This window comes from Eleutherodactylus coqui, chromosome 4 (genome assembly GCF_035609145.1).
Source record: "Eleutherodactylus coqui strain aEleCoq1 chromosome 4, aEleCoq1.hap1, whole genome shotgun sequence".
NCBI classification, from domain to species: domain Eukaryota; kingdom Metazoa; phylum Chordata; class Amphibia; order Anura; family Eleutherodactylidae; genus Eleutherodactylus; species Eleutherodactylus coqui.
Genome location: NC_089840.1, coordinates 205,327,263 through 205,471,441, shown reverse-complemented (window position 1 = coordinate 205,471,441; position 144,179 = coordinate 205,327,263). Strand labels below are relative to the sequence as shown.

At 46.3% G+C, this 144,179-nt stretch overlaps 2 protein-coding genes across 4 annotated transcripts; both read left to right on the top strand.

Moving 5' to 3' along the window:
- The first annotated feature begins 58,110 nt into the window (after nt 1-58,110).
- On the top strand, nt 58,111-78,501 carry LOC136624840 (beta-microseminoprotein-like). Its single transcript, XM_066598774.1, has 4 exons — nt 58,111-58,121; nt 62,108-62,213; nt 65,674-65,773; nt 77,840-78,501. Exons 1-4 carry the CDS (start codon nt 58,119-58,121, stop codon nt 77,967-77,969), a joined length of 339 nt encoding a protein of 112 aa, XP_066454871.1. The 5' UTR covers nt 58,111-58,118; the 3' UTR covers nt 77,970-78,501.
- A 12,415-nt stretch (nt 78,502-90,916) lies between these two features.
- On the top strand, nt 90,917-121,556 carry LOC136625959 (myb-like protein X). 3 transcript variants are annotated; one of them, XM_066600593.1, is made up of 7 exons: nt 91,939-92,091; nt 92,870-93,025; nt 99,983-100,088; nt 108,993-109,055; nt 112,295-112,403; nt 115,973-116,075; nt 120,367-121,556. In XM_066600593.1, the coding sequence occupies exons 1-7, from the start codon at nt 92,078-92,080 to the stop codon at nt 121,322-121,324; spliced, it is 1,509 nt and encodes a 502-aa protein (XP_066456690.1). In that variant the 5' UTR covers nt 91,939-92,077; the 3' UTR covers nt 121,325-121,556. The 3 variants fall into 3 exon arrangements, with proteins under 3 accessions (XP_066456689.1, XP_066456690.1, XP_066456691.1); XM_066600594.1 differs by lacking the exon at nt 92,870-93,025; XM_066600592.1 differs by lacking the exons at nt 92,870-93,025; nt 99,983-100,088 and having other exon boundaries at nt 90,917-92,091.
- The last annotated feature ends 22,623 nt before the right edge of the window (nt 121,557-144,179 follow it).

Below are 144,179 nucleotides of genomic sequence, written 5' to 3'. Positions count from 1 at the left end.
AGCTTGCCGGATGTTGGCAAAGGGAAGGATTGGGATGGGATAGGGTGGGAGCTAGTGTGCTAATCTCCTACCCCATCCCGTTACCTCCCTTTGCCAACAGTTGGTAAGGGGCGGAGAAGGGGAAGGAAGGGTGAGGAAGTTTAGCAAAGACGCTGCTAAACTCTCTCCCACCTACCTTTCCCAGCAGCTCTCATAGGCTGCCATTATGGTCTATGGGACCGACCGGCGTATTCCCTCCGAAAAAATAGGTCCAGAACTATTTTCTTTGGCCAGTGTAAAAACGGACGACCAGAATGCGCACCAGGTTACCACGGGAGGTGGTGAATTCTCCTTCAATGGAAGTCTTCAAACAAAGACAAATATCTGTCTAGGATGAGTTAGTGAATCCTGCACTGAGCAGGGGGTTGGACCAGATGACCCCGGAGGGCCCTCCCAACTCTACCTTACAAACCCTGAAAATCAGCCATCTGAACTGATGCATTGGAATCCAATGCATAAGATGGTCGCGTATATCGTCCGGCTGTGAAAACGGGGCCAATATACACTTGTAAGATTAAGCCCTCAGATAGAGATATCATTGGAATCATACACAACACTTTGGTCCATTTGTCATCAGTAATACACTAATACATTCATATTGGGTCATATCTTCATTAGAGATGAGCGAATGTACTCGGTAAGGGCGATTTTGAAATCGAGCACCGCGATTTTCGAGTACTTCACTACTCGGGTGAAAAGTACTCGGGTGCGCTGTGGGGCGGGGGGTTGCAGAGGGGAGTGGGGGGGAGAGGGAGAGAGAGAGGGCTCCCCCCTGTTCCCCGCTGCTACCCCCCACTCCCCTCTGTAACCCCCCACCCCACAGCGCACCCGAGTACTTTTCACCCGAGTAGTGAAGTACTCGAAAATCGCGGTGCTCGATTGCGAAATCGCCCTTACCGAGTACGTTCGCTCATCTCTAATCTTCATAAATACTGTGAAGTCTTAGCTATATTTTAGACAACATATAAAATAGAATGTTGTAAAACTTCTTTGCTGGGTTATTGTTATTTTAATAACCAGATGATTGCTATACATGAACTGGGAAAGCACTTAGAGCAGTTCAAGCCTTTCCTAGAATACAAAATATATCAGAACACAGTACTGGGCAACCATGTGTAAAATGTTTATTTGATTTAAAGGCAATGTGTGCTGATTGGCTGTTGTAGTCACATGGAAGCAGTCGCTGCAGACCAGCGACCAAACTGGCAGGAGCACCGCTACAGTGGTGCTGAAGGGGCAAAATAATTTCCAGGTAAGCGTTGCTTATTTTGTTATTTTATGCCTTAAGCTCCTCTCACACATCAATTTTTTACCGCCATTACCGCGGTGTTTTGAACGGTATAATGTTCCCATTGATTTCAATGGGGCCTCACAGACATGCGCTCGATCGTGCTGTTTGCTCTATTTTGCAGCGGTTAACACACATCATCACCTATAACAATGATGGAGTGCATTAAACACCCCTGAAGGAGGCAGTAACCTGTGTCCAAAGACGGTGGTTAAATCGCGGCAAAACGCCCTGATCAAAATCAGATTGATGGTAACACACCAGTAAACCAGGTCCAGGACAGCATTTTGGTACAAACGTAATAAATCCATCCCTTATTGTGGCAAGTTACCAGACATCATGACGCAGTCTTCACATTATTGTAATTCGTCACAGTATACACAAACACATGTAAGTCTCTAGCCTTCTGGCCCCTCTATCACACAGGCCTAGTGTCTCAATATGAATATCACAATGTCTATATTTCATACCTATCCAAGGTGTCAGTCTAAGGGGTGTTGTTCACTGTCAGGCTCATGGTATTTAGCCTTAACAGCTTGGTCTCCACTGAACCTCCCAGGGACCCTCTCAGCAGACACTGAGTTCAGCAGGTCTGTAGAATTTTCTCCTTCACCCACATGAGTGCTTTTCTACTAATTAGCAGAATAGATACTTTTTCTACTGGACACTTTTTTTTACAAAGCCTACTCTAAATATATATTTAGTGATAGTGCCAAAAGTGGACACCAGGGGGCGTGAGAGCAGGTTTTGTAGGAAAGCAGCAAAAAAGGGGTTCTAGTTTACTAATTAGTAGAAAAAACACTTGTATGGGCGTGTCTCGAAGCGAGAAAATTTTGTGCTAATTACTAGAGAGATTACATTATGATGGATAGATAGATAGATAGATAGATAGATAGATAGATAGATAGATAGATAGATAGATAGATAGATAGATAGATAGGACTGAATTTTTCACTTATAGTTAGCACAAAAGTTGGGACCTAAAGCATGCTGATTAGAGATGAGCGAGCACCAAAATGCTCAGGTGCTCGTTACTCGGGACGAAAATTTCGCGATGCTCGAGGGTTCGTTTCAAATAACGAACCCCATTGAAGTCAATGGGCGACCCGAGCATTTTTGTATATCGCCGATGCTCGCTAAGGTTTCCATTTGTGAAAATCTGGGCAATTCAAGAAAGTGATGGGAACGACACAGCAACGGATAGGGCAGGCGAGGGGCTACATGTTGGGCTGCATCTCAAGTTCACAGGTCCCACTATTAAGCCACAATAGCGGCAAGAGTGCCCCCCTCCCAACAATTTTTACTTCTGAAAAGCCCTCATTAGCAATGCATACCTTAGCTAAGCACCGCACTACCTCCAACAAAGCACAATCACTGCCTGCATGACACTCCGCTGCCACTTCTCCTGGGTTAAATGCTGCCCAAACCCCCCACCCGCACGACCCAGTGTCCACAGCAAAGTGTCCCTAGGCAGCCTTCAGCTGCCCTCATGCCACGCCACACTCATGTCTATTTATAAGTGCGTCTGCCATGAGGAGGAACCGCAGGCACACACTGCAGAGGGTTGGCACGGCTAGGCAGCGACCCTCTTTAAAAGGGGCAGGACGATAGCCCACAATGCTGTACAGAAGCAATGAGAAATATAATACTGTGCCACCGCCATCAGGAGCTGCACACGTGGGCATAGCAATGGGAAACCTATGTGCCACACACTATTCATTCTGTCAAGGTGTCTGCATGCCCCAGTCAGACTGCGGTTTTTTATAAATAGTCACAGGCAGGTACAACTCCGCAATGGGAATTCTGTGTGCACCCACAGCATGGGTGGCTCCCTGGAACCCACCCGCTGTACATAAATGTATCCCATTGCAGTGCCCTGGACAGCAGAGCTAACGTCAGATTAAATGCAGGTGGGCTTCGGCCCAAACTGCATGCCCCAGTCAGGCTCGAGTTTTTTATAAGTATACACAGGCACGTACATCTCCCTAATGGGAAGTCCATGTGGACCGACAGCATGGGTAGGTCCCAGGAAGCCACTGGCAGTACGTAAATATATCCCATTGCAGTGCCCAGCACAGCTGATGTAGCGTCAGCTTTAATGCAGGTGGGCAAAAAATTAATTGGATTACACTGTAGGCGAGGGCCCCAAAAAATTGGTGTACCAACAGTACTAATGTACCTCAGAAAAATTGCCCATGCCCAACCAAGAGGGCAGGTGAAACCCATTAATCGCTTTGGTTAATGTGGCTTAATTGGTAACTAGGCCTGGAGGCAGCCCAGTTAAAATAAAAATTGGTTCAGGTACAAGTTTCAACGCTTTAATAAGCATTGAAACGTATACAAATTGTTTACAAAAATTATATGACTGAGCCTTGTGGGCCTAAGAAAAATTGCCCGTTCGGCGTGATTACGTGAGGTTTCAGGAGGAGGAGCAGGAGGAGGAGGATGAATAGAATACACAGATTGATGAAGCAAAAAGGTCCCCGTTTTTGATGGTGATAGAGAACGATGCTTCCATCCGCGGGTGCAGCCTACGTATTGCTTAGGTATCGCTGCTGTCCGCTGGTGAAGAAGAGAAGTCTGGGGAAATCCAGGCTTTGTTCATCTTGATGAGTGTAAGCCTGTCGGCACTGTCGGTTGACAGGCGGGTACGCTTATCCGTGATGATTCCCCCAGCCGCACTAAACACCCTCTCTGACAAGACGCTAGCCGCAGGACAAGCAAGCACCTCCAGGGCATACAGCACGAGTTCAGGCCACATGTCCAGCTTCGACACCCAGTAGTTGTAGGGGGCAGAGGCGTCACGGAGGACGGTCGTGCGATCGGCTACGTACTCCCTCACCATCCTTTTACAGTGCTCCCGCCAACTCAGCCTTGACTGGGGAGTGGTGACACAGTCTTGCTGGGGAGCCATAAGGCTGGCAAAGGCCTTGGAGAATGTTCCCCTGCCTGCGCTGTACATGCTGCCTGATCTCTGCGCCTCCCCTGCTACCTGGCCCTCGGAACTGCACCTTCTGCCACTAGCGCTGTCGGATGGCAATGTTACCATCAGTTTGTCCGCCAGGGTCCTGTGGTATAGCATCACTCTCAAACCCCTTTCCTCTTCGGGTATGAGAGTGGAAAGGTTCTCCTTATACCGTGGGTCGAGCAGTGTGTACACCCAGTAATCCATAGTGGCCAGAATGCGTGTAATGCGAGGGTCTCGAGAAAGGCATCCTAACATGAAGTCAGCCATGTGTGCTAGGGTACCTGTACACAACACATGGCTGTCCTCACTAGGAAGATCACTTTCAGGATCCTCCTCCTCCTCAGGCCATACACGCTGAAAGGATGACAGGCAAGCAGCATGGGTACCCTCAGCAGTGGGCCAAGCTGTCTCTTCCCCCTCCTCCTCATGCTCCTCCCCCTCCTACTCAACGCGCTGAGATATAGACATGAGGGTGCTCTGACTATCCAGCGACATACTGTCTTCCCCCGCCTCCGTTTCCGAGTGCAAAGCGTCTGCCTTTATGCTTTGCAGGGAACTTCTCAAGAGGCATAGCAGAGGAATGGTGACGCTAATGATTGCAGCATCCCCGCTCACGATCTGGGTAGACTCCTCAAAGTTTCCAAGGACCTGGCAGATGGCTGCCAACCAGGCCCACTCTTCTATAAAGAATTGAGGAGGCTGACTCCCACTACGCCACCCATGTTGGAGTTGGTATTCCACTATAGCTCTACGCTGCTCATAGGGTCTGGCCAACATGTGGAGCATAGAGTTCCACCGTGTGGATATATGTACATATATCCTTAACCTATTTTTCTCTATATTAATGGAATATTAAACCTTTGTAAATAAACGCTTCAACATTGTGTGTGCGATATCTTTTGTATCATACTTATGTTGCAGATGCATAAAAATCATATGCTGCCTATTATAGTATAGCTGTTGTGAATGCATTATATTTGTCTGGAAATTAAAAAAAAAAAATGTTTTGTGTATTCTTAACATAATAAACGCGTTGAAAACGCATTGAAAATACTCTGGGATACTCACCTTGAACACGAGACAACCAGAAGGACTTAATGTTAAAACGGATTTACTATATATATATATTAAGTATAAGAATATATTCTCTTGTAATCTATTCTTCCTATCTAGTGTAGCATTGATGTAAGATGAATATCATCGCATATACGGGCATATCAAACTTTGATTATGAGCCAACAACTATTTTTTGCAGTTTAAAGGGATTCTGGCATTCTGTCTCATATCCATTAGATTTCTATAGGAGAAGAACATCTTGAATATGCTATTATATGGATACGGTGTAATATAACAAGGAATATGCATAGTTACCATTGGTTCTATGCATTTTTCATGTTATGAAAATGTGATTTATGGATAGGTAGAGCATAATTATCACAAAATGATTTGGACTTAATGTGTTTACAACAGCAATACCATGATAGATAGTAGATGGTTTCTATGCGTTTTCAAGGCTATTATTGTGGTAACATGCGGTTTCAATGCGTTTTCAACGCGTTTATTATGTTAAGAATACACACAAAAAAAATTATTTTTTTTTACATTTTTTTTTTTTTTTTTTAAATTTCTAGACAAATATAATGCATTCACAACAGCTATACTATAATAGGCAGCATATGATTTTTATGCATCTGCAACATAAGTATGATACAAAAGATATGGCACACACAATGTTGAAGCGTTTATTTACAAAGGTTTAATATTCCATTAATATAGAGAAAAATAGGTTAAGGATATATGTACATATACATTTTTTCATATTACTTTTTGATGCTGGCTTGTAATTTGTATGTTTCTTCAGGGTTTAACTTGAAGAAAATGTCTATTCATAAGATTTATGTCTTCCTAATATAAAGATTATTCAATACGTTCACAACGTGGGTCATTATGTAACGGATATATAATAGCATTCTGTAAAAAGATAAGAAATATCTGTTCATATGATGCATTAATACCAGCATGCAGTTTGCATGCGTTTTTTCTTGTGGGTGTTACATCTAATCATATATAAATAATGAAAGCCATGATATTTGAACAATAGGAGCAACTTATGTACAATATTGTGCATTGTGTTACCGCAAGTAGAATGTTTCCATATTAGTATGCGGTTCCAATGCGTTTGTTTTGTATATGTCATATAAAGACACACATGAGTTATAGTAAGTAAATGCTCACTTATATCTTATGCCACTTTATGCTGCAGTGATTATACTATTTTTATAATGATAAAAGCCATACAATGATGTTGTCATAACGTTGGTAATTATGTTTGAAAGATACTTCTCTCACTATTATATCACATAAGGAATCTTTTTAAGATTATGATATGCCTAAAAGTCCCAGTTTAACTAGTACCATAAGGTTTAATAACAATTTGTAAAAGTCAATTAATGAATATGGTTTGAGCTGCAGGTCTGAGGGAAAGAAACCAGCAGACAACCAGCAAGTAACGAAGGAGTTAACATGTCAGACATTTGGTATCAGCAGTGATTGTTTTTAACCTATAAATAAGCAGTCTTATGTTTTGTACATTGAGGTGAACAAGGCTTTACGCCGATATGCGGTCTTGTACTTGTAAAACCATGTACCTGTGAAACCATGTACCTGACTATGCAAGCCTGATATGGAAATAAAGCAAAGGAAAAATTTTATCCATGTGTCCGGATTCCCACACCTTTTTTTGCTAATGAACAAGCCATAGGACTGGATGGCTCAACGGATCTAAGGTTGTTTTTCCTTTGGGCAGACAAACTACAAGTACCGCAAAGCTCTTCTATAGGTGAGATAATTTTTTCATTATTGCAAAAAGACACTTCTGTCAGACCCTGCAGCAGTTCGTGGGCCGTGTGCCTTTTCTCTCCTAAGCTGAGTAGTTTCAGCACGGCCTGCTGACACTTGCCCACCGCTGTGCTGCCACGCCGCGCGACACCGACTGCTCGCGACGTGCTGCTGCTGACACATCTTGATTGTGAGACAGAGGTTGCGTTGGAGGAGGAGGGTGGTTTAGTGGAGGAAGCATACACCGCCGCAGATACCAGCACCGGGCTGGGGCCCGCAATTCTGGGGGTGGGTAGGAGGTGAGCGGTCCCAGGCTCTGACTCTGTCCCAGCCTCCACTAAATTCACCCAATGTGCCGTCAGGGAGATATAGTGGCCCTGCCCACCTGTGCTTGTCTACGTGTCCGTTGTTAAGTGGACCTTGGCAGTAACCGCGTTGGTGAGGGCGCGTACAATGTTGCGGGAGACGTGGTCGTGCAGGGCTGGGACGGCACATCGGGAAAAGTAGTGGCGACTGGGAACCGAGTAGCGCGGGGCCGCCGCCGCCATCATACCTTTTGAAAGCCTCCGTTTCCAAAAGCCTATATGGCAGCATCTCCAGGCTGATCAATTTGGCTATGTGCACGTTTAACGCTTGAGCGTGCGGGTGCGTGGCGGCGTACTTGCGCTTGCGCTCAAATAGTTGCGCTAGCGACGTCTGGATGCTGCGCTGAGAGACATTGCTGGATGGGGCCGAGGACAGCGGAGGTGAGGGTGTGGGTGCAGGCCGGTAGGCACTCATGCCTGTGTCCTCAGAGGGGGGTTGGATCTCAGTGGCAGGTTGGGGCACAGGGGGAGAGGCAGTGGTGCAAACCGGAGGCGGTGAACAGCCTTCGTCCCACCTTGTGGGGTGCTTGGCCATCATATGCCTGCGCATGCTGGTGGTGGTGGCTCCCCAGCTGATCTTGGCGCGACAAAGGTTGCACACCACTGTTCGTCGGTCGTCAGGCGTCTTTGTGAAAAACTGCCACACCTTAGAGCACCTTGGGTGGCATGGTGCGAGGGGGCGCTTTGGGAAACAGTTGGTGGATTATTCGGTCTGGCCCTGCCTCTACCCCTGGCCACCGCACTGGCTCGGCCTGTGCCCACACCCTGACTTGGGCCTCCGCGTCCTCGCCCGCGTCCACGTCCTCTAGGCCTACCCCTACCCCTCAGCATGCTGTATTACCAGTAGTGCAGAAACAGAACGCTGTAATTAAATGTGCCGCTTATTGGCCTGTGGTTGGAGGCTGACTTCGCTTACGGAACGCACAGCAGAGCCAGGAAAGAATTTTGTGCAAGCCTGCTGTAACACTTAGCTGGCTGCGTATGAATTAGGACAACTACCCCCAGCAGAGACCCAGTACACTGAGGACGGTCACAAGCAGCCCAAATAGATTTTTTTTCCCAAATGTTTTTGGAAAGGCCCACTGCCTATATACACTAAATATGTCTTCTGTCCCTGCCTCACCACTACTGGCCCTGCACTATGTAAAATTACTGCAGACTGTTTCACTGTGGACAGGAATACAGCGGTGATGTAACAGGCAACACAGAGCCAGGAAAGAATTTTGCGCAAGCCTGCTCTAACACTTAGCTGGCTGCGTATGAATTAGGACAACTACCCCCAGCAGAGACCCAGTACACTGAGGACGTTCACAGGCAGCCCAAATAGATTTTTTTTTCCCAAATGTTTTTGGAAAGGCCCACTGCCTATATACACTAAATATGTCTTCTGTCCCTGCCTCACCACTACTGGCCCTGGACTATGTAAAATTACTGCAGGACGCAATGCTCGGCACGGCCGATATACAAAAAAAAAAATGTGCAACACTGCAAAAAGCAGCCTCAACACTACTGCACACGGTTAGATGTGGCCCTAAGAAGGACCGTTGGGGTTCTTGAAGCCTAAAATAACTCCTAACACTCTCCCTATAGCAACTCCAGCAAGACAGCACTTTCCCTGAACTATGTCAGAATGCATCTGAGGCGAGCCGCGGGAGGGGCCGATTTTTATACTCGGGTGACACCTGATCTCGCCAGCCACTCACTGCAGGGGGGTGGTATAGGGCTTGAACGTTGCAGGGGGAAGTTGTAATGCCTTCCCTGTCTTTCAATTGGCCAGAAAAGCACGCTAACGTCTCAGAGATGAAAGTGAAAGTAACTTGAACATCGCGTGGTGCTCGTTTCGAATAACGAGCATCTCGAACACGCTAATACTCGAACGGGCATCAAGCTCGGACGAGTACGTTCGCTCATCTCGAATGCTGATAGAACATGAAGATGTACTTTATGGTTTCAATAAGGTCTAAAACTGCAAAACCAGCTCTTTCTTAGTTCTTCTTTCAGATTTTGTACAAGGATACAGTTTTTGTTATTAATATTTGGACTGCATGATTTCTTTTTCAAATCTGGATAAACATCAAGGATGTAAGTAAAACCTTACAGTAACTATTTCCTGATATATAGCCAATAATAAGAATACTCCCCTTGGCACTTTAGTTTCTCTGTAATACACCAGGAAACACAAAAATGACTCTTATGGAATTCCACTTTAGGCAGTCATGAAACAATACAAAGAACGTGGCAAAGTCACAAGTTCTGTACTTACAAAGCAAACTGCTGGTTTTATATGCAGTTTTCATTGTCTGAGGTTTCCCCATTTCATTCACTGGAGAAAAAAACACAACCTGAGGGCTCACACGGACGTAGCGATTTTCGGTCAGCCGCATCATGACCAAAAATCGTGTGAACAGGTGCACGAATCTGCCATTTCTGCGCCCATTCAGATGGCATGGGTCCATGTGCATAAACGACAAGCCCGGAATACCATCGGGCGAGACAGTTTAGCTCTGCCCCCTTTCTGCCCCCTCCCATTGCTGGCAGCCGACAAGGGGTGAAGAGTGAATGGGAGCTTAGCAACTAGCTCTCCTCCCTATTGTCCTGCCCCCTCCCATTGCAAACAGCCAGCAAGAGGCAGAGAGGAGGAGGCAAGGGGGTGGGAGTTTAGCAGTCACACCTCCCTTCTCCAGCAGCTCCCAAAGGAGTCTATGGGAGCCGCTGCCGTATTCTGGCCGGAAGGATAATTCCTGAATTACCTTTCCTGCCCGCCGTAAAGGCGCCATATCAGCTATCTTGGCCATCCGAGCGCTTTTTCGCCACAGGAATACGCCCATCTGAACTGTGTAAACCAATGCATCAGATGGACAGTGTATATTGTCCGGCCGTGAAAACACGGCTGATATTTGCTCATGTAAATGAAGCCTGACTACTACTACAAAAAGCAACTTTCAAGGCATTGTACCCTCCAGAACTCCACTGAAGTAACACTCATTACCCATGGTTTTCTGATGGACACGAGGATGTTTACAAATGTCACTTTTAAATTCATGTTCTATCTTTGGCGATTTTCAGCCAAGCGTCCCCCTATTGAAATGAATGGGCAGTGTTAGCAGCGCTGAACAACTTTTGTACCACGTTTCTGACAGCGCTAAACTGCAAACAAACTGTAAACTAACAAACTGTATCTCACTCTTCAAAATGTTCTATTGGCCTAGGCATGAACTTGAGAGCTGGACACAATACAAATACACAAACACTGAAAAGCTATATGGACACTATGAACACTAAAGTAAATTTACATAATAAAGGCAAACGAAAGTAGAAAATGCACATGTAAATACAAGGAAGTTTATAAGAAAATGTTAAAGATTGTCTGGCTCTAGACAGACCTCTTTAAACCAGGGAGCAATAAATACTTATAGAGGTGGCTGAACTAAAGGCCCATTTACATGTAACGATTATTGCTCAAAATTCGTTCAATCAGCCAAAAATGAGCGATTATAATCCTTACATGTAGACACAGGCATGGTGCACTTTTCATTTGAATGATGATTTTAAGGTGACTTAAAATCCATCGTTTATCTACTGAGAGGTAAAGCAAAACACATTTATCTCTCAGTAGACCACGGGCTGTCGGCAGATAACATTGTAATTTGCCGACAGCCCGAAGCAGGACTATGCAACTGTGTGCACAGCTGAGCGTGTGATTAATCACACACTGGGCTCTGCAAACAGCCCCTGGAGGCCCTTTTACATGCAAATGAAGATGATAACATTTTAATGCCCATTAATGGCGATTAACACTTTTATGCAAAAAGATTCCTAAATCTTTCAATCGTTTAAAAGATTATCTTTGCATGTAACTTGGACTTTACACTCACTGAACCCCAACTGTCCTCCCCAAAATGACAATAATAGAATTCAAAGCCGAGCAGGGAGATGACAGCTGGGAGAATTCACAAGCAGCTTGCCGCACCGCCAGGGAGACCATTGCGCCGGGGACACAGACGGCGGCTGGGGGGTGAGTATTGCGGGTTTTTTTTACCTAGTATATACTCGAGTCAATAAGTTTTACCAGTGTTTTGTGGTAAAACTTATTGTCTCGGCTTATACTCGGGTTGGCTAATACTCGAGTATATACGGTACTTCACCAAAACATTTTCTAAACCCTTTTGCAAGGATGATATGCATCTCTATAGTCATAACAAAGGGCTTCGTACATGCTTTTTTTCAGCATTTTAAAATGCACGTGAAAAACACCGTGTACTTTGAGCATCTTTTTTCTTAAGCTTTGTAGGCTCTTTTATCTAGTGTCATCCTGTACAAGCGATTTTCCTGGTATTAAAGTTCTATATAGAAGTCTAGAGAAGCTCCATTACTCACATGTTGGATCTGACAACACTTTTTCCCTTTTAACACCTATAAGCTGCCTGCACTTATTACCAGTGTAAATACTAATATTTACATACAGCTTATAGCAATTCACACTCTGACAATAGTAGTTAATGTATCAAATATGTAATGCCATGGATGATAAAGCTTCCACAATGACTCATGTTATGCACTTGTTAGCTCATCATGATAACTGCTGCTTGGATTACATCTGATACTAAGCAGATAAGATAAAGCAAATACTTTATACTGTTTGGAAGAAAATATTCTGGAATTGTCATTTACATTCATCTTCACGCCGTGTCACCAAAGAAAAGAATAAGAGTAACACCAGTTTTGAAGACCTCTACAAAAAATAGGGAATTACATAAATATACTGTTATTATTAGGACAGATAGATCCAACTTGTACCTGCCAGTCTAGAAACACTAATGAAGGGAAAATGGCACACTGCGGAATTCTTTTGGTTTCCCCCATCATAAGAAACAAAAATCAATATGTTTTGCAATAATCTGCAGTCTGCCTGTGCAAAAAAACACAAGATAGCAGCATAGCCCCACTATAATAGATCAGTGAATAAATACTGTACTAGAACCAAGCTCATAATTAAGTACAGCACCAGAGCCAAGCTCATGACATAAATACAGCACCAAAACAAAACCTCTAAGATAAACACAGCACAAAGCAATCTCAGTACATAGATACAATACCAGAACCAAGCTCAAAATACAAATACAATAGCAGAACTAAGAAAGAGATTGTGTTGCAGGGATGTAGAGGGACAGTGACAGAGCCAAAAGGAGGTTGATGCATGTAGCTGTAGATTTTTTGTTAATATATTGATAACAGTAGGTCCTAGAGAGCTCAAACCTGCTTGATCCACCTATGTGATAAAATTGGTGCAGACTGTCCAGTCATTTGGCTGTGTATAAAGAAGGGACAACATAAAGTCATTATATATAACTCTCACTGTCCAGGGCGTACACAGCAGCTTTCACCTACACCACAGCTCAAACCCAATAATCCTCCTATCAGCTTTTTTGCAGTCCAGCTTGCACATTCTAACATGGCTATGGGGAAAACAGTGGTTTACACTATCCTGTGTTTAGTTGCTATGCCAATATCTCTACTTTTCCAGATTTTGTCCATGTTTAGCATCTGTGAATGTAGCTTGCTCAAATCCTTCCATCACTTCAAGTAATTCCAGACAGACTTAATGATGTTGGGATTGGGGCTTTGTGGGGACCATATCATCACTTTCATGAATTCCTGTTCTTCTTTTCGCTGAAGATAGTTCTTAATGACATTAGTTGTACGCTTGGAGTCATTGCTTGCTGCAAAATAAATATGGAGTATTTCAGACGCCCTGTATTTTTGAAAAAAAAACACACACATTATATATATATATTGACAATATGGACAAAAATGATATAGTTAGAATGTGCCTCAGGCAATTTTGCATATATAAATAGATGTGGGAGGTGAATGTATAACTCGCCTGGTGCTCGAAGGGTTAACCCGTGACAATATGGGGGATTATCACCCGCTCAGGACCGTTGTCTTTTACTCTGAAAAGAACTGGTATGGAGGCGCAACACTCTAAGCTACTAGAAGATGTAGATCAAAGTCCAATGTGTGATGGTGAAAGCACTTCTTTTTTATTATTTTTTCAGAAATTAAAAACCAGCAATGGAATACGCGTTTCGGGGAAGAACCCCTTCGTCAGTTCGGCTGGATAGGACAACAGGATGCCTAGGGGTGACACGATTCCAAAGATATATAGGATGTGTCGGAGGTCCTGTGTGCAGGAGGACAGGGGAGAAAAAAGTGCTTTTCTCCCCTGTCCTCCTGCACACAGGACCTCTGACACATCCTATATATCTTTGGAATCGTGTCACCCCTAGGCATCCTGTTGTCCTATCCAGCCGAACTGACGAAGGGGTTCTTCCCCGAAACGCGTATTCCATTGCTGGTTTTTAATTTCTGAAAAAATAATAAAAAAGAAGTGCTTTCACCATCACACATTGGACTTTGATCTACATCTTCTAGTAGCTTAGAGTGTTGCGCCTCCATACCAGTTCTTTTCACATCCTTTTTGCTACACTTACGCCCACACTGGTGGAGCGTCATCTGGTTGGCAGCACCTCCACCATTCAAAATACTCAATCATTGAAAACTCTGTGTACTCCATAAATATTCCACTACCCTCACTGGGTCTTGCTCCACCCTCCTTTTTCATTTCTTTTACTCGTCTTTCACTCTGAGACATTTGGTAGCACCCAGAAAACCGACATGCAGGCCAGTTTGTGGTAAAATAAAGAGAGTCCATTTATTTTAAACATAAGACAGGTATCGGCCTTATGCTACTGTCACCGTCACAACATACATGTCATGCACAGTCCATCACCATAACTCCATTCAAGGACTCATGCCAGGAGTGTCTGTCTTTATCGAGATCTCCAGCTTCTAATGCCACAAACATATATATTTCAGGAGTTCTCTGGGCAGCGGGTCTCTATATGCTCAACTCTGGGATCTAACATGCCCGCATCTCCAGCATTGAGGAGAACTCAGAAACCCTGAGTGTGGCAGCAATCAAAGCTTTTCTTTCCTTCCTGCTTACCCATACAGGTGTTCTCTCATCAGTTTAGCAGAATGACCGTTTTGCAGTCCTCTATTTGCAGCCCAATGTCCACAGGCGGATCTGATTTGTGGAATCCACATGGTTGACCCACGCGGAAGATCCGCACTTCAAGCTGCCCATAGGGAAGTATGGGTGTCCGCACCTGAATTAAAGCATGCAGATGTGTTTTGCGAATCTTTTGGTCCGGAAAACAAACTGCAGCAGGGTTCATTTCAGCGCGATTCCCGCACGGATGGCTTCCATTGAAGTCAATGGAAGCTGTCTGATCCGCGGCCCGTCCACAATTGAATTGCGGACGGGCTGTGGATTCCACGGGAAAGCAGGAGTTTAAAAAACCAAAACTGTAATGCGCATGTGCGCCGGCCGGCACCTCTGCACACATCTGCAGTACAGACAATAGAAGTCCCGGACAGGTACGCAGGGTCCTCGGCTGCGGGCAGGGTCGGATTCCGCTGCAGGCTCCCGTATGCAGAATCCGATCCACCTGTGGACATGAGGCCCTAATCCTTCCTTGCAACCGCAAGAGGAGCAAAATGAACCAACCAAGTACCTGATTTCCTGCAAGCTTTGGAAACAGTGCCTTGTCAAGTTCTCACACTAAAATCTGAAGGACGACAGCATGTCTTGTAGTTTCTTGTGTTGACTGGTTAAGAAAAAATATATACATCAAGGCATTATATGGATAGCAAATGATGTCAGTGGTCCCTGTGTAATACACCATCTCCCCTGTGGTACTGCTGGAAAACTGAAAACTCGCTTCAGACTCCTCCCACAGATTACAGCCAATTGCTGTGCACATTTTTTGATCACCTTATCTTAAGGGGTTCCTTCTAACAAAAAAGGCAATAAACTGATCAATATATTGGGCAGTATTCTTACAGGTCCATATAATACAATAGATTTTTTACATATATTTTTTAACAACTATTTTGAATTTTCCATTTTTCACAATTTCCAGACATTATAGTTATTAAAGACATACATGGCCATGAACGTTTGTGCATACAGATTGGTAAAATATACAAACATTAAATGGGTTATTCATGCCTAGAAATTGCTTAGTTAGTTATTAGAGATGAGCGAGTATACTCGCTAAAGGCAATTATTCGAGCGAGCATTGCCTTTAGCGAGTATCTCCCCCCCTCGAGACAGAAGGTTCGGGTGCCGGCGCGGGGGAGCGGTGAGTAGCGGCTGTCAGCAGGAGGGAGCAGGGGGGAGAGGGGGAGAGAGAGATCTCCCCTCCGTTCCGCCCTGCTCTCCCCCGCAGCTCCGTGCCTGCTGCCGAACCTTTCATCTCGAGCGGGGGAGATACTCGCTAAAGGCAATGCTCGCTCGAGGAATTGCCTTTAGCGAGTATACTCGCTCATCTATATTAGTTATCATTTTTAGGGCTCCCACATGCGTTCTTTTAACGCTGCGTATATGCTTTTTTTAAATGCAGCTTTCAATGGGACTTTCTAATGTTAAAACGCATTGCACAAAAATCACAAAACACAAAATTGTGATGCATTTTTAACATTAGAAAATCCCATTAACATTCGCGTTAAAAAACAGCATCAAAACACAAGTGTGTGGGAGCCCTAAAAGAGGCAATAAATAAACAATTAAAATTGAACAAAAACGGGAGAGGCGGTGGGACTTTATAGATGGGGAGCTGCATGTGGTGCAGGCCAAAGGGACTACCTTAATATTATCCCGTATATTGTGCTTCAGTGGCCTAGCCTGCCAGTGATTCTCTAGCTTCCCAGCTCCTCCAAGACTGAGAGTAAAGTTGCAGCTGGCTCATCATTTACAGCCCTGCTGGTGGGGAATCCCTGCAGAGACTCCTTGCTGGCAACTACATTGCTGTTTACCTCTTGCCTGCCTGGACATTTTAGTGAGTAGGTGCTATGAAAGAAGCTACATTTTCCATTCTGCATCTTGTCTTGTAACCTGATCTTTCTTGCTATTTTTCTGTCTTTTCTTTAGCATATATTATTATTTCTATCACAGGAATGCAAGGTAATTTTCCAAGGCCATTTACTGAGATCTCATGAGAAACAGCTACAATCGGCCTGAGAGAAGTCCTGCCTCTAAGACCTCATTCACATGAGTGTGGTTTTAGCACATTATAGGCGTATGAAAAGATTGCATCTAATAGAACCAATGGTTTCCTATAGAAGCGATCAGATGAAGGAACTTTAGACACGCAAAATACTGGCACCTAGCAAAGATAAAACATGCGACTACAATGTTCACATCTATGGTCCATGGTGCGTGAAAAGATAGGACCTGACCTATCTTTGGTGCGTGATACGGGGGAGTTTCCATAGATTCCTATGGGAGCTGGATAACACGCACCTCCCGATCATGTGAACGAGCGAGTTCACTGTTAATTAAGCTCGAGATTTAATAGGTGAAAATCGCAGTCTTATGCTATTTTTTGGTGCAATATAACCGCAATTTTTTCGGGGGGCCTATATTGTGCTAAAATCACACTTGTGTGATCGAGGCCTAAGGCAACATCACTCCAACTTGGGGCACTTGTTGAGTTTTTAATAACCAATTATAATAAATGAATTATAATAAATATTTTTAGTATGCTCCTTGACACCATGACCACCTGGTGCAGTTTTATACATGCAACCTTTCTGCTGCACCTCCACATATGTCTGTTTCCTGGTGGTGGCACTTTACATTGCTGCCTGTGCTATTTTTGTTGATGTAGTGAAAGCCAAACTCCTTCTCTGAGGACTCCCTTGTAATATTAGATCATCTCTGGCTAGGCGTTACTCCTGCACCAGACTACGCTTATTCCTGCCTTCTATGTGCTTCTCCCATTTGAATGGCTGCCACCAAGCAGAACAAGCTCACTAATAAGTTACAGCAATTTCGATGGTCCAGTACTATGGCGGATCCTCAAACTAGTGTCTCTGCTGAGTCTCATGGGTACCACCAGCTGCACCCCCAACGACTGGCCAGATTATGATGGACGTTATCAAGACAATAGCAGATTTTGCAAGACAGCACGACTGGAGACCCGTGTTTCTGATTTGGAAGACCTAGTCATACCACTTAAAATCCAAGGCTCTTGAGTCTACTTTTTCTGCACAACAACACAAACTGAATGACTTGGAAAATTGCTCATACAAATTCAACATCAGATTGCCGGAAGGAATTGGGGTAGACATCGATGGGAATACCTTGAGTCGCTTCTTAAGGAATCTTATGGCTTGGACTCCTCGTCTCTCTTCTGTGTTGAGCGCTCATATCGCATCCTGACTGAAGCTCCACCTCCAGGGGCTCCCCACCACATTTATTGTTAAACTGATAAACTATCAAAACAGAGATAAAGTACTTGAGCTGAACCACCGACTGGATCTTTTAAAGGTTGGAAGGCAACTTGTGAGGCTTTTCCCAGACTGTTCTTTAGAAGTGCAAGAAAGCCATCAAACGTTTGTGGAAGCAAAGTGCCTTCCACGTTCTAAAGAGTTTGTTTACGCTATGCTGTACCCGGCTAAGTTGAAAGTTATCAAGAACACTAGTACCCACTTTTTTCACAAGTCAGGGGATGTTATCGCCTGGCTGGAGCATCATTAGATCCTGTGTCATTGGAATCTGCTGTATGGGGTTGACTTGCCTAACTCATCTTGATGTTGATGTCATTTTTACAATTCTTTGTGTTTCCCTGTGGCTAGGTGGGTCACTGTAGACAGTAGACTTTTTTTTTACTGTAAATGGGACCTGTTTCCCTCTCACCTCCTTCCTCTTTTTTCTTATTTTATTTGTCTTTTCTGACTACATATTTGTGTCTGTGTTGGCCTACACAAAATGTGATTGTTCCCAGCAAGAGAAACCACGTAATCTTGTAGATATGATACCTTTTAATGGCTAACAAAAATACACGATGGTATAGTGAGCTTCCGAACCAAAGCAGGGTTCTTCTTCTGGCTTAAATGGAATAGATTTGAAGAGGCATGAATATTTATACACACTTATAACATACATACTTATGACAAGGCACAGACATGGATGTGATTGGTTCGCACTTAAAAGGAATTCTGCAACAGCAAACAAACTTTTTTTGTCTAGGCACTGATAGTGGAGTGAAAGTTTTATGGTCCCTAAATTACTGTTGGGGGGGGCGGGGAGGTCGGCAGGCTAGAAATGCTAAAAGAGGTACACAAACATTTTTAGCTAAACATTGATAAGGGAGTGAAAGTTTATGGTCCCTGAATTACTGTTGATGGGGGTCTTACCTGTGCAATAAATGTCTCACACTTCCCATTCACGCATAAATCCTGGGGCATAATTTAACCCAGTATTCAGCGTGTCAAAGGATGTTATCAACTTATATTCCTAAATTCTATGGTTTTGCGACTTGAAACCACCCTTCAATCCGAGTCACGGCATTGTGTAATAGCAATGGCACAGCAAGTGTGCCTACACAATATATTCCCCACATGTTTTCCTTTTGCAGGAAATGCATTGACAGGGATCCAACGTCCTAGCACTCAAACTTGCTTTTATTGGCTCTGGTAATCATGTCACCTACTCCAATTACGTCGGGCGTCACTGTCTTAGTAGCCAAAATGGCTCTTTCTGGTCTTAAACATATCAACATTGATCACTGTGGTCTATTTCTCATACTTCAAGGTACCTTTTCGGGACACCTCTTTATGCTGGTCAACATTTATTTATCCCCCCGACTGTTGCTCAGATTCTTCATGTGGTGATGACCAAAGTAGTACTAGACACTTAATGATCCTTCACAGATATAGATATTAAAACTTAATAACTTTTATTAAATATTTCTAAAAACATGAGCTCACATATAACACACAAACGTAGAAACAATAGAGAAAGATAACAGGAGATGTTTCAGGATCGACCCTGGTTGGTGATCGTGTAGAATAGCAGTCTTCTTATTCACTCACAAGTAAACTTAAGACGTCGTGAATAGATATATACGAGTCTTTAGAATACCGCTAATAAGGATAGATGATAGTAATTTTTTATATGTGATGGTTGGGCCCAAAGTTGAGTCCCATAATCCACCAAGGATGTGCTCACGTCCAAGTGGTGGGTCTTTGATCTTTTAGATAATTATGTGGTGCGTGAATGGTGAATAAGTACCCAATTGCACCACGATGTTGTTTTACATATCGATGGTGCTCAACAAGAACTTTGTATGAGTGCCCTGTTGTGACACAATGTTATATTGCACACCAATAGTGTTTGACAAGAGGGCTCATCGCACATCAATAGTGCCGAACAAAAAAGGCTCAAAAGGCTCCGCACATCAATAGTGCCGAATAAAGAGGCTCAAAAGGCTCGACGCGTTTCCCTATCCTGATAAAGGACAGTTCCTCAGGAGCGACGGTGATTGTCACCGTAAGTTACTGTAAAGTACTTGTAAGGAAACAATAGTCACCAGGGTTCAGTAAGTTAGTTAAATCTTTCGTTAAGATAGTGGGACCCAGTTTTGGGTGGTACCACCTGCTTAAAAGAATTTTTTCCGTAAGTTACGGTTACCACTTACTTATTTCCACACCCCCAGGTCCCAGTTGGTCACTTATTGCATCATGGGTGTGTATAAATTGATGCAAAATGGTGACCCCCCCGGGGATCTCCCTGCTACAAAATATGCTATTCCCCAAGGTCTAGAAGGTTTCAAAACCAGGCGCGAGTAGTATAGTGCCCGTTTGTTTAGGCTGAAGAGGTCTATCAGATGCGACCCCCTAGTGGCTGTTATGTCAGATAATTCCCTGCAGTCCTAAACAGTCTGCTGATACACAGATTGATATAGTGTCAGTCTGTGTATATCAGGGGATAATACCGCATATAGCAGGTGACTGAGGTCATAGGCAGTAGGTGCCCCAGTTAGGTAGCGGCTGTCTCAGACAGGAGAGAGAGGTACACCTGTCTGGGTTAGGTCCGGGGATAAAACCCCATTGGTGATAGATGCCTGAAGGCAGAGAAAGACAGAGCCCCCTTCGTGTCTGTCCAAAGTTGGATTCGACAGGAGAATGTAGCAGAGACAGGGAGAGAGAAGTGGTGCCTGCGGCTCTGATGTTGAGCGGCCGGCTATGAAGTGCTAGAGCTACTGACAGCAGTTATGAGGGGTATGACTCCTCATTTAGGGGAGGTGTTACATAGTCTGGCCTATTAGGGGCACTGTGGGCGGTCAATTCAGGCTTTTCTGCTTATTTCTACAGTTAATATACTTCCTGATGGTTAGATTGTCATCAGAGGCTGTAGATGGTGGTTCAGTAATTCACACCTCTACAGCTGATTGTTGTAAATACCTCCCGATCGTTTATTAACGTTAATCGCACATTCGTATCCGCGTTCCAAGCTGGAACGCATAGCGTGCCGTGCGATGACGTACTCGCGCAGCGCGTCTTCCTATTGGATGGTGTGACAGAGTGGGAGGTGGCCAGATACTCTGATCATGAATTGGCATTCACATATTTGTTTCTGCGTTCCAGGGTGGAACGCATAGCGTGCTGCGTGATGATGTCATCGGGCAGCGCATCTTCCTATTGGATGGAATAACGGTGTTAGAGGTACCCTCATACTCAGTGGCGTGATGACGTCATCATGCGTGGCGTCACCCCGGAGCGAGGGCTCCCAGTCTGTGTTGTCAATACCATAGAACCGCTCATGCGTTCCAGAGCGGACCGCATAGCGCGTCGCGCAGTGACGTCACCGCGCAGCGCGTCTCCCTATTGGACGAGACACATGTGGTAAACAGACACCTCAAATAGAGGGGTCCCGTCATCACTCGGGGCGTTCCCCAGGGAGCAGCACTAGAGACTTAGTGATAGGAGGGGGCGTGGTCGAACGTCACTCAGCAACCCGAGAGGCCACCCCCCCAATCAGGCTCAGTGCGATAAGTGAGAGGTCTTGATAGTATTTTCATCAGGTGAGTGAAAAAAGGAGGATCGAGAGGTTATGCATTATTTATAATCTTTTTAGTCTTAGAAGACGCATTATGCAGCGGCCGCTATAAATTCAATGTTGTCAGTGTCAGAGAGGGTCAGATGTTAAGAGAAACTGACCCAAGGATGGTTCTGTCACCGTACCTTTATTGTTGCCCTTCTATATTCAGGTCAGACAAAGTTAACCCCTAATGGTTCTGTCATATCATTTTCACTCCATCCAAGGACATACTGTCATATGTATGTCCAGTGATATCAATGATATTTAAATCATAGATGGAAGATGTGTCAGATAACAATTTTTAGGTGCCAAGTGATTTCATTATGAATAGATAATACTGTGGGATAATACCTAAAGTGATTTGATAAGTATACGAACCTTCAAGGGAGTCCCCCTTGAGGGTCATAAAGTATTCAAGAGATGGATATCAGATAGAGAGTTCTCAGAGTCTATAGAAAACAATTGAAATTTAATGTTGCATTAAGGCCCTCTGGTTTCACCGTGTTAAGCCTAAAGATCCAGGTAGCCTCCTTTTTGTAGAAGCTTTTTGTCAATGTTTCCAAGTCTCACGTTAGTCCGTAATATTTTGATTCCTTGGAATTTCAAGTCCTTTAGCTCACCGTGATGAACGTTTCGGAAGTGATCCGCTAATGGGGTAGATTCCCCACGTCGGATATTGCCAACATGCCCCAGGATACGACGCCGGAACTCTGGAACGCATGAGCGGTTCTATGGTATGGACAACACAGACTGTGAGCCCTCGCTCCGGGGTGACGCCACGCATGATGACGTCATCACGCCACAGCGTATGAGGGTACCTCTAACTCCGTTATTCCATCCAATAGGAAGACGCGCTGCGCGATGACATCATCACGCAGCACGCTATGCGTTCCACCCTGGAACGCAGAAACAAATATGTGAATGCCAATACATGATCGGAGTATCTGGCCACCTCCCACTCTGTCACACCATCCAATAGGAAGATGTGCTGCGCAAGGACGTCATCGCACGGCACGCTATGCGTTCCAGCTTGGAATGCGGATACGAATGTGCGATTAACGTTAATAAACGATCGGGAGGTATTTACAACAATCAGCTGTAGAGGTGTGAATTACTGAACCACCATCTACAGCCTCTGATGACAATCTAACCATCAGGAAGTATATTAACTGTAGAAATAAGCAGAAAAGCCTAAATTGACCGCCCACAGTGCCTCCCAGTGCCCCTAATAGGCCAGACTATGTAACACCTCCCCTAAAGGAGGAGTCATACCCCTCATAACCGCTGTCAGTAGCTCTAGCACTTCATAGCCGGCCGCTCAACATCAGAGCCGCAGGCACCACTTCTCTCTCCCTGTCTCTGCTACATTCCCCTGTCTAATCCAACTTTGGACAGACACGAAGGGGGCTCTGTCTTTCTCTGCCTTCAGGCATCTATCACCAATGGGGTTTTATCGCCGGACCTAACCCAGACAGGTGTACCTCTCTCTCCTGTCTGAGACAGCCGCTACCTAACTGGGGCACCTACTGCCTATGACCTCAGTCACCTGCTATACGGGGTATTATCCCCTGATATACACAGACTGACACTATATCAATCTGTGTATCAGCAGACTGTTTGGGACTGCAGGGAATTATCTGACATAACAGCCACTAGGGGGTCGCATCTGATAGACCTCTTCAGCCTAAACAAACGGGCACTATACTACTCGCGCCTGGTTTTGAAACCTTCTAGACCTTGGGGAATAGCATATTTTGTAGCAGAGAGACCCCCGGGGGGGTCACCATTTTGCATCAATTTATACACACCCATGATGCAATAAGTGACCAACTGGGACCTGGGGGTGTGGAAATAAGGAAGTGGTAACCGTAACTTACGGAAAAATTCTTTTAAGCAGGTGGTACCACCCAAAACTGGGTCCCACTATCTTAACGAAAGATTTAACTAACTTACTGAACCCTGGTGACTATTGTTTCCTTACAAGTACTTTACAGTAACTTAAGGTGACAATCACCGTCGCTCCTGAGGAACTGTCCTATATCAGGATAGGGAAATGCGTCGAGCCTTTTGAGCCTCTTTATTCGGCACTATTGATGTGCGGAGCCTTTTGAGCCTTTTTTGTTCGGCACTATTGATGTGCGATGAGCCCTCTTGTTTAACACTATTGGTGTGCATCATAACATTGTTTCACAACGGGGCACTCATACAAAGTTCTTGTTGAGCACCATCGATATGTAAAACAACATCGTGGTACAATTGGGTACTTATTCACCACTCACGCACCGCATAATTATCTAAAGGATCAAAGACCCACCACTTGGACGTGGGCACATCCTTGGTGGATTATGGGACTCAACTTTGGGCCCAAGCATCACATATAAAAAATTACTATCATCTATCCTTATTAGCGGTATTCTAAAGACTCGTATTTATCTATCCACGACGTCTTAAGTTTACTTGTGAGTGAATAAGAAGACTGCTATTCTACACGATCACCAACCAGGGTCGATCCTGAAACATCTCCTGTTATCTTTCTCTATTGTTTCTACGTTTGTGTGTTATATGTGAGCCCACGTTTTTAGAAATATTTAATAAAAGTTATTAAGTTTTAATATCTATATCTGTGAAGGGTCTCTGACATAAAAATATAGATTCCTATACCACTGTGATTCCTCTTAATTCTTATATGGTATGGCTGGTTTCCTTTCCAGGGACCTTACTGCCACCCAGTGGCTGTCAGACGCTGGTGCCGTCTTCTCAGTAGGAGAATTAAGCCATCAATCTCAGAACTACTCTATAGATACATGTTTCAAAGAACTAACTTTACAATATCATGAGTTTACACGCAATTGGTGGGAGGTACAGGGCTTGCAGAGATATGATGAGCATAAGATCGTCCCAAGAGGCCTAAGAAACCCGATTATACCACCAAGACGAATCAAAAATCCCGAATTTATGAAAAAGTGGGAAAACGAGTCCACGACATTTTCTCTCCAACTAATCAAATTACTACTAGAGGAGAAGAAGTCGACATTAACCATCAATCAGAAAAAACTTAACAACTTATTAGAAAAAGTAAAAACTTTTTCCTCAGACCCAGACTTCCTGACAAAGAAAAAAACCCTACAAAATAATATTGAAAAGCTTACAATACAAATAAAGGAACGTAAGCATATACAATTCAACAGAGACCTACAAGACTTTAGGGAGAATAAAATTTATACGGAGAGAATCTCACGCTCCGAGACAGACGCTAGCTCCTCCGAGTTTGAACAATCCGACAGTGAGAGAAATAGGACGAGAAGAACCCCAAAACCACCTAGACAGGTACGTCATCCCCAACAACCAAGAGGTCGCGGGAAAACCACACAACCTGCGGGTTTTTTAGAGCAGCCCATCTCGCAATACCTCCTGCGAGGGAGGAGGGATTACTAAGCCCCAGTATGGGCCCCCAACCAGAACTTAACTCACAATTAGGATCTGATCTGTATACTACAATTACCAATGTGGAAGCATCCACAGATAAACTTCAAGTCATTAATCTATCTGATTACCGTCTATCTGGGGAAGAGAAACGAGTCTTGGTGAGGGGGCTGTCCTTCGTCCCCATGACCAAATTTGATCCGTTCGTGTGGGCGAAGGACATCTCCCTCTTCACTCGTAAATTAAGGTGGCGCAAATTCTTCATGACCAAAAATCGCGAACGCGCAAAGGAACTAGGACTGGAGGTCGCTTACCTTCCTGGACTAGATATGTTACAACAGCTTGAAGATGAAAATGAGAGACCGGTGGGGATTGGACCATTTACGGACCTCAAGTCACCCAATACAAAAAACCCCGGCCTGTCCATGCCCCGAATTGGACATCTTTGAGCGGTTAGTGACAGAAGATCTAAAAACAATCAAACCTCGGAAAACACACCCCAATCTATCCCAAGCAGAGAGTTTTGCATTACAGAAACTTAAAGCCAATAATCAGCTGGTAATAAAACCTGCTGATAAGGGGGGAAACGTTGTTATCATGAATCGAGACAACTATGTATCTATGTGCCACCAGCTATTAAGAGACACTGCTACATATAAAATACTAACCTCTGACCCCACGGTACAATTTCAGATGGAACTAAATAAACTCTTACAAATTGCTCATGAAACAAAATGTATTGATCAAAAAGAATGGGAGTTCATAAACCCCAAACATCCGGTTGTGGCCACATTCTACGCCATCCCAAAGGTACATAAGGGGACAAATCCCCTCCATGGGAGGCCAATAGTATCGGGCATCAACAACCTTACACAGAATCTGAGCATATATACAGACAAAATTCTAAGACCCTTCGTGACATCACTAAGATCACATGTTCAAGATACCATGGATGTCCTCAAAATGATTAAAGGAATTACGGTTGACTCGGAGACCCTCCTCGCTACTCTCGATGTCGAGTCTCTATACAGCTCCATCCCACACGAGGGAGGGGTCAGAGCTACCCGCTTTTTCTTGGAGCAAAGGGGATCACATTTCACTCAGCATAATCACTGCGTCCTTGAATTCTTATCATTCATTTTGACCCATAACTACTTTTTGTCTGATACTCAGTACTTCCACCAGCTCAGGGGGACGGCGATGGGGACATCTTGTGCCCCATCATATGCCAATCTCTACCTGGGCTGGTGGGAGGAAAAGTACGTCTACACAAACTCTGAATGGTCAGACAAGATAATATTATGGCTGCGTTTTATCGATGATATTCTGATTCTTTGGAGAGGTACCGAACCATCCTTTAAGAGTTTCGTTAATACACTGAATACAAATGATCTCAACCTTAAACTGACAGCGGAAATAAATAAGAACTCGGTAGCTTTCCTTGACCTACTGATATCTAAAAAAGATGATTGAACAATATCCTCCACACTTCATCGAAAAACGACAGCCACTAACAGCCTTTTAAAATGGGACAGTTACCATCCCGTTGCCCTAAAACGAGGTATCCCTAAAGGGCAATTCCTTAGGGTTAGGCGAAATTGTTCTGACAATCATGACTTCAAACAAAAAAGTACGGGTCTGAAACAAAGATTCTTGGAAAGAGACTATCCTGGTGATATTATCGAACGCATACAAATATGCTGAACTACAACCGAGACGTGATCTCCTAATCCCCCGACAAAGGGATAATACCCAAATCTCAAGAATCATCGGGACCTTCGACACGGTTACACGTCAAGTGAGGAACATCCTCAAACATTACTGGAGCATAATCGCGAATGATCCAGACCTTACGGAAATTCTACCATCTACCCCTGTGATAACATTTCGTAGAGGACACAACATCAGAGACCATTTGGTGAAAAGCCACCTAACATCGGACACAAATGAGAACTGGTTGAATAGCCGTAAACCATCGGGGACTTTTCCTTGCCACGACTGTGCAGCATGCACATTTATTCTAAAAAGCAATACATTTACTAGTGCAAGCACAAACAAAACCTATTCCAACCGTGGCTTCATCAACTGCAAAACACGCAACATCGTGTACATGGCCTTCTGTCCTTGCCCCAGGAACTACGTCGGAAAGACTACCCAAGAGTTCTGGCGTCGTATCCTGGGGCATGTTGGCAATATCCGACGTGGGGAATCTACCCCATTAGTGGATCACTTCCGAAACGTTCATCACGGTGAGCTAAAGGACTTGAAATTCCAAGGAATTGAAATATTACGGACTAACGCGAGACGTGGAAACATTGACAAAAAGCTTCTACAAAAGGAGGCTACCTGGATCTTTAGGCTTAACACGGTGAAACCAGAGGGCCTTAATGCAACATTAAATTTCAATTGTTTTCTATAGACTCTGAAAACTATCTGATATCCATCTCTTGAATACTTTATGACCCTCAAGGGGGACTCCCTTGAAGGTTCGTATACTTATCAAATCACTTTAGGTATTATCCCACAGTATTATCTATTCATAATGAAATCACTTGGCACTAGAGATGAGCGAACGTACTCGGTAAGGGCAATTTCGCAATCGAGCACCGCGATTTTCGAGTACTTCACTACTTGGGTGAAAAGTACTCGGGTGCGCTGTGGGTGAGCGGGGGTTGCAGCGGGGAGTGGGGGAGAGAGAGAGAGAGGGCTCATGCCTGTTCCGTGCTGCTACCCCCCACTCCCCTCTGCAACCCCCCGCCCCACAGCGCACCCGAGTAGTGAAGTACTCGAAAATCACGATGCTCGATTGCGAAATCGCCCTTACTGAGTACGTTTGCTTATCTCTACTTGGCACCTAAAAATTGTTATCTGGCACATCTTCCATCTATGATTTAAATATCATTGATATCACTGGACATACATATGACAGTATGTCCTTGAATGGAGTGAAAATGATATGACAGAACCATTAGGGGTTAACTTTGTCTGACCTGAATATAGAAGGGCAACAATAAAGGTACGGTGACAGAACCATCCTTGGGTCAGTTTCCCTTAACATCTGACCCTCTCTGACACTGACAACATTGAATTTATAGCGGCCGCTGCATAATGCGTCTTCTAAGACTAAAAAGATTATAAATAATGCATAACCTCTCGATCCTCCTTTTTTCACTCACCTGATGAAAATACTATCAAGACCTCTCACTTATCGCACAGAGCCTGATTGGGGGGGTGGCCTCTCGGGTTGCTGAGTGACGTTCGACCACGCCCCCTCCTATCACTAAGTCTCTAGTGCTGCTCCCTGGGGAACGCCCCAAGTGATGACGGGACCCCTCTATTTGAGGTGTCTGTTTACCACATGTGTCTCGTCCAATAGGGAGACGCGCTGCGCGGTCCGCTCTGGAGCGCATGAGCGGTTCTATGGTATTGACAACACAGACTGGGAGCCCTCGCTCCGGGGTGACGCCACGCATGATGACGTCATCACGCCACGGAGTATGAGGGTACCTCTAACTCCGTTATTCCATCCAATAGGAAGATGCGCTGCGCGATGACATCATCACGCAGCACGCTATGCGTTCCACCCTGGAACGCAGAAACAAATATGTGAATGCCAATTCATGATCGGAGTATCTGGCCACCTCCCACTCTGTCACACCATCCAATAGGAAGACGCGCTGCGCGAGTACGTCATCGCACGGCACGCTATGCGTTCCAGCTTGGAACGCGGATACGAATGTGTGATTAACGTTAATAAATGATCGGGAGGTATTTACAACAATCAGCTGTAGAGGTGTGAATTACTGAACCACCATCTACAGCCCCTGCTGACAATCTAACCATCAGGAAGTATATTAACTGTAGAAATAAGCAGAAAAGCCTAAATTGACCGCCCACAGTGCCTCCCAGTGCCCCTAATAGGCCAGACTATGTAACACCTCCCCTAAAGGAGGAGTCATACCCCTCATAACCGCTGTCAGTAGCTCTAGCACTTCATAGCCGGCCGCTCACGATCAGAGCCGCTCACGATCTCTCCCTGTCTCTGCTACATTCCCCTGTCTAATCCAACTTTGGACAGACACGAAGGGGGCTCTGTCTTTCTCTGCCGTCAGGCATCTATCACCAATGGGGTTTTATCCCCGGACCTAACCCAGACAGGTGTACCTCTCTCTCCTGTCTGAGACAGCCGCTACCTAACTGGGGCACCTACTGCCTATGACCTCAGTCACCTGTTATACGGGGTATTATCCCCTGATATACACAGACTGACACTATATCAATCTGTGTATCAGCAGACTGTTTAGGACTGCAGGAAATTATCTGACATAACAGCCACTAGGGGGTCGCATCTGATAGACCTCTTCAGCCTAAACAAACGGGCACTATACTACTCGCGCCTGGTTTTGAAACCTTCCAGACCTTGGGGAATAGCATATTTTGTAGCAGGGAGACCCCCGGGGGGGTCACCATTTTGCATCAATTTATACACACCCATGATGCAATAAGTGACCAACCGGGACCTGGGGGTGTGGAAATAAGGAAGTGGTAACCGTAACTTACGGAAAAAATTCTTTTAAGCAGGTGGTACCACCCAAAACTGGGTCCCACTATCTTAACGAAAGATTTAACTAACTTACTGAACCCTGGTGACTATTGTTTCCTTACAAGTACTTTACAGTAACTTACGGTGACAATCACCGTCGCTCCTGAGGAACTGTCCTTTATCAGGATAGGGAAACGCGTCGAGCTTTTTGAGAGCCTTTTGAGCCTCTTTATTCGGCACTATTGATGTGCGGAGCCTTTTGAGCCTTTTTTGTTTGGCACTATTGATATGCGATGAGCCCTCTTGTCTAACACTATTGGTGTGTAATATAACATTGTGTCACAACGGGGCACTCATACAAAGTTCTTGTTGAGCACCATCGATATGTAAAACAACATCGTGGTACAATTGGGTACTTATTCACCACTCACGCACCGCATAATTATCTAAAGGATCAAAGACCCACCACTTGGACGTGGGCACATCCTTGGTGGATTATGGGACTCAACTTTGGGCCCAACCATCACATATAAAAATTTACTATCATCTATCCTTATTAGCAGTATTCTAAAGACTCGTATTTATCTATCCAAGACGTCTTAAGTTTACTTGTGAGTGAATAAGAAGACTGCTATTCTACACGATCACCAACCAGGGTCGATCCTGAAACATCTCCTGTTATCTTTCTCTATTGTTTCTACGTTTGTGTGTTATATGTGAGCCCACGTTTTTAGAAATATTTAATAAAAGTTATTAAGTTTTAATATCTATATCTGTGAAGGGTCTCTGACATAAAAATATAGATTCCTATACCACTGTGATTCCTAGACACGTAATGATGGGTGATTTTAATCTTGTCATGGACCTAGCACATAATGCAGACTGTCCCTGCAGTTTCCTGACTGCCTGATTGGGCTTCAGCCTCCCTATTGCAAGAGGTGTGGCACTTGAGGCACCCACATGATACCACATACTCTTGTCAAATTAAAAAACAAAAAATGTTTTTCCACGCTCGTGAGGATGATATATGTTACAATTTATCCTCACGAGCACGGAAAAACATTTTTTTTATTTTTTAATTTGGCTTATTGATCAAGCTCCAAGTTTGGTTTGCTTGTGTTTTTTCTGCTGCTCTCCGTTGCTGGATGGATGTAGGATCAAAGATATTCTATATGCCTACCTGTACTGCAGGTGTCAGCGGGGTGCCTCATATAAGGTATACCTCGCTTGACACCAGGTGAGTTAATACTCATTTCGTTTACCAACTGGTATATGTGATTGAATACACTTGGCACACCCTTAATCTACTTTTACATATTCTTGTCACTTACTTTTACATGGTACCTTCTTTTGCATTGATCTCTGTTTTGGTTCTTCGGACTGCCTAACCTTAGTGTATGATGTGTCATATTTGCCTCGGGGGATCTCAAACCATTTGCCACTCCAGTTAGTTCTTGATTTTGGTAGCAGTGGGAGCCACCCCCATGGGTACAGCAACACTGTGGTGCAGCAGAACTATGTGTATGCACACTTGGACAAGACTCATTTGTTGGCGGTGAACCCAGAGGCAGCTTTGATTACCCTTCCCGTCTCATTAAGCAGGGTGGACAGGATGATTATCTGAGGATAGTGGTAAGCCACTCAATTACTCACTTTTATGGAAATAATCTTGCTCTGCTTCTGTGCTTGGTGGCAGACCTGGCAGTTTACTAGGCCTCCCTCCCTCTGACCTTAATGGGACATATCAACCTGATGAAGATGAAGCGACTTCCCAAACTCATGTATGTTCTCCACAATTCTCCTATACTGGTTAGTAATTGGATTTTCATTCTGCTCCAGAAGGACATTCTTCATAAATTGTGGAGAGGTTTTTCTTCTACCGAGAAGAAAAGCCTTACCCTTTGCTCTTTTGACTGAACTGCCTCCACCCAATCTATCTTCCAACATTTCTCTAAAAATAGTTCATTAGAGGGTAAAAGCAGTTGACTCAAAACCTGCAAAACGAGCTGCTGCAAATGTAATGCTTGAAGGGTTTCCTTTGGGATATCAATTTAAGGGGCGTTACTAGGTACTTAGATCCTGTGCCTCAGCCCAAGATCATAAGTTCATTGCCCTGAACCTCTGCCAGACGGTATTCTTAGAAGCAGGGAGAGAAGCAGACAGGGAAAGACACAGTATTGTAAGTGCTGCTACCTGCACTGCACTGTGAAGTACAGCAACACTGCAGTGCAGCAGTACTATGTGTATGCACACTAACACTGTTAGACCTCATGTCCACGGGGCAGCGGACTGGGAGGACTCCCCTCTAATCAATTTAGCTCCCCACTATCAATGAAAAACCACAACAACTGGCTGGCGTTTAATATGTGGGTAGGCCACAGCTTTATTAAAATTTTCCTTTTAACCAAAACTTTGTAACTCGTCGTCTTCCATGCCACTTAAAACTGCTTTGAAACTTGTAAAATTCCCGCAAAAAAACAGGCGTAAGAAAGCCCCATGATGGGCCTGAACAGCCCTTCCATCCATCGCTGGCATGGAAAGAAATTTACCGCCACGAAGGATGCAGCATATCCCTATGCTGCACTCCGCCCCCCACATGCCAGCCACAACGCCTCCTCCACCCCGTCCTGTAACCCTGACAAAAACATGTCGGTGTCAATGTCGCTAAGGTGTACACCGTCACCTCTAAACATCCCTATCTCTCTCTTCTCTAACTCCCAGTGCCTAACTGCTACCCCCCCTATCGACTGAACAAACTTCGACATTTTAAAATTCACGTTCTTTCTCACTCTTTCTATTGCTTCCATATCTCGTGCTTCTCTCCAGAATCTTCTTGCTACGATATCCGACCAGACTAAAATAACTTTGTTAAAAAACTTTTTGAATCGACATAGGTCCTCCTTCATTAGTGCTATCAACTCTCCAACTTTTACCTTTCCTAGATCGTTTCCACCTGCGTGGATTACCAATATTACTTTGGGGATGAACAGGGGATGAACTGCCCCCACATCAACCTCTCTTAACCATTATTTTACAATGCCCTCAAGTCCGGCCTTACGTATGACCGGTATGCTTCCGACTTCCATCTACCCACCCTTTTTACTTCTACACTCCGCAAACCGCAAACAAACGCCGACGTGGCGGCTCCGATTCTACAGGAATGGGAACCGAATTCATTTGGCACGAAACCCAAATTTTTAAGACATGTCCGCATTACCGCCGAAAACTGGTACCTGGTTAATGGCGATCCCGACGCATGCACCAACAGCGGGCCGTCCCCGCTGTGTCGTGCCATAAAGTTTTTTATCAATATTACTGGGCACTAGAGATGAGCGAACGTACTCGGTAAGGGCGATTTCGCAATCGAGCACCGCAATTTTCGAGTACTTCACTACTCGGGTGAAAAGTACTCGGGTGCGCTGTGGGGCGGGGGGTTGCAGAGGGGAGTGGGGGGTAGCAGCGGGGAGCAGGGGGGAGCCCTCTCTCTCCCTCCCCCCCCCACTCCCCTCTGCAACCCCCCGCTCAACCACAGCGCACCCGAGTACTTTTCACCCGAGTAGTGAAGTACTCGAAAATCGCGGTGCTCGATTACGAAATCGCCCTTACCGAGTACGTTCGCTCATCTCTACTGGGCACCACTCTGTCCCCGTCGCTCCTATCCGAAGCCATTCCCCCGTGCCGTAAACGTCCGTTTTCGATTTTCAAATGCAAATTTTAATGTCATCGCTCCCGACTAACACGTCCGAAAATTTAAGACCTCCTGGGTTGTTTTTGCTCGCCGAAACCAGTTCCCCCAGCCGTAAGGCTGCAAAAAAGGGCAGTGAAAATGCCACTCTAAAAAGCGTCGTTTCCTCTTCGTTTACGCATACTGACCCCATGACCCCCATCATCGCGTAGAGCAGTTCGAAAGTGATCGGGCGTCTCCCATCCCGAGAAGACTTCTCTTTCTTCCAACCCTTCAAAATTTGTGTAAAAACAAAATCCTTTGTCACGTCGCGACTCCCGTGGAGGCGTAACAAAAATGCAATTGCCGATACGTGTTTTTTAGCGTCCGCCGACGCTCCTTGTCCGCGCAAGGCCGCTAATATATCTAACGTTACTAATCTAGCCTGTTCTGCTTCCGGAAAAAACGCCCCCGGCGGCCGTGATCCATCGTTTCCAAATCGTTTCCAAACGCTTCCAGGTGGCTTCAGTTACCGACTTACGGACCAAATTTAGGAGCTCCTTTCTATTGTTTCCCACAAGAAAGCAGGGCAACATACCCCCTCGACGTCCGCAGTCGGGTGCAGCTCCCTGAATTTCGTCATCTGGAATCGAGAAAGAGCGTCAGCCGTGTTATTCAAGTGTCCTGGGACATGGTTCGCTTTGAACTTAATATTATGCTGTAGACAACGTAATACCAAATGGCATAGTGCCGCCAGTACCAACACCGAGGAAGAAGACTGCTTATTAACCGCTCTCACCACCGTCTGCTTATCAGACCAAAAACAGATGCTTCTGTCGGCCAGAGCCGGGCCCCGTAGTTCAATGGCGACCATGATACGAAAAATTTCGAGCAATGCTATGTTTCTTGTCCAGCCTTTTTCGACCCAGGCTTCCGGCCATGGGGAGCTGCACCAATTGTTACCAAAAATTGCGCCAAAACCCCACGATCCGGATGCGTCTGATATTAAGCCAAGCTCCTCGTTGCCAACCTCTTCCCGCTGGCAAATGACCTGCCCATTGAAAGTTTTGAGGAAAACCTTCCATATGTGCAGGTCCGCCCTCATTTCTTTTGTCACCCTGACAAAATGATGAGGCTCCCTTGCCCCTTTTGTCGGAAAAGGACAAAGGCCTCGAAAACGCGCGTCCCATGGGGATGACCCGACACGCAACATTTAGCAGTCCCAGTAGCACCTGTATTTGATGCAATGTGACTTTTCGCGACGTACTAACGGTCTCTACCATTTGCCGCAAACGCGCGATTTTTTTCATCCAGTAAACGAAAAACCATGTTTTTTGTATCGATCTCGATACCTAAGAACACCAGGGATAACACTGGACCGACCGTTTTTTCCGCCGACAGAGGAACGCCTGCCCTTTCCATCAGCCTCTGAAAAGATGCCAATAAAAATCCGCATACGCCTGAGTCGGGGGGTCCAATGAATAAAAAATCGTCGAGGTAGTGCAAGACCGATGGGATGCCCGTCTCGAATCGAAGCATCCATTCCAAGAAAGAACTGAACACCTCAAAATAGTAACACGAAATCGAGCATCCCATCGGTAAACACATGTCTACAAAATGGCAACCATCCATTTTACACCCTAAAAGGTGGAAACAATCGGGATGTACCGGAAGCAAGCGGAAAGCCGATTCAATATCAGCCTTGGCTAGCAGAGCGCCAGCTCCCGCCCGACGGACTAGATATACGGCCCGATCGAAAGATGCGTACGACACCGCCGCTTGCTCCTTTGAAATCCCGTCGTTGACCGAATCTCCCACCGGAAAAGATAAGTGATAGATTAGTCTGAACTTACCCGGTTCCCTCTTCGGGACCAGCCCCAAAGGTGAAACCCGCAAATTCCCGAATGGGGGCTCCTGAAATGGGCCCGCCATCCGACCCAATTCAACCTCCTTCAGGAACTTCTCCATCACTAAATCTTTGTTGTCTTGAGCCGATTTTAAATTACCGCTGAGCCTAAGCGAACAAACCGGGTTATGTGGTATCCGGAAACCCTCCGTAAAACCGGATCTAATTAGTTTTGACTCCTGCTTCTTGTGGTACCTGACGAGCCACCGCTCCAGGTACCTGACGTTCACCGGGGTTCGCTCCTGCGCCGGACACCCCTGGTGTAGCTGCTGTCTTCTGACGTCTAAAACACCGTACTGCAGAGTGCGCTCCTCCACATACTGAGCACTCGTGGCGAAATTTGCACGAGGCTTAGAATCGACAATGACCTTCGTTGAAGGCCCAACAAGAACCGGACGGTTTTGGGGCCACAGGCGCCTGTTGTCCACTGGCGACTGTGGCGGTTCCTTGAAAAAACGGCTTAACTGGTTTTTGTGACAAAATAAGCTGGATCCAAACTTGCGTCGCTTTTGTGGCCCAACTTATATTTTTTAAACCCGCGGTGCGACACCTAAAATCCTCGTCGTATCGCCACCACGCAGATCCACCGTGCAGCTTATATGCACTGTGGATAGTATTTATATAAACGAATAGTTCAGGGCCTTTCTGAGGACAGTGTTGACATGTCACGTGCGCAAGAATCAAAAACGCCTGTAGCCAATTTCCAAAAGTTTTGGCTACTTTCGCTTTCTTGTCCGTTCCACGCTCTGAAAACCGTTCTTTGTCCACGGCAACATGTTCCACCGACAGCAGTGACCATATATCGACGTATAAACCATTCTTAATTTTCTCCGTCACATCTTCTGCCAAGCCCACTCCCAAAGGGGCTACCCCGCAGAACGAGTCTGCGAATTTCAAACCATCACCACACAACTCTTCACCCCTACGACCCGCCTCTTTCTGCGAGCTCTCGGGTGCGTGAGAAAAACCACCAATTTCCGGCGGGCCTCGGAGCCCTTTTTCCACATCAAAACGATGTACCAGCGCTTTAAGCGCAACCATAAACTCCTCGTTACTCTTATCATTTCGGGGTAAAGAAACATTCCAAACATTTGTATAAGGTGACTCACCCGCCTTGTTCCCCTCTGGCCCTGCCAAGGGGAAGCTCGGGCCGGGTGGCGCTGATCGATGATCTCGCCTCTGGCCCGCGTGTCGCTCCGGTCCCAATTCATGGGTGACGCCACGGCTCCTCTGGCTCTGTGCACTGGATGCCCTAACGGCCGAAGATGCCAAGTTGTGCCTAACTCTGCGGGCAGAGTATGTATTGTCTGCGGAAGAAGCCGCTGAAAGCGATGAGGTATCTCATGTAGCCCGGGCGCCCCGCTCCTGGCCGCTGCGCCTAGTGTATCCAACCACCGCTTCTGCCCTTCCATGTTTGCCTGATAAAGGGAGCCTCCCTTCCCGACGATCGCTTTCTAGAGACGCCGACGCTGATGAGCTTGTGGAAACACAAGCTCTTATGACTGACCTAACCTGCTCCACCCCCCCTGTGCGGCTGCGTGCCATCGCCCCGTGAGACCTGCCTTACCCTGCTGTATGTCCCTGTACGCAGCGCCAACCTGCGCGCTCCACTGCCGAGCTGCCCGGTGAGCACCCGCTTGTGCGCCGCTCTGCCATCCGCTGCGCGCTCCTAATGCCGCTGCCGCCTGGCGACGCGTGAAAATTTGCTGCCCCTCCCCCACCCTGCTAGCCGCCGGCCAACGGGCTGTTGCCAACGCTCCATCTCTGCCTGCTGTGGATGCTACGCTACCTACACTATCCTCACTATCCTGCGTCTCCGCTCTTTCTAACCCTCTAACATTTTCTCTTGTTGCCTGCTTCCTCCCTCTCACTTTCGCACCAGCTTCATTCTGACCTCCTTCGCCTCCACTACGCTCCTCATGGCTGAATAGGGACTCACTCCCGTAGCCCCCTGCGGCCTCTGTATGCAGTGCAGGCCTCCTGCCGGGACTACTTCCCGCTTGTGGATCCCTCCACTTGCTGAGGGAGACACGTGGACCACGTTCCTTCCCCCTTCTGTTGCTCGCCTGGACAACCGCGGGACTCCTCCCTCCCGCGCCGGACTTACCCGACCTCTGCACTGCTCCTTCGCTCCTGGTAAAAAACCCGCCGGCTTCCAGTCCGACCTCGTCCCCGCTTCAACGATTCCTCCGGCTGGCTGCGTCCGCCGGGCGCTGCGACCGCGCCGCTCCGCTCCCGCTGTTCTCGGGCTGTTGTACCGGCCTCCTTTCTTTGCCGCCGGGCTGGGGCTCAGTCTGGCTGGCAGGTGCCTTCTCCTCTGCGGTCTTCCTCGTGGTTCCGTTCTGCTGTTCCCTGCGGGTAGTTCTTCCTCCGCTCTCCCCTCTGGTGCCGCCGCCGCTCCAAATTCTTCGGCCATCTTCATGAGCCACTGGGGGCCCTGGGTGGCCACTGCTTCCTTAATTTGCCGGACGAGATGCTCCATCTTCCCTCTTGATTGCAGACTTCTCCTGGCACGTCTTCTCCCTTCTTCTTTCTACGGAGCACTGAGCTCCTCCTCTTCCTCCCTCTCTACTTCCTATCACTGCATCACCCCTCCCTGGTCGCTTCCTTCCCCTTACCTAAATCTCCCCGCCTCCCAGTCCCCCACAGCTTCGTTATACACTCTGCTGTCCCTTAGGTCCCTCCTTTGCCACAGACATGAGGACAGAAAATCCATATGAACTCATCTGTGCATACACTGCGGATCTCCTCTCCCTTGCGGCCGGATCCTCTTTCTTCGGCCTGGCAGATGTGCACAGCACGCCAAGCTCCAAGTTCTTCCCATGCATGTGACCCGCACGTCGGGAAGAAATCCCATCCGCATGCTTTTAGCTGCCCTACGGATACTAATGCATCCCTATGGGCAGCAAGACGCACAGATCTCCCATTCGGGGGCCACATTGGGCCTAACAGTGTCAGTGTGCGTACACAGTGTTACTACTCATGACTGAGCGCTGGCTTCTTCCTCCCGAGTACCTTGCCAAGTGATACCTGGCTTCTTTCTACACTGAATACCGCCTCCCAAGTCATTCTCCCCCCACTCCCTCTTCCTGCCTCCTGTTCTTCACCCAGCTGTAGAGGGTGCTGAGAAGCGTCCCAGAACAAGACTTAGAAAATCCGAAAGTTTCCCGCAGCCTCCCAGCCCGGAGTCCTTCATGCTCCAGCGGCAGTTTTATAGGGAAAGCAGTGAATGCACCCTTGTGAAGCTGCAAACAGCCACATGTGAGTCTCCTAAGTTATAAATCACCACCAGGTCCAGTTACTGTATTTCAAATTGGAAGGTACTTAATAATAATAATAATAAACTTTATTTGTATAGCGCCAACATATTCCGCAGCGCTTACATAGACAGGGGGGAATACAGAAAGACAAAATACAAACATTACAGAACCACGGTTACATATAGTAATCAGTTGTTGGAAACAATAGGGGTGAGGGTTCTGCTCCAACGAGCTTACATACTACAAATGGTGGGGTGATACAGAAGGTAAAGGGGCTGGAGATGTGCATGGTATGGCGAAGTGTGAGCGATGTTATAAACATAGACAATCGTCAGACATTTAGCCGTGTGACGGCAGAAACGGTGTGACTGCAGGAGCGGTTTATGATGGCTAGCAGGGATTGCAGTCAGTAGGTCAGGTAGCATGTTATCAGGTGGAGTACAGAGGGGTTTGTTTAGGGAATGCGGTATGCCTCCCTGAAGAGGTGCATTTTTAGAGCACGCCTGAAGTTCTGCGAGTCCTGGATTGCTCGGATAGCCTTTGGTAGTGCGTTCCAGAGGACAGGTGCTGCTCTGGAGAAGTCTTGGAGGCGGGAATGAGAAGTTCGAATGAAAGGGGCACTCAGTCTGGTTTCATTAGCAGAGCTGAGAGCCCGGGCTGGTTGATGGATTGAGATGAGGGAGGCGATATAGGGTGGCGCTGTGCTGTGGATGGCTTTATTGATGAAGGTAGCGAGTTTGAATTGAATTCTGTATTTAACGGGCAGCCAGTGCAGTGACCGGCACAGGGCAGAGGCGTCCGAGTAGCGGCTGGACAGGAAGATGAGCCTGGCTGCCGCATTCAGGATGGATTGCAGAGGGTAGAGTCTGGTGCAGGGGAGGCCGATCAGCAACGAGTTGCAATAATCGAGGCGGGAGTGGATGAGAGCGACAGTAAGCGTTTTTAACGTCTCCACAGTGAGAAAAGAGCGGATTCTTGTGATGTTCTTGAGGTGCAGCTGACATGTTCGGGCCAGAGATTGGATGTAGGGGGCAAAAGAGAGATCAGAGTCAAATATGACCCCAAGGCAGCGGGCGTGTTGTCTAGGAGTTATGGTGGCGCCACACACTGAGATGGAGATGTCAGGATGAGGTCGGTTAGTGGAGGGCGGAAATACCAGTAAGTCAGTTTTAGAGAGGTTTAGTTTTAGGTAGAGAGAGGACATAGTGTTAGAGACAGCAGACAGACAGTCGGTGATGTTTTGGAGGAAGGATGCAGAGATGTCACGGGCAGAGGTGTATAGCTGGGTGTCATCAGTTGTTTACTATATCCACAAGCAACCCACATATAACCATGTGAATGTGTTCAAAAGCTCGCTCACCTCCAGAAGGACAATATTGTATACTTGGCTGCTGTTTGTGGGGTTTTGAATGCATGTGGTAAATGCAGCGTGGAAACCCAGCTGTAGGCCAGTTTCACCTGAGTGTATTACAGGTGAATTTGTGCGTCCATAAGATGGACAAGTGTCCCCACATCACGGAGAACGTGTAGAATACGCTCGTATGAAAGAGGTGAGGCACCTGGAGCCCCAGGTCGGGTTCAGTTGTCAACACCACGTGACTCCCAATTATCACTACTCCAAGGCACTTTCCTATCTCCCCAAAGAGTTCATCTCTAGGCAGATTTCTTACAAGCAACTATCTTAGTTAGAAATAAATTTCTATCTATTACTTTGGCTCTTCATACTAATAATGTAGTATAGAAATAAGGACTCCCTAAAAAACTCCTCATACACAAGGAAGGCATGATACATGCAGTAAGCAAGTTTCAAGATGGCTTCTCTCCACTTCCAATTAGCTACAACATGTGGGTTCCAGAGCCCCAACCCATCTGTCTCCTGAGTGAGTAGTTAAGGGATCATTTAGACTTCCTGCTGAGGTATTACACTGTGATATAAAATATGGAGGTCCTCAACCTCTGATTTGGCAAACTTCTTTTCACCCACTGTTTACAACGGTGATAAACACTGTTTGTCTACTCTATTTTCTTTTATTTATGTTCATGTTCTTGGTCCTTATCAAGGATCTCAAGTTTAGTTTATCCTTTATGATCTGTAACCAGTCTACTTCGGTGATGCTGTGTATTTCAATGTTTTTCTTTCAAGGTGCATATTTGCAATGTGGGGTATTCTTTCATTAATATGGTCTTATCAGCTTGTGAAACTTAAATCCTATGTTCCACATGTCAATTAAATTAATGTTGTTCATTACAAAGGACCTGAATAGCCCTTTTAAGCAATCATCATTATGGAAAGATGTCCTATCCTCCCACTCCGACATAGAACAAGAAATTCATTTTGTACTTGGCAGAGCTCCTCAATTATCTCATACCAGGTTCCCTGTCATATTTATGGCTAACACCCAAAATAAATATGCAGGAGTATTAATAGAAATTAAGGCACAGTTGCTTTCCAACCCATCAAACTAGTTATTGATCCCACAGGCAGATTTAATATATTAACTGGTAATTTCAACAATCGCCCATTTATAGTTAATATATATGCTTCTAACTGCTCCTAGATTCTATTTTTGAATAGGTTCATCAAAAAGATTTGCCCAATGCAAGAAGGTAGACTAATTATTTGTGAAGATTTTAACATCTCAGATAAATCATATGATACAACCTCCCAACCCAAGAGATTTTAAAATTAAAAAATATCCCCCTGACTCTAATAGGAAGATCTTTATGATTCCATTCGCTGCTTAAGTATTTCCTTTTAGGCCCCCTGCATACAGGGGGAAATTCCGCGGCAGGATTTCCGGCAGAATTTCCACCCGTGCCCACCTACATACGATTGCAATCTTATGCAGACGGCCGCGATTTGTCCGCGTGTATACACGGAGAAAACAAATCGCGGCATGTTCTACTTCTGTGCAGGTCTCGCAGAGGCCCGCACAGAGGTGTCAGTAGTGCCAGGCCGGCTCAGCTCTGCACATACACCGGCTGGCCGGAAGTCGGCACATTACAAAGCCAGAGCCACGGGAGCAGGGACGCGGGTCGGATCCCGCTGCGAGAATTCTCGCAGAGGATCTGACCCGGCCGTTTGCAGGTGGCCTTACTCAAGCTCCTTTTACACCAGACAGGCAGACACCTCATTGGCTCATTCAAACGAGAAATCGTCTAGTCATTTACATTCAATGTAATAGTGAAAGAGAATGACAGAATGATCGCTATTTAAACTTAATCATAAGTGAACAAGCCAACGATGATTTTCATGCCTGCATAAATGAACGACAAACGAAAAGTGAACGTTTATTGGAATCTGTTCGGTCGTTGGCTTGTGTTTAGACTGAGCAATCATCATCATTCACTTTCACTCAATTGAACGATTTTTTTGAATGATAATCGTTCCGCCTAAAAGGGCCTTCAGCTAGACATTGCACCTACTCATGAGTTGCTATGTTTGTATTGGATAACTGGTCCCTCCAGATAGTCTGAGATACCATTGTTAGCCAGATAACTTGATCAGAGCATGTTCAAATCTTTCTTTTTCAACTGTCATATTTAAATATCGTCAGATCCTGGAAAAAGAATACGTTTCCGATGAAGCTTCCAATATATAGAAAGAAACTTGAGGAGGCACTGAAAGACTATTTTTCTCTAAATGCTTTGCCTGATACAAACCCATTCACATTGTGGAATGCAATTAAGGCCTCATGTCCACGGGAAAAATCAGGCCCGCTCCGGATTCTCCATGGGGAATCCGTAGCGGGTCCCTCCTGCCCCGCGGACATGAGGCATAAAAAGAATTAACTCACCTCTCGATCGCTCCGCGACGGAGAGAAGATGGAGCCGCTGCGAAGGGAAGAACCGGAGCAGGTGAGTAAATTCCGATTTTTTTTGTCTCCCGGGAGACCCGCACGAAAATGGAGCATGGTCCAGATTTTTTCATGCTCCATTTTTTTTTTAAATCACTTTTATTGACCATCCGCGTGTATTTATCTACCTGCGGGTGGTCAAAGCATCCCTATGGGATGCGGATCCGCGGGCAGGAGAAGAGTTAAAATCCGCTGCGGATTTTAATTCTTCTTTTGCCCATGGACATGAGGCCTTAGGCCTTTACTAGAGGGATAATGATTCAGCAAGGCTCTTCCCCTAAGAAGCACAAACAGGCCGAAATCACCAAACTTCTTGATCAGGTCAGAACAGTGGAAAACCGAATGCAGAATAATCCTTTAGAGTCTGTTTAGATGAGCTGATTTATCCTTTGAACGAATGAACGATGTCAGAGTTCGCTCATGCGGCCTGATTATACAGGCAGATACATTGTTGGCTCATTCAATAAGAATACTATTATACAAGAATGATCCATTGCTCATGGGATAGGTGCAGAAAGGGTATATAAATAGAGCCATTTACTCTTTGCAGGAGTTCTCTCTCCAAGAGACCTCCCAGACAGCAACTTTCAGCCAAGAATGGAGAATCCTTATCAAGAAGGTGCAAGATGTTGACAGAAGGGATGGGAACATGTAACACCAAGGATTAGAGTTGCTGCAACGCGTTTCAGGGCTGTTGAGGCCCCTTCTCAAGCATACACATAGATAAAAACTATTCTTCTACAGCAAGACAACAGAACAAATCATTAGTAAAGGGGGCCTGTTGGCGTTCCCTACTGCGTGCATAATATGCTGTCTAGACACATTCGTGTGAAAGGTCCTTTAGATCAGTGGTTCTCAACCTTTTTCAGCCCAGTGCCCCCTTTAGGTATTGGTATGTGCTCAGCACCCCCCAAGCCTAACTAGTTTAAACCCAGCCAAAGTTTAATTGTGTAATTAAAGAAGTATTTTAGTCAGCTAAATTTTAGCTGCTAAAATTTAAGCGTGAAGATTCAAAAACAGGTTAATCGTGGATACAATAATAAATAGGTTTTATTGCAGAAGATAATTTTTTGGCAATAATACCACCTTTAATTATCACTAGAGATGAGCAAGCACCAAAATGCTCGGGTGCTCGTTACTCGGGACGAAAATTTCGCGATGCTCGAGGGTTCGTTTCAAATAACGAACCCCATTGAAGTCAATGGGCGACCCGAGCATTTTTGTATATCGCCGATGCTCGCTAAGGTTTCCATTTGTGAAAATCTGGGCAATTCAAGAAAGTGACGGGAACGACACAGCAACGGATAGGGCAGGCGAGGGGCTACATGTTGGGCTGCATCTCAAATTCCCAGGTCCCACTATTAAGCCACAATAGCGGCAAGAGTGGGCTCCCCCCTCCCAACAATTTTAACTTCTGAAAAGCCCTCATTAGCAATGCATACCTTAGCTAAGCACCACACTACCTCCAACAAAGCACAATCACTGCCTGCATGACACTCCGCTGTCACTTCTCCTGGGTTACATGCTGCCCAACCCCCCCTCCCCGCGCACGACCCAGTGTCCACAGCGCACACCAAAGTGTCCCTGCGCAGCCTTCAGCTGCCCTCATGCCACACCACCCTCATGTCTATTTATAAGTGCGTCTGCCATGAGGAGGAACCGCAGGCACACACTGCAGAGGGTTGGCACGGCTAGGCAGCGACCCTCTTTAAAAGGGGCGGGGCGATAGCCCACAATGCTGTACAGAAGCAATGAGAAATATAATCCTGTGCCACCGCCATCAGGAGCTGCACACGTGGGCATAGCAATGGGGAACCTATGTGCCACACACTATTCATTCTGTCAAGGTGTCTGCATGCCCCAGTCAGACCGCGTTTTTTTATAAATAGTCACAGGCAGGTACAACTCCGCAATGGGAATTCCGTGTGCACCCACAGCATGGGTGGCTCCCTGGAACCCACTGGCTGTACATAAATGTATCCCATTGCAGTGCCCTGGACAGCAGAGCTAACGTCAGATTAAATGCAGGTGGGCTTCGGCCCACACTGCATGCCCCAACCTGACCGGGGTTTTTAATTCATAGACACAGGCAGGTGCAACTCCCTATTGTGAAGTCCCTGTGGACCGACAGCATGGGTGGGTGCCAGGAAGCCACCGGCGGTACATAAATATATCCCATTGCATTGCCCATCACAGCTGAGGTAATGTCATGTTTAATGCAGGTGGGCTTTGGCCCACACTGCATGCCCCAGTCAGACTGGGGTTCTTTAGAAGTGGACACATGCAGTTACAACTCCGTGTGGACCGACAGCATGGGTGGCTCCCTGGAACCCACCGGTTGTACATAAATGTATCCCATTGCAGTGCCCTGGACAGCAGAGCTAACGTCAGATTAAATGCAGGTGGGCTTCGGCCCACACTGCATGCCCCAACCTGACCGGGGTTTTTAATTCATAGACACAGGCAGGTGCAACTCCCTATTGTGAAGTCCCTGTGGACCGACAGCATGGGTGGGTGCCAGGAAGCCACCGGCGGTACATAAATATATCCCATTGAATTGCCCATCACAGCTGAAGTAATGTCATGTTTAATGCAGGTGGGCTTCGGCCCACACTGCATGCCCCAGTCAGACTGGGGTTCTTTAGAAGTGGACACATGCAGTTACAACTCCGTGTGGACCGACAGCATGGGTGGCTCCCTAGAACCCACCGGCGGTACATAAATATATCCCATTGCAGTGCCCATTACAGCTGAGGTAATGTCATGTTTAATGCAGGTGGGCTTCGGCCCACACTGCATGCCCCAGTCAGACTGGGGTTCTTTATAACTGGACACATGCAGTTACAAAGCCGTGTGGACCGACAGCATGGGTGGGTGCCAGGAAGCCACCGGCGGTACATAAATATATCCCATTGCAGTGCCCAGCACAGCCGAGGTAATGTCTTGTTTAATGCAGGTGGGCTTCGGCCCACACTGCATGCCCCAGTCAGACTGGGGTTCTTTAGAAATGGACACATGCAGTTACAACTCCATGTAGACCGACAGCATGGGTTGGGTGCCAGGAAGCCACCGGCGGTACATAAATATATCCCATTGCAGTGCCCAGCACAGCTGATGTAACGTCAGCTTTAATGCAGGTGGGCAAAAAATTAATTGGATTACACTGTAGGCGAGGGCCCCAAACAATTGGTGTACCAACAGTACTAATGTACGTCAGAAAAATTGCCCATGCCCAACCAAGAGGGCAGGTGAAACCCATTAATCGCTTTGGTTAATGTGGCTTAATTTGTAACTAGGCAAATAAAAATTGGTTCAGGTGCAAGTTTCAACGCTTAAATGAGCATTGAAACGTATAAAAATTGTTTACAAAAATTATATGACTGAGCCTTGTGGGCCTAAGAAAAATTGCCCGTTCGGCGTGATTACGTCAGGTTTTAGGAGGAGGAGCAGGATGAATATTATACACAGATTGATGAAGCTAAAACGTCCACGTTTTTGATGGTGATAGAGAACAATGCTTCCATCCGTGGGTGCAGCCTACGTATTGTTTAGGTATCGCTGCTGTCCGCTGGTGGAGAAGAGAAGTCTGGGGAAATCCAGGCTTTGTTCATCTTGATGAGTGTAAGCCTGTCGGCACTGTCGTTTGACAGGCAGGTACGCTTATCTGTGATGATTCCCCCAGCCGCACTAAACACCCTCTCTGACAAGACGCTAGCCGCAGGACAAGCAAGCACCTCCAGGGCATACAGCGCGAGTTCAGGCCACGTGTCCAGCTTCGACACCCAGTAGTTGTAGGGGGCAGAGGCGTCACGGAGGACGGTCGTGCGATCGGCTACGTACTCCCTCACCATCCTTTTACAGTGCTCCCGTAGACTCAGCCTTGACTGGGGAGCGGTGATACAGTCTTGCTGGGGAGCCATAAAGCTGTCAAAGGCCTTAGAGAGTGTTCCCCTGCCTGTGCTGTACATGCTGCCTGATCTCCGCGCCTCCCCTGCTACCTGGCCCTCGGAACTGCGCCTTCTGCCACTAGCGCTGTCGGATGGGAATTTTACCATCAGCTTGTCCGCCAGGGTCCTGTGTTATAGCATCACTCTCGAACCCCTTTCCTCTTCGGGTATGAGAGTGGAAGGGTTCTCCTTATACCGTGGGTCGAGCAGTGTGTACACCCAGTAATCCGTAGTGGCCAGAATGCGTGTAACGCGAGGGTCACAAGAAAGGCATCCTAACATGAAGTCAGCCATGTCTGCCAGGGTACCTGTATGCAACACATGGCTGTCCTCACTAGGAAAATCCCTTTCAGGATCCTCCTCCTCCTCCTCCTCTTACTCCTCCTCCTCCTCAGGCCATACACGCTGAAAGGATAACAGGCAAGCAGCATGGGTACCCTCAGCAGTGGGCCAAGCTGTCTCTTCCCCCTCCTCCTCATCCTCCTCATGCTCCTCCTCCTCAACGCGCTGAGATATAGACAGGAGGGTGCTCTGACTATCCAGCGACATACTGTCTTCCCCCGCCTCTGTTTCCAAGCGCAAAGCGTCTGCCTTTATGCTTTGCAGGGCACCTCTCAAGAGGCACAGCAGAGGAATGGTGAGGCTAATGATTGCAGCATCGCCGCTCACCATCTGGGTAGACTCCTCAAAGTTTCCAAGGACCTGGCAGATATCTGCCAACCAGGTCTACTCTTCTGTAAAGAATTGAGGAGGCTGACTCCCACTGCGCCGCCCATGTTGGAGTTGGTATTCCACTATAGCTCTACGCTGCTCATAGAGCCTGGCCAACATGTGGAGCGTAGAGTTCCACCGTGTGGGCACGTCGCACAGCAGTCGGTGCACTGGCAGATGAAACCGATGTTGCAGGGTGCGCAGGGTGGCAGCGTCCGTGTGGGACTTGCGGAAATGTGCGCAGAGCCGGCGCACCTTTCCGAGCAGGTCTGACAAGCGTGGGTAGCTTTTCAGAAAGCGCTGAACCACCAAATTAAAGACGTGGGACAGGCATGGCACGTGCGTGAGGCTGCCGAGCTGCAGAGCCGCCACCAGGTTACGGCTGTTGTCACACACGACCATGCCCGGTTGGAGGCTCAGCGGTGCAAGCCAGCGGTCGGTCTGCTCTGTCAGACACTGCAGCAGTTCGTGGGCCGTGGGCCTCTTCTCTCCTAATCTGAGTAGTTTCAGCACGGCCTGCTGACGCTTGCCCACCGCTGTGCTGCCGTGCTGCGCGACACCGACTGCTGGCGACGTGCTGCTGCTGACACATCTTGATTGCGAGACAGAGGTTGCATAGGAGGAGGAGGAGGGTGGTTTAGGCCTCCCCCTGCCCCTCAGCATGCTGTATTAGCAGTAGTGCAGAAACAGAACGCTGTAATTAAATGTGCCGCTTATTGGCCTGTGGTTGGAGGCTGACTTCGCTTACGGAATGCACAGCAGAGCCAGGAAAGAATTTTGTGCAAGCCTGCTGTAACACTTAGCTGGCTGCGTATGAATTAGGACAACTACCCCCAGCAAAGACGCAGTACACTGAGGACGGTCACAGGCAGCCCAAATAGATTTTTTTTCCCAAATTTTTTTGGAAAAGCCCACTGCCTATATAGACTGTATATGTCTTTCACTGTCCCTGCCTCACCACCACTACTGGCCCTGGACTATGTAAAATTACTGCAGACTGTTTCACTCTGGACAGGATGACAGCGGTGATGTAGGAGGCAACGCAGAGCCAGGAAACAATTTTGCGCAAGCCTGCTGTAACACTTAGCTGGCTGCGTATGAATTAGGACAACTACCCCCAGCAGAGACGCAGTACACTGAGGACGGTCACAGGCAGCCCAAATAGATTTTTTTTCCCAAATTTTTTTGGAAAAGCCCACTGCCTATATAGACTGTATATGTCTTTCACTGTCCCTGCCTCACCACCACTACTGGCCCTGGACTATGTAAAATTACTGTAGGACACAATGCTCTGCACGGCCGATATACAAAAAAAAACAATGTGCAACACTGCAAAAAGCAGCCTCAACAGTACTGCACACGGTCAGATGTGGCCCTAAGAAGGACCGTTGGGGTTCTTGAAGCCTAAAATCAATCCTAACACTCTCCCTATAGCAGCTCTGGCATCAGCAGCACTTTCCCTGATCTCTGTCAGAATGCATCTGTGGCGAGCCGCGGGAGGGGCCGATTTATATACTCGGGTGACACCTGATCTCGCCAGCCACTCACTGCAGGGGGGTGGTATAGGGCTTGAACGTCGCAGGGGGAAGTTGTAATGCCTTCCCTGTCTTTCTATAGGCCAGAAAAGCGCGCTAACGTCTTAGAGATGAAAGTGAAAGTAACTCGAACATCGCGTGGTGCTCGCCTCTAGTAACGAGTATCTCGAACACGCTAATACTCGAACGAGTATCAAGCTCGGACGAGTACGTTCGCTCATCTCTAATCACAAAGGCTTGGGTCAATTGGCTGAAGAAACTTTACTAATATGTCAAAAAGTTCGTAGAAGCATAGTAAGCACTTTCTGTTATCCTACCCGATATTATGCCAGCTCAGGTTGCCCTAGAACTTACCTGGAACCCATGTCCCTGCCTACTTGCCTCCCCTCCTGGCTAACGCCAGGCGGGCAACTGGGCGCGGTCCACTGAAGGGACAAAATGTTTCAATAAAGACTTATGAAAAACCTTGTGAACCCTCAATGTAACTGGCAAATCCAGTCCATAGGCGAGAGGATTCACTACACGTGTGATGACAAAGGGCCCTATGCAACGCAGCGCCAGCTTCAAGGACGGGACCTTTAATTTGAGATTTTTAGAAGACAGGTATATCTTCTGTCCCACCCTGTAAGGTTCAGATACTGACAGACTCCTCCCACTACGCAACTGCATACAAGCCCCTGTTGCCTCCAAGTTCCTCTGCACGTCCCTCCATACTCCCTGCAGCGCATCAGTGGCAACGTCAGCTGCAGGACAGACAGAGAGAGTAGGAATCGCTGTAAGGAAGCGAGGATGCTGACCGTATACACAAAAGAACGGAGATACCCCAGTGGAAAAACAAGTGCGGTTGTTTAGCGCAAACTCTGCCAACGGCAGCAACTCTGCCCACTGATGAGCCTTTTCGCTAGCAAACAACCGTAAGTATTGCACTAAATCTTAGTTCTTCCACTTAATCTGACCATTGGTTTGCGGGTGGAACGCTGATGAGAAGGAAAGCGACGTTCCCAGATTCCTGCAGAAGGCTCACCAAAATTGCGCAACAAACTGAACCCTGCTATCAGATACAATATTTTCGGGAACCCCATGTAGGCGAATGATTTCTTTTACGAAAATCTTGGAAAATTCTATTGCTGACGGTAACTTCTTTAACGCCACAAAATGTGCCATCTTAGAGAAGCGGTCGACAACCACTAAGATAGTGGTGAACTTCTGAGATTACGGTAGATCAGTGATAAAATCTACCGATAACTGCGACCACGGACGAGAAGGTACCAGTAATGGTCTCAGAGGCCCCTCCGGAGGACGCCGCCGACTTTTATTGACAGAGCATCCCTTAACAAAGTTGCAGATCTCCTGACACATGCCTGGCCACCAGAAGTGTCTAGAACAAAGATCCAGAGTCCCCTGAAACTCCAGATGGCCTGCGAAAATCGACGAGTGAGATTCTTCAATGACTCTGAGATGTAAGGTCTCTGGCACAAACTATCTGCCCTCTGGCACCCCTGAAGGAGAGTCCTGCTGACAGTTCTGTAGTTGAGGGACAAAGTTAGATTCTACAGCTGCCACCACCCCAGGTGCCAAGATCTTCTCAGGAGTCACTGTCTCACTATCCGGTGACACAAAACTGCGTGACAGGGTGTCCGCCTTCACATTCTTCTCTCCCGGAATATAAGTCACGACCTGGCTTGACGAGCTCTGAGTCTTTTAGCATTGGGGAGATATACCAAATTCTTGTGATCGGTATACACAGTAATGGGGTGTCTAGCCCCCTCAAGATGGTGTCGCCACTCTTTTAGAGCCGATTTGATCGCCAGTAACTCACTGTTACCCACGTCGTAGTTACGTTCTGCTGAACTAAACTTCCGCGAAAAGAACACACGTGGACAATACGCGGATCTCCCACTGACTTCCTGAGACAATACAGCTCCTGCCCCCACCTCAGACGCATCTACCTCAATGAAAAAGGGTCGTCGCACATCAGGCTGAACTAGCACTGGGGCAGTAGTAAACGCTCTGTTTAGATGACTAAAAGCCTCTAGGGCCGCAGGCGATGATTTTACCAAATCGGCCCCCTTCTTAGTAAGATCGGTCAAGGATTGAGCGATAACTGAGTAATTCTTAATGAATTTATGATAAAAATTTGCTAACCCAAAAACCACTGAAGAGCCTTGAGATTGTCTGGTCTGACCCATTGGGAGATTGCTGCTACTTTATCAGACTCCATCTGAATTTCCATGGTTGAAATCACATAACCCAGGAAAGATATTTGTTTAGTATCGAATGTACATTTCTCCAACTTGCCAAAAAGTTGGTACTCGCGAAAACGGGTCAGAACCAACCTCATGGGGCGGACATGTGAATCCCAGTCTGGAGAATACACCAGAATGTCATCAAGATATATGACCAGAAATACTTCCAGGAATTTTTGGAAGACCGGATTCATAAAACCCTGGAACACAGCGGGGGCGTTACAGAGTCCGAAGGGCATGACAAGACATTCAAAATGTCCTAATGGGGTATTGAACGTGGTCTTCCATTCATCGCCCTCTCGAATGCGAATTAAATTGTAAGCCCCAGTTAAGTCCAGTTTGGAAAACCAGTGGGCTTCTACCACCTGATTCAACAAGTCCGGAATCAGGGGCAAGGAGCTCTGGCTCTTCACTGTAATTTTATTCAAAGCCCGATAATCCACACAAGGCCTCAATGTCTCAACCTGGACGGCCGGATATGTCATTTGGCCAGAGACTCTGAGATATAGGACTTAAGAGCTTCGTGCTCACGCCCCGACAAATTGAATAGGACTGTCAGGAATCAGATCAATACCACAGTTCCACTCCCTATGGGGAGGCAAAGTCTTAGACAGTTTCTTAGAGAATAGGTCCTGAAAATCAGACAAATACTCCGGGACAAGCACGGTATCTGCTGAGCACATGGATATAGTAGGTACGTGATTATGACAGGATGGCCCCCCAATGTGTCAATTACCGGGTGGACCAATCAAATTGGGGGTTGTGCAGTGCCAACCAGGGCATACCAAGCACCACATCAACAGACATCCTTTCCATAACCAAGAAAGACAGATTCTCAGAACGGAGAATCCCCACAGTGAACTGTAGGATGGGAGTCCTCCATTGGACCACACTTGCGGACAGAGGGGGTCGAATCAATACTGGTGAAGTGTATGGGGGACTTTAGCGTGGAGAATTCGGTTATCAGAGGTCTGATAAAATTTAAATTAAGCAGATTGGCGGCAGCACCAGAATCAATATAGGCTTGACCGGACCGAATAAAATTCCGGAAGCCAACCTGACAAGGCACCAACAACTTAGGGAGTACCTGTGATCCTAGGATCTGTAGTTTTTCGGCCGGTTGAGACTGATGTTACCGTTGCTTCTGTGGACAGGTTGCTACCTGATGCCCGGCTTCCCCACAGTAGAGGCAGAGACGGTGAGACATCCGGAACCATCGCCGTTCCTCGGGACTTAGCTGGTCCACTTCCATAGGTTTGGCACCAGGAGTTGACGTGAGAGAGCATGTCTGCAGGACTCCCTCGTTTTACAAGCCTGACGTTCCTTTTGTCTAGATCTCAGCCTCCTGTCAGCTTTTACTGCCAATTTCATCGCCTCATTAAGTGTTATGGGAGTGGGATGGGAAATAAGTAGATTCTTGACAGCATCAGAAAGACCCAACAAAAACACATCTTTGAGGGCACCATTGTTCCAGGAGGTTTCACCGGCATACTGTCTAAACTTAAAGCAATAGTCTTCTGCACACTGCTGCCCCTGATGCAAGGCCGTGAGATGGGATACTGCTAACCCTGCCCAAAACACCCTTACAGAAACCAATAACTGCCAGTAAATAACCTCACTGCCAGCCTTATAAACAGAAGCCTCCGCCCCGGGGCAGAGAGACGGAGACAACACCTCCCAGCAGAATTAAATGAACAGGAGCCTGTGCATGGTGCTGCATTCACAGGTGCCCGCGCCCCCGGCAGCCAAACAAGCCAGGGGGACTTGCCCTGATTGTGGGACCTAGCTCCCAGCCGCCCCGGGAGAACCCGCAGCCGCCACATGGTAACACTTTCTTCTTGACAGCCACCTCACTTCGGTGTGTAGAAGTAGACGTTTTAATTCTTTGTCATGCTCTTGACAGAGTTTGCGGAAAAGATTTTCGTTCAAAGAGTGCATTTTTATCTTGTTAACAGCATTAATAACATAGTGCAGAGAATCATGCACTCTCTCACATAAATGTTTAGCAAAAAGGTGTTGCTGATGGATCACACAGTGGACTGCTATTATGCCAGGTATAGCAGATTTTAAATGGGCTTTAAATCCGCAATATTGCCCAATCATAGATGCAGCTCCGTCAGTTGCACAAACAAGTACATTTGTTAAAGGGATGCTTTTTTCTTGGAAAAATTCTTCCACTCTTTTGTATATAGAAAAGCCTTTCATGTTGGTGGTTAAATTTCTGGTAAACAGTTCCTCCACTACCTCTTCATTCTGATTAATGAAACGAACATAAGCTAGTAGCAATGCTTTATTGTCTCTAACTGTTGACTTGTCAATTTGCATTACAAATTCTGTGTTCTTTAACCTGTCCAAAAGCATTTCTTCCACATCAGCAGCCATCTTGTCAATTCTTCTTGAAACGGTGTCATTACTCAAACGAATCGATTTCACAGTGGCGCACCCATCAAGCCCCAACATAGTACTGACAATCTCTTTAACTGCAGGTAACGCAAGTGTTTCCCAAATATTATGAGATTTGCCATATTGCACTATTATAGGAAGCGGGGAAGCCTTTGTCAGCATTGAAAACAGAATTTCCAAATAGCTTGCCTACGGTGCTACGGTTCTCAAACTTTGACTTTAAACCTTGGAAAAATGAAATAGACTTACCCACTTTGTCTGAATGCATTTTTGCATTTTTCACTCAGTCTCGAAGGCTGCATAGCTTCATTCAAAAATGCTTTTTCACAAACTAGGCATAAGGGAAGCTGTCTGTTTGTAGGAGAAGGGATGAATCCGTATTCCAAGTATTCATTTAAATATCGATAGCATTTCTTCTTCTCAGCCATTTTTACAAAGTATGCTTCACGAATGCACTACTTATGTCACTCTATCATTTAATAATGTATGACTTTTATAACTCCATGACTCCACTACATATCAATCACACTGGATAACCTAAAGAACAACCTAACCCGCTGTATTCCATAATGCCGCTGATTGGCTGGAACTTTCAATTGTGTAGGTCTCTGGGAGTTGTAGTTTATATCAGTGTTCCCATTGGGGTCTAGCACCTGTTTAATTTGAGACTGCATGGACTACCGTGGTTGCAAGTTATTCTTTCATCTGCTTGGCTCAATTGTTGTTTAAGATTTTTTCTTTATCTTAATGCTATTACCAGGCTGGTGCAGACACTGTGGTTTCAATATGGACTGTGTACTCTGACCTGCACTCAGAGACTAAGCATTATGAATGGACATTGTAGACTTTTGAAAAAAAAAAGAGTTGTAAAATGTTTTAATATGCTGCCAAGTGATAATGCTTAGAGCAATCATGGCTTCTAATACTGTTTTTCCTTGTTACCTTTGTTTTGCTATTGTTGTATACAAGACTTAAAGTAAATGTGCAGGAGATGCAGTAGTGGAATGTAATGTATTGTATTGTAATCCTGTCTAAGTAGCCTTACAGGTGGAGAGTGAGACAAGTCATAGGTGTGAGCGAGGTGCCATAAAAGAAAAACTGGTAAAGCAGATCCTACTACATTAGTACCAGGGTCACGCTTGTGCAGTTCCAATGAAATCCATTCCTTGAAGCACATCCCCATTTCTTTCTGGAGTGTAGAGTGTCCTGTCTACAGTACCACAAATAGGGTGTAGACATATTCCAATCTTCTAGGAAAAGGCAGTACAGGGACTCTTCAGCAATTTGTAGACTCGTCTAGAGTTCTTTCAATGAGTGTTCCATCTTCCAAGTTGAGGGGTGAGGTGATGTTCATTCCACTTCTGCCCAATTGCTATGTGCCTAGCGAGACATACTTTTCTATCTATGTATCAGTTCCAGTATGTATGTTCTTTATATTAGGCTTTGGAGAGAAGTGTCATGTAAGAGCTCCATAGCGTATGCTGATGCATTCCGGGTTATGCCTGGCTCAACAGGCTTCAACGGGGACTAGGCCAGTCCTTTATTTGACACGCTGTTGTAATTTAAATACTGATGCAAGAATTGACACTTCAGAATTCATGCCGGAGTGGGTTGTTTATTCTAAAGCAACCAGAGGAGGACAGAGGTATGATTATGCTATGCCTTCACCAGTCTTGTCTAATGATTGTGTCCTCCTTGAGACCCCTTTATCGTAGTGGTTGAAGGCACTCTTTAGTGTTGGGTCAGGAGTTGATCTAATGGGTGTAGTACACTGAGGGAAAGCCAATCTCAGACTTAATCTCTGGATTCCTTTAGGTAGGGGGGAACTGTAGTGGCCTGAAGTAGGGGCCCCCCACAGCACCTATGTGACTAATCTCATGTGAGGTGTATTTGTCTATCTGTGTGTATTGTTACGTGTGACATATCTATGTGTATTGGCCTAGCCAGGTCATTTACAGGTCATTGTCTGGTGTCGATATTGTCTAACTTGTGTCTGTCGGTGTATTAAGTACCCTAACCCACTCGGTGTCCTGTCAATTACCCCTTAGCTGGTCCTGGGATTGGGTGCTGTAACTTCCGTTAGCTCAGGACTGGTTGAGGGGAAAGATAATAAAAGGGCAGACATTGGGAGAGGAAGGAGAGGAAAAGAAGGAAAATAAAAGGGGGAAGTCAGGCCCCAGAGGTATCTCGTTAAGCCTGAGCTCAAAATCCAGTTGGAGCTAATGTCAGGTCCAGCTTGCTCTGAGACGGATCTTTTAAAGCTTCATCGCCCTACAAAAGCTAGTAAAACTGTATGCCTCCGATTTTCCAAAGATTATTTGACTTGGACTCTTTATTTGCTAACGACATTGCTCTCAGAGACACTGGCATCACATGATAATTGCTCTAACAACCTTTTATTTTTTGGGTAATCCGCCTGCTGCATGAGCCCCAGTTTAAGGTTGAGTAGCTACCACTGTGACACAATCTGGAGATCCTATTGACGATTCCAGACCGTTGCATCTGCACACAAGTATCTGTGGTGATAGTCTTACTGTGAGGTTTATTCACCTTTTTCTAGCTATGTTAGCATTTCCATCTGTTATATATCCTTCCCTATCCCATATATAGGGACAGGTTAGATCCTGTAGATTCCAGACATAGGGCCATTCCTGCTTTTAGGCAGGGTCCGCTAAGCCATAGTTCATTAGGGGGAGGCTTCCAACTCCTGTATTTTGTGTTTTCTTTGTTTTGGTGGTGTAATAGATTTATCTGTTGGTCCATTGCAGACATTATTACATGTTATGAAAGGTTTACACTAGTGCAATTTAATTGCGTATTATGCTACAATATACACGGTAAATGAAGTCAATGGAAGTGCATTGATTTTCATTGATTCATTCATACTTCACACATTCACAGAACACAGTGTGTTCTATTCTTACACATGTATTACACATGATAGAGTCTTATTGTTCACTATGGGTGCATAATAAATGCTGTACATATGCAATTACATTGACAACGGAACGCTCCTGTCACACCCCTAGCTCCTGATAGGGTGAAGAGACGAAGGTGCTAGCAGCACAGTGTGCATTGCTTCTTGCCGGCAGTGGTGGCTTAGGGCGAGGGGTTCCATTTCCATGTACGCTTACAGTACCATCTGCAAAATAAAAAGTGACCCTCACCGTAAGCTAGCAGGGCCGGCAAAAAGCAATGTAGAGGGTGCACGTCTGACTCACCGCAGCTTCTCTGTCATGGCTCCCGGCTGCAGGGAGAATAAGGACTGCTTGGCCGACGCCGGCTGTATATTTCCTACCGCCGGCCGTCTACCTGTTGCCAACATCCTGGTCCCTGTGTGCTCCCTGAAGGCGGCTCCCACGCGTAGACCTACTGGCCATGCTGCGGTCACTTGGCACACACCAATCCCTGCTGTGCTGCAGCACTGCGCCTGGCTGTCACAGTGCCTTTCCGCAGACGCGGGGCCATCCCTGCTGCGCCCGTCATCAGTCCGTGACATGGTACGCTCTGCTACTCGCCTGCAGGAGAAGCCAACTACAGGGAGAATCTGCCTGTGCCGCCACTCACGATCCTGCTTTGGTGCCACGGCGCTCTTCCATCCGGCCGGGTCTGACAGTGCCTCCCGCCACCGCGTTGCCCTCTCTGGGGGGACGAGGGTGGGGTGGGGGGCGCCAATAGTGGCCTGCAGGATTAGGCGCCTCACTGCTTAGTAGCGCCAGCAGCGGCCGAACTGGCTTTTTCACACCTTTCACCGCCTTCCAGGACCTACTGACTTGGCAGCTGTCCAGGCAATCAGGTACAGGGGGCGTCAACCCCCTGTCAATCTTGACTTCACCAGGTCAAGATACACTAAGACCCTAAAATAGGGCATGCCGCGATTTTTTTCCTGCATCGCAGTGCCTTGCAGAAAAAAAAAATCATTCATGTATATGACCCCATTCAAAAAAAATGGGGTTCACATTTATGTGATATTTTTGCGTCTCGCAATGCACAAATCTCATGCCCGTCTAAATTTTCTCGCTCGTGTGCAGCTTGCCTTAAGGCCCATTTAGACTGGACGAATATCGGGCAAACACTCATGTCCGCATACACTTGCTCCCGAGCTATTGCATGGGAGCTAGTATCACTGGCTCGCTCACAGAGCGGCCAACAGGGGGGCGGGGTGACTGCAGGAGATTTCTCTCCTCGCGCTCCCCGCCCTTCTCCATTGACCTAACTTAGCGGCTGTTCAATATTGAAGGCTGCTATTTACTGAACGATCGGCTATCACCTCATCGTCCATCATTTAAGCAGCATAAACGATGGACGATGAGCTGATTGCTGTTCGCTCAGTGTAAATAGCAGCCGTTCAGTATTGAATAGCCGCTATGTTGTCAATGGAGAGGGGCGGGGGAGTGCGACGAGAGAAATCTCCAGCGCCAACCCGCTGTGAGACAGCGATACTAGCTCCTGTGCAGAAGAACGAGAGCTAATACGTGCGGGGACGAGTGACGGGCATCGTTTGCCCGACATTTGTCCCATCTAAATGGACCTTTAGTCTGATGTTTTGGTGATGTCCGTTGAGGGCATCATAGTTGGACCCTATGCAAACTGAACACCCGTGAGACATAAACTCTGAATAGCTTTTATTTAAATCCTGGTAATACACTTTTATAAAATGATCATAAAAATGTGTAATCTTAAATACAATAACCAATTATTCATAGCATCTTTCACAAAATAAACTTTTACCTTTATGGATTAAGAAAATCAAACTGATGTTTCATTCAAATATTTAGAGACATTATAGGATTATGAATCAGTGTGTGAAGAGAAAACATTGCTCATGTTCCTGGCCGGTGGGAATTAAGTTCCGAACAGAATACTGGTACTCATGGAGGGAAGAGACACGCCTGTTTGAGAAAGTGAAGCCTTTCTTATTTACCATTTTGACAACTTCAACCTAATTTCATTAGGATCCCCATCTTCCAGCTGAGGTTCCCAGATATATTATTACCTGCGGGTACACACCCACTGCGCACACACCTGCTTAAGGGAATGACACATTTCTGGATTACTAAATCCCCTTTAGTAAACAAATTATGTGTCACATTATTAATTAGCATTGCATACTTAGTATAAATAGTGTCCTCTGTACACTCGCAGTTCCATCTGCAACAGACACAGAAACAATGGTAAGTCCAAGGAGAGTTTGGGGATGCAGGTATAAGACAAAAATAAGATGTTTGATAGCGGATTTCTAAATTATTGGAAGAATGACTTCTCATCTTTTCCTTCCTCCATTGCTTTAGTCCTATAGACTGTTTAACTTTCTACGGTCCAGTTTTCGGGCTTGTATCTTTATAGTTATATATTTCTCCAGCCTAGAGAACTAGGGAAATATTCTGAAAATCAAGGTTTTCCCTCTTCCCTCTTATGGGACCGCTCTCTGCTCTACTTGCAGCAGAGTTCTGACCATTTCCTTCTCTACAAGGGAAGGATAAGTCCACAACAAGTAGGCGCCAACTTGTTGAAAAATCTCTTGTGCAAGATCAAGTGCTTTAAATTGCTAAAACAACTCATTCACACGGGCATCAAACTCACGCCAATGTTAGCTGCGCAAAAAAAAATATTGCAGCTAAATGCACTAAAGCAACAATTTTTTCTGGTCAAGTCCCGGGCTTCATTCACGTTAAAATCATCCATTCACACGATCTGGATCTGTGAAAGAGGTCACTAGCGCTCGCATTTTCCTTATAATTGCTGTGCCACGGATGCAGCCTGGCAATTAGCACTTACTTGCGCGCTAATTGCCAGGCCGCAACCGCGCTTATGGGCGCAGCCTGGCAATTGTCAAAAGAATGCAAGCGGTAACTGCTGTGCTCGGGTAATAGCAGCTTAATTCTCAATGATCATTGAGTCGAGGTTGAAAAATGGTGCTGTGTGTAGGAAACTGTGATACTATACAGATGTAGCAGAGTTTAGATTGTCTGTGATCATTTTATCTTATCTCAAGCTATTGTTCTCTCTTTTTAATGAAATAAACCCCATTGTAAGGTAATAAAAATGGTAAAATGGTGGCATAGAAAGTTATAACACATTTAAAGTCATGATAAACTTTGCCACATCTGTAAATCTTGTTCTGTGGCACACAGTCTTTCGTTTCATATCATGACGACTTGGGCACACGTGCCAATGTGTGGTGCCTCTACATGGCACTGTTTTCTCATCTTGAAGAAATGTTTCCAGGAGAGAATAGTTTCATAATAGAGCATGTGATGAACATGCAACAGATTACGTATGAATCCATGAGAACATGGAGGTACAATATGGGTACTCAACTATCAGCAACTTATTACTAACATAGTAGCATAGCATGTTAGTCTGAAAAAAGACATATGTGCATCCTGTTCAGCCTATAGCATGCTGCGAATTGCCGCGATTCTCACATAGGCTGACAGCGGAAATCCGTCTGCCGCCTCCTGCTCCCGGGTGGCAGCTCCCGTGGCGGAGATTTGCCGCAGGATACCGCAACGCCTGTGGACAGGCAGCCTTAGGCTGCCTTCACACAGGTAAGAAAATCGCACAAGATTTGTGCATCGTGAGATGTAGTCTTACACAGCAATTAAAATGGCAAGGTGAGCATTAGTGTGATTGATCAAAAAAAAAAATAGCCAAGATCACATACAGTGCCTCACATCCGCGGGGAATTCAGATGGTGGAGAGCGTAATATGGAGCTGTGACTCACGGCCCCATATTGTACTTGCTCGTGTGAAGCTAGCCTAAGGGCTCCATCACACGGGCATACTTGCACGCACAATATCCAGCGAAATGGAACACATTGATTTCAATGGGTTCATTCAGATAAGCAGTTTTTGTAGGACCATTTCCATTTTCTATCTTTCTAGACATTTGTGCACCAGAGGTCACCATAGAAGTCAATAAGGATGCACAAATGTGTGGGGAATATGTAAGAAGATGCAGGGAGAACCACTGAGGAAATCCCACAACATTTGGGGACCTTTCGCAGGGATGGAAAAGGCTGCACAATGCATCACAAGCCGCAGTAAATACTGATGCAGAATTGAAAATGGCTTAAAACCTGCCTGCAATTCCGCATCAAAATTCACAATTAGACCTGCAGATTTTTGTGTGGCGTTCCTCAGCTGCGAATTTTGCTGCATCCTGTGGTGTAATTCTGACCCGCATGAAGGGTCCCTCACATTACAAGGCAAAAAATCTTCATATGGTGCAATGAATCCACAGAATTCTAAATCTGCAGCAAGTCTATTTATGCTGCAGATTAAGGCTACCTTCACATGTCGTTTAATCACTGCAGACATTCCACAACAGAACACCCGCAGCAATTACACTGGAAAAATGCCCTAACCAAACCTGCACCTAAATAGTACGGATTTGGGTGTGTTTGGGTTTTTTTTAAGCGAATCTGTTGTGCAATTTAACCCTTGTATTGCAAGGGTTAAATTCCACAGCAGAAATCCGCATCATGGGTATACCTCCTGCAGCTTTAGAATCCGCAGGGATTTGAAAAAAAAAACCCGCTGCTGGTTTGTTGCACGGGCGTTCGCAAAGGAGTAAAAGCATGCAAATTTGTTTTGCGAACCTTTTGCTCCTGAATACAAATCACAGCATGCTCCATTTCTGTGTGGTTCCCGCACGGATGGCTTCCAGTGGAAGTCAATCGAAGCCCACGGGAAAGCGGGAGTTTAAAAAAAAAACTACTGGTCTGATGGCGAGGACCATGCACAGTACAGCAAACCCGGAAGTGGAGGGGTCCGCGCAGACTCCGCCGGAAAAATACAGGTACGCAGGGATCACTGGCCACGGGCAGGGCTAGACTCCATGCTGGATTTCCCACAGGGAATTGGACCTGCCCGTGGACATGAGGCCTAAAGGTTCCTTCACACAAGTGTATGTTCAAGTGCGCGTGCTGTAAGGTTGATTTGCGCATGTATTGTGCATTTCAATGTACTTTTTGCAGACGCAGAGCCTGTTTATATGCACACAACAACCTGTCCTGATTTAAAAGACTATTTAGCCTAATGAGGTCCAGATGTGCTCTGTTCTCTGTGGTTTTGTACTGTGTTTTGCACATCCCCTTGCATATTGTGGCGCTTTTGCGCACCCCCATAGACTACTCATGCGCAAAAAAAGAAAATGTAAGTGAAACCATTGAAAGCTATTCTGTGCGTGTTGTGCACCCAAACTTTGCGTGTACGCAAATACGCCCATGCGGAAGAGCCATTAGGGTTTAAACACACGCATGTGTTTTAGTTATGCGGCCATGATAATCATGGCGGTTTTTGACACAATTGCCTCGCATCCGCAGGGAAATCTCACGTTCCCGAGTGCGATATCAGACCGAGTTTCACAGCCTGATATCGCACTCGCCCATGTGAAATTCACAGCCGCACAACGGGACAAAATTAAACTACTGATTTTAATGGTTTCATTAGCGGTATTCTCGCTCGTTAATCGTATGGGAGAGAAAAGATAGGACTTGCCTTATCTCCCTGCATGACCAATCTTCCCACTGCTTTCTTCAAACTCCTGCACTATGGCCCAAGAATAAAAAAATTCATGCGCAACGATGCTCCTTAGCAACAAGCGTAGTTGAGCATAAGTCCATGTGTTTTTGCCCTCAAGCTGAGGCATAAAATCAAAGGCCAGCATTTGTGGCTGCAATACAGGTGCAAAAATTCACTCTTATTACATGATTTGCTAGCCTGGTCCATAATGGAAATTTCTACTGTATGTGATCTTGACTTTTTTTTTTATCAAGCACACTAATCCTCACCTTGCTATTTTAATTGCTATGTAAGACTACATTCACATCTGCGCCAGAAGATCCATTTGGAGTAAGCTGTCCTATTAAATCTGGGAATTTTTTTTCTCTGGTATGCTGGAAGCTGGACAGACCCCATTAAGTCAATGCGGTTTGTCTAGTGCCGCTTAGATCTGTTCCGTAATTTTGGTTGTTCGACTCCAAGGACGGCAATGAACAGTGGAAATTAGCAAGAGACCACTGCAAGTGTGAAAGTGGCCTAAATGAATTGTATTTGAAAGTTTTGTGAAAATCCAAAATATTGGGTTTAGAAGGCACAACTTGTATAGTGTGATATGTTTTTAACACACATTGTCATTTTTTCTTTGTTGCAGAAAGGGATTTTGGCTCTTGGTCTTGTGCTCGCAGTCTTTGTTGCACTGTCTAGCGCTACCTGTGAACGTGGTTTATTGACACGTGATAAAGCATCAAGAAAATCTGGTAATAAACTAAACTGAGCTGTGCTCATGTTTTATAATATCTGTACAGTGGATATTCACAACACTGTCCCTCTTGTTAGTATTGCATGCTTTCCATTAAAGTGACCCTCCAGTTTTGGGACAAAATTTTGTCCCAGGACAGGAGGGTTAGGGGGGACATACAGTGTGGTGCCTTGGCTTAAGAGTTTAATTTGTTCTGTGACAGAGCTCTTACCCAAAACACTTATCTCAAATCAATTTTCCCCATTGAAATTATTTAAAACGCCATTAATCTGTTCCGGACTTCCCCCAAAATAAGCCCTAACTACCACACACTTCATGTAAAAAAACAAACATGAATACTCAACTGCCGCCGGCGTTCCGATCGTTGCGTGGACTGCTGCTGCCGTGTTCTCGTCCTTGTTCTCCTGCTGCCTCCTCCTCCCTCTGCTCCTGCTTCCTCCTCCTCCTGCTGCTCCTGCTTTCTTCTCCTCCTGCTGCTGCTCCTGCTTTCTCCTCCTGCTGCTCCTGCTTCCTGCTCCTGCTTCCTGCTCCTCCTGCTGCCTCCTCCTGCTGCTCCTGCTTCCTGCTGCTCCTGCTGCTGTCTCCTCCTCCTCCTGCTGCTCCTGCTTCCTCCTCCTCCTCCTCCTCCTGCTGCTCCTGCTTCCTCCTCCTTCTGCTGCTCCTCCTCCTCCTTCTGCTGCTCCTGTTTCTCCTCCTCCTCCTTCTGCTGCTCCTGTTTCTCCTCCTTCTGCTGCTCCTGTTTCTCCTCCTCCTTCTGCTGCTCCTGTTTCTCCTCCTCCTTCTGCTGCTCCTGTTTCTCCTCCTCCTTCTGCTGCTCCTGTTTCTCCTCCTCCTTCTGCTGCTCCTGTTTCTCCTCCTCCTTCTGCTGCTCCTGTTTCTCCTCCTCCTTCTGCTGCTCCTGTTTCTCCTCCTCCTTCTGCTGCTCCTGTTTCTCCTCCTGCTTCTGCTGCTCCTGTTTCTCCTCCTGCTTCTGCTGCTCCTGTTTCTCCTCCTGCTTCTGCTGCTCCTGCTTCTCCTCCTGCTTCTGCTGCTCCTGTTTCTCCTCCTGCTTCTGCTGCTCCTGTTTCTCCTCCTGCTTCTGCTGCTCCTGTTTCTCCTCCTGCTGCTCCTGCCTCCTCCTCCTCCTCCTGCTCCTTCTCCTCCTGATGCTGTTCCTGCTTCCTCCTCCTCCTGATGTTGTTCCTGCTTCCTCCTCCTCCTGATGCTGTTCCTGCTTCCTCCTCCTCCTGATGCTGTTCCTGCTTCCTCCTCCTCCTGATGCTGTTCCTGCTTCCTCCTTCTTCTGATGCTGTTCCTGCTTCCTCCTCCTTCTGATGCTGTTCCTGCTTCCTCCTCCTGATGCTGTTCCTGCTTCCTCCTCCTTCTGATGCTGTTCCTGCTTCCTCCTCCTCCTGATGCTGTTCCTGCTTCCTCCTCCTCCTGATGCTGTTCCTGCTTCCTCCTCCTCCTGATGCTGTTCCTGCTTCCTCCTCCTCCTGATGCTGTTCCTGCTTCCTCCTCCTCCTGATGCTGTTCCTGCTTCCTCCTCCTCCTGATGCTGTTCCTGCTTCCTCCTCCTCCTGATGCTGTTCCTGCTTCCTCCTCCTCCTGATGCTGTTCCTGCTTCCTCCTCCTCCTGATGCTGTTCCTGCTTGCTCTTCCTCCCTTCTCCTCCTGCTACTCCTGCTTCTTGCTCCTGCTTCCTCCTTCTCCTGCTTCCTCGTCCTCCTCCTGCTCGTGCTTCTTCCTCCTCCTCGCCACCACCCCCGCATCCCCGTGCTGCCGCCACATCCTCCTCCACGCCGACAGAGCAGTTCAATGACATCATTGAATGGCTGTGATTGGGTAACCCAGCGCCGGCTTTCACTAGCTGATGCCGCACTGGATTATCCAATCAGAGCATTAGCTTGCTGGAGGTGGGGTATTCAAGCTCCACTTCCAAGAAGAAATGCTCTGTTGTTGTGGAGGAGGATGCAGCAGCCTGCAGCAGCACCGCAGACCATCGCAAAGACCGGAATGCCGGAGGTAGGTGAGTATTAGACCCCCACCGAGCCTCTGCTTGTGAGATTCTTGACTTACGAGAAGGCTCGTAGCCTGAGTTTTTGCTATTAAATAAGAGCAAAAAAAAAATCGGGAGAGAGCACGCTTGCAAGCTGAGGCACCACTGCATTAGCTATAGTTGTCCTCCTCTGCTGCCCCGTCAATCCACCCCGTTTTCAACTGTCCAAGATGACTATAGCAAGTTTCTAACTGCTGTGAGAGTGCAGTATACAGAATGGCCTGCAGAGGGCTACAGCCAGGCCTTCTGGTACTGTAGAAGGGGTTAACAGCTAGGTATGGCAGGAAATAAAACAAAAGAACCAGTTCCTGCCAGACTCAGAGGGTAGAGAGTTACAGCTCAGTAAAGCTGAAGGGCTGCTAGCCCGCAGTCCAGTTTAGGGATCGTCAGGCCAGTCTGAAGGAAAAGGACGCCTCGGGGGGGGGGGGGGGGGGGGTTGGTGATGATGACCCTGCAGGTTTGGAAAACCCAGGACATTATATGGACTGTTGTATGCGGTGTATGCTGTACACGTTGGTTTCTGTGTGCATTAAAAACTGATGAAACCTTCAGTCTGCTGGAGCCTGCTTACACATGAGGTGTGCCATTTCCCAGATGAAGAGGCCAGCGATCCACAGATAAGAAACCCCCTTTCCACATTGCCTAATGTGCACTGTTCTCTGATTGGCAAATACTGATCATGTGAGCAACTTTGACCAATTAGAGAGCAGGTATAGTATGTTGTAGTCCTACCTAACTAATGCACTGTGGGAGATTAGGTAGCCTGAAGATTGCATTGGCTATCCTGGAGGGCCAAAAATGGGATCTGGAAATAGTGGAGGGATGGCAGCAAACAACAGGCAATATATTCCCCTCCTCCTCCTGTCCTAGGAGAGAATTTTGTCCTGAAACCAGATGGTCACTTTAAAACGAATTTGCACACTGGCATAGCTATAAAGTGGACAGAGGTACAATGGAAATTGCACCAGGATCCTAAAGGTTGACAAGACCTATACTCCCTCTTGCCACATAAGCAGATACCAGTACTATAAATGCCACAAGGTAGATGGGCGGGCGAATAGGCATATTATAGCTATTGTACTGTGGCTCAGAAGCTTTAAATTACACACTTATAGATAGCCCATGCCCAAACAGTGATTGTAATAGAAAATGCAACCACTTAAGGGCCCACCTCACACTGTACCTTCAAGTGGAGCAGAGTCACACAGAGTAATAAGTGGTTCTCCGGTCTGCCCGATAGGGAAGAATATATTTAGCATGGAATCTAAGGGTTTAAACAACTAACATCCGAGTTGTCTCCCGGCCCTGCCATTGCTACAGGATGACACCTATCACCTATTACTATCACATCAAGTGTCCAGAAAGGGGTTAAAAATGCTTTCTTTCCCAATTTATCTAATTTTATATGTCTATTTTTCAGGCTGTAATTACAAAGGAACATTTCACAAAATGAATAGTGAGTGGACTTCAGAATGTATGGAATGCACTTGTTCTAAAGCGGGCCTGGAATGTTGTTTAAAGTAAGTTATAAAACTTTTTGTTGCATTTAAACTTTAGTTTTAATTTGAAGCCCAATGTCCACTTGCACACACGGATTCCACTGCTGAATCCTGCAGCGGAATCCAGCCGTGCCGGCGGACATTGGGAGAAAAAAAGGTTTTCTTACCTCTCCGGCTCCTTTGCGGATCTCGTCTGCACTGTCCGGATCTTCTTTCTTCAGCACGTAATCCGTGGCACAGCCAGACTGACAGCTGCAGCTGTGCCACGGATATGATGGCTTCCATTGACTTCAATGGAAGCCATCCCGCAGAATCCGCGGCCAAAATAGAGCATGCTGCGATTTTCTCCCGCAGCGTGCAAACCGCATGTCGGGAGAAAATGGCATCTGCATGCTACTAATTAGTTTGCGAATGCTAATACATCCCTATGGGTTGTATTAGCACGGGTTCCGCAAATCAAAGCTGCAAGTGGACATTGGGTCTAAGTGAGCAATGAAAAATAGTAACATTACCTAGAAGCAATAGTAAGGATAATGTTTTCTGCCTTCTGGAAAATGGCTAATGTGTATATTGTTTTCCTTTAGGGCTTTTACCCACTAGCGTTTTTTTCTATGCTGCGATATCGCTGCGGTTTTTCAATGGGACCTTCTAATGTTAAAATCGCATTGCACAAAAATCGCAAGTTTGTGCTTTTGCGTTTTTGTGCGATGCGATTTTAACATTAGAAAGTCTCATTGAAAAAAATGCAGCTATAGCGCAGCGTTAAAAAAAAAAACAATAGTGTCGTAAAAGCCCCTATGGGGTTTTCCACAACTGAAAAATCTAACTGCTTTCATCCTGAAACAGTGCCACATCTGTCCATGGGTTATTTATTTTTTGGTATTGCAACTTGGCTCCATTCAAATGAATGGGACCGAGCTGCAACAGCTCAAAAACCTGCGGACAGATGTGTCTATCTTCAGCAGAAAGCAGCCATGTTTTTATAATCCTGGAAAATCCCTTTAAAGGGATTGCCTCATGAAGACATGCATGCGCTATTAAGGAGCTTCTTTCATTGAGTCAGAACATGGAGCTGCTCTATAAGATCAGCTCTTGCTCTGGTAGACTTGAGCTATCCTTATATGATATGGACAACCATTCATGTAAATGGATGCCACAAATTATTATAATTCTCCTTACACCAGAAAATTCCTTTATGGCCACAGTTTTCCCCAGTATAACTAGCTGTTCGCTGGAAGTGCTGGGAGTGAGATGCGCGGTCATCAGCAGCCACATACTGAAAAGGGCTGCCTCTAATTAGAAATGTCTTCATAGCTTTTGTCTCCACAATGAGAATAAAAGGGCCACTATGTGTGAAAACACATTTTTTCCATCCCTGCTCCTCCTCACCCAACTGCCTTTCACACTCCGGAGATCTACTCATTATATTCCAGTCACTTCTCTGCAATGCAGCCACCCTGTCTGATGCTTATCAGACACCATCTTTATGTTGAGATTTTTTACTTTCAGTCAATTCCATGATGCATCAGCCCAGCATTAGTTAAGGCTATACCGTATTATCATTACCTTCTGTATTCACCTACATACACTATAGACTGTAAGTATACAGTCAGGAGGATGAGCTGTGACCTCCTCTATTATAACTGTGTGACAGGGCTGAGATCATTAGTAGGAACTGTAATAGGAGTACTAGTGTCCCTGTCTAAGCCTTTTTCTGGTAGATCTATGTAATAGCATCACACAGATTGACAGGTTGACTAGAAAATGAATCCATAACTCCAAGTATATCTAAACTGGTCAGAACTGAGATCACATGACCATCTGAGGAGAAAAAGGCTGGAATTTTAGGATAGAAAGATAACTAACCAAGGTAACACTAGCTCACTTATATATACTGGGGGATAGCTACTTCATGAATGAATTAAAAAAACAAATTACCCAAGTGGCCCTTTAATATTGAGCGGAGGTTTTATACATAGCGGACACCCATCTCTGTTCTGATCAGGAGCTTCAATTCTGAAACATTACTCTTTACAAAAGAGTGTCCAAAGTTTGCCTTGTTCCCAAGTTATATTCAAGGCTCTGTATGAGGTTGGACATTGACTGTGTTATGAGAAATTAGAATAAAACTCTTGTCATTGGTGAAATTTGGCATTGCAGCTCAGTTTCATTTATATCACATCGCATGGAGAGGAGTGGCACTGCTTCTAGTCTTCACGTATAGGCAGCTTTAAAGGCTATGAACACCTTTTTTGTGGGGGGGGGGGGGGCATTTTTTCACTTAAAAGGATGTATTTTGGGCTAACAATCAGTTTTCTAATAGAATTTAATGACGTTTTGCACTGTTTGTCTTTCGCAAGTTCTACCTATCACTGTATCTAGAACCTGCAGTCTAAAGTCCCACAAAGCTGGGTCAACTACCCTCTGATAGGTCATCTGTTGAAAAAAGGCTAGACTACCCCTTTAAGTCTCAATAGGGGATCTGTCAGTGAAGCTGGACTCCCCACTTAGTTTCCCTCTGCTCTCTTCCTTTTCCTGCACCTTAATCAGCTAATTTATTATCCCTAAGGTTTTCATCACTCATGTAAAGCATTTAGACTAAAAGATTTCTCGCTGGATCGCTGAGTTCTCGCTCAGCACTTCACCTTCTACGTAAAGCACTGAGTGGGGAGCGTTTACATGTAATGAGAAGCCAGTGATCCTGCGATAGTTTTTATAGTGGCCCAGAGCTAACGGGGCCCCTCTATAAGTATGAAAGTGTTTGTCTTGTGCATTTGTGTTGTCAGTGTCTTCTATGTGTATGCATCTTTGATGTGTATTGTACCTCTGCAGCACTGAATGGGTTAATACCTGGGTTACATCTGGAAAATGTATCTTGTTGTGTGTCACATGATCATGTTTCATATATGCGTATGCAAGGTGCAATGTAAGTCAGTCTGCAAGTTAGTTGGAGTCTAAGCCTGAGCCTGAGCCTTGCAAGAGAGTAAGGCCTCCCTCACACAGGGCGTTTGCAGAAACGCAGCGTTTTTCAACGCTGTGTTTACTGCAGATTCCGCCCCGCTTCAGCAGCGCTGGCATACTTTATGCCGGCGTTTTGGCTGCGTTTTCAGCTCGGCTGAAAACGCAGCCAAGAATGCTGAAAAGAAAAAAAAAAGTAATACTCACCTAGCCGCTGCAGTCCGGGTCGCGGCTGCTGGTCTCTGCCGCTGATCCGGGCTTCCTCGGCATTCCTAAGTCTATTGCCGGAGGCCAGGTTTGAGAACCCGGCCTCCGGCAATAGAGTGCTGTGATTGAGCATCGAGCAAGCACCGACAACCAATCACAGCCCTTCATTGACTGTCTCAGCCAATCAGAGCTTGCCGGCGCTGATTGGCTGAGACAGTCAATGAAGGGCTGTGATTGGGCATCGAGCATGCCAATAACCAATCACAGCACTCTATTGCCGGAGGCGGGGTTCTCAAACCTGGCCTCCGGTAAAAGACTTGTGAATGCAGGGGAAGCCCGGATCAGCGGCAGAGACCAGCGGCCGTGACCCGGACCACAGCGGCTAGGTGAGTATTACTTTCTTTTTTTCTACCTAGCCTAGCTGGGACTGATTTTTGGGGTAGGGCTTCTATTGCAAGCGCTCACCCCGAAAATCGGCGAGCGGTTAACGCTGCCAAAAATGCGGCACCAAGTGTTGCAGCTTTTTTAGCAGTGCTGAAACCGCTGCCCATTCATTTCAATGTGCGACGCAGGGCTGAAAACGCCCAAAAATAGAACTTGCATCGCTGTCAAAGCGCAGCGTTGCAAGGCGCTGCGTTTTCAGCCCTGTGTGAGCAGCCCCATTGAAATGAATAGGAGTGTTGTACAGCGTTTAGCGCTGGGCTGAAAAGGCAGCGCTAAACGCTGTATAAAACGCCCCGTGTGAGGGAGGCCTAAGCCTGCTTCTGAAGCTTCTTGGTTTGAGTCTGGAGAAGCGAGAGACTTTTAGTAAGTAGGAGAAACTGCTCCTTGTCCTATGCGGATCCCCCAGGATGGAAGAGGCTGAGCAATGGCCTGATGTGTGCCCTGTGCCCTATTCATCCAGGCCTTCCTGCTATTAATATGGAGGACAGAGAGTGAGAAGAACTGCCATGCAGTGCTTTGTGCTACTGTCGAGTGAGTGTTGACAGGTAAAGAGCTGGAGAGAGAAGGTGTTGCGTCTTATGAACGTGCAACCTCAATAACATAAATCAAAGGCACGACTGTGCAAAAGGAAACAAAAACTAAAGGGGGATGCTCTCCCTATCGTCCCCTAACCCGGGAGGGGACCCTGCCTACTCGACAGACTGACCGCGCTGAAAAGTGCGAGCCTGTACTCGAACCTGGGCCACTGACCAGTCCCTAACTGGGAGCCCTAGCGCAAAACAAAAGGAGAACAAAACCAAACAAAACAGCAAAGAACTTAGCTTTGAGATGGAGAGCTTCCACCTCTGTGTGTTGCACCGTCGCTGTCCAACATGGAACTGCAGTGAATTGACCAGCACAGAGGTCAAACCTAGCACAGGTTAAATAGCAGCTGAGCTAGTCAGCAGCAGGTGCTGAATGACATCACTCCTGCCTCCACCACACCCCTCAGCTCCAGGAGAGGTAGGAACGCCGCCAAGCCCTGGTCCGGCCTGAAAGCAAGGTGGAAACCTCAGAATGGCTGCAACAGTACCTCCCCTTCTAGGAGGGGCCCCAGGACCCTTAGGACCAGGGTTTGATCTGTCCAATATGTGACTTACTACCAACTGCTCCTCCCCATCCACTAGCCCAGGAGCCGGGGTTGGTGAGTCATTCCCAGGATCGATGAATCTTTTGAGCAGAGATTTGTGGAAAATATTGTTAATTTTCATCGCACTGGGAATTTCTAACCGAAAAGCAACCGCGTTACTCTTCTCAGTTATTTTAAATGGACCTATAAATCGCGAGCCAAGTTTAGCAGACGATTGTTTGGGTCTTATAACTCTGGTAGACAACCAAATCCAGTCTCCAACACGGAATTCCGACCCCTCTGAGCGGTGACTGTTAGCAACTCGCTTTCTCCGCCGAACTGCTCGCCGTAACTCTCTCTGGACCTCGGCAATAATAGGCCCAGAAAAATCCGGCTGCCCCAGTGCCGGAGTCATAGCAACACACTTCTTCAATTTCTGAACCCTCTCAGAATCCATCTTAAAACCCTCTTGGGTATAAGCTTTGAGTGTCGGTCTCTCAGGAGGGGGTATGCGGCTCCTGGGGAACTCGTAGTCAGGGAGAAGTTTAATAGCACAATCTCCCTGTCTGTGCGGTGGTAATTTGTCTGTGTCGGCGATGACCTCCGGCAGCTCTTCTGTCTGAGTAGAAGCTATATCAACAGAAACGCAACCCGACAGACAACCAGGGCTCCAATTAACAATGTCCCCCTTCTCCCAGTCTACTACCGGGTTGTGTAGACGTAGCCAAGGCAGCCCCAAGACTACTTGCGACGGGGGGATTCTATGACATATAATGTTATAATCTCCATGTGGAACAGTCCAATTTTTAAACGGACGTTAGGCACACAAAACGTCAGACTTCTCTGCGATAGTGGAGCAGCATCAATGGCAGATACTGGGATGGGACACTCCAGAGCCTTCATCTCTAAGCCTAAACATCTGACCGTTTCCCGATGTATTAAATTAATACTAGCTCCACAATCCAGAAGGACTCTTATGGGGTTGCCCACTCTGTCACAAAGGGTCTCAGCAGGAAGCACCAGTCTGGAGGGTGATATCCAGGCAATTTGATGGCCTAGAGGGGCCCCCTCAGTAATCTCCCAGTCATCAAGTCCTGGCTGGCAATTATGACGGGGACAACACTGAGCCATGCAACCAATGCGGTTACAGGAAAAGCAACGACCTTTACACTGTACTTTGTTCCCATTCCTAGCCCTGGCAGCCAGAGACCCCAACTGCATGGGCTCCTCCACATCCGCTGATAAGAAGCCAGAATCTATGGAGAGTTCCTGATGTCTCTCCCTGATCCGTCTCCCAGCTTTGATAGCCAGAGACATGGCCTCATCAAGACTGCGGGGTACTGGATAACCTACCAGTACATTCTTGATTTTATTGGATAGACCCCAATGGAACTGGCTCTTTAAAGCAGGGTCATTCCACTGGGTTTCTGCTGCCCAACGTCAAAACCCAGCACAATGATCTTCGACAGAGGAGTCTCCCTGTCGTAAACGTCTGATATTCCCTTCAACCACCGATATCTTGTCTGGGTCATCATAGATTAGACCCAATGCAGCAAAAAAGTCATCCACCGAGACCAAGGCCTCAGACATTGGTGGTAATGAAAAAGCCCATGCCTGCGGCGCCCCCTGCAGTCTGGACATGACAATGCCCACCTTCTGGGCGTTGTCCTCTGAGGACACTGGACGCAGTCTAAAGTAGAGCTTACAGGCATCCCGGAAGGATCCGAATTTCTGCCTATGACCAGAAAAATGGTCGGGTAGCTCAATTTTTGGTTCCTTGCTGGGAAACTGCAGCGCAGTTTGTCGCCGTTTTATCTCAGCGAGCTCAGCAGCCAGAGTGCCAAGCTGGTGCGACAAAACCTCAAGGGGATTCATAATAACGGCACAGAATCTCCCTGAGTAGGTAAGGGCTGGTCAATCTGTTGCGTCTTATGAACGTGCAACCTCAATAACATAAATCAAAGGCACAACTGTGCAAAAGGAAACAAAAACTAAAGGGGGATGCTCTCCCTATCGTCCCCTAACCCGAGAAGGGACCCTGCCTACTCGGCAGACTGACCGCGCTGAAAAGTGCGAGCCTGCACTCGAACCTGGGCCACTGACCAGTCCCTAACTGGGAGCCCTAGCGCAAAACAAAAGGAGAACAAAACCAAACAAAGCAGCAAAGAACTTAGCTTTGAGATGCAGACCTTCCACCTCTGTGTGTTGCACCGCCGCTGTCCAACATGGAACTGCAGTGAATTGACCAGCACAGAGGTCAAAGCTAGCACAGCTTAAATAGAAGCTGAGCTAGTCAGCAGCAGGTGCTGAATGACATCACTCCTGCCTCCACCACACCCCTCAGCTCCAGGAGAGGTAGGAACGCCGCCAAACCCTGGTCCGGCCTAAAAAGCAAGGTGGAAACCTCAGAACGGCTGCAACAGAAGGAAAGTGGCCAGGAACAGAACCCCACAGATAACTCGAACTGTGGATTTGTCCGTCATCCTGTGAATCCTCCCTGTCACACCACTATTGTGTTTTCACCGGTAGCCTGCTGGCGTATGTAAAGTTTTGGACAGGGGAGGAGATGGTAGAGCCCTGTGTCAAGGCCTTATCTACACTGCTATCTCCTCGACTGTGGGCCCACTCCTCGGATGCTGCAGTTTTTATGCTCACTGAAAGTCAGCGGTAACCAAACGAGAACAAACTTTTTTATTTCTTTCTGGATTTACACTGAACAATTATCGCTCGAATGCGTTCGCTTGAACGGATTTTGAGCAATAATCATTATGTGAAAAATTGGCCATTAGACTGCAGGTTCTATATACCGTGATATGTACAAGCTACAGAAGACAAACAGTACAAAATGTTTAATCAAACACAATTGTCAGCCCAAAATACATGCATTTAAGTTGAAAACAAAATTGCCCTCCCACCTCAAAGATGTCCATACCCTTTGATGGAGAAATCACTTAATTTAGGTTATACTCAAAGAGTATTGTAGCCTTATCTGTCAGGTATGCCAAATTGTTTATACAATGCATTAGAGAAGAATACAGCATGAAACAGACAAGTGGCGTTCCAGGATTCGTTTTCTCCTCTGAAGTTCTTTATCGAGTAAAAAATGTATATAGAAAAGCACACTGTAGCACAAGCTGATCATAAGCAGACCGCACCCGGCTGTTATCCAATCATCGTATGACAAAGGGGTTAGGTTCCCCCAGCTCAGCAATAATCATCAAATTATTGAAAAAGTTACAATTGACGTGGCAGTTACATTATCTCAGGCTTACATGAACGCATAATTTTGCTAAAAGCTCCCCCACCGAACTGGTAAGACTGCTTTCACATCTGCGCTGAAACCTTTATTCGGAGGTTCTGTAGCAGATCCAGCACAAAATACCAGAAGAAAAAGTGCTGCATGCGGCGCTTTTTCATCCACTAAAATGCCAGACAGTTGAGTGAAAAGCAAATGGACCCATAATAGTTAGTGGGGTCCGTTCGCTGCTGTTTGGTTCCGTCATAAGACAGATCTGTTCAGCAAGGCAATTCCTTTTTCCTGCTCCCATAACAGCCAGAAAACTGAACACCCGAGCACAGATGTGAAAGCTGCCTAACTTCTGTTTTTGACTGCTTTTATGAGTCAATTAATGTGTAAAACATTATGACAGGTTACTCTTATACCATCAAAGTAGTATCTATATAAAAGAAGTTCTGATTACAACATTTAGAGCATTACATTAGAGAGCTGAGCTCTCTTTATGAAGTGTTTGGTGCACAATAGAGATGAGTGAACGTACTCGGTAAGGGCGATTTCGCAATCGAGCACCACGATTTTCGAGTACTTCACTACTCGGGTGAAAAGTACTCGGGGGCGCTGTGGGGCGGGGGGTTGCAGAGGAGAGTGGGGGGTAGCAGCGGGGAACAGGGGGGAGCCCTCTCTCTCTCCCTTTCCCCCCCCACTCCCCGCTGCAACCCCCCGCTCACCCACAGCGCCCCCGAGTACTTTTCACCCGAGTAGTGAAGTACTCGAAAATCGCGGTGCTCGATTGCGAAATCGCCCTTACCGAGTACGTTCGCTCATCTCTAGTGCACAATAACATTGTTACTATCTGTTCTGGCTAAGGAGATTTCATTTTTACTGCTGGTAAACTTATATGCAATGCCTACTGGATAAAACTCTTAGACCACTCTCACACATAGATGCAGTAAAACACTGTGATTTCAATAGTGACGCTTTCCCGGAATTTTACTTTAGTTTCTGGATGCATGTGATGGGTGATGAGGTGCGTTAAACACCAAAAAATAAAACGGACAACGTTTGAAAATTGCTGCGCTGGTAAGCGCTGTCCAGCGCTGTCCAGCGCTGTCTGTGAAGCCCCATTGAAATTAATAAAAGTGTTATACCGCGATTACCGGTGCATTCAAAACGCAACAGTAAAAACCACTTGCGTGAGAGCAGCCTTAGGGCTCATGTCCACGGGCAAAATAAGAATTAAAATCCGCAGCGGATTTTAACTCTTCTCCTGCCCGCGGATCCGCACCCCATAGGGATGCATTGACCACCCGCGGGGTAGATAAATATCCGCGGATGGTCAATAAAAGGGATTTTAAAAAAAAATGGAGCATGAAAAAATCTGGACCATGCTCCATTTTCGTGCGGGTCTCCCGCGGGGACGGCTCCCGCGGGCTTCTATTGAAGCCTATGGAAGCCGTCCGGATCCGCGGGACACAAAAATCATATTTTACTTACACGCTCCGGTTCTTCTCTTCGGCGCCGCGCCATCTTCTCTCAGTCCCGTCCGGATCATTTTGCTTCGGCCCGGCGCATGCGCGGGGCACGTCACCGACGTCATCATGCACATCCGCCGAGCCGAAGAATGAAGATCCGGCCGCGACGAGAGAAGATGACGCCGCCGCGAAGAGAAGAAACGGAGCGGATGAGAGGTGAGTTAATTCTTATTTATTCTCCTTTTCAGCGCTCATGTCCGCGGGAGAATCTGCAGCGGATCTGATTTTCCCCGTGGACATGAGGCCTTAGGGTGCTTTACCTGGGACAGAATATTTTGCAACAAAATCGGCTCGACTTAATGTGAATTTTGATGCAAATTTGCTGTTAGAATTCTGGTATTTTCAATTGCGCATCAAAATCTGCAGATATCAGTGGGGATTTTGGTGCCGAATATTTTCGCTAATATGCCATAGAATCATAGAATTATAGAGTTGGAAGGGACCTCCAGGATCATCTGGTCCAACTCCCTGCTCAGTGCAGGATTCACTAAATCATCCCAGACAGATGTCTGTCCAGCCTTTCTTTGAACACTTCCATTGAAGGAGAACTCATGACCTCCCATGGTAACCTGTTCCACTCATTAATCACCCTCACTGTCTAATATCTAATCTGTGTCTCCTCCCTTTCAGTTTCATCCCGTTGCTTCTAGTCTTTCCTTGTGTAAATGAGAAGAGGGCTGATCCCTCTACACTGTGACAGCCCTTCAGATATTTGTAGACAGCCATTAAGTTTCTTCTCAGCCTTTTTTATTTTGCAAACTAAATAGAGATGAGCGAGCATGCTCGGATAAGGCAGTTACTCGAGCAAGGATCACTCTTCTTGAGTAATTGCATTCTCGTTCGAGTAGGTTCGGGGGGGCGGCGGGTGGTAGCGGGGGGAGAGAGAGAGATCTGGGACCTGATCACAGCTTTTTCCTCCGCATCGCGGCCAGCATGAGAACGCATCGCTTATGTGAAAGAGGCCTTTAGGTTCCTTTATGGACCTGAAAATCTGCAGCTGTCAGATCATGCTGGAAGTTATAGTTCCCCAATGGATGGGAGAGGAATGACAGGAATCTGAAAATAAATGTATTTTAGTTAACTAGTAGGAGAGGGGACACATACTTTTTTCCAGTAGCTGCCTGCTGCCTATTCCTTGCCTCAGACTGTTTCGGTCCTGGTGGTCCTCCCAATAGCCTGCTGCCTGGCTCTTGCCTTGAACTAGCCACCCTTTCAGCTCTGTGAACCGGTAATAGGTGCTCATCCAGTGCCAGGCTGCAGACAGTAGCAAGAAGCTGCAGGATGTTTGGTGTTGTGGCCCCTGCAGTGACGTCAGACAGGCAAGGCCTGGGAGGGAATATTCTGACTAGTCAGTGTGCCTATGTGTTATCTAGCCATCCTATGCATCTATATACATAAGCAAGCCAATTTCTTATATGGAAGTAAAAATTAGCTGAGTGTTGCAGCCGTTCTGAGCCCTGCACTTTGCTTGCAGGCCAGACCAGGTTTTGGGTGTGCCCTTGCTTCTCCTGGAGCTGAGGGGTGTGGTAGTTGCAGGAGTAACGTCAGTCAGCACCTGGTGCTGAGTAGCTTGGCTCCTACTTAAACAGTGCCAGCATGATCTCCTGTGCTGGTCAATCATTCAGTTACCTTTGGACAGCAACGGAGGAACACACCTTGGCTGAAGCTCCTAGCTACGTTCTTTTATGCTTTGTTTGGTTTACTGTTGTTACCTTTCTTTTGTGCTAGGGCTCCCTGACAGGGACTGGTCAGTGGCCCAGGCACACGTGCGGGCTCGCACTTGTCAGAGCGGTCGGTCTGCCGAGTAGGCAGGGCCCACTCCCGGGTTAGGGGACGATAGGGAAAGAATTCCCCTTAGTTTTTGTTTCCTTTTGCACAGTTGTGCCTTTTGTTTATGTATTTGAGGTTGCACGTCCGGAGGACGCAACACTGAGATGCTGTATGGTATCTGTATGTAGTTAGGGTTAGGGTTCTGTCCTGCTCAAGGCACCCCAGGGGATTCATCTTTTACCCTCGGGGCTAGTCCAGGCCTGGAAAGGACTACCCTGCAACATTTACTGGCACCAATTATGAGTCATTGGGGTATAATCAAAAGTGGCAGGTTTGTTGTAGAAATGTCTACATTTGTAATTCAGTTCCATTGATCTGAGAGGTGTTTGGTGGCAAGCATATGGATTTCTGCAACCCCCATTCTGATGAATAGAACAATTGCAGTAATTTCTGTAACAAATCTATTTTATGTTCACTCTGAAAAATCCGTCTCTCATATTGCTTGCTACAACTATATAGTACCATGTCACTGTACCAAATTCTATTTGTTTTACTTATTCTTGCTTATAAAGCACCAACATATTCTGTAGCGCTGTACACAGGCTGTCATCACATCAATATACGTCCTCAGTGAAAGCAGGGGTGTCTGCAAGATAATTGTAGTTTGTAACCTTTCAAAGTTGTACTCTATGGCAGAGTCTCGGTGAGACCCTATCTTCATGTATGCTACAAATGTTTGTTGCCATGTTGTATACCTATATAGTGTTATTGAATACCTATATAATGACACAATGTATTTTAAGATGACATTTCCTTTCATCTTCTTACAGTGCAGCACAACCAGCTGGATATGATACACAGAACTGTGAACTTACTTTTAATAAGGAATCCTGTAGTTACACGGCCACCAAAAAGGACAACCCTTCTGAAACTTGTGAGGTTGATTCATGGGTCCTCTAACACAATTCACAATCCTCCTTTCGTCCGTCTTAACAGTACCCGAGTCATATCCTAGAATGTTTTCATAGAAATGACACGCTTTTGCAGAGATTTAAAAAACTGCAGCAAAAAAAAGCTTACAAAATGCCTTAAACACACTTTTAGGGTTCTTTCATAGCTACTGGAATATTCTGCAAAGATGCTGCATAATATTCTCTTATCAAAACCGGCCCCAAAACCCGTATGCCTAAATGTAGATTTTCATTCGGTAGTAACAGCAGAAACTTTCAAATTGTATCAAAATTAACCTTAGAAATGCAGATTTTGGTGTGAATTATTTTGCTCAGCAGACTATCCCGCAGTGTCTTGTGGAATATTCCGGCACATATGAAGGCACCCTTACTGCTTTCAAAATGCTTCTCAGCACTTTAATTTGATGTTAGCCTTGCAATAGAAACAACCATTTATTAATGTCTTTATCCTCTAGAAACGCTACAATGTACCAAGAAGTGTATGTAATGCATCACAATAATAAAGCAGTTATTAAAATGATTGAAAATCTGTTTTTTGGTCATATATTACTTAGCCCTATATAAATGCTCTATTTTAGTGTAAAAATAAATAAAAGGGGAAACTAATCCTGATCACAATATTATCAAAGGTTTAGCACTACAGAGAGTCTGTGTAACTACAGCCACTGGTGTACCTTACTTTTCAGTCTCCTCTAAATCATCAGCTACATAGAGGATCTGCTTTAGATAGTTCCAGTAACAGGACTGTCACTACTAAGAAACTTTTGAGACCTTTCAGGAGGCCCATCTACCTTAGACCTCGGTCAGACGGGCGTTTTTCCGTGCGATTTGCGGATCGCATGACGGATGCGCATCCGCAAATCGCGTGACCGGGGCGGCCGATGATTCTGCAGCTAGCAGCGTTTTCGGCGAAACGGGCCCGATCAAAGGAGCGCTGTCCGCTGTTCGCCCATTGAATTCAATGGAGTCGGCAATACAGCCGGCTCCATTGAAAGCAATGGGCTGCCGGCGAGCGCTGGATGAATTTTCGGGAAGGGCTTAAAAATATAAGCCCTTCCCTGAAAATCATCCTAAAATGTGTAAAAATAAAAAAAAATGTATACTCACCTTTTCCCTGCAGCCGGAGTTCAGCCGCGTCCAGCCGGCAGTTCTCCTGAACTGCTCTGTGTAGTATTCAGCAGGCGGGGATTTAAAATCCCCGCCTGCTGAATGGGCTGCCTCTGATTGGTCACAGCCCTCACCAATCAGAGGCAGCTCTCACTCACCCATTCATGAATTCATGAATGGGTGAGTGCTGCCTCTGATTGGCTGAGCGCAGGGACCAATCAGAGGCAGCTCTCAGCTATTGAATGATAGCTCTCCGGCAGCCCATTGCTTTCAATGGAGCCGGCTGTATTACCGGCTCCATTGAATTCAATGGGCGACCTCGTTCTTCTCTGCCACAGCTGTTACAGCTGTGGCAGAGGAGAACGATCTTTAGTATATGTTCTCAATGGGATCAGCGCTGCTGCCGCCGGCCCCATTGAGCGCATATATAGAACACAGCGATGCGCAGAACGCACATAGGCGCGTTCTGCGAATCGTTGTGTCCTATAATTGATCGCACATCTGCATAAAAAGCAGACATGTGACCAATCCCATTGGGATGCATTTGGTCTATAGATCTGCAGATCGCAAGAGCGTCTGCAGATTGGACCAAAAAACGGTCGTGTGACTGAGGCCTTAGGCTAGCTTCACACAGGTGAGCGTGATATGGGTCCGTGAATCCCTTGTAACCATTAGGGGGAATTCAACAACACACTAAGGCCTCCTGCACACGGGTGTATTTGGATTGCGGAGTCCGCAGCAGGCATCCACCTCCGGACTCTGCAGCAAATACAGTCCATAGTATTTAATGGCAAAACGCAATTTCATCTCCACGAGCGGAAATCAATTGCGATTTTCCTCTTGCGGAGAATAGATTGCGCTCCTGATGGCTATACATGTCATTCTCTTCGTGAGGGTGCTGCTACTGTAGTGGCTACCATAGGATTTGTCCCCTCCCACTCTTCTCACTGGCGGGAAAACTGGTTTTATTGGACACTTAACTCCTCCCACTAAACGAAACGGCGCACACCCAGCAACTTCTTTGGTAACTCAACTGCTGTTTATAGAGGGAACGTGTTGGGGGAGGCACTAGGCAGCGGATGTACTGGCACCATTAGTAAGGCAGGCCCCAATGAGAATGGATATATTCAACTGATACAGGTGAAAGGGATAGGTCCCTCTTTTAAAACTGTTCTGCTGCTCCTTGCCAGCTAGAAACAGTAACAGGGCATTATGCTGGCACAATGACACCCCCATACCACCCATGTACACTGCCCGCAGAAATGTTCGGAATGAGGCAAAACTGGACATACAGAGAATCAAGTTCCAAACAATCAATCTTAGGCCTCCGGCCCACGGGCAGATTTGCATTGCGGAATCTGGAACGGGCGTCCGCCTCCAGATTCTGCAGCAAATGCCGCCCATAGCATGCTATGGTAAAACACGACTTCCTCTACAAGAGCGGAAATCAATAGCAATTTTCTGCTTGCGGAAGGAGAAATCACAGCATGCTGTGATTCTGTGCGGCTTGAAGTCAATGAAATGGTGTGGAGGTGAAACATTGCATTGCACTCATCTGTACATTGTACAGCTTGTAATATTTTTTAAGGTTCCACTGAAAACAATGAGCGAGGCGTTCTGCGGGAAAGCACACATATGGCACGTACTGCTCGTGAGAATGAATCCATTAGAGGAATGGATTTCATATTTGTGTGAGTTTTGTGCAATTGATAAGTAATGGGGGCACTCTGTTGGATGATACAGTCGACAACATGGCATGGCTTGATACAATGAGTGCATGAATACTGTCCTGCCGTAGCGCTGACCATGTGATATTGACCGAAATCCACAGTTTATCTTCCTACAAGGCTGTGGGAGAGCGTTCCCTCCACGTCCAGTTGTCTCCCACAGATTCTCGATTAGGGGAGATTTGAGGATTGTGCTGGACAAGGAATGACCTGGACATACCTGATGTTCGCTGTGTGTGGCTGGAATATGGCACTGAGTGTGCCTTTAGTCTCTCAGAACTTTTCAGCACTGAGGATTCTATGTTGCTGCAACGCATAAAAAAGTTTCAAGCACCCACTAGCGCCACCTACTGTCTATTTACCTTTTGCATCATCTCCTCCTGGTTCCTGCTGCAACGTGGCCATCTAGTGGCCAAAGCGAATCATTGCAATACATTTAATGTATTTCCGTTATCCACATTTTAATTTCTAAAATAATATGCCCATAACATACACATACAGTTCTTTTAAAGTAACAGTACTTTGCATTCTTTATGGAGGGGCTCTGAGACCACCCTTTAGGGGCACTCTGGGGTACACACACTACATAAATACATATGTGTACTGTATACCAGCAGAGGCCCCTCACCTCGTATCCCACACACGCTGTCAAGCTCAGTCTACCTGGTTTCTTTTTCTTTTTATTTCCCGCTATGTTGAATAGCGATGGTGCGTATAAACGCAGTACATACGCAATTACATTGCACACATTTTGCGTGTGCAAACTCCAGCAAAATATAGGCAGATACATGCCCAAAAAAAGCATTGTTCATTCAGCAAATACATGATGCTGATGTGCACACAAGTACACATGCAATCGTGTCAAGCCGCTATAAGGGCTCATTCACTTCACGCTTTTGATTTCCATAGGAGCTGCAAAACTAAAAAATGGTTTTGGTTTGATCCTATTAATTTCAATGGGAATTTTTGAGCTTGGGTTTTGCTCTGTTTAGTTCTGTTCTATTTGATTTCTGTTTTTTTTTTAATGGAAATAATAAAGCAGACTGCACTGTTGCTTTGACGAAAAAACAAAAATCAAACAGAAAGGACACATCTTCATGACCTTTTACTATGGTTTTTTTGCCCGTAATATTGGATTTTTCAAAACATGAAGGGCTTTTTCACATGACCATGTTCATGCAGGTTTTGCGCATGTGCTAAACACAGTGAACAGGCCTAAGTGATTTCGATGGGTTTGTTCTCATAAGTAGGCCCTGCTCTATTTTCCTGTGATAACCACGGCCGTATAAGGTGACAAAACACAACCACTCATTTCAATAGGACTTCAGTGGTTTGGTTTTCACTGCAGGGATTTCTTGGGCGTGAATAGATAGGAACTGCCCTATCTTCCCGCACGTTCAGGCGCAACTGCACTCTGTGCCGCTGAGCATGGTTGTACATACTGCAATTCGACCTAAAGGTCAAATGTTTATAGATGACAAATGAAGTAAAAGACAGAAATTATATAAAAATATCAGGCTTGAGCTGGATGCACCCTTAGGCCTCGTTCAGACAGGCGCTGTTTTCTCTCTGCTAGCAGCGCACAGAACGCCCTTCTAATAGGAACCAATATGTTCGTGTAGAAGTGTTCACTGCATTCAAAGTCCCATAACTTTTTTATTTTTCCAAGGACGGAACTCTTTGAGGGCTTGTTTTTTGCGAGACGAGCTGTAGTTTTTATTTGTACCAATCTGGGTTACATATGTTTTTTTTTATTTCGCTTTTTGGGAGGTAAAACGAACAAAATAAGCATTTTGCCTCCATTTTTTGCTGTGCCGGATTAATAATGTGTCTAAATTATAGTACAAGTAATTACAGACATGATGATACTAAATATGTGGGGGTTTTCTTATATTTTATTTATACAAATGGGGAAAAATGAGCAAAAAGGTTTTTTTGTGTACATTTTTTAACGTTTTAATTACACAATTTGTTTTTTTTACACTCTTTATATCCCTGAAAGGGACCTGAATCATATAATCTATTATCGGTATGATAAAGCATTGCAGAACTTATGTAATAGCGATCATAGGCAATGGCAAGCCGGGACGTCTGTATCTTGCAACCCGTTGCCATGGCAACCTGTGGTCCATCCGCAATTACGAGGGTCCGATAATGTCACAGATTGCGGCATGTAAGGGGTTAACAGCGGCAGTCGCCATCCTCATGTACCCCCTCTGTTGTCTGGCCAGCTGATCCCGCGCCATCCACATGACGTAAGGTTACATTATGTCTCATTAAGCACCACACAGCCATGATGGTCTTAAGGGGCTAAGAGGCAGGTCGGATGCACGCATACATATTTTGGGCAGCATTGACAGCTGGGATGTGAGCAGAGAGAAAGCACCATCTGCCACAGATAACATGGAGACCACGGCGCCAGCCATGACAGACGGCGGGACGAAGCGAGAAACATTGTTGGCCATGACAGCTATAACAAAAATCCTGCTACAAGATATCCTACAAATATAATACCGCCACAAGATGTGTCCTCTGAGTACAATAGTAGAGAATCCAAGACGAGAAAAAGAGGGGTGGAGCTCCTTCACTTATAGGGTTAATATTCCTTATAGGAAATGAAGCGAGGTGCTACCTGTCCACTAATGCCAACCACATACATGCAGCGTAGCATGTAGACTGATAGGAAAAATAGAAAATTGTGGACTTAGTTGGCACAACAAATATATTACAATGAGCGTTTAACCCACTGTTCCTCTGAACGGGAGGCAAGCAGGAGAAATCTCTGACGCACTGCGTGCCCCACACAGTCATCTCTGAAGAAAGGGTGAATCCCCAAAATGTGCTAATATTGGCTTTTTTAATCTATTAATAAAAAAGAACCGGATATAATACTCATTGCAATATTTTCTTGTGAGAGTTGCGCCAATTAAGGGCGCCCACCCACTGGCGTTTTTTTTTCCCTGCGAAATTCGCAGCATTTTTTTTCTGCAGGGGTCTATGGGACTTGTAATGTTAAAATCGCGATCGCGCAAAATCGCAATTTACCGCGATTCGCCAGTGGGTGGGCGCCCTAAGTCCACAATTTTCTCTTTTTTCTATCAGTCCGAACACAATAGTGACCCACACTCCGCCTCCAGAAAACAAAACCGCTACACACTGTGCCCCCTGAACATAATACTCCTACGAGACGTGTCCCATGAATACTCTGTATTAGTAACACACTGTACTTGGTCACAACAGCTCCACACATTATAACCCCTAAATCTGCTCCCACATATTGTGCCCTCTGAAATAATTCTATACACTAAACCTACTGAAACATAATAAATAGTAAAATGCACTATATCCACTGAACACAGATTGAATACATTATGCTCAATGAAATGAATAATAGCTTATGTTTAGCCCCTTGAGGATCACCCCTTTTTTTATTCTGTTTTTCCTCCCCACTTTCAAAAAACCATAACTCTTTTACATAGTAAGTTAGGAACATAATATGTTAGGCTGAAAAAAGACAAATGTCCATTCAATTCAACCTGTTTCCACCCAACCCCACATGTTGATTCAGAGGAAGGCAAAAACAAACAAACAATGAGGTAAAAGCCAATTTACCCCATTTGGGTGGGGGGGGGGAATCCTTCTCAACTCCATAATGGCAATCAGAGTAATCTGTGGATCAACACTCTGCAGAGAAAAGTTCCTTCCAGACTCAAAGTCCGGCAGTCAGAAGATCCCCTCAACAAACCTTCTGGTTATTTAATGTCTATATTTTGTAATATCATAGCGCTCTAAAAAGATATCTAGTCCCCTCTGAAACTACTCTATGGATTTTGCCATCATCACGTCCTCAGGCAGAGAGTTCTATAGTCTCACTGCTCTTACAGTAAGGAACCCTTTTCAGTGTTGGTGATGAAACCTGCTTTCTTCTAGACATAGAAGATGCCTTCTTGTTACAGTTGCAGTCCTGGGTATAAACAGAACATGCTGCGATTTGTTTTCCACGTGTGATTTCAGGGGGCCTTAGGTTTGCAAATAATTTGTTGTGATCAGACTGGCAACTTTGAAATGCATCTGAGGCCACAAGTTGCAATTTTCCCTATGACAAACTGTAGTTTGTAAATTTGCTTTGCTGCTATATACACTGACAGCAGCAGAAATATACCTTCTCCCAATGTATAGACCATGTGTTATATAGGCATGTAAATGTGATGCATCTTCTTTCTATGGCCCCTCCAATAGAACCCTGTTGAAGTTCTCTGCCAGTATACAAGCATTCACACCCAGCAGCAATATATCCTCTGTGGAATTTCTGGCCCTAACAACAGACCATAGTTTATATAGGCATTAGAGATGAGCGAACGTACTCGGTAAGGGCGATTTCGCAATCGAGCACCGCGATTTTCGAGTACTTCACTACTCGGGTGAAAAGTACTCGGGTGCGCTGTGGGTGAGCGGGGGGTTTCAGCGGGGAGTGGGGGGGAGAGGGAGAGAGAGAGGGCTCCCCCCTGTTCCCTGCTGCTACCCCCCACTCCCCTCTGCAACCCCCCGCCCCACAGCGCACCCGAGTAGTGAAGTACTCGAAAATCGCGATGCTCGATTGCGAAATCGCCCTTACCGAGTACGTTCACTTATCTCTATTAAATATGCATTGCAAGTTTGTGCTTTGCGATTTTTCTGCAATGTGTTTTTAATATTAGAAAGTCCCATTGACAATTGCGTTAAACAAAAAAACACAGCAATATCGCAGCGTTAAAAAAAACGCAAGTGGGTAAGAGCCCTAAATGTGATGCAGCTTTTTTTTCTCCTTCCTACAATAAAAACCCAGTATACAAGCTTTCACATAAGCAGCAATATATCCTTTGTAGAATATCTGTCCCTATTAATAGACCACATGATATATAGGCATATACTGTAAACATAATGCAGCTTCTTTCTCTGTTCCCTCCAATATAACCCCGGTATGCAAGCTTTCACATCAGCAGCAATATATCCTATGTAGAATATGTGGCCATGTGTTGTATGAGATATTATCTTGCTTCAGCTTCTCCATCCTGTGCTCAACTGTAAAATATCTACTGGTTACACTGTCCCTATGTTATATACGTCTAGGTAAATGAAACTGCTGCCCATAAGCAAGACGGAGGACACTTTTTTTGACATCAGCAAGGTGCCCAGGCTGCTGATTGGATGCACACTGACCTCTGCTGCAGGCATTATGGGAAATTTGATTTTCCCGTGATTTTCACTGAAAATAATTTGGACTTACCCAATTTGATTTTGTAAAAATTGGGATGAAGTTATTGCCTGGCCGATCAAGATGAGCAACACTACCACTTAGTGGCCACTGGAGTCTTGCTTATCTGTTTCTTTTAGACAGCAAAAGCATTCGAACTGGTTGCCTGCTGTTGTAGCCCATCCATGCTAAGGACCAATGACTTGTGTGTAAGGACATGCTAGCTGGAGCACCAGCATTATGTGCTGCTTCAATTTGCTTGATTGTGCACCATCTGTTTGTCAGAATGATTCATTGCATCCAATCTAAATTAGCCTGCATGGCACATGACAAAATAGGACCCTGATGGTGGTATAAGTAAAGGGGTGGTCAAAATTATATTTTTTTAGTAAAAGTCTGTTCTCCGTACAGTAATATAATAAATCAGTATACACTCAGCTCTCCCACTCCCGCTGTATACTATGTGGTGCTTGGTCCTCCGCTACTCTGTTTACTTATAAGCTGCAGTCCCATGCAGATTTCACAGACACTAAGGCCAATAACAGAATTCAGCTACCCCTTAAGTGAAATGTCCAATATTGTGCTTGTTGTACCAAAACCATCAGTTCACATATTAAGAAATTTCCAGAGGGTACAAGCCCCACTTCAAATCCTTGGAAGCAAAAATTTATTTTGGCCTTCGTGGAACATAGTGGCTATTTGCTATTATATCCCATGTGGTTCCTTTTCAAATCAGCATCCCTTTGCAGTATTTGCAAGAACTGGTTAAGGCCTCATGTCCACTTGCACACACGGATTCCACAGCTAAATCCTGCAGCGGAATTCGTGCGTGCCCACTGTCATGGACATAAAAAGTTAGTTTCTTACCTCTCTGGATCAAGCACGGGTCTCCTCTGTGCTGGCCAGATCTTCTTTCTTCCGCATGCTTTTAGCTACTTTGCGGGCGCCCATGTCTCCCTATGGGTGGCTTGATTTGCGGATTTCCCGCGTGGGTTCCGCAAATCAAATCCGTCCGTGGACATTGGGCCTAAAGCTGACACAGATATTGCGTCACTGTGTATTCTATTGTGCAAAATCTCTGACGACCTCAAATACTCATTGGAAGGTTTCCGTACCTTTCGAAACAAGTGAAAATGTCTGTCAGTTGTCTTTGCTCCTTGCTAGCCCCTTTCAATGTAATTTTACAGATAACCAAATTGTATAAATCTCTTTCAGCATTGCTATCTGTTCTTGAAAATTAAAGGGATTCTGTCATTAGAAAAGAAAAATTCTATACTCACCTATTCGCCGATCTTCTCCTGTCTCCTCCAGTCACTCTGGGTCACCTCACCTCCTGCCAGCCAATTCGTCTTCTTCCGGTGACGAAGTATCCATTCTCTGCAGTCTCCTTCCTGCAGGGCAATGTACACTGCATCACTAGTAATCTAGCGTTCATAGCCTTGCAGGGAGTGCCGAGCTACTGCAGAGACTGCGCATGCGCGCTGTCTCTCTGCAATAGTATATGAACTCTTGCGGTGAGACAGCGTGCATGCGCAGTCTCGGCAATAGCTCGACATTCCTTCCTAGGCAATGAACATTACATCACTAGTGACATAACCTACACTGACTTGCTGGAAGAAGAATGCAGAGAAAGAACACTCCATAACAAGAAGAAGAGGGTCCAGATGGCTGGAGGTAATGTGACCCAGGGGACTGGAGAAGCTTAGTGAGGAGAAGATGTGGTAAGAAGACGGCCTGGGGAGGAATAGGTAAGTATTGATTTTTTTTCTTAATGACCCCTTTAAGTCAGATGGCTGTTTCTTTGCTGCGCATTGTTTTGTGCAAAACGCATGCACACAAAAATTCGCATGACCAAAGCAGGCGTCACGTTGAAAAAAATGCACTTGGCTGTGTTTAAAATTTGCACATAACGTGCGGTGCCCACTGACCCCTGCTATGGCTGTGACAGCTGTAGCAGGGGATTCCTTGGATGTTTTGCATTTATCCCATGCCTGAAAGTGCGCGGAATAAGTTGGCACTATACAAATAAATTATTATTGCTATTACGTGCAGCCCCTGGATGCTGTCACATCCAGGGATTTCAACCTTGTGGTCAATAGGGCTGGCGGCAGCAACGCCGACCCAATTGAGAACCTACAGTGAAGATTGCAATCCTCTGGCACAGCTGTAACAGCTGTGGCAAAGGATTTCTTCATCTCCACGAGGAGTCTCCTCATCACTGAACACTGTGAAAGCATTGTCACAGTGTCCAGTGACAAGTGTACTCCCCGTGGGGATGAAGAATTCCCCTGCCACAGCTGTCACAGCTGTGGCACAGGAGCGCGATTTTCTCCCATTGCTTTCAATGGAGCCGGCGCTTCTGCAGCCCTATTGAAAGTAATGGGCTGCCGGCAACCCCTGCAGTGATTTTTGGGGAAAGGCTTTAAATATAAGCCCTTTGCTGAAAATCATCCCTAGAATGTGTAAAAAAATTAAAAAATATATGCTCACCTCTCTGCCACAGCCAAGGCTCAGGTGAGCCCAGACGCTTGTCCTTCTGAACTACACTGAAGTGCTTTCAGTAGGCGGGGATTTAATATCCCTGCCTGCTGAAGGGGCTGCCTCTGATTGGCTCAGCACTGGGACCAATCAGAGGCAGCGCTCAGCCATTGAATGACTGTTGAGCGCTGCCTGTGATTGGCCCCTGTGCTCAGCCAATCAGAGGCAGTGCTCAGCCATTCATTGTATTCAATAAATGGCTGAGCGTTGCCTGTGATTGGCTGAGTGCAGGGACCAATTACAGGCAATGCTCAGCTGTGATTTAATGGCTGAGTGCTGCCTCTGATGGGTCACAGTGCTCAGCCAATCAGAGGCATCCCTTTCAGCAGGCTTACAGCACTTCAGAGCAGTTCAGGAGGACAAGTGTCTAGACATGCCTGAGCCCAGGCAGCGGAAAGATGAGTATATATTTTTTTACACATTCTAGGGATGATTTTTCAGGGAAGGGCTTATATTTAAAGCCCTTCCCCGAAAATCACTGCAGGGGTTGCCGGTAGCCTATTGCTTTCAATGGAGCTGCAGAAGCGCTGGCCCCATTGAAAGCAATGGGAGAACATCGCGCTCCTGTGCCACAGCTGTGACAGCTGTGGCAGGAGAATTCTTCATCCATGCAGGGAGTCGCCTTGTCTTGCACACTGTGACAATGCTGTCACAGTGTTCAGTGATGACAGGACTCCCCGCGGGGATGAACAAATCCTCTGCCACAGCTGTGCCAGAGGATTGTGATCTTCTCTGTATGTTGTCAATGGTGCCGCCGCTGCTGCAGCCAACCCCATTGATTGCAAGGTGAAACCCCTGGATGTGACAGCATCCAGGAGTTTCACATCCAAAAAATCCTGAATGCTGCAGGTAATTGAGTTTTGAAATCCGCTGCCCTATATTTACTAGTGCAAACTTTTGTGCGCAGGTAAAAAACCGACATGTGACTGCTGCTATTGAAAACCATTGGTTCAAATAGATGTGAATCGCAAAAGGAACATGCGCAGCAAAAAATGCCCCTCTGACTGAGCCCTGAAGCGGGACCTACCTGATGTGCCCTTTTCACCTTATTAGGGAAAAATAACCTCAGCACTTCAGGTATTTCCTTTCAACATGAGCACAATAGAACTTGCCTTGGAATCAGGGTAGGCTCTCTCCCTGCCAAGGTAAAAAAAAAAATTGCGTAGTTCTGGGGGGGTGGCTTCCCACAGAAGGTGATTTGACTTTATTTAGGCACATAGTCTGCCTGCACAGCTCTCTTAAATACATATGTAACTTAGATCTCAGTAGGGAGACTTTACAGTAGCTTCTGTATATTCATTTGAAAGATCTTACTGGCATTGGCCTCCCAATAAAAATACTGGCTTGGTCTGTTGGCAGGTTTACTTGGAATTAGAGATGAGCGAACGTACTCGGTAAGGGCGATTTCGCAATCGAGCACCACGATTTTTGAGTACTTCACTACTCGGGTGAAAAGTACTCGGGTGCACTGTGGGTGAGCGGGGGGTTGCAGCGGGGAGTGGGGGGGAGAGGGAGAGAGAGAGGGCTCCCCCCTGTTCCCTGCTGCTACCCCCCACTCCCCTCTGCAACCCCCCGCCCCACCGCGCACCCGAGTACTTTTCACCCAAGTAGTGAAGTACTCGAAAATCGCGGTGCTCGATTGCGAAATCGCCCTTACCGAGTACGTTCGCTCATCTCTACTTGGAATGTATTCCAAAAGTACCGCCATACATGTTATCCTTACTCGACCTGTTTTCCAGGTCATCAATTCGATCACATAATCATACAGTTTCCTTTTCCACATCTTGTATACCTGTGTGTTCTTCTGCCATTTCATCATAAGGAAAGACAATTATATTTTTTGGCCTCATCAAAATAGGTATTATGTGAAGCCACATATGTTTGGAGTTAATGTGGTGGTGAAGTAAGTGAGGTCATAATATCTGGGGACACTTGCTTATTACATATTAGATATTTCAAGTGCTTCATAGTCAGCCTGAGCAAACTAGCTTTGCAGAAGGTCCATGCCATCATAAGAGCCCGACTGATGTGTTAATTCTGGCTGCATTGTAGGAAGCAAGAGCGAGGCCATGTTATTCTCTACTTGGTGAGAGCGGGCCTCGGCCCTTTGTGTTATTGACTCCTTATGCCTCGTTCACAGCAGCTGCTGTGAAGAAGGTGTTCGGGAAGTAGTCATGTAATTGACAATTAATGAATTTTCCTGTGCAGGTATGAATTATGGAGCAGTGGCGGAGGAAGGTGGGTGCGGCAGGTTCTGGCATGCAGCAACTTGGCAGCTTGGTGCTGCAGGGAGGGGCGGCGGGTGGTAGAGCTACTACTGGAACTGCGCGCTATGGAGCTGCTGCAGGAGAACCAGCACCTATGGGCCACGCTATGTGCGCTCTACCTGGGGCCACGTGTGACTGACTGACTGGAGAGCAGTTTCCCCGCACAGCGCTTGCTGCCAGAAGCCCCTCACAGAGCCTGCACTGTCTCCCTAGCACCAGTTAATCCTCCTCCAGTGGTCCTGACATGAGGGGACACACAGACCTGCAAAGCCAGACTGCTTCCAGGAAAATTCTAAAGCCTTTGACTGTGTGGATACTAATAAATTGTTGCAAGTTCTTGGTGGTATGGGGATACCAAGTCATCTTGTATGCCTCCTGAGGAATCTGCATAATGACCAAGTAGCAACGGTAAGAACAGACCATGGAACAACAGATTGGTTTAAGATTGAGAAAGGAGTATGGTAGGGTTGTATACTCTCACCCTACCTATTCTACCTGTATGCAGAACACATCATGTGACAAGCGGGACTTGATGAGTTCAAGACTGGAGTTAAAATCGCTGGAAGAATCATTAACAATCTTAGATATGCAAATGATACATCTTTGATGGCTGAAAGCGAGGAGGAGCTGAGGAGCCTTATTACCAAGGTGAAAGAAGAAAGTGCAACAGCTGAGTTGCAGTTAAACATCAAAAAAACAGATTATAGCAACCAGATTGATTGACAACTGGCAAGTAGAGGGAGAAAATGTGGAGGCAGTGACAGACTTCATATTTCTAGGCGCAAAGACTACTGCCGACGCGGACTGCAGCCAGGAAGATGTTTACTTCTTGGGAGGAGAACAATGACCAATCTCAATAAAATAGTTAAGAGCAGAGACATCACACTGATAACGAAGGTCTGCAGAGTTAAAGCAATGGTATCCCTCATAGTAACCTATGGATGTGAGAGATGGACCATAAGGAAGGCTGAGCGAAGGAAATTTGACGCTTTCGAACTGTGGTGTTGGAGGAAAATACTGAGAGTGCCTTGGACCGCAAGAAGATCAAACCCGTTCATACTTCAGGAAATAAAGCCAGACTGCTCACTAGAGGGAATGATATTAAAGGCAAAACTGAAGTACTTTGGCCACATAATGAGAAGAGGGGATACCTTGGAGAAGATGCTGATTTGGGGGAAAGTGGAAGGTAAAAAGAAGAGGGGCCGACCAAGCGCAAGATGGATGCATGATATCCTTCAGGTGACGGGATGGACCTTGGTGGAGTTGGGGGTGGCGGCAGCCGAAAGGAAGCTCTGGCGTGGGCTGGTCCACGAGGTCACAAATAGTCGGAAGCGACTGAAAGAATAAACAACAAACTGGTATAAGCTGGACATTTCCTGTATATAGTGATACAGGGCATGCTGGTATATCGCTATACACAGCAGCTGTACATACATAATAATATACAGGAGATACCCAGGTTAGGGCACAATATTGGGTTGTGAATTACGGCCCAACATCGCGCTCCCCACGAAGTGAAAGCCCCGTGGATACGAGGAGTTTTTATGTGAAAAAGTGATGAAGGAAATCCCCGCCGCAGCAGAGGATTGAGAGGTTAGCTGCAAGTCAGCAAGGAAATGGTAAACATCATACAAATAGCACATTTTTTACTTGCGTTTTTTTGGGTCAGTGTCCATTTTTTGGCTTTTTTTTAGATGTTTTTGCTTAGACTTCTCCATAAATAATGGCAGATAAAAATGCATGCTAAATATAAGTAAACAAATAATCACCACCCAAAAAACACTTGTGAAAAATTCTTATGTCGGTTGGCATTTATTTTAAATCCATTTTTTTTGGGAGGGGGGAAAATTACCCAAAAATTCATGGTTCAGGGAAGCCTTTAAGGGAATGTATCAATCTGTATTCTTTTCAGCAAGGAAAACCAGATAGTGAAACATATTCCATGTATCTCTTTTTTTTTTCTATTTTTTTTTCTCATAGATTTTTTTTTTATTCTATTGTCTGTACACGACTACAGGGCAGCCATCTTGTCTTTACTGCAGTTCACAGCATTTAGAGAGATGCTTTACTGCAGAACTCATGGGCCTTTCACACAGTGGACAGAAGCTGACCTAATAATTTCTTCGGGAGACTATTCCAGCAGCACTGTGACCTGTGCAGGAAGGGGGAGGAGGTGAGCTGTGACTATCACTTTAGCCTTAATCTTCTTGTTAACGTTATGTGTTTCAGTAGCATCGTGTGAGAGGAGTTTTTCAAAACTACCATTTATCAAGAGCGATCTTAGGTCCACGATGAGTCAGGCTCTGCTCTCTGGCTTAGCCATCCTGTCAATTGAAAGCAAAAGTAGTGAAAGGAATTGATTTTGATGAGGCGATTTCAAAATTTTCAGAGAACAAAGTTAGGAGACAAAGGTTAAGTGTTTATGCCCACAATGTTAAGTAAATAAACCAGAAAACTACACTTGCAACTGTAAGTATCCTGTCTTACCTTCTTTTAATAATTTCAAAATTGGGGTGGGGGGGATGACAAAAAACATTTCCACACCAGGTACCACCTGACCTTGCTATGCCACTGGTATGGAGAGCTATGAAGCGCCCTGAAAGATGAGGAGCTCAACCTACACACATAGCCAGCATTCTATTCCATTCTGTTATGGTAGATACAGTGGCGGTCCTATGAGTGACTGACAACAATCTCTGAATGACTATACATACTGAGTTAATGAAATTCAAAAACGAGAAATTGCTTGCTTTTCCAATTCCTACTTTATTAATAAATGTGCATTTTCACAGGTTATGGAGAACGCGTTTCGGGTGAACAAGGTTTTTTTCAAACCGAAACGCGTTCTCCATAACCTGTGAAAAAGCACATTTATTAATAAACTAGGAATTGGAAAAGTAAGCAATTTCCCTTTTTTGAATTTCCTTGATGCTAAGAAGCCAGAGAACCGGTGGCTAATCAAGTCTTTTGCGGAGTACACCTACTGAGAGGAACAGGGAGCAGAAAGAAAACCAGCAAAGGTGGGATACAATGACTTTTTCTTAAGCATACTTAGTTAATTGTCAATCATCGATTGGACCACTGAGTTCAGAATAAGCAGGGATATAAATGAATAAAATACAAGTTAGATGGAATCTATTTCTATAAAACTATATAACAATCTGCTCGGCTCCTCCTGCTCTATAACATGATGCCTGCACTTTGGACAGCATGTTTGAGTTGACAGAGTCCCCTTAAGCCTGCTTAAAACTGCTAAAACCTACTGTAGCGATAAGGTTTTTTTTTCCTGTATATTTGTGTAGGTGTTTTTGGTTGTTATTTTAGATTTGACCTGGACTGATTCCTAATCACTGATCTGTATCTGTCTGTCATGTTGCATGAATTCTGACAGCACTGACCTTAGATCTGTACTACCGTACTTCTGTTTGTCAGTTCTGCAACCTCGCTTGGGAAATCTCATCTGCAAACCGTCATGCATTGTTATTAGAGACTACACCAGGGACACGACCTGGAGATTCCCTCTACAAGTCTATACCCCCAAGAGGGACATTTTAGGCCCCCTGTCCCCGGCAGTTTATTCGCTGGCCGTAAACCGGCGGCGGCTCTCGCGGCGGAGCTTCGCCGCGGGATAGCGCATCGCCCGTGGACAGCCAGCCTTAAGGTGTTAAATCTCTCAAGGGACTAGGGTCTGGGTACAGGAAGTCCCTGAACTGCCAGCAACCCCTGTCCCTACCTACTTGCCCCCCTGGGCTAAATCCCAGGGTGACAACTGGGCAACAGTCCCTAGGCTCACTAGGGAAGCGGGGCAGGGAGTCAGACAACAAACACAGAGGCAGGTCAGACAGTCCGGGTTGGCAACAGGGAAGAACCCAATACCAAGTGTCAGGCGAATGACAAAGTCGGGTCCAGAAAGCAGAGAGTCAAAACGGGAGTCAATACAAGAAAACGCAGGTGTAGCTGGAAGACCAAACATACACTGGCAATAATGCTTGAAACTGAGCCGCTTAAATGCTGTCAGAACTCCCTCCCCAGCAGCTGATTGGGGAAGAGTCTGACAGCAACAAGATCCAATCGGGGAAGCTGGAAGCACCAGCCTCCGGAACCTGCTAACAACACACAGAGACAGAGCGAGCGTGCCCGGCTGCCATAGCAACGAGGACGCAGTGCGGGACGGCACCTGCCACGTCCATAGCAACTCGGAGGCGTCCATAAACACCGCGGCCAGGGGAGATTACCAGCAGTTTCTCCTGGAAACCTTGAAGGTTCTTACGAACCTGGGCCCAGACTGTGCACAGTTCATCAGTAATAGTATCAGCATACAGGGTGTCAGAAACCGAAGGAGCAGAAAATGTAAACGGGGGATGAAAACCATAATCACATAAAAACGGTGAGGCAGAGTAGACGAGAATTTCTTGGAAAAGACAGCACAAGGTCTAAGGTTTGTGAGTGTGGAGGGTCCTTGAGACAGTACCGCTCCAACTCCAAACTCGGAGGCGTCTACCTCCACCACAAATAGACAGGACAGGTCAGGCTGGATGAGGACAGGAGCAGAAGAGAAGGCGGCCTTCAGGGTAGAAAAAGACGCAAGAGCATCAGGAGACCAGTTACTTACATCCGCTCCCTTTCTGGTGAGACCCGTTAAAGGCTTCGCAACCACGGAGTTCTTAATAAACTTGCGATAATAGTTAGAGAACCCAAGAAAGCACTGTAGAGCTTTTAACCCCTTAACGACCAGCCCATAGTGTTTTTACGTCCTCCCGAAGTGGGCTTTATTCTTTGAGGACGTAAAAACATGCTTCCTGCAGAGAATAATGCCCCTCGGGCTGTGGACGTGACAGCTCCATGCTGTTGGTGTCCGCAGGTAGCTGACAGCATGGAGCTGTCATCCCGGGCTGTTCAGAGCCCCCCCCCCCCGGCATTGCGATCGGCGCTATGCAATGGATAGCGCCGATCGCAAAAAAGTAAATAAAAGTGCAATAAAAGTTAAAGATTCAGCTGCTCTGATGGATCGGATCCATCGGAGCAGCTGAAATTACTCACTGATGTCCGCCGCACGACTCCCAGCTGTCCCGATGCTCCGGGCGCCGTAGCCGTCCTTCTGCGCATGCGCGCCAGGCGGCATTACGTCAGCCGCATGCGCAGAAGGCCCGGCGGCGCGGGAGACTTAAAATCTCCTGGCTGCCGGCTCCTGTAGGTAGCCGGGAGGCAGGAGATGTCAGCGGGGACTGCGGTGAGCGGTCCCCGGTACCGCGATCGCCGTTATACAACGGATAACGACGATCGCGGAAAAGTGAAAAAAAGTGTAAAAAAAGAAAAGTTTCACCTCCCCTCATGGATCGGATCCATGAGGGGAGGTGAAAATACTCACCTCAGGTCCGCCGATGTCCTCCGGCCGGTGTCGGGACCCCCCGCTGGCTTCTGCGATGTGCCGATGCGGCGCGCATGCGCAGAAGCCGGCGAGCCCGGCAAATTCAAAATCTCCCTGCACCCAGCTGTCACAGATAGCCGAGTGCAGGGAGATATGACTGGAGACCGCTTTATGTGGTTTCCAGTCATATGATTACCGTTATCCATCAGATAACGGTGATCATATAAAGTTAAAAAGTAAAAAAAAAAAAAAAAAGTTAAAAGTAAAAAAAAGTTTAAAAAGTTAAAGTTTCATCTCCCCTTATGGATCGTATCCGTAAGGGGGGATGAAATTACGTACCCAAGGTCCCGGATTTGTTCCCTGGTGGGATGTTGATCCGCGGATCTTACCCCAGCTTCGGCGCATGCGCCCGTCAGCATGATGGCGGACGCATGCGCAAAAGTGAAAGATTGTCCAAGAAATATAAAATCTCCCTGCTGCTGGCTACAAAAGGTAGCCAAGAGCCTGGAGATGTCACGGGGAGCCGCGGTATGCGGTTACTGGTCACGTGATCGCCGTTATCCAATGCATAATGGCGATCACGTAAAAGTTCTTTAAAAAGTGGCAGTTTCATTTCCCCTCACCGATGCGATCGGTTGGGGGAGATGAAACATCTTCTCGGAGGCTTCCGCATTTGAATCCAGATGCGATTATCCTCCATGGACCCTTCCGGCTGCTGCGCATGCGCCCGCCGGCAAAATGCCGGACACATTCGCAGGAGCCGGGAAGCCCAGGAAATTTTAAATCTCCCTGCTCCCAGCGACCAACGGTTGCTGAGTGCTTGGAGCAGTGACCGGTGGCCTCGCTGAGCGGTCCCCGGTCACATGATAAAGTAGCGAACTAACATTAGGCCGGTCACACATGACCGGAGAGGAATTACAGGTTCTGCATGCGCTTGATCAGCGGTAATCCACGGATCAATCGCATGCATTGGATTACACAATTCCCCCCAATTAGCGGGTCAGAATTACGTAATCCACTCGCAGAAACAGAACACAGCATGCTATATTTTACCACGAATATCTGCGACCTAGAGCCCTTTGTGCTCTATGACCGCGGATATACTCGCACCCCATATGCAAACACATTGTGTACGGGCTGCGGGTACCCGAGTCATCTCTAAGCGACGGCGCGGGAAATGCAAACAAAAAAACGCCTGTGTGAGTAGGCAGTTATGCGCAGTACATTACGCAACCGTACGCAGGGTCACAGCCGGGCTCACAGCTGGAATCCGCTGCAGGCCTCGGCAAGCGGATTTCGCCTACGGCTATGTGAGCACGGCGTTATTCAGACCGCTACCAGTAATCCGTAATTTACAAGAAGCCCCGGGAACGCTCGCCTTCCTGCAGTTCCAGGAGCAGCTTGTTGAGCGCCTTCTCTGTGAGACCGCTGCACCGCAGCAAGATTACAAAGCCTCACAGCGCCACTTTCTACACCCCATCCCCGCCGCTGAGGTTACGAAATACCCCCCAAAATACATGAGAAGAGGGGGGGGATACCCGGTTTTCTTGCCCCATGTGCCCAGCCCAACCAGCCTCCGTAATTACCCCTGTCTTCGGACATAAAACGCAGTTTATATTATTACCTTTATCTAATATTTAGGGAATGCCAAAAAATGGGGATGGTGGGGGGGGGGGGATTATTTTTAGGAAGTCAAATTTTTTTCCGTATAAGTGGGCAATGGGGCCTGGAATTTATTCAGTTCTGCCCTGAAATCCAGCGGGCATTCCCTCCATTATGGGCCTAGCCATGTGTCCTGTACGTAGATTAGGACCACAATGGGTATGTTTCTGAACAGGGGACAAACAGGGGTATCCATTTTGGGGTGAAAGCCTTCATTCCTATGTACACTGTACAAAAAAAACAGTTTTTAAATTGACAAAATTGCCAAACAAATGAAAATCGTAATTTTTTCCTTATGCTTTGCTTAGATTCATTCAAATACTCTGGGGTCAAAATATGCAGTACACCCCTAGATGAATTTGTTAAGGGGTCTAGTTTTTAAAATGTGGTCATTTGTGGGGGTTCTCTATCGTTTTGGACGCTCAATGGCTCTACATGTGGGCAATGGGGACTGGAATTTATTCCGTTGTACCCTGAAATCCAACGGGTGCTCCTTCCATTATAGGCCTAGCTATGTTTCCTTTAAGTAGATTAGGGCCACAATGGGTATGTTTCTGAACACGGGACAAATGGGGGTATCCATTTTGGGGCGAAAGTCTTCATTCCTATGTACACTTTCCAAAAAAACCAGTTTTTAAATTGACACAATTGCCAAAAAAATGAAAATCGTAATTTTTTCCTTCTGCTTGGCTTAGATTCATTCAAAAACTGTGAAGTCAAAAAAGTCATCATACCCCTAGATAAATTCGTTAAGGGGTCTACTTTTCAAAATGGGGTCACTTGTGGGGGTTCTCCATCGTTTTGGTCACTCAATGGCTCTACAAGTGGGCAATGGGGACTAAATCTCCTTCAAGCAAAATTTCTGTTCCGAAAGCCACCGGTTGCTCCTTTCATTTTGGGCCCCATTGTGCATATAGATGTAATACTAGGGCCACAATGGGTATGTTTCTGAGCACAGGACAAACAGGGGTATCCATTTTGGGGTGCAAGTCTTAATTCATATATGTGCGGTTCAAAAAAAACTGCTTTTAAAATGACAGAATTACCAAAAAAATGAAAATCGTATTTTTTTTCCTTCGGCTTGGCTTAGATTCATTCAAAAACTGTGAAGTCAAAGTCATCATACCCCTAGATAAATTCGTTAAGGGGTCTAGTTTTCAAAATGGGGTCACTTGTGGGGGTTCTCCATAGTTTTGGTCACTCAATGGCTCTACAAGTGGGCAATGGGGCCTAAATCTCCTTCAAGCAAAATTTCTGTTCCTAAAGCCACCGATTGCTCCTTTCATTTTGGGCCCCATTGTGCATCCAAACGTAAGATTAGGGCCACAATGGGTATGTTTCTGAGCACGGGACAAACAGGGGTATCCATTCTGGGGTGCAAATCCTAATTTTCATGTGTACTATAGAAAAAAGTCCTGTCTTTAAAATGACATATTTGCAAAAATATGAAATTTTTGTTTTTCTCTTCTAAATTGCATTGACTCCTGAAAACAAACTGTGGGGTTAAAATACTCATGACACCCCTCAGTGAATACGTTAAAGGGTGTAGTTTTTAAAATGGGGTCACTTGTGGGGGTATCTATCATTTTGACTCCTATGAGCCTTTCCAATCTTGGATTGGTGTAGGAAAACAAAGTGTTCCTCAAAATGCTGAAAAGTAATGTTACATTTGTACGTCTCCTAAATGGTTAAAAAAAAAACGAAAGTTTTTCCAATGTGCGCCCAAAATAAAGTAAACGGATGGAAATATAAATCTTAGCAAAAATTTCTATATTATGTTTGCACATATTTGAGATATTGCAGTTGGAAATGTGAAAAAATGACGATTTTTTCAAAATTTTCCCAATTTTGGCGCTTTTAATAAATAAACACAAATTCTATAGGTTTTTTTTTTCCACCTAAATGAAGTACAACATGTGGCGATAAAACAATGTCAGAATCGCTTGGATATGCAAAACCTTTCTGGTCTTTTTCCATGCTAAAGTGACACGTGTCAGATTTGCAAAATTTGGCCTGGTCATTAAGGCGTAAACAGGCTTGGTCACTAAGGGGTTAAGGTAACAGGTTGGGCTCATTCCGTGATTGCTTTCACCTTTACAGGATCCATCTGAATGTCGCATGGTGTAATGATGTACCCCAAGAACGCTATTTTCTGGACACCGAAAACACACTTCTCAATCTTAGCGAACAATCTGTTTGCACGGAGGTGAGTCAGCACAGTTCGTAAATGGACCCAGTGTGTCTCCCAGTCAGGGGAGAAAATCAGGATGTCATCCAGGTATACCACAATGAAAACGCCCATGATATCCAGGAAAATGGAATTCATAAACCCTTGGAAAACAGCTGGTGCATTACATAACTCCAAAGGCATAACGAGGTAATCAAAGCGGCCAAGAGGTGTATCATCCCCTTCCTGTATACGGATTAGATTATAGGCTCCCCTCAAGTCAAGCTTAGAGAACCACTGGGCCCCGGAAACCTGATTGAGGACGTCGGGGATGAGAGGAAGAGCATATTGGTTTCTGATGGTTATTTTGTTGAGATCTCTATTATCAATACAGGGACTGAGACCCCCATCTTTCTTCTCGACGAAAAAAAACTGGGCACCAACCGGACTCTCAGAGGGTCGGATATGTCCCTTAGACTGTCCTGAATATAGTGCTTCATGGACTCCCTCTCGGGAACAGTTACGTTGAAAATCCAACCCTTAGGAAGTTTGGCCCCTGGAACCAGATCAATCTTACAGTCAAAGTCTCGATGAGGAGACAAAACTTCAGATAGCTGTTTGGAAAAAAACATCATCAAATTCAGAGATATAGTCTGGTAACTCAACACCTTCTAAAACAGAAGTATCCAAATTTACTGGATTCGTGTGATTGGTACAGCGGGACCCCTACTTAACCAACTCCAGCGTGTCCCAATTAATAATGGGATTGTGTTCCCTTAACCAAGGGAGCCAGCCCTAAGACTATGTCCACCGACAAATCTTTCATTATGAGGAATGTGCAATACTCACTATGCAAGGCTCCTATAGAACACTTTACCTCTGGGGTAACTAAATTGACAAGACCTGCCCGAGTGGAGTCTACCCCGGACACCTGAATTGGGGGGTTCAAGTGTACCAAGGAACCCGAAATCTGACCCACAAACTCAAATTTAACAAAATTCGCTGCAGCCCTGGATTCAACACATTTTAGACACTACTGGGAGTACCTTAGCTCCTAGACAGTCCTCCCGAGAACTGCCAAGGAGCAGAAGTCTTTCCTGCCGAGGCTTCTTTCCGCAGGTAGCGATCCAATGACCAGACTCTCCACAATACAAACAGAGGTTTCTTTTTAGTCATAGTAACATAGTATGTAAGGCTGAATGAAGACAATGTCCATCTAGTCCAGCCTGTCTATCCTACTTTGTTGATCCAGAGGAAGGCAAAAAACCCCAAGGCCAGAAGCCAATTAGCCCTTTTGGGGAAAAAATTCCTTCCCGACTCCCTAATGGCAATCAGACTGTTCCCTGGATCAACCCCTAATAGTTCCTACCTGCCTATATACCCGGATTGACACTTCACCTAATATTTATATCCTGTAATATCCTTCTTCTCCAGAAAGACATCAAGTCCCCTTTTAAACTCCTCTATGGATTTTGCCATCACCACTTCCTCCGGTAGAGAGTTCCACAGTCTCACTGCTCTTACAGTAAAGAATCCCCTTCTATGTTGGTGATGAAACCTACTTTCCTCTAATCGTAGCGGATGTCCTCTTGCTACCGTCGTGGTCCTGGGTGTAAACAGATCGCGGGAGAGATCCATGTGTTGTCCCCTCATGTACTTATACATGGTTATTTGGTCGCCTCTTAGGGCTCCCACCCACTAGCGTTTTTTTCACTGCGAAATTCGCACGTTTTTTTTTTCTACAGGGGGTCTATGGGACTTGTAAAGCTAAAATCGCGATTTTGCGCAATCGCGATTTTAGCTTTACAACTCCCATAGCCCAAAGACCCCTGCAGAAAAAAAAACCGCTGCGAATTTCGCAGTAAAAAAACGCTAGTGGGTGGGAGCCCTTAACCTTCTTTTTTCTAGAGTAAATAATCTCAATTTGGATAGCCTCTCTGGGTATTCCAGTCCCATCATTCCATGTATTAGTTTAGTTGCCCTTCTTTGAACCCCCTCCAATACCGTAACATCTTTCCTGAGCACCGGTGTCCAGAATTGTACGCAGTATTCCATGTGAGGCCTGACAAGTGCCTTATATAATGGAAGGATGATGTTCTCGTCCTTCGCCCCTATACCTCTTTTAATGCACCCCAAGACTTTATTTGCCTTTGCAGCAGCTGACTGGCATTGGTTACTCCAGTTTAGTCTATTATCCACTAATACCCCCAGATCCTTTTCCATATCACTTTTCCCTAGTGGTACCCCATTAAGTGAATATTGGTGACATCCGTTTCTCCTGCCCATGTGCATAATCTTACATTTTTCAACATTGAACTTCATTTGCCATTTTTCTGCCCAAGCCCCCAGCTTGTCCAGGTCCGTTTGCAGCCGCACATTGTCCTCCGTTGTATTAATTATATTGTATAATTTTGTGTCATCTGCAAATATTGATATTTTGCTGTGCAGCCCCTCTACCAGGTCATTGATAAATATGTTGAACAGAGTGGGGCCCAAAACTGAACCCTGTGGCACCCCGCTAGCGACTGTGGTCCAATCAGAGTACGCACCATTTATTACCACCCTCTGCTTTCTATCATTGAGCCAATTTTTTACCCACTTACACACGTTTTCGCCCAGTCCGAGCTGCCTCATTTTGTATATTAGCCTATTATGTGGCACGGTGTCAAAGGCTTTAGAGAAGTCCAGATATACGAGATCAATAGATTCTCCCTGGTCCAGCTTAGAGCTTACTTCATCGTAGAAACTGATCAGATTTGTCTGACATGAGCGACCCTTCATGAATCCATGCTGGTGAGGAGTTATTCCCTTGTTTTCCTTGAGGTACTCATCGATGGCGTCTCTCAGAATCCCCTCGAAAATTTTTCCCGTTACTGAAGTGAGACTTACTGGCCTGTAGTTTCCAGGCTCACTTTTGCTCCCTTTTTTGTAAATTGGAACCACGTTGGCAATGCACCAATCCAATGGTACTACACCGGTCTTGATAGTGTCTAGAAATATTAGGTATAGTGGCCTAGCTATCTCGTCACTTAGTTCCCTTAGTATCCTTGGGTGTAATCCATCTGGGCCCGGCGATTTATCAATTTTAGTTTTCTTTAGACGCTTCCGCACCTCCTCCTGTGTTAGGTATGAGATGTTTTGTGAGGGGTTCGTTTTATTCCCCTGTATCTCGTGTGGCATTTCCTTTTCTTTTGTGAATACACTTGAGAAGAAACTGTTTAGTAGATTTGCTTTCCCTTCGTCATCATCAATGATTTCTCCTGCATTGTTTTTTAAAGGGCCATCGCTCTGCCTGCAAATCCTTTTGCTGTTAATGTAGTTGAAAAATAGCTTCGGGTTGTTTTTGCTCTCTTTGGCGATCCGTCTTTCTGCTTCCTCCTTGGCAGTTTTGATCGTATCTTTGCATATTTTGTTTTTTTCCCTGTACGATTTTAGCGCTTCTTCGCTGCCTTCTTGCTTTAGTAGTTTGAACGCTTTCTTTTTTTCGTTTATTGCCCCTCTTACCGTCTTGTCGAGCCACATTGGTTTCCTTTTAGTTGAGTTTCTTTTATTTTTAAAGGGAATGAACTGCTCACATGAGGCGATTAGGATCCTTTTGAACTTTTCCCATTTTTCCTCCGTACTGATATTTTTGAGGATGTTGTCCCAATTAATGTTACCGATAGTAGTTCTAAGCTCATCAAATTTTGCTTTACTAAAGTTTAGTTTCTTTGTCATTCCCTGATAAGGCTTCCTATAGATTGACAGCTGGAAGTTGATTATATTGTGGTCACTGTTCCCCAAGTGCCCCTCAACCTGTACCCCCTTTATTCGGTCCGGTTTGTTAGTTAGTACTAGGTCCAGAATGGCCCTCCCTCTAGTTGGTTCCTGCATAAGTTGGTTCAGGTAATTGTCTTTAATTACTCTCAAGAATTTGTCACCCCTGTGAGATTTGCAGGTTTCCTTCTCCCATGTTATATCTGGATAATTAAAGTCCCCCATGATAATTACTTCGTTGCGCTTTGACACCTCCTCTATCTGCCTTAGTAGTAAGTTTTCAGTTTCTTCTGTTGCTTTTGGTGGTCTTTAGAAGACCCCTATCAGGATTTTGTTATTTTTTCCTCCCTGTATTTCTACCCACAGAGATTCCACCTGTTCGTCTCCTACCCCTATATCCTCCCGTAGCCTCGGCTTCAAGTTCGATTTGACGTACAGACATACCCCTCCCCCTTTCTGGTTCCTTCGGTCTCTTCTGAAGAGATTGTACCCCTGCAAATTCACCGCCCAATTGCACTTATCATCAAGCCATGTTTCCGTTATTCCGACTATATCATAGTTTTCATCAGTCATTCTCGCTTCAAGCTCACCCACTTTACCAATCAGACTTCTTGCATTCGTGGTCATACAATTTATATCATTTTTTTTGTTTTTTAAATTTGTTTTGTTGCTATTCGTACTTATGGCTGATCTATCAATTCTAACTGTACTAACCCCACCCCCTGCTCGACCCCCATTCCCTTTGCTTGGACCCGAATCTATAGTTACACTGGCTACCCCACTATTTCTCATTTTACCCTCCCCCCAGTCCCTAGTTTAAACACTCCTCCAGCCTTCTAGCCATCTTATCCCCCAGCACAGCTGCACCCTCCCCATTAAGATGCAGCCCGTCCCTACGGTAGAGCCTGTAGCCGACAGCAAAGTCAGCCCAGTTCTCCAGGAACCCAAATCCCTCCTTCTTACACCAACTCCGGAGCCACTTGTTTACCTCCCTAAGATCCTTCTGCCTTTCTAGTGTGGCTTTAGGTACAGGTAGTATTTCCGAGAAAACTACCCTGGAGGTCCTTGCCCTGAGCTTGGACCCTAAGTCCCTGAAATCATTTTTGAGGGCCCTCCATTGACCTCTAACTCGTTCATTGGTGCCAACGTGCACCATGACTGCTGGATCCTCACCAGCCCCTCCTAGTAATCTGTCAATCCGATCCGCGATGTGTCGAACTCGAGCGCCAGGAAGACAACACACCGTTCGACGATCCCGGTCTTTATGGCAGATTGCCCTCTCTGTCCCCCTAATAATTGAGTCCCCCACCACTAGAACCTGTCTAGCCTGCCCTGCTCTCCCCGTCCCCGTCTCACTGGAGCAGTCATCCCCCTGGCGTTCAGAGGGCATGTCGTGCTGCAGCGGTGCTGGCTCTGTAATGGCATCGCCCTCATCTGCCAACGTTGCAGACATGTTGGGTTGTGCCAGTTCAGGACCAGCCTCCCTGGATCTATTCCCTCTACGCCTCCTTCTATCTGACACCCAGCTGACTGCCTGCTCCCCCTGCTCTTCCGTACTACCATCCGCCCCCGCCTCTACCCCAGCGAGTGTCTGCTCAGTGAGCAGCAAACTCCTTTCCATGTTGTCAATGGCTCTCAGTGTTGCCAGTTGCTCATTTAGATCCAGAATTTGGGCTTCTAAATGTGCGACGTGCACACATCTTGCGCAACAGTATGCACCCTCGATCGGCTGGTCAAGGACCGCATACATTGCACAAGTAGCACACTGGATGACATTGCCAGACATGGAGCTCATCCTAATGGGGATCTACAATTTACTTGTGGAAGTAGTGAAGATAGACTTGTTCACACTCCGCTCACGCGCTGCTGCAACCGCTCAACCGCTGACCCGCTGCTGCAACCGCTGACCTGCTGCTGCAACCGCTGACCCGCTGCTGCAACCGCTGACCCGCTGCTGCAAGTGCTCACACTCCGCTCACACCCTGCTATAACCGCTGACCCGCTGCTGCAACCGCTGACCCGCTGCTGCAACCGCTCACACTCAGTCGGTATTCCCTTCGCTGTGGAGGTGACATCGTCCCTAGTTCCATGGGTTCAGCGGAGGGAGATGAAGCGGTCTAGTTTCCAGAGGAGGTGGCTGGACGGATCAGGCTGGTTTTAGCGGATCGTCTTGCCCTTAATCAACGATCAGCTCGAATAGCTAGCGACATCGCTTACTCCAGGTTTTGAGGCTCAGGATGCGCAACCAGCAAATCCTTGAGGCCTTCATAGAGGCCGTCCAGAAACAAATCCTTGAGGGCGGAGTCGTTGCACCTTGACTCCATGCAGTGTTGTCTGAACTGGGAGCAATAGTCCTCTGTCACCAACCAGTCCTGGCGCAAGGATAACAGTCTAGAGACTGCATAAGCTGCATGGTCGGGTTCGTCATAAATTTGACCCAGGACAGAGAAAATGGCGTCTAAAGACTGTCGGGTGGAGAAGTCAGAGGGTAGTGAGAAAACCCAATTTTGAGGGTCTCCTCTCAGGCGGGAAATCACAATTCCCACCCTCTGGTACTCAGTGCCAGAAGAGTGGGGTCACAGGTCGAAGTACAACTTGCAGCCCTCACGAAAAGCAAAGAACTGTCTCCTCTCACCAGAAAAGAAATCCGGCAGTGTAGCCCAGGGCTCGGAAACTGTCAGCGGGATGCTGACCCTGGTTTGTAGACAGTGACTGTTCCTGATGCTCCAGACGGGTGGTCAGGTCCTGCACCAGGCTCGTCAGGGACTGGACCTGGTTTGTCAAGGCTGACATGGCCTCCATAGAAAGGGCTACTGTGGCAGGTCGGATAACAAAGTCTGACCTTTTTTGGGCCAGTGTATCTGTCAAGGCCCCTGGCCCTACCTACTTGCCCCCGGCTAAATCCCAAGGCGACAACTTGGCGACAGTCCCTAGGCTCACTAGGAAAGCGGGGCAGGGAGTCAGACAACAGAGGCAGGTCAGACAGTCTGGGTTGGCAACAGGGAAGAACGCAGTACCAAGGGTCAGGCGAATGACAAAGTTGTGTCCAGAAAGAAGAGAGTCAAAACGGGAGTCAATACAAGAAAACGCAGGTGTAGCTGGAAGACCTAACATACACTGGCAATAATGCTTGAAACTGAGCAGCTTAAATGCTTTCAGAACTCCCGCCCCAGCAGCTGATTGGGGCGGAGAGTCTGACAGCAACAAGATCGAATCAGGGAAGCTGGGAACACGAGCCTCCGGATCCTGCTAACAACAGGAAGAGACAGAGTGGGCATCCCCGGCTGCCATAACAATAAGGACGCGGTGCGGGAGGGCATCCGCCATGTCCCTAGCAACCCGGCAGTGTCCCTGAATACCGTGGCCAGGAGAGATTACCAGCACCGGGGCTCCCCTGTGCCGCACCCCGGTAGCCCGGCTGACAAGACCGGCGGCGCGGGCATGGAGACCCCAAGCACTGCCGATCCTGACGAAATCCCTTAGATCAGGTTCCTTTGCTTTAGCCCTAGCCAAATCCAGTAGTGACATGGCGGGTGCACACTTCTGCTCTAAAACCTGACCATGACACAAGTATATGGTCATTTTCACATTCTGAGTGCCAGTGATGAGATGCCCAGGGCCCACCAGTAAAATACATTCTGGTGGCTCAATATAGCTACATGCAAATATTACTTCATTACCTGACCCTTGTTCACAAATTCTTTGCCGCTGCGCTCTCCATATACTTCAATATAAAAAATGGCTGCGTTTACGTGTAACCCTGTTTCCACTGAAGTATATAGAAAATGCAGAGGGCAGGTATTGGTAGACTCACATTTATCAAATATGCAAAGATGCTATGTACAACTTGTTTGGGGAGTGAGGGCTGGGGGTCCACCCCGGCTCAGAGCCCACCTGGAGATTCACCTGTTCTCCTGTGGGCCACTCCTAGCCTGATGAGTGTAAATACTTTGCAAAGGATTGTTTCCAGCTCTATTTAAGTACACGGCTGGAAACATGACAGGGTTGCTAGGGAGCAGGAAGAGGGGAAAGAGTTATTAGGAGAGTGTAGGAGGTAAAGAGGGGCATGGAGGTTAAAAAAGGGAAAGATGGGGATTGGGGAGATAAAATTAGGGGAGCAGCTAGAGAAAGTCATTAAAGGGGGAAGTTTTAAGCAGGAGCACCATTTTAGAAAAGAAAAACAAGAAGAGTATGGAGAGGTGAAAGGTGATGGGAAGTCATTCCATGAGTTTCAAGAAGTTCAACTGAGACGAGTATTTATGATGGAAATTGTGTATGTTCTATCGTGACAACCTATGGTGGGTGGGGGGTCTTTGGAGTTGGATTTTTTATATTGGGTGGAGGGAGTTTGGTGAGTACAGCCTCACCTTTAAGACTTCCCCCCCTGTTCATTGTGGTTAGGTCTGGTGCTTTGGGTAAGGCCAAGGAAGGAATTCCAGGTGGCCTGGATCATTTTTTGATATTCTAGTCCCCCAGTGGCCGCTGTGGCCAAAATATGCAACAAATATATAATGGTCTCAGTGTATCATTGGGGAGGGGGGTAAGGTAGCAAGGGGGTAAGGTCACAGTGGATGTAACTCTAGCATACCCGGGTCATGTTCCTACGTTGTGAAAATGCTCCTGCACTGAAAAGCCCCCGTCCCCCCACTGTACAGGGAATAGCAACACAAAAGTGAATTGGGGCAGCGTTGCAGTAGCCAACATAACTTGTGGGCAGGAGCACCGCTGTGCCATCTCTTGCAATGTGGGAAAACTGTTATTAATATAATTTTGTTTAACAACCAGAAACAGTTCAGAGTGACAAACATGAAGTTAAAGGGCACAGGGGACATACAGGAGGGTGTGCATACTTTCTCATAGCATATTGGAGATGAGTGAATGCCGTAAACACGGATACAGTTATGACACTCTCATACTGATGCTGATTGAACTCATGTATAAATATCACATCAGTGCAAATACCCTTACACTATCAATCTGCATGCTGAGCCGAGCCAAGCTGCTTCATAGCCAATTTAATCCTACCATATTCCGTAGCTACCAAGAAATGTAACGCCAGGTTTGAATGCACTTGCCAACAAATTTATGATGAGAAGAGATTACGATGATGACAACACTGACTAGAGTCTTGTTACATTAAATATTTGCATTTTCCGTTTATTTACATATTTTTTCATCCATTGGCAGGACTGCATATATATAAATTCTTCATTACACCGTCGTGTGTGGGTAAAAAGACAGTCAACAATGGTAAGTCTGCATTTTTACTATAATATTTTATTTTAATAGTACTTTAATAACATACAATAATAGTTTGTAAGGCTGAAAGAATATATTTGTTTATTCAGTTAAATTCATTATCCTGCAGTCAGAGGTGTAACTATAGAGGATGCAGAGGATGCACCCGGGCCCCAGAGCCTTAGGGGGGCCATAAGGCCTCTCTTCTCCATATAGGGAGCCCAGTACTATGAATAAAGTTGTGGGCCCTGTTACAGGTTTTGCATTGGGGCCCAGGAGCTTCAAGTTACGCCTCTGCCTGCAGTGTTGATCCATAAGAAGGTAAAAACAAATCTGTGGATAACCATGTCTAGTAATCTAGTAGTGACTATAACATGTAATATTGATGCACTCAAAAAAGCCATCCAGGCCCTTCTTGTATTCTTTTATCGTGTTCACCATCACCACATCCTCAGGCAAAGAGTTCCATAGTCTCACTGCTCTTACAGTAAAAAACCCCTTCTATGTTGGTGTAGAAACCTTCTTTCCTCTAGATGTAGAAGGCGCCCCCTTGTTACAGTCCTGGTATAAATAGATGATGGGAGAGATCTCTGTATTATCCCCTGATATATTTATACATAGTTATTAGGTCGCCCCTCAGCTGTCTTTTTTCTAAACTAAATAATCCCAATTTGATAACCTCTTTGGGTTTTGTAGTTGTCCGTGTTTGATCCCGCTCAAGCGCTATTATGTCCTTCTTGAGTACCAGTGCCCAAAACTGTACACAATATTCCATGTGTGATCTGACCAGTGACTTGTAAAGAAGAACAATGTTCTTGTCATGTGCCCCTAGACCTCTTTTGATGCACCCCATGCTCTATTTGCCTTAACAGCAGCTGTCTGACACTAGTTACTATAATTTAAGTTTATCATAGACTTATTTTCCTTTTCCATATCAGTTAAGGGCTCATGCCCACGAGCGTTGCAGGATACGCCCGCAGATTTACACTGCATGAGTACTGCGATTCTAAACAATTTAGTGCCTGCGAGTGATTGCAGAATTCCGCGGTCTCCATTAATGCTGTAAATCCGCAGCAAATGGAACATGCCGCGATTTATTTCCTGCTGTGGAAATCTGCGGCAGAATTACGTAAGTGAGCATTGGCAGGCAGAAAGCTATTAGGTTCAATAGAACCTAATAGCTGTGGAATTCACGCTCAGATTTCCGCCGCAGGAAACTCAGTAGAATTCCGTCCGTGGGCATTCACCCATACCAAGTGTTTCCCAATTTAAATGTAATGGTGATATGTACTTTCCAGTGTATAACTTTACATTTACTAGAGTAAAAAAGGGGTTGTACCAGAATCTCAAGTAATCCCATATCCACAGGGTAAGGGATAACTTGCTGATTGGTAGGGATCTCACTGCTGAGACCGCTGTCGAATTCTGAAGTGGGGGATATGTGTCCCCATCTGCCTGTCACTGCAGGGACGCTTTTGCCTTATACAGTGACATCAGAATGAATGGACCGCTGGCTGAGCATGCATGTTTGGCACTCCATTTATTTCAATGGGGCTGATGGAAATACTCAGTCACTTGCCGTTGTCAATTCCCACAGTCCCATTGAAAATGAATGAAGTGCCAGTGCGCTTGCATGACCAGCTCTGTATTCAGTCTTCTCCTTGCTGTGGGGGATGCAATAAGCCCAAAGTGAGGAGAAGAGGGGAAGCAGAAGTGGATTTAAAAGGAATGGGAATAATAAAGGAAGAACCTATGCTTCTCCATCCACTGGATCCACTTCTGGCTTTGGCTACAAAAAACTGCATCAAAAACTTCTACAAAACCTGCATGTGTGATTCCAGCCTAAAGCTGGGACATTGAGAAAAATATATTGTTCATATTATAATAGACACTAGTCATATTCAAGTCATATACTGATTGCTGCAGCGGAATCCAAACCTGCCTACGGCTGAGGACCCTGCGTACCAGTCCGCAGGCGCCGACAAACATGCGCAATACAGGTTTTTTCATTTTTAAAATACTGCTTTGCCGCAAATCGGACGGCTTCCATTGACTTCAATGGAAACTGTCCACATGGAATCCGCACTAAAATGAAGCATGCCGCGATTTGTTTTCCACATGCAGAATCCGGAAAACAAATCCACATGTGTAAATTCAAGTGCGGGCGCCCATGGTTCCCTATGGGCGGCTTGAACTGCGGATCTTCCGCGCAGATTCCGCAATTCAAATCCGCGGGGGACATGAGGCTTAAGCATTTGCAGAATTTTTTCTTCAGTGTAACTAATACCATACAGAATATGTTTACTAGGCTATCACACAATATAATTTTGCTTAGATTAAAGGGGCATTCAAATTTATAGAACAGTTTACAGAGGGCAAGAAATGATTAAAAATAATGAATTAAAGTATACTTAGTAATCTGATCCTGTGCCGATCCAGTGCCGCCGCTCCTGTCTTCACCACCGGTCTGTATTTACATTGGGTACGACAGTGATCTCACTTGCCAGGGGATCAGAGAGGGGATTATGACTTCGGTATTTTTTAACCATTTCCTGCCCTCTGTAAGTTTTTATAAATTGGAAAAACAAAACGCACAGCATCATAAGAATCTATGATACTTCATGCCAGTAAGCCTCTGGTCAGACCTGGACACTTATCAGTAATACGGGCTCAAAAATGTCCCCGTGATATGAACGTGTCCTTGCTCTGAATGAGTCGGGCTCTGTAAATGGTTGTATTTTACCCCATTCACAGTCAATGTAATTGTTTGAACAAATTGTTACATCCAAACGCAGCATTAGTCTGTCTGTCCACGAGTGTTGCGGTATCCCGCAGCGGAGATCCGCCGAGGGATACCACCGCCCAGGAGCAGGAGCCAGCAGGCGGATCTCCGCTGTCAGCCTATCTGACAGATAGGCTGACCGCGGAGAGTTGTGGTAAATTCGCAGCATGCTGCGAATTGCCGCCCACGAGTAGAGAATCTTAATGATTCTCCGCTCATGGACAGGGGGAAGCGCTCTGCATAGCAACGCTATAGAGAGCTTTCACTGCGTTCCCTGCGGCTGGATTATCGCCGCGGGGAATGCAATGAAAACCCGCCCGTGGACAGGCAGCCTTACTGAAGTGCAAGAAATGCTACTAATCTACCACACAAATGGACTATATTTGCATTGAGGTTGTAATGTTAACCCATCTGTAAAGGATCCACGTCACCCAACCAGGATAACAGCATATTTAATCTTGTTTTACAGACTTTAATTGTGGCTGTTGTGGTCGCCCTTGGGCTCTGTGTAACATCATGTTACAGTGATTGTAGCATGCAACGCAATCAAATGGTGCCGAGAGGAACAAAACAAACAGGTCAGCTAACTTCACACTTTAGTTTAACCCTCTAATAACCAGAATTTGTTCCCAGGTTCGCTACAAAGGAGAGGATGGCTGAAAGGGAAGCAGCTCTATGCCAACTATAGCATATACATTCTTTGGATGATTCATAAAACAGCTAGATCAAAAAAGGAATACAGTTGGCATCCATTAGAGGGATTTGGGTTTTTTTGCTTTTTGGAGAGGAAGTGGATATCTTTGTCTTTTTTACCCTTCAGACGGATCAAAACTTATGCTGTGCAAACTTACTGCATTCATTGGACTACCTCTGCTAATGATTTACATTATACATAATGTATTATAATAATATATAATTAGATTTTTTAAAGCACTGCAGCCCACATTTTTCAACAGTCCAAAAAAAGTCACTTGAAGTCAGGTGACCATTAGGGCCAATCAAGGGCCGCAGTGTCACCTTCTGAACTCCTGGTATCATCACTTACATCTTGGATGTTATGATGCTAGGAGTTCGGGATGCTGCCGCTGTGATCTCCGATTGGCTGCAGCGGTCACATGACTTCCAGCAGCGGAGGATGGGGACAGGGCAGCAGAAGCCAGTAAACTGTGCCCCAGCAGGCAAAAGACAGGTGAGTATGCTTTCTTATTTTTATTTTAACTCATGGCCAGCCCTTAAAAATGTTTTATCTTGAAACCACACAACCGATTTAAAGTGACCCTCAGGCGAGGAGTTTGAAATTGATATACAAGTCTGTATCTATAAGGAATGATTACCTGCTATATATTTTTTCTCAGTACTTGTTTCTTGGCTGCTTTTCAGCTCATCTATATTAAAAGAGCTGTGATGATAGCTTAGCTACAGTGTCTAATTTGAAGTAGTCTGGGACACACCCTCTGTCTAATCATTGGTTCAGGTTGCAGAGGAGACATCTTAAATTTATCATAAGAGGGGTATATCCCAGACCACTCCAAATAAGGCACTGTAGGTAAACTATAATCACTGATCACAGTTCTCACTTAATAAATAAATCAGCTAAGAAGCACCAAGAAACAAGTATTGAGGAAAAATAAATAACAGGAAATCATCCCCACAGATAAAGACTTATATGTCAATTTAAGCTCCTGTCCAGAGGGTGATATTAAGGGGTTTATAGGAAAAATATGACTTCTTCCTTCTGAAAAAGTAGCACATCTGTGGATTGTGTCTGTAACAGTGCTTTGCTATAATACTACACACAACCTGTGAACCGTTTGTCACTGTTTTAGAGAAGGGCAGTCAAGGTTTTTCTTTCTGTACAGCTTACTTAGAGTTTATTTAGACAAGTATGTCCAATTTTAGTCTGTGAAAAACCAACCACTTTTAGGGCTCCTGTCCACGGACGATGATTCGCCGGTGGTAAATCACCAGTGAATCACTCTGTCTGAAGCTTTCCATAGCAAAACAGGGCCGGCGTCCACGAGCAGAGAATCATAACGATTCTCCGCTCGCGGGATCTAAATCGCGGCATGCCGCGATTCTCCGCGGTGAACCTATCTGTCAGATAGGCTCAGCACAGAGAGCTGCTAGCTCTCACCTGCTCCCGGGCGGTGGATCTCCGCTGCGGAATATCGCTACGCCTGTGGACAGGCAGCCCTAACTCTTTCCAATCCACTGTCGGACGTCCAAAGGCATTAGGCTGTACAGCTCCAATGTTGGAAGACGCCCGTCGGGGTTCTCTTACTGTATATTGCCAGCCACTCTGGTGTCGGAGCCAATCCAACACGTCACCTCATACAGTACTGGCTTTAGCCAGCATAGAGTGCCATTGTATAACAGCATAAAAAGAGTAAGCTCCTTAGGAAAACCAGGATAAAAATTGCATTGGAAAGGGTTAATCAATGTGTCAGTCCATTTTGCATCCACATGCATTGCATGTATCCTTTTTGTTTACTTTGTGTCATCCATGTGTTGTCCATTTTTTTTCTTGTGCACCAAAAAAATAGAATGGGGTCCAATTATTTTTGCCAGCATTGATTAGCAAAGATCCTTGTAAAAGGGAGCACAAACAGATGCAATCTGTTTCTTTCCATTTTGCGCACCCATTAACTTGAATGGGTGACTTCTGTTAGGCGAAATGGACCACAATAGAACATGCTGCACATTTTTTACATGGACCATTGGTCTTTGTAAAAAAAACAAAACATCTATGCATGGCTCCATTCAGTGTAATAGTTCAGTGTACTTTCCATGTGTGGTCAGTTGCAAACACAAATAGCATATGGACGTGAAATAACTCGTGTGAATAAACCTTTAGGGCTCATGCCCACAAGCGTAATAGGATACGCCCACGGATTTATGCCACGCGAGTACAGCATTTAAAAACTAAAAGTGTCCACTGGTGATCGCAGATTTCCACGGTCTCCATAATACTATATTAATGGAGACCTCACGCGGAGTAAATACGCGGCAAATAAAACATGCTGCGATTTATTTCCCACTGAGCAAATCCGCAGTAGAATTCCGCAGGTGAGCATTTCACAGGCAGAAAGCTATTAGATTCAATAGAACCAAATAGCTGTGGAATTCATGCATGTTTTTCCGCAGTGTGAAACGCGTGGCGATTCCATCTGTGGGCATTCACCCTTAACGGCAAACTATGGACTAAAAAAATGTGGATGGATTTCCGAAAAAAGTTCTCCAGGGCTTTAAATAGTGAGCACTATAAAGTGTATGTATCATGAGCCTGATGTGCCTGCCAGTACTTACAACACTCGGTGTTCAGATTAGGATTCTCATGTACTTTGAAAGTAGACGTTAAACGTACATGAAAAAACATATACAAACGTATGCCTTTTTAAGCATACCTGTGTATGTTTAAAATGTATCCATTGAACAGCCATACATTTCTATGCGATAGTGCACGTTTTTAACTGTAAACTCTTGTTGCTTAATAAAATTTTGTAGTTTAACACTTTTTATCCCCTTTAAGCCGACTTCACATGGGCGATAAAAAAATCGCACGAGATTTGTGCGTTGGGAGATGCACAAATATGGACCCCATTGTTTTCAATACACAAGAGCGCTGATATCTCGCTTGGCACTGTAATGCGATGCTGTGCTGGAAACTAATCGTGTTCTATCTGGCTGTGTGCACTCTCCCATAAAAAAAAAGCACAAGAGTGTAGGCGCTCAAAAATGGTTAAATATATGGACTTTTTATCTGTTTGACCTATTCTAGCCTATGGGTATGTGAAGCTATTAGAGATGAGCGAGCACGCTCAGATAAGGCAGTTACTTGAGCGAGCATCGCTGTTCTCGAGTAACTGCATTCTCGTCCGAGCAGGCTCGGGGGAGGGGGTTGTTGAGGGTGAGTGGGGGGCGGCAGGGGTCAGCGAGGGGAGAGAGAGATCTTTCTCTCCCCCGTCGCCCCTCGCTCCCCGCTGCACCCCACCCCCACCCCCCCGAGCCTGCTCAGACGAGAATGCAGTTATTCAAGAACAGCGATGCTCGCTCAAGGACTTTGGTTAATACTGTGACTACTCAAATATTAATAGAATGTGCCAAATATTTCATAAGTAAATGTGCTTCCAATATTCTGTATCACTAGGCTGCTGGAAACACGGGTCCATGCATCCCTATTTTTCAAAGTGGAAAACAACTGATTGCCAAGAATGCACGTGTTACAAGCAAGGAGTTGAGTGCTGCTCTGAGTAAGTTGTAGATTACATGTTGGGAATGGACATACGTCTAACATCACATGGAGATTGTATTTTACTTTAGGCTGCCTTCACACAGGCATAAAGATTTTCAGCTGGCCGTGTCATGGCCACAGTGCCGCTGAAAATTGTGTGAACGTGAGGGAGCCATGCCCAAGTCACAGCTGCAACTCCCATTTTAACGCCCATTCAGACAACCAAACGCATCAGTTGTATACCGCACCTGGAATACCGTTAGGCAGGGGAGACAGTTTAGCTCTGCTACCCGTGTCAGCTCCCTCGTCGACTCTCGGCAAGGAGAGGGGACGGGGCAGGAGCTAGTGTGCTAAACTCCCGCCCCCTCTCCACCCCTTGTCGGCTGCCAGCAATGGGAAGGGGAATGGCTGGAAGGAAGCTTAGCACACTAGCTCCTGCCCCAACCTGCCCCCTTCCATTGCAGACAGCCAGCAAGGGGCAGAGAGGAGAAGGGAAGGAGGTGGGAGACAAGCTGCTAAACTGCCTCCCACCTTCCTTCTCCAGCAGCTCCCATAGGCTCTCATATGAGTCTATGGGAGCAGCCGTCGTATTCCAGCCGGAGCATAGTTCCAGAACTATCTTTTCTGGCCGGTGTAAAAGCGCCCAGCAGAATGTGCGCCATAAGCGCTATCTTTCCCGGCCGGGCGCCTTTACGCAGCGGAAAATCGCCCATCTAAACACCTGCAGTGGAAACCAATGCAGCAGATGGCTGGCATATATCGGCTGGCCATGAAAATGCGGCCGATGTACGCCTGTGTGAAGGCAGCCTTAGGGTTTTCTGCGTTTTGCAATCTTTTTTTCTCACCCCTGTTTCTCTATGGAGCTTCTGATTTATTGCATTGCAACGCACAAACTTGTGCTGTTCGTGTGATGCGTTTTTAACATTAGAAACTCCTATTGTGATGCGAGATTATTTTCCAGGAAATAGAATCACTGACGCTCAGACATCGCATGAGCACAAAGGCGATATTGCTGCGATTTTCTCGTTACGATATTGCACTTGCCAGTGTGAAGGAACGTTTAGGTGTATGTTCACACAGGGCTGATTTGCTGCCAAAATTTCACCTGGAAATAGCAAATCTGCAGGAAATGCTGCAGCGGCAAATCCACTGCTATTTTGGTATATAGTTTTTTTCGGAACTGTTGCTGCAGAGCAGTCTAAAAAAATATACTTCCCTTCTTCATCTTCTCCCCGCTCCTTACAGAGGTTTGTCTGCTACCTTGCTCTCTTGTTCTTCTGTGATGACATGTGTTCCCATGTAAACACTGCAGCCTGTGATGGGACATGTCAGTGCTGGTGATCAGAAAGCATAGACTGGAGGGGGGCAGGCAAGACTGCACAGGAACTGGGAGAAGATGGAGAAGGTAAGTGAAGTGTTTTTTTTTTTATTATTATTGTTTCTGCTTTTTTATTTTAAAGTGCCTTGACCTGTGGCTGTTGGAGCAGATTCATGGCTAATCAGCAGCAAAATCCGCAATTATTTGGATTTGTTGCAGATTTGGACTTTGCCATTTCATGCACTGCAGAAAATCTGTAACAAATTTCCCACCAATCCCCAGTATAAATTGACATGCTGCAGATTCAAAATGCACACCGCAAATCAACTTTTCAGATTTTTCTGTAGTGTGGATGAGATTTTTCCTACAAAAATTTCTTTTCCAAAAAGAGTAGCACCCGTATCCATGGGCTTTGTCTGATATTACAGCTGGCTTGCATGTGTTTGTGCTGCACTATCAGAGACCACTAATAGACAAGAGTACCAAGGTTTCAATCAGGCCTCCTTCACATACATTTTTCTTCTGCATTTGTTGGGGTTTCCAGTGTTTTTCTTAGCAATTATTATGGTATTTGTTCAACTCATTACATTTGTAACTTGCATTTATTTGCATTTTGCAAGTCTTATAGAAAAAACACAAGAAAACATTTCGAGCTGTGGATTTGGCCAATGCATTTCCTGTGTATCTGCTGTGGGTTTTTCTCTGTGGACAGCGCTCAGCGAATACATGCTGTATGAGAACACCCTTTAAAAAATGCTAGAAATTACACGATATGGCTTCATTCACCCGAGCGTATATTGGCCACGCTTTCATGGCCGGATGATATACGCTGCCCATCTGATGCACTGGTGTACAATGTATCAGTTCAGATGGGCGTATTCCTATGGCGTAAAAGCGCCCAGCCGGCCAAGGTAGCATATACGATGTGCATTTCGGTGCTTTTATGCTGGCCAGGAAAGATAGTTCAGCAACTGCCGGAATACGGCAGAGGCTCCCATAGACCTAGCTGCTGGAGAGGGGAGGTGGGAGGGAGTTTAACAGCGTGTCTGCTAAACTCCCACCCCCTTCCTACTTCCTATCTGCCCCTTGCCGGCTGTTTGCAATAGGAGTGGGCAGGACTGAATGGGGGGGGAGCTAGTTGCTAAGCTCCCGCCCCGTCCCCTCCCATTGCTGGCAGCTAACAAGGGGCAGAGAGGGGGAGAAAGTTTAGCAGAGTTAAACTGTCTCCCCGTGCTCGACAGCATTTCGGGTTCAGTGTATATATGCGCCAGACCCGGGCCGTCTGAACTGACGCACAAAGGCAGATTTGTGCTTCCATTCACGTGATTTTCGGTTGCGCTGTGTTCTTGACACGGCCGCCCGAAAATTGATATGCTGTGAAAGAGTCCTTAGGCTATGAAAATCAAACAAGATTTGTGCGTTGCGAGACACAAAAATCTCACATGAATATAAACCCCATTCTTTTGAATGGGATCGTAATTACATGCTATTTTTTACCCGCATTGCATCGAGGTGCAGTAAAAAAAATTGCAGCATGGGTTATCTTTGGGCGTGCCATTGTATCAGCCATTGTTTTCATGGGGTCGCACAGCACTGCATTGAAAACAATGGGAAACACTCTGTGATCATTAGCCGGGGTGGAGGATCACTACTTCCCTGAAGTAACACAAGAACGCCTGGCATCAGCGGGGAAATTGCATGTTGGCGGGCGTGACATCAGGCCAGTTTCACTGCCCGACATCACACTCACCCATGTGAAATTAGCCTGATGTATATGTACCCTGAAATCATGCCTAAAAAGTACAATTCCTCTCATACATAGATCAAAGCCTCGGGGGGTGGATTCATACACAGCATTTTTTGGTAAAATGCTGGGTTTTTCATGGCATTAAAGAATGTTTTTAATGTAGAGTTTTGGAGTCTTTATTTGCAGTTTTTGTGTCAATGGCATTTTTTTCCCATTAGTCTTCTTCATAGGACTTTAAAAATGCCAGAAAAAATGACTATAACAAATGCTACAAATTAGGTACCACAGAAAAGACTTGTAAAAAAGTTGTGAAAAAGGATGACAATTTATTGCTATTTATACAAGAATTAGAAAACCATGAGAAAAAAGTGAACGTGAGGGAGTCCTAAGGAGATGTCAATTTAAAAAAAAAAAATCGAAAAATTTATAACTGTTAAAATGTATTGAGGCAGAACGGAAAAACATTTTGCGCCATTAGGGCGGCTTCACACGGACATATTGCAAAATACGTTCGCTCTTGGGCAACTGTTTTGCGGCGTGAACGAGGTTACTTTGCGCACAATGCTTAAATAGCTATTAAACCACAGGAGGTGCTGGTGTGCGTGGGTTTGCGCAGCGTATTGTGCATATCCACGCATACATATGTGCACATTTGCGCACTTCCCATAGACCTCTATGGGCTCTGTGGTGTGCAAATGCGTACAAAACAGAGGCAGTGAACCGTGCTCAAAGAAAAAAGAAAAGAGGATGAACCCATTGAAATTAATGTGTTCTAAGCTTCATGAATTGACGTGGTATTTTACCACATGCAAAACCACGTGCAAATACGTTATGTGGCCGTGATTTAAAATGAAAAAAACAGATAATAAAGAACCTATTGATTTCAATGATTTTGTTTTCATTAGCAGTACTCTTGAGTGAGAATATTACGCCCGAGAAAAGATAAGACTTGCCCTATCTTTCTCAAATATAGTTAATATGACACATGAGAAAGATAGGGCAGAACCGATCTTCCCACTTTTTTTTCAAACTCAAGTTTGAAAGGTAAAAAAAAAAAAAGTTTTTTATCTTGTTCATGCACAATGACGCTCCGTAGCCGCAAGCGTAGTTACACATACTCCCGTGTGAAAAAGCCCTGAAGAAGCTAGTAAGGACAAAACAGACTGCTCATTATACAAACTAATTCATAAATAAACAGCACTGCCATGTCTGTATGGATGACTTTTCATGTTTTTGCTTCTTCAGTGATTCTGTGGCAATAGGATACAATCCAAAGATCTGCATTGCCATAAAAGAAGACTGCGTTACGAAAGTTGTGAGAAAGAAGGATCATTCTATTAAATGCCCTCACAAGATGATTGCGCAAAATACTGACAGTACTGACAGTAGCGACAGTAAAGACGATAGTGGCAAAAAAGATAGTGACAGCGATGAAGGAAAAGTTGATCTTTCAGACTACTTAGAGTTACTTAAACTTTTTGACGATCCTGATGATTGTGAAGAAAAAGAAAAAAACAAGAAAAGTGCAGAAAAAGGCGCGGAAGGAAAAGGTCAAGATAACTACGGAGAAAGTAAGAAAAACAATGTAAAAGAAAACGACCGCAAAACTGCAGAAAGAAATGGCCAAGAAAGCAACAGAAAAAATGTGAACAACAATGAAAAAGAAAACAACGGCAAAACTGCAGAAAAAAGTGTCCAAGAAAAGAGCACCAAAAATGCGGAAAGAAAAGTTGAAGAAAACCACGGAAATGGTGTGAAAAACAATGTAAAGGAAAACAACCACAAAACTGCTGAAAGAAATGTCCAAGAAAGCAACAGAAAAAATGTGAACAATAATGAAAAAGGACACGATGGCAAAACTGCAGAAAAAAGTGTCCAAGAAAAGAGCACCAAAAATGCGGAAAGAAAAGTTGAAGAAAACCACGGAAATGGTGTGAAAAACAATGTAAAGGAAAACAACCACAAAACTGCTGAAAGAAATGTCCAAGAAAGCAACAGAAAAAATGTGAACAATAATGAAAAAGGACACGATGGCAAAACCGCAGAAAAAAGTGTCCAAGAAAAGAACACCAAAAATGCGGAAAGAAAAGTTCAAGAAAACCACGGAAATGGTGTGAAAAACAATGTGAAGAAAAACGACCACAAAACTGAAGAGAGACATGTCCAAGAAAACTACCACAAAATTACAAAAATCATTGTCTGAGAAATAGACAGCAAGATGCGGAAATATGTGTCCAAGAAAGCCACAGCATTGTAGTTAAGAATTGTGTTCCTAGTGCAACAAATTAAATGACTGTTTTTAAAATAAAGTTGGTCTGCCTGATAAAAATAAACGTTGATTATTATGCATCATTCATTAATTGTTCACTTTCTCTCTATCTTTCTGACTTTATCATGCAAAATAATGAATAAACATGTTTAACAAGCTATGAAGAATGTTGGAGGACAAATAATTTAACAAGTGTTTAGAAAATAGAAATAAAATGTAAACCCGCCTAGAACAAGCAATCGTCCACAGGGCAGAGTAACACTCAACAGGGTAGAATCACACTCAGCAGGGTAGAATCACAGCAGGGCAGAATCACACTCAACAGGGTAGAATCACACCCAGCAGGGTAGAGTCACACCCAGCAGGGCAGAGTCACACCCAGCAGGGCAGAGTCACACCCAGCAGGGTAGAGTCACACCCAGCAGGGCAGAGTCACACTCATCAGGGTAGAATCACACTCAGCAGGGCAGAGTCACACCCAGCAGGGTAGAATCACACTCAGTAGGGCAGAGTCACACTCAGCAGGGTAGAATCACACTCAGCAGGGTAGAATCACACTCAGCAGGGCAGAGTCACACTCAGCAGGGTAGAATCACACTCAGCAGAGCAGAGTCACACTCAGCAGGGTAGAATCACACTCAGCAGGGCAGAGTCACACTCAGCAGGGCAGAGTCACACCCAGCAGGGTAGAATCACACTCAGCAGGGCAGAGTAACACTCAACAGGGTAGAATCACACTCAGCAGGGTAGAATCACACTCAGCAGGGCAGAGTCACACTCAGCAGGGCAGAGTCACACTCAGCAGATTTGTTCTAGAATTGTCTGAAAAACAGTTCCATATACCGAATCACATTGTTTTGATACCAAGCTCATCAATTTCTGGAAGGCCAGGTCAGATGAATGAAATTGATCTTCAGTTACAGAAATCTCTACATCACACCTCCCACTGGGGATGCCACCAAAAGAATATGCAAACTTCTGTTGCTGAAATCTTGAGATCTAAGGCCCTTTTACACGCAACTATTATTGCTCAAAATTCGCTCAAAAGCCATCTTTTGAGTGATAATCGTTGTGTGTAAATACGCGTCCATCATGCACTTACCTTGCACTTTTCGTCCATTACCGACTTCAGGTGAGCATGAACTCCTCATCCCTATTAAGGGGGACGGCACGCTGAGTTCTCCGCAGTTAGCGCTGATAACATTCTTTAACAGCTGTTGTCCCACAGGAGAACAATAGCGATGTATTTAGAGAACAGACCACCCACTGTTCTCTAAATACATGCAAATGAAGTACTAAAGGGCTGATTAGCCCATTAGTATCTACACAAAATGATCACTCAAAATTGTCAGTTTCTGTGTGTGTAAATGCACCTTTAGACCTGACTGTACTGAGACTGTAGGACTGGTGAGTGATTCTAAACATTGAGCTCCAACTTCAGTTTAAAGAAATACATAGAGTTGCATGCAATCCTGCGGACTGCCACCATCACTCAATAGTTAAAAATGAAGCAGTAGCATTACAAAAAGTATCTACGGCGCCCTTACCTAAGGCCAATTCACATGGTTGTATTGCTAGTTGCAACCCGTCTGTGTGCTGTCTGATCTGCATGTACACTGCACATTGCATGTCTTAGGCCCAATGTCCACAGGAGGGTCGGATTCCATGCAGGGAATCCTGCATGGAATCCAGCCCTCTCCGCAGCCAATGAGACCTGCCTACCTGTTTTCCCAGGCAGCGGCGTCCGCGCAGATCCCACCACTTCTGGGTTTACTGTACTGCGCATGGTCCTCACGGCTAGCTGTCAGTACACTTTTTTTTTTAAAAACTGCTTTTTCTGCAGGATCCGCGGCATGTCCGCAGTGTCAGCTGCAGGTGTGCTGCGGGTCGGATGGCTTCCATTGACTTCAATGGAAGCCGTCCCTGTGGGATCCGCAGAAAAATGGAGCAGGCATGGATATGTTGTTCGGACCAAAAGGTCCGCAAAACAAATCCGCATGCTTAAATTAATTTGCGGAGGTCCATGTATCCCTATGGGTGGCTTGATTTGCGGATCTCCCGTGCGGACATTGGGCCTAACTTTTGTCTATGAAAATGGATGAGAATAGGGCATACTGCAATTTTTTTCACATTGGTCTTTGGTCCGTGTCTAAAATCATTCATGCGTATAGTGTCATAGTCTATGATGAGGCCGAATGCTGTCCATGGAAGATACAGACAGCACACGGCCCAAAAACACAGTCATGTGAGTTGTCTCCAAGGGGTTAAACACATGAACGTGTTTTAGTCTCATTATGCAGCCGTGATAATCACGGTCACATAATGAGACAAAACTAAACCAGTGATTTTAATAGATTTCAATGGTTTAATTGTCACTATCTGGATTCTTGCCTGTTAATTGTACAGGCAAAAATAGATAAGACCTGCCCTAACTTTCCCCCATGTAGTATTAACTTCACGCAACACGGAAAAGAAAGGCCAAGACCTAACTTCCCGCTATTATTTTTCAAACTCTTGCACTATGGCCCAGCATTTGAACGACCGACAAGGCAAAAAAAAAAAAACATGTTCATGTGCAACTACGCTTTGTGCCGGCGAGCATATTGCGCATATGGCTGTCTGAAAAAGCCCTAAAGGTGATGCCTCATTACAACAACCTTTGTCTATAAGGGCTCCTGAACATGGGTGTATTTGTGCCAAATGTGCAATGAATAGAATCCATTGAGCTAAATGGTTTCCTTCACATGTGTTTGTTTCCATGCGCATTTTGAGTGTGGGGAAAAAAGCACGACACGTCCCCGTCTGCCTGAACTGCGCAATTTTGCAGGGTTAAGCGAAACCTGGGCCTACTGAGTAAGCTGACCCACCTTTTAAGTGGGTTGCCCTGCCTGCTCAAACATGACGCTGCCAGTTAGCGTGCCAATGTGAGTGGTCCCGGCAATGCAAAAAAGTACAGTAAAAAGCACTGATACGCTATAGTGATGGTGTGCCCTGCATAGTGCATATATGTCACGCGATTGCAAGTGTATATATGCTTATGCCCGTGTGCGACTGCTAGGGTTGCCACTCGGCCGGTAATTCACCGGCCTGTTCGGTATTTTGCCCACCAGGCCGGTGCCGGTATATTTTTTTACCAGCCATAATAAAGGCTGGTATTTTTTTAATTCTTTCTGGAAGCGGGGCTTGAATTCCCCGCCTCCAGCAAAGATAATGCTCTGATTAGCTAGCCAGCACCGGCATCAGCCAATTAGAAGCCAGAGCTGGGTTAACCAATCACAGCCATTCAATGACGTCATTGGTTAACCCAGCGTCAGCTTTCATTGGCTGACGCTGGCGCTGGCTAGCCAATCAGAGCATTATCTTTGCTAGAGGCGGAAAATTCAAGCCCTGCTTCCAGAAAGAAATGCTCTGCCGGTTCTGGAGAGAGCGGAACCTCTGGGGTGTGAAGGCGCTGTATAATACCTTACATATCACCTCCATGCTCTATTATGTTAGCGATAAAGGAGAACTATGAAGCAAAAGGTCCTTCCGGTCTGTTTCCCCGACTCCTCCTGGTCGTTGCTATGGTAACCAATAACAAACAAAGCAGAGAGCAGGCACAGGAGTCTGCAGTAGTTAAGGGTGGGCACAGAGGGTATATATAGAGCACTAGTCATCTATGTGACCCTGACTGCATACATTACACAGTGCTATAGAAATGTTTGGGAGGTTTTCAGGAGGTATATAGTAGTGACCAGGGTCGTCCCATGGAAGAACTCTACAGCCATTCTCAAACCATCCTAAATTGGCTGACAACAGAGAACAACAAATGGAGGCCTCATGTATTGTTCACTTTTAAAGAGCTCCACTTGTTTTTGACAACCATTAGACCGCACTCAGACGAGCGGGTTTTTTTTGCTGAGTATTAGGCATGCGCGAAATACACAGCACTAAACCTCCATTTATTTCAATGGGGCCTCGACACACAAACGTTTTAGCGCTGCAAATCATACACACGCAAAATTGCACGCTGCAGGTCCTATTTTTGGTGTATTAGTGCGTAATTTATGCACTAAATCGCCTGTTGAAATGTATGGGGTGTGTAAAAAAACTCAGTAAATACTCAATTGCAAGCGTAATGCAGCGTTTTTTTACTCAGGTTACTATGTCAGTGGGAGGAGGAAAAAGTGGTGACAGCATCAGCTTGCTGCCTCCATTGTCGCTGTGCAAAAATAAGCAATAGAAATGCAGGCAAAAATTAGCTCTGCACGCAGTAAAACCCCGTTTTTACATATGCTTGTGTAAGAGTGGCTTAGGACTGTGAGTAAAGCATCTGTGAGCTCTGTCTCTTAGTCAGAAAGTCCTTTAGTCCGTCTGTCTCTTAGTCAGTCAGTACTTTAGTCCGTCTGTCTCTTAATTAGTCAGTCAGTCCTTTAGTCTGTCTGTCCCTTGGTAAGTCAGTCTTTTAGTCCATTGGACAGTTTCTAGTCTTGTGCATGTGCAGAATCAAATATCGGCCCAGCGATAAGCCACGCAGCCCAAGACACGCCCCTTTTTACCATGGATGGTATTTTTTCATGACAAAGGTGGCAACCCTAGTGGCTGCCCTAAGCACAGTAAGGACATATTAATGCCAGAGAAGGAGGGGTACCACACTGACACATAAGAATTAAGCTACATAGGGACTTCAGCTGCAACACAGGTATTGTGGCTATAGTGTAACCCTATGAGCTCATAAATCGCTGTGAACGCAACCTGCGGATTGAAGAAAAATCCAATATTTTTTGTGATCAAAGTCGCTGTGTAGTTTTAGGGCTTTTACCCACTGTCGTTTTTTTAACGCTGCGGTATCGCTGCTTTTTTTAATGCAAATGTCAATTGGACTTTCTAATGTTAAAATCGCATCGCACAAACTTGCGATTTTTGTGCGATGCAATTTTAACACGTAAACCTCCCCTCATGTTAACGAATCATGTGGCCAACCTTCTCTGTTTACACTGCTACCATCACACAGTTGTTACCCACTGACTATCCAATATAGGCCCCCATCCTGTAAATTGGCTGACATTCCCGAAAACAACCAGGCAGCTACTGGCGATGAATAAATCGGTCTCCCCACCCCCATCCCCTGTTTGCAACATGTCAATGAGTCGTGCACACTACCCAACAATGACTGTAACTCACCCTCCAGATGCCTGACTATACCCCCCTCCGTGGTACCCCCTTCCCTACCTGTAACACTATCCTCCCCCCTAGAATTATTAGCAAATTTAGTGTTAGACAAACGCAACATCAAATTATGCTCACCAGGCTGCATGGGAGCTGTGAGCCCACCAGCAGTCACCCACTGATCCATCCCACCCACGTCATTCCTTGCCGTCTCCATTGAACATTCCTCCCGCTACCACCAGTACAGGCGTTCGGATGTCATCCCTCCGTATCTCACGACTTGTCCAGGGCCCTGTTGCCGACAGTCCATCTGTGGCACAAACACCACTGACCTCATCCGACTACTCTCCCCCACCTCCTCATCATCCAATCTGGGCCCCCTTTGATTACGTGTGCGCTCAGCCAAGCTCACCGTTGCCCTAGGCGGAAGTTCCTGATCATGGGTCAGCTTCCCAACTGTATCCTTGCCAGGAGAGCTGACTGTATCCCTGCTAACCTCTTCTATGCTATAGGTAGCGCTGCCTCCCCTCTCCTGTGCTGCCAGGCCAGCTCACAAGCCAGCACCTCACCAAGGAAACCAGCTATGATGTAATCACTGACAGGTGTCGCAGGCCCCGCCCCTGAGGAGAGCGAGGCTTACGTCCTACCGTCTGACCCAGCCGCTACACAGGATTCCTCCTGGATGATCTCTTCCCACTACCCCTAGCACTGGGAAGGGGGCAACCGTCCAGAGGGTCCCCGGAGGAGCTTCTAATTCTGCGGTGGGTCCTGCAAACCTCCTCGGCTATTAAGCGAGCGGGAGGTTGGGCCCTGTGAGAGCAGTGCACTGGCTCCTCTGTCCCTGTGGCCGTTACCAGAGCATCGCCACCTACTCCTGCAACTGTAGTGGCCAGAAACACCTCTTTCTTGCCCCTCCATAATTGTCATATGATAGGGGCTAAAAGAATTAATATATGTTGCTTAACAAATCCATTTGAAGATAAAGTATGAACTGTGCAATATTTTATGTGTAACAGAAGTCATGACAAACCTGTGGTTTCCTGTCTTTTGAGCTCTACGCCTGACCTGAATGGAATCAGGAAGGTCACCAGAGCAGATGTCCCTTATTCTGTCAAGAAATGGCTTAACCACAGAGAGTCATCAGTTTCTTTAAAGAGAATATGCTTGTCTAAGTAATATGTGGAATAACAAGTCTAAGTCATAAGTTTTTGTCAAATGTGAAGTCACAAGTTTTTCCCTGTTTAACCACAAGTCGTATTCTGCAAGAGCGACTGGCTATAAAAACCAAGACAATGCAAATAATAAATAGAGTCACTTGTTTCAAACCATACTAAGTGTACTGGTGTGTTCTGTGGCTCCAGGAGCGCTCCTACCTAGGTCAATTTGGAAACGGACAACATCACTGACCAGTCTGTTTGTGCAGGCTAACCCCCGACAGTTTTTGGCGCCCAACTAGGGGGCGGGGCTTACCTTTACGGGACATTGCAACCAGTAGACTGAAACAAACTCCTGGCCCGTTGACATGGACACTGGATCCTGAGACCCCAGACTGAAAACACCGGTGTAAAGGTAAGAGCTTGTCTTACTATTATACAGTCTGGATTCTTTAGATCTGTGTGTCTCTAACGGACTAGAGGTTAGTTGTTGCCTGTTTCAATATATTTTCTGCCCCGTCCATATTTTAGAGTGAATAAGTTCATTTAACTGTCCTAGACGGAAGAACTCACTCATTGGGACTTAAAGAGTCATGTTGTCTGTATTGGAGATTGAAATAATTGTTATTGTTATAGTCTCATTTCTGGCAGTCATATTGTTACTCTGGATCTGTTATAATATTACTAAAAGTTCCCTAAGAGGCGAAGTCTGGTCTCCCCTGAATCCTAGTGTTTGAAGTTGACCACGTTTTAGTTCTGTAAATCTATTCCGGGACAGGGAACTGTGTGTTCCCAGATAATCTCAGTGATTATCTTAGTTTACTGTGTGAAATATACGTCCTGTATACTTAGTGAAGAATAGTTGGAAGTGGTCAAACATGGGGTCTGAACAATCTAAGACATATCAGACTCCTATTGAAATAATTAAAGATAGAGAAGGGGAGGACATTTGCAGACAAGCCTATAAAGTTTACAAACGTATAGGCCTCAAGAAGGCGGGAACATTCAATTATGAATTTTGGTCACAATATGAGGATAAGCATAGAAAGGAAATAAGAAATAAGGGTTTGGAAAAGGGCATGAAGGCCATCCTGGACTGCTCTAAAACAGCAGAAGACGAACACTGGGACTCCGAGTCCCGAGGCGAGGGCATTTTAGTTTATTGTCCTATGGCCCGGCCACCAATAGACGTTCCCATGGAAACCCCTACGGTTCCATTAGCCCCTCCTGTCGTCCCGGCCGCTCCACCAATGTCTCCAAATAATCCCTTTAATTCTCTGTATCCCAATTTGCCGCCCCTGCCCCCTACGTATCCACAGGCTACTGCCCAGATGGACACACCTCCCTACAGCCCTCAATCAGGATCCCCGGGCCCTGAAGTAAATAGAGGTCCGGCTTGGGATTGTCCACGTTGTGGTCAACAGAATGCCTGTTTTAGAGAACTCTGTACGGTATGTGGGACTCCACGTCCCAGGGACCAGTGTAGACAACCGGTTCCCTTGTTCCCCGTTACAACCTCCACTACCCATTATAGAGAACCAAACAGACCGAGTCCACCATTGGGCACGGTCAGACAAGAGGACACCGACAGACCATCGTCTTCTAATGACAGACCCACGGACGCACATAGACCAACTCCCAGGTCTACAGTCACTACATGGCGACCCTGGAGCGCCACAGACCAGATGGCACTGTGTCAGCAACTGCCCGATCCCCAGACAGAGCCAGCAGCTTTCCATAGAAAGTTGGAAGTCATACAGAAAAACTACTCTGCCACTTGGACAGACATGGAATGTCTTATGAATGTAAAATGTCCTCTGGGCCTTTACAATAGTATTACTCAATTTTGTGGTCTTGAAGAACGCCCAGATGACCCCCAGACATTACTTAGTGGTACTCAATATGTGGACAAGGTTAAGGCCTGGTTTAAGGATAAAGCCCAAGAAAGACGTACAGCCCTAACCCAGTGTAGACAGAACAAGGGCGAGTCTATTGAATGTTACTTTGGCCATTTAGAGGAAGTAGGCAGAGATCTGGGTTTGTATGATTGTCCAAAAGCCATACGTAATGCTGCTTTTTGTGAAGCCTTTATGCAAGGAATAGATAAGTGCCTGTCCGACCGCGTTAAAGCATGTACCCCCGATTGGCGACAGGCCAAACCGCGTGATCTATATAAGAAAGCTGTAGGATTTGTCATGGACACAGAAGACCACGCAAAGGGTGTTATGGTTAAACATTACACCATGGAGGGGGACGCAGTCCGACTTACAGACCCCAGGCGGGAGACCCGTAAGTGTTATAACTGCGGGAAGACTGGACACTTGGCCCGTAATTGTAGGGCCCCTAAACGCCCTAGACAGAACATGTCAGACGAAAGGGGGCAACAGGGAAGTACGGCCAATACCACATCATCCCGCCCACAGGGAAACAACGGGTATACCAATTACCAATGAAGGTCTGGCACTCCTTCCCCCGTGTCCCTTATAGTTACTGACACACGTGGACCACAAATTTTTCAGCCTCTAAAAATCCAGGGGAAGTAGGTGCCCTTTTTAATTGACACAGGGGCCACTAAATCATGTGTCAGTACCTCACAAGTCAATGACCTTAGTATTCCCCTCTCAGACTCCATAGCCATAGCCGTTGGAGTGTCCGGTGAACCAACACCCATGCGTGAGATCGAGCCCATAGAAGTCTCCTTTCAAGGGTCACGAGTCCTCACTCGCTTCCTGGTGTCACCCGCTGGGGATTGCATCATGGGAACCGATGTGATGGAACCCCTGGGGTGCTGTATTCAGCTCCATCCTTCCGGTGAGGCTCATGTCAGTACCTCCGCGGCCGACCACCAGGTATTCTGTCTCATGGCAGCAGACTTGGTCACTCTGCCTCCTCCTTGTACTGTATATGTGTTGACCCCAGAAGATACATAGGTTCTCTCAGCAGTACCAGAGACCCTATGGGCAAAAGGGAAGACAGACTTGGGCCATCTCCACGTACCCCCAGTCATGGTATATCTCAAAGATGGGGAAAAAGCCCCCATGATCCGCCAGTATCCCCTAGCCATGGCACAGGAAGATGCAATAGCCTCCACTATTACAGAGTTATGTGCCTTGAATGCTTTAAAACCTTGCGTCTCACCCGCTAACACGCCACTCTTCCCGGTTAAAAAGAAAGGGAAGAAAGGCGAACCTGATACCTACCGGATGGTTCACGATCTAAGAGAAATTAATAAGGTGACCATCCTAGAGACACCTCTAGTTCCCAATCCCTACACTCTGTTGTCCACCATACCCTCCGGAACCTGTTGGTACACCCTGGTCGATCTTACCAATGCCTTCTTTTCTGTCCCGCTACACCCCGATTGCCAGTACCTGTTTGCCTTTACGTTCCGAGGAAAACAGTACTGCTGGACTGTCCTACCACAAGGGGCACAAAACAGCCCAAATCAATTCACCCGATGTATGATGCTTGTACTTGATGCATGGACGGTCCCACCGGGTGTGGCCCTGCTTCAGTATGTTGATGATCTCCTACTCTGTGCACCGAACAGACCTGCCTGCGTTGCGGCCTCACTCAGCCTCCTTTGTTTTCTTGCAGACAGCGGGTGTAAAGCCAGTAAAGACAAATTACAGTTTTGAAAATCTCATGTTGTGTTTCTTGGTCACTGCCTAGGTCCTGGTACAAAACACCTCACGCCAGAACGTACCAAGGTGGTGGAGGACATGCCACTCCCCGCCTCCCATGCTCAGTTGCGGACATTTCTGGGGTTAGTTTCATATTGTCGGCCGTGGATTCGCTCTGCCTCCATGACCATGCAGCCTCTGTACGACTGCCTGAGTTCTAAGCCATTTGCTTTGACCCCGGAAGCCGAATCAGCTTTCCATCAGCTGAAAATACAGATCACCAGCACTCCGGCACTGGGTCTGCCAGACTATGATAAACCCTTCCAGATGTTCGTGACTGAGATGGCGGGACATGCTACTGCCGTCCTCACACAAGAGCATGGTGACAAAAAGCGCCCTGTAGCATACTACAGTGCACATCTTGACGCAGTAGCCAGGGGTTCACCCTCCTGTGTAAGAGCAGTTCTGGCTGTACAACCACTGCTTGAGAAAGCTTCTGAGGTGGTCCTAGACTACCCTCTTGTGGTCCTCACGCCCCATGACGTACATGGAATTCTGACACAGGTGAGCCGTAGACATCTGTCTCTTGCTAGACAGATCAAAATGGAACTTGCAGTACACTCTTCATCCAATGTCTCATTTCAACGTTGCACAACTTTGAATCCGGCCACCTTACTGCCATTAGGTGACACTGATTCAAATGGGGGAGTAAGTACAGGGGACCAGCTTTTCGCGAATTCCCTGACTGATGAGGAGGAGGCCTTTGACGCAGAACACCAGCACGACTGTGCAGCACTCATGGAGCAGGAGACAGCTGGGTTCGCACATGTCACTGATAAACCTCTCCTAAACCCCCACCTTGAAATGTTTGTGGATGGATCACGATACCAGAATGAGATGGGCAGATTTGTGACTGGGTTTGCTGTAGTATCAATGAATGAAGTACTGATAGGCCGCGCCTTGCCCCCACATATGTCAGCACAGGAAGCGGAGCTGTGCGCTCTGACCGAGGCCTGCAAATTAGCCCGGGGAGTCACTGCTAATATCTACACGGACTCCAGGTACGTGTTTGGCATTGCGCATGACTATGGGCCGATTTGGCGCGCGCGGAGCTTCCTAACAGCTCAAGGCAGACCGATAAAGAATGGTGAGGCAGTAAGTAGTTTAATGTCAGCTATCATGCTCCCAAAGCAGGTAGCCATAATAAAGGTAAAAACACACACCCAAGGGGACTCCTTGGAAAGCAGAGGCAACGAGAAGGCAGACGGAGCAGCTAAGGCTGCAGCCCTGCTGGACTGGAGGGCACCCGTGTGCAGAGTTCAGACCAGGTCCTGCCCAGCGGAGGAGGATCCTGATCCCCCTGCCAAGGACCAGACTCTCTCTGTCCCACCACAGAAGGAGGTGGACCTACTCCCCTCAGGGCAAGAGCAGGAGCGCTGGGCAAGTGCAGGGGCAGTAAAAGGAAATGAAGGTTGGATAATGGGTTCCCATATGTGTTTACCTGCGGCTGCCTATCCTAGTATGGCCCTTTTGGCTCATGGAAAGGTGCACGCTTCTCGCAATGCTATGGTAGCCCTGGTGGAGAAAATGTGGTACGCTCCGGGATTTGACAGGATGGCAAAGGCATATGTCAAGGCTTGTGAAATCTGTGCACTACACAACCCCGGTCAAGTAGAAAAGACCCCTCGGAAGTGCACTCCGCGACCTTTGTACCCCTTCCAGAGACTACAGATAGATTACATCCAGCTGCCCAGGTCAGGAAGGTATGAGTACGTTCTGGTATGCGTTGACCTCTTTTCCGGGTGGGCTGAGGCCTACGCGGTCCTGAAGGCCACTGCCCAGGCCACTGCAAAAAAACTTGTGTCAGAGTTAGTGTGCAGATTTGGGGTACCAGAGACCATTGAGAGCGACCGTGGTACTCACTTCACTGGTGAGGTAATGAAGGAAGTCATGTCCGCCTTAGGAGTAGAGCAGGCGTTCCACACCCCCTATCATCCGCAGAGCTCCGGAAATGTGGAAAGACTCAATGGCACCCTCAAACTTAAGATACAGAAAGCCATGGTTGAAACAGGAAAACCTTGGCCCGAGTGCCTACCTCTGGCCCTCTACTCAGTACGGACCACGCCAAATAGGAAAACAGGACTGTCTCCTTATGAGATTCTCTTTGGCTCCGTGCCCAGGCTAGGACTGTATCACCCACAAGCTCTATCCCTGGGTCATGATAAAGTTACTTCCTTTGTGCAGGACTTATGCCAAAGACTAAAAATAACACACGACCTAGTTTTCTCTTCTATTCCAGACCCTGATAGTTTGGAAGGATCCCACTCTCTGCAACCCGGAGATTGGGTGGTGGTAAAGAGACACGTCAGAAAGACTTTGGAATCTCGCTTTGACGGACCATACCAAGTACTGTTAACCACTCCCACCTCGGTCAAGCTAGAAGGCAAACCCACTTGGATCCATGCCTCACACTGCAAGAAAGTTCCAACGCCTCAGCACCACGAGGGGGGTGGAGAATAAGCCCAACCCAGGGTGGGGGAGGGGGATGGCAACCTGGACACCAGCATTGATAGTCTGGATAGGTGTATTATTTACCCTTTGTTTTCTTGGACTACTCTCTTTTCGGGACAACTCCTCACCAACTGTCAACGTAAGAAGAAGATGGACTGTTTGGGCGGAAGGACACCCCAACATGTGGGAATACCTTGCAAAAGACGTACTGAATATCTCCCACATGTGCATGCCCAACCTTCGGAGTGGGGAAGATATTTTACGGACTTGCTTACTGTCTATCCCCACTCCAATAAAGACACTTCGCGATATATATTCAATAGTGCATAACGATAGTGATGTGGAGGAGAGCAATGTTGTCCAGGAAAATACCTTTCTTAATGTATATGAATATTGTCCCCATTGTGATGCGGTCGAACATACACTTTGGTCAAATATGACTCGTTTCCGGGTCAGGAATGTCGCCCCGGCTGAGGTATGCTATAACTTCACGTGTAATAAAGAACATATGGGAGGTTGTGCGCAGAGAACCAGGGTGACTAGTGATTCCCAGAGACTCTGTAATCGCACAGTCGAGCAATGTAGAAAGGTACAGACTCCTATGCTCTGCAACCACACAGTCCGAAGCCCCAGCCATTTTAGGCACGTCAAATTACCATTAGGCTGGGTCCTGTCCTGCGGTAACCTGAGTTACACATATATTCCAGCTAACCTGACCGGAGGTCCCTGCTCCCTAGCTAGATTAAGTATACTAATGTACCAAAAACCTAATAGCCCACAACTCACCAACAGACAAAGACGGGAGGTAGAAGGACTGGATAGCAACTGTGAAGGACCACCCACTCTACTTAGCTACACAGAACATACGGCACTGGCAGTCAGTATTGTGGGTGTTCCCGGATTGGCACAATATAACGCAAGAGTAATCAATGGATTAGCATGCAATATGGTAAAGGGCCTGAACACTGGCGTACATATAGGGGGTGCTGGGGGTTCGGTTGCGACCCGGCCCCTGAGCCCCTGGGGGCCCACGGGGCTTACTTTCCGACACTGACTGACTGCACTTACTTTCACTATGGTCTCTGCGCAGGCAGGCAGCCTCTCCTGCACATCGGCGTTTCCTCCCAGGACCTCCGCTCAGACCCCTCCCCCATCAGAGATCATCAGAGGGGAGGGGTCTGAGCGGAGGTCCTGGGAGGAAGCGCCGATGTGCAAGAGAGGCTGCCTGCCTGCGCAGAGACCATAGTGAAAGTAAGTGCAGTCAGTGAGAGGGAACGTCCTCGGTATGATTAAGAGGGGGGAGGGGTGTTCTGTGTGTGATGGGGAGTGGGGGTGAGTGAGGGGTGTTCTGTGTGTGATGGGGAGTGGGAGAAACAAGGGGTGTTCTGTGTGATGGGGAGTGGGGGTGAGTGAGGGGTGTTCTGTGTGATGGGGAGTGGGGGTGAGTGAGGGGTGTTCTGTGTGTGATGGTGAGTGGGGGAAACGAGGGGTGTTCTGTGTGATGGGGAGTGGGGGTGAGTGAGGGGTGTTCTGTGTGATGGGGAGTGGGGGTGAGTGAGGGGTGTTCTGTGTGATGGGGAGTGGGGGTGAGTGAGGGGGCTTCTGTGTGTGATGGGGAGTGGGGGTGAGTGAGGGGTGTTCTGTGTGATGGGGAGTGGGGGGGACGAGGGGTGTTCTGTGTGATGGGGAGTGGGGGTGAGTGAGGGGGGTTCTGTGTGATGGGGAGTGGGGGTGAGTGAGGGGGGTTCTGTGTGATGGGGAGTGGGGGTGAGTGAGGGGTGTTCTGTGTGATGGGGAGTGGGGGTGAGTGAGGGGTGTTCTGTGTGATGGGGAGTGGGGGTGAGTGAGGGGTGTTCTGTGTCATGGGGAGTGGGGGTGAGTGAGGGGGCTTCTGTGTGTGATGGGGAGTGGGGGTGAGTGAGGGGTGTTCTGTGTGATGGGGAGTGGGGGTGAGTGACGGGGCTTCTGTGTGTGATGGGGAGTGGGGGTGAGTGAGGGGTGTTCTGTGTGATGGGGAGTGGGGGGGACGAGGGGTGTTCTGTGTGATGGGGAGTGGGGGTGAGTGAGGGGGGTTCTGTGTGATGGGGAGTGGGGGTGAGTGAGGGGGGTTCTGTGTGATGGGGAGTGGGGGTGAGTGAGGGGGGTTCTGTGTGTGATGGGGAGTGGGGGTGAGTGAGGGGGGTTCTGTGTGATGGGGAGTGGGGGTGAGTGAGGGGTGTTCTGTGTGATGGGGAGTGGGGGTGAGTGAGGGGGATTCTGTGTGATGGGGAGTGGGGTTGAGTGAGGGGTGTTCTGTGTGATGTGGCGGTGGGGGTGAGTGAGGGGTGTTCTGTGTGATGGGGAGTGGGGGTGAGTGAGGGGGCTTCTGTGTGTGATGGGGAGTGGGGGTGAGTGAGGGGTGTTCTGTGTGATGGGGAGTGGGGGGGACGAGGGGTGTTCTGTGTGATGGGGAGTGGGGGTGAGTGAGGGGGGTTCTGTGTGATGGGGAGTGGGGGTGAGTGAGGGGGGTTCTGTGTGATGGGGAGTGGGGGTGAGTGAGGGGGGTTCTGTGTGTGATGGGGAGTGGGGGTGAGTGAGGGGGGTTCTGTGTGATGGGGAGTGGGGGTGAGTGAGGGGTGTTCTGTGTGATGGGGAGTGGGGGTGAGTGAGGGGGGTTCTGTGTGATGGGGAGTGGGGTTGAGTGAGGGGTGTTCTGTGTGATGTGGCGGTGGGGGTGAGTGAGGGGTGTTCTGTGTGATGGGGAGTGGGGGTGAGTGAGGGGGCTTCTGTGTGTGATGGGGAGTGGGGGTGAGTGAGGGGTGTTCTGTGTGATGGGGAGTGGGGGGGAAGAGGGGTGTTCTGTGTGATGGGGAGTGGGGGTGAGTGAGGGGGGTTCTGTGTGATGGGGAGTGGGGGTGAGTGAGGGGGGTTCTGTGTGATGGGGAGTGGGGGTGAGTGAGGGGGGTTCTGTGTGTGATGGGGAGTGGGGGTGAGTGAGGGGGGTTCTGTGTGATAGGGAGTGGGGGGGGGACGGGGGGTGTTCTGTGTGATGGGGAGTGGGGGGGACGGGTGTTCTGTGTGATGGGGAGTGGGGGTGAGTGAGGGGGGTTCTGTGTGATGGGGAGTGGGAGTGAGGGGGGTTCTGTGTGATGGGTAGTTGTGGTGAGTGAGGGGGGTTCTGTGTGATGGGGAGTGGGGGTGAGTGAGGGGGGTTCTGTGTGATGGGGAGTGGGGGTGAGTGAGGGGGGTTCTGCGAGCCGGCACCTGACTTCACTATTAGAGGTATGCTAGAACCGAGTCGCTGTTTTGGTGACTAAGGGCTCAATGCTACAGCCGTAAGCCTACAACCCTGTGGGAGACCACCAGCATCTCACACATTTCCCAGCCATGCACGCTGCCGGCAGGGACCACATATGGCCTTGTGTGGCACTGCACATGCACAGGGGGATTCTTTTTTTAATTCCCCACTCTTTAGAGTTTAGAGTGACAATGCGTATGGAAACAATGTATTGTGTATGGGCAGTGTATCATACAAGTGTACAGGGCTCACGTTACGTGGTACGCAGAGAAAGAGAGCATGCTGGGATTACCACGTGTGCATAATACGTGGTGAAAACCTGGTCGTGGACATGAGCCCTAACATGTTATAAAAGTTAGCTCATGCTGTCTCCAATGTATGTGTGCCTGTATTATGTATGTGTATATATAATTATTTTTTTCTTTCTTGGGGAAGCAAAGCGTGCCTTGAGGCTTGTGTTCTGGATGTTTTAAATTCTGCTAAAACCCCTGATTACTAATGATCCATTGATGGGTCATTAAAAAAAAACAGTAATGTAGCTAAAAGTGATATACAAGGAGTAGCTGTGAAAAGGAGTGGTGGGTGGACGGGTCTGGAAGGGGGCCCCAAGCTAAACTTTTGCACCCGGGCACATGAGCCTCTAGCTACGCCCCTGGGCCTGAATGCTACATCACAGGCCTTGGACCTTCTCTTACTAGACATACAAGGAGTCAGGAAAGCAGCTTTACAAAATAGAGCCGCCATAGATTACCTGTTGCTCGCGGTAAACCACGGATGTGAGGAATTTGAGGGGATGTGTTGTTTCAACCTCTCTGATCACTCAGAATCCATTCACCAAAAGATCAATACCTTGGGAAAAATAGCTACTAGCATAAAACAGGATAAAGACCAGGGATGGTTTAGTTTTCTTAACCCTGCAAATTGGTTCTCTGGTCTGGGAGGATGGTTTATGGGAATTCTACAGAGTATGGTACAGATAATTGTCATTCTGTTGTGTATATATATAGTAATCAAAGTCATAATCTCTTGTGTGGGCAAATGTACGGCAAAAGCATTTTCAGCCCCTGTGTAGGCCGACCCCTGCTGGATGAAGGCAGACATACTGTCCAGGGAGCTGACTAGGCCGTCAGCGCCATCGGGCGATAGAACTGGACCCTGCGTGTGTCTTCCTGATGTCCAAAATGGGGGAATGATAGGGGCTAAAAGAATTAATATATGTTGCTTAACAAATCCATTTGAAGATAAAGTATGAACTGTGCAATATTTTATGTGTAACAGAAGTCATGACAAACCTGTGGTTTCCTGTCTTTTGAGCTCTACGCCTGACCTGAATGGAATCAGGAAGGTCACCAGAGCAGATGTGCCTTATTCTGTCAAGAAATGGCTTAACCACAGAGAGTCATCAGTTTCTTTAAAGAGAATATGCTTGTCTAAGTAATATGTGGAATAACAAGTCTAAGTCATAAGTTTTTGTCAAATGTGAAGTCACAAGTTTTTCCCTGTTTAACCACAAGTCGTATTCTGCAAGAGCGACTGGCTATAAAAACCAAGACAATGCAAATAATAAATAGAGTCACTTGTTTCAAACCATACTAAGTGTACTGGTGTGTTCTGTGGCTCCAGGAGCGCTCCTACCTAGGTCAATTTGGAAACGGACAACATCACTGACCAGTCTGTTTGTGCAGGCTAACCCCCGACACATGCATGTCATATCTTTTATGTGGATGCACTGTGCAAAGTGTCTTGTCTGCTGTTATGTGTATTGCACAGCTGCAGCATGCAAGAGATTAATATCTGAAAGTGGCTGGGATATGTCTGGGAAAGTAACAAAATCTGTCTAGTCACGTGATGTCTCCCTTCTAGAAATGTGAGTGATTGAGATGTGTCTGTGGTAAAGTGATGGAGGAAGAGGAAAGGTACCTTGAGTCCTTCCATGCCAGGAACCACCTCTGAGGAAAGAAAGGAGTAACGAGTTCGCCGTGCAGAGTTCTGAGTGTCAGTGGACTGTCTTGTTTCCCATCCGGAGTTATCCAGAGTCCCGGAGAGTGTGTGTGTCTAGGAGCGGAGCACTGCAAATAGCTGAGACTGTAGGTCTGGTTTCATCCTGAGTTCTCCTCCCTGACCAATCACCAAAAAGCTGTCATTCCTGCACGAGCGAGTAAGCTATATTGTATACCAATTATACAGTAAAGTTCACCGGTCATTGCCCGTTCCCAGTGACTGAGTTATCAGGTTTCAATCGTGTGTGGACTCTCTTTATTCAACCGCCAGATACTCAACGGTGTGAAGGAACAGTGGCATCCCATGTGACAACTTCAAGTTCACCACACTTATACAGGTAACCTCTGTCCCAGCGTTGCCTGGAAGAGGCCTGGCGGTGCCTTGGCCGAGGTTCCATGCGTCCCTCCGGGGAGGAGTCTGGTAGAACCACCGTGACAATTACACCTCTAACCCTGCAAGCTCCTCAGTGTAGGCCTCATGTCTTGGTCGCCATGGGGCACCACAAAGCCACCCGGGGAGATGACGCTACACAGCTACACAGCGCTGCAACAGAATTTCTGTTCTTCTGCTAACTCTGACCAAAACTGTCCCTCAGACCTCGCTGACGTCTTAACAACTCCTGTCACTTTCTTCACTCTTCTCCCCAAAATGGCACTCCCGCTCAAAAAAAAACTTATATAACCTACTGTCATGTAGGGTCTCCCTTTAGTTTATTCTGCATATTTTACCTGTAAAAAAAATGCCAACTGTAGCATTGTGGTAAAACCACAGGGGTGTTGATGCAGTCTCCAATCACACCTCAACCACTACCATACATGTTAGCATTGCAGATTTTGGAGCTGGGTATTCTGTGAAAGCACCCTTATGGCATGTTTTCTGGTCTTTCTCTGTAGGGTTCTACTCCCCTCAGGACTGAGCGGTGAGACAGCACTGTTTTCTGGTCTTTCTCTGTAGGGTTCTAGTCCCCTCAGGACTGAGCGGTGAGACAGCACTGTCAAGGTGTTCAGTGATGATGGGACTCCCCACAGGGGAGAACGAATCCCCTGCCACAGCTGTCGCAAAGGATTGTGATGTTCTCCCATTGCTTTCTATGGGGCCGGCAGTGCAGCCATCCCATTGAAAGCAATGGGATGCAGGCAACCCCCACAGTGATCTTTGGGAAAGGGCTTGAAATATAAGCCCTTCCCTGAAAATTATCACCAGGTGTAGAAAAAAAAACAAAAAAACATTACTTACCTAACAGTGCTGTCCGGGTTCTGGCGCGACTTCTCTCTAGCATGCTGGCACTGATCTAAAACACTTTCTTCTGGCTGGGAATTTAAAAATCTCCGCCTCTTGAGAGTGCTTGTCTGATTGGCTGAGCGCTTAGCCAATCACAGGCAGCACTCAACCATTCATTGAATGACAACTGAGCGCTGCCTATGATTAGTCACAGCTAGGGTTGCCTCCCATCCGGTAAACCACGGGCCTGGCCGGTATTTTTTCTGTCAGGCCAGTGCTGGTATTTTTTTTTTACCGGCCTTATTACAGGCTGGTATTTTCAGAGCCTGCACTGCCACCTAGCGCCGGTTAACTCTCCTCCGGCAGGGGAAACACAGACCTGTAGAGCTGACAGCTTCCAGGGCCTCTGGTTATGTCATGTCATGTGATACCCTGTGTGAGAGGAGTCAGGGATCACATGACCACGGGGGCTAAGAAAATGTAGGACTCTGCAGCGGTGGTAGGACTCTGCAGCTGTGTGTATGTGTCAGTGTCAGTGTGCAGTGTCAGTGTCAGTGTGAGTGTGTCAGGATGGATGTAGTGGAGCTTTGTGTGTGTGTGTGTGTGTTCTGGACCTGTGGGGCTCTGGATGGATGGATTGAGTGAGTGGAGCTGCATGTGTAGTGTATGTGGAGGTGAGGATTGATGTAGTGGAGCTGTGTGTGTGATGTGTGTGGAGGTCAGTATTGATGTAGTGAACCTGTGTGTGTGATGTGTGTGGGGGTCAGGATGGATGTAGTGGAGCTGTGTGTGGTGTGTGGAGGTCAGGATGGATGTAGTGGAGCTGTGTGTGATGTGTGTGAGGGTCAGGATGGATGTAGTGGAGCTGTGTGATGTGTGGGGGGTCAGGATAGATGCAGTGGAGCTGTGTGCGTGATGTGTGTAGGGGTCAGGATGGATGTAGTGGAGCTGTGTGTGTGATGTGTGTAGGGGTCAGGATGGATGTAGTGGAGCTGTGTGTGATGTGTGGTGGTTAGGATGGATGTAACAGAGCTGTGTGTGTGATGTGTGAGGATTAGGATTGATGTAGTGGAGTTGTGTGTGTGATGTGTCGGGGTCAGGATGGATGTAGTGGAGCTGTGTGTGTGATGTGTCGGGGTCAGGATGGATGTAGTGGAGCTGTGTGTGTGATGTGTGGGGATCAGGATGGATGTAGGGGAGCTGTGTGTGTGATATGTGGGGATCAGGATGGATGTAGCGGAGCTGTGTGTGCGACGTGTGGGGATCAGGATGGATGTAGCGGAGCTGTGTGTGTAATGTCGGGGGATTAGGATGGATGTAGCAGAGCTGTGTGTATAATGTCTGGGGATCAGGATGGATGTAGTAGAGTTGTGTGTGTGCGATGTGTGGGGATCAGGATGGATGTTCGTCTGGCTCTGCAGTGACTGTGTCGGGACCCAAGGAGGAGAGCGGAGGAGCAGTATATGCGGTATGAGGTATGTACCAACTACTTCATGTAATCTTGTATGTTTAGGTGGTATACGTTATACCAGCTGTACATATAATTACATACAGGTCATATCTACCTTACATCAACATCAGATTCACTATATACAGGGGAGGTATATCTCCTGTATATAGTGATATGGACCATCCTGGGGTAATCTGGGTATCTCATATATAATTATATATGTGTAGATTGTATGCGATGCGAGCGCCTGCAGCATGTACTCGCGAGTAGATGACGTGTGAATCACACTAAACATCATCTACTCACGAGAACACGCTGGACGGGATCCCGCAGATGCGCATAGCCACTGGACGGGATCCAGGAGATAAAGGAGGAAAAATATGCTGTGATAAGCCACACACCCCGGCACGCCCCTTTTTTGCCCATGGCCGGTATTTTTTCGTGACAAAGGTGGCAACCCTAGTCACAGTGCTCAGCCAATCAGAGGCAGCACTCAGCCATTCATTGAATCCATTAAATCCCCGGCCAGAAGATAGTGCTTTGGATCAGTGTCGGCGCTGCTAGGTTATTAATGTTTTTTGTTGTTTTTTTCCAGATCTGGGGATGATTTTCAGGGAATGGCTTATATTTCAAGCCCATCCCTGAAAATCACTGCAGAGGTTGCCTGCATCCCATTGCTTTCAAAAGGGCTCGCAGCAGCAGCGTTTGCCCCATTGATAGCAATGGGCATAAAGCTACGGTCCCGCGCATTTTGATACTGCGTGGAGCACATATGTGCGCAAAAAAAACACTCGTCTGACTGAGCCCTACAAGGGGATGTTTTCCCCTGTAACTGAGGCTCCTATGGACACCTCAGCTACAGGGGAAAAGTGTCAAATTAAGAAAACAAAACACATGTAAATGTTCCCCAGAGGTCTTATATGACATGACAGGGGACATAGATAGTAAAAAAAATAATTACATAAATAAGTTAAAAAAAATGACGGAATAAATTAAATATATATACATAAAAAAAGAAAATAAATAACCCAAAGCCATACTTTATTTTCGTGTAAATATACAAGAAAAAAAAAAACAACTATAAATGTTAAAAAATCATTTTTTTAGCTTTTTACCCCGATAAAACTAAAAAGATGGGGGGGGGGATTGAATGAAAAAGATATTTAAAAAAGGCCTATATGCCACAGGAAAAAAACACAGCAAAAATAATTTTGGTAGTTGAAGGAAAAAAAATAGGGCAGTAAAACCACCACATGAGTAGAATCCCTAAAAAGTGTCTGGTCCTAAAAACCCTGAGGCAGAGGCAGTGGCAGAGGACCGTGAGCATCTCCCATTCATTTCAATGGGGCTGCTACTGCCGCCTGCCCCGTTGAAATGAATAGGTGAAATCACAAAAGGAATGGACATGCCGCAATTTTGTTTTAACGCTGCATCACAAGCGTTAAAACATCGCACATGGCACAGGAGCGATCAAAGCATCGTGTGTTGTAGTCCCCCAGGGGAGCTTGAAATAAAAGTTAAAGTGAGACCAACAAAGTTTTATTAATTGTAAGAAAAAAAAAGTAATACAAGTTCAAATCACCCCCCTTTTGCCATATCTATAATTAAAAAATCTAAATAATAAAAATATACATATTTGGTATTGCCGCATCCATAAAAGTCCGCTCTATCAAAGTAGTGCATTATTTACTCCGCTTGGTGAACGTCGTCCAAAAAATAAAAAATAAAGGACGCCAGAAATGCACTTTTTCAGTTACCCTGTCTCCCAGAAAAAAATGCAATAAAAAGCAATCAAAAAGTCGTATGTATTCTGAATTGGTACTATCAGAAACTAGAGGACATCCCGCAAAAAATGAGCGTGCAGAAAATAATTGAAAAAAATTAAATGTCTTTGAAAAAAAAGACCTATACAAGTTTGGTATCGTAGTAATCGTACTGCCCCATAGAATAAAGTTATCATGTCACTTTTGTTGCAGTTTGTGCACCATAGAAACAAGACGCACTGAAAAATGGCAGAATGTCGTTTGTTTTTTTTTTCATTTTACTCCACTTAGAACTTTTTAAAAGCTTTTCCGTACATTATATGGTACATTAAATATCACCATTGAAAAATACAACCATTCCACAAAAAACAAGACCTCATACAGCAACGTTGATGGATAAATAAAGAAGTTATGATTTTTTTTAAAGGGGGGAGGGAAAAACGAAAATGGAAAAAAGGGGCTGCGTCATTAAGGGGTTAAAGAAGCTACATCTTTTGTGAAGGGGTTGTGCCAAGTTACAGAGTTATCCCCTATTCACAGGATAGGTGATAATTCTATGATTGATTGGTGTCCTTTTGGGAACGGAGATCCGGTTGGTACACAGGTGAATGGAGCGGAGATTATAAGATGTGCCATTCGCT

Excerpts from the sequence above, each read along its gene's own strand:
- LOC136624840 (XM_066598774.1), top strand. Across the intron at positions 62,214-65,673 it reads TAAAGCATCAAGAAAATCTG|GCTGTAATTACAAAGGAACA; the intron begins GTAATAAACTAA and ends TCTATTTTTCAG. Across the intron at positions 65,774-77,839 it reads GGCCTGGAATGTTGTTTAAA|TGCAGCACAACCAGCTGGAT; the intron begins GTAAGTTATAAA and ends ATCTTCTTACAG.
- LOC136625959 (XM_066600592.1), top strand. The coding sequence starts at position 91,696 with ATGACCAATCTCAATAAAATAGTTAAGAGCAGAGACATCACACTGATA. Across the intron at positions 109,056-112,294 it reads TAAAAAGACAGTCAACAATG|ACTTTAATTGTGGCTGTTGT; the intron begins GTAAGTCTGCAT and ends CTTGTTTTACAG. Across the intron at positions 112,404-115,972 it reads GAGAGGAACAAAACAAACAG|GCTGCTGGAAACACGGGTCC; the intron begins GTCAGCTAACTT and ends CTGTATCACTAG.